The sequence below is a fragment of the Hemicordylus capensis genome, chromosome 5 (assembly GCF_027244095.1).
Source record: "Hemicordylus capensis ecotype Gifberg chromosome 5, rHemCap1.1.pri, whole genome shotgun sequence".
NCBI lineage: Eukaryota > Metazoa > Chordata > Lepidosauria > Squamata > Cordylidae > Hemicordylus > Hemicordylus capensis.
Genome location: NC_069661.1, coordinates 244,302,553 through 244,419,630, shown reverse-complemented (window position 1 = coordinate 244,419,630; position 117,078 = coordinate 244,302,553). Strand labels below are relative to the sequence as shown.

Here is a 117,078-nt window from a genome sequence, read left to right as displayed (position 1 = left end):
AGCAGAAGGTTGCCAGTTTGAATCCCTGCTGGTACTACTCCGCTGGTTGTAAACCGCCCAGACACGTAAATTTTGGGTGGTATAAAAATATGTTAAATAAATAAAATAAATAAATATATCGGGCAGCAGCGATATAGGAAGATGCTGAAAGGCATCATCTCATACTGTGCTGGAGGAGGCAATGGTTAACCCCTCCTGTATTCTACCAAAGAAAACCACAAGGCTCTGTGGGCACCAGGAGTCGAAATTGACTTGACGGCACACTTTACTTTTACTATCCATCCCCAGCACAGCAGCCCTCCAGTTGCTGTTGCTGGTGTCTATCTTATGTTTCTTTCTTAGATTGTGGGCCCTCTGGGGACAGGGAGCCATTTTATTTATGTATTTATATCTATGTCAACCACTTTGGGAACTTTTGTTGAAAAGCCGTATATAAATATGTGTTGTATTTATATAATGCGGCTTCCTATGTTCTTATGTAATTACCTAAAATTGTGTAAACAAATCATTTCCAGTGGCTATAATGTTGCGCAACTGTGTTTGCACAATTTTAGGCATTTGCAAAATAATGCCCTTGTACAGTTGTGGTGATTTTTTTTTTTTAAATGCCTGCAGCAGTGTGGGCAGTGTGAAAACCACCCATGGGACACTGCATGGTATTGATCTGTTTTTCTGACATTTTCCCTACCCAATTCAAAGCTCTATTTATAAATCAACTCTGATCATTCTGACTCATTAGGAACATGGGACACTGCCTTATACCGAGTCAGACCATTGGTTCATCTAGCTCAGTATTGTCTACCCAGACTGGCAGTGGCTTCTCTAAGGTTGCAGGCAGAAGTTTCTCCCTCTCCTTTCTTGGGGATGCCAGGGAGGGAACTTGGAACCTTCTGCATGCAAGCAGGCAAATGCTCTTCCCAGAGCAGCCCCATCCCCTAAGGGGAATATCATACAGTGCTCCCACATGTAGTCTCCAATTTAAATGCAAACCAGGGAGGACCCTGCTTAGCAAAGGGGACAATTCATGCTTGCTACCACAAAACCAGGCCTCCTATTTCTTGCCATTATCCTGACAATAGCAGCACTTCTTTAAGTACCTCAATATAATAGTGATTTCTTGGAAGGGCATTGCCTTTCCCCCTTCTATCAGGAGAGAATTCCATTTCCTGTCAAAGAGTCATCATGTGCTAAAAGCCCTCAAAATTGATGGCCTTAAAAAAAAAGTTCCACTCCATGGATACTTTTATTGCTTCCATGTTGTTGGAGAGAAAAGCCCCCTTCTTTTAGGGGAAACATTGATTCAAATAATGAAAAGAACATCCCACTCTCAGGGATGGTAATTTTACCACTTTTAAGTGAAAATTGATTCTACACACACGGTAATGGGTAGAAATGAGTTTCAAGTATTATTTGTGAGTTAGTTGCTTGCTACCTACATAGTAGGGATGTTCACGGAACTGGGCGGGGGTGGCTCAGAGGGGTGGGGGGTAGGACATTAAGGGTGGGGGAGGGTGCTGTTACCCCTCTCCCCACTTCCCCCCTACTGGTGCTGGAGTTTTGTAAAATGCCCCGGGGCTGCAGTGTACCTCCCTGCCGCCCCTTCTTCTTTGACCGGCAGTGGCTGGAAGTACCAGGTGATCACGATGTGCATTTGTGCATGTTTGGCCTGCATATGCATGCCCGGTACTTACCGCCACTTTCAGCCGAAGAAGATGAAGGGGCGACAGGGAGATACGCTGCCACCCCGAGGCATTTTACAAAACTCCAGCGCCAGTTGGGGGAAAGTTGGGGGATGGGAAAGTGCACTCTCCCCTGCGCTTAGAGTCCTATCCCCTACCCCCACTGAATGTTTGAACCAGCCAGTGTTTGAACCTGTTTGAACCTGTTCGAACCTGTTCAGAGGTCCAACTACCTGGTTGCTGCATAAAAAGACCAGTCCCAGATTGGATGCCCAGTTGATGTAGCAGTCTCTCCCAGCCCTATCTGGAGATGCCAGGGATTGAATCTGGGACCTTCTGCATGCAAGGCAGATGCTCCGCCATTGAGTTACAGCCCCATCCCTTTGGCCTTTGTGGCAGGAGATGCTCTTGGACCATTGTGGGGATGATGAGCATTATAGAACAGGTTTGAGCATCCTTGTGCTAGAGAATTTGTACCCTTAGTACTAATGTCTGACCTGAAGTCACTCCAGACCATGATACAACCACTGAAGCAACAGATGAGCAAGGTGAGTTCAGCAGGCTTATCTGCACAACATATATTTAGTGATGTCATGGAAATTCATGTTCCCTGGATCAGTAGACACAAACCATGGGGGCTTGTGATGCTCGTTTCAATATGTTCTCCTCTGGCCTGGATTCTAATCTAGGGTGGAGGACAATTCAACACTGTCACTCCCCTCCCATCCACGTACAGCCCCCACCGCCTCCTTCTCCCTTCCTGCCCACTTACCTGGCTGCTGTCTTTGGTGGCAGTGATAGCAGAAGGAGGCTTATCCCTCCTTCAGCACCTGTCTGGTCCACAAATTGATCTTGGAAGACCTTTCTCCACCATGGCTGTAACCATTAACTACGTAAGGTGGGAGGGAAAGAAAGGATGCTTGTAGGGGCCTGAAGACTAATCAAGGTGGACTTGAGAGAGAGAGAGAAATTGGAACCCATGAGGCTCCCAGTGACACTCTTGAGGGCACAATGGGGTTTGCTTTGGCAGATAATTGGGCATGGGATATACTGAGCTATTTTCCAAGGTTGGAGGGAAATAATTTGGGTTTCCAAGCTTCATTATTAGTATGCTTAGGACACCCAGATCTATTGCTTCATCTCAACATCTTCAGGAGAAAGCATAACCTCCCTAAATGCCTGCCTGGAGGCGTTGATGGACTGGATGAGGGATAACAAATTGAGACTGAATCCAGATAAGATGGAGGTAATTATTGTGCAGGGTCAGAACTCAGGAGATGATTTTGATCTGTTTGTTCTGGATGGAGGGTCACACTTCCGCAGAAGGAACAGATATGCAGTTTGGGGGTGCTTCTGGATCCAAACCTCTCCCCGATGTCCCAGGTTGAGGCAGTGGCCAGAGGTGCTTTCTATCAGCTTTGTCTAATATGCCACCTGCATCTGTTTCTTGAAATAAATGACCTCAGAACAGTGACACATATACTGGTAACCTCCAGACGACGACTGAAATGCGCTCTATGTGGGGCTGCCTTTGTCTGGAAACTACAGTTGGTAGAGAATGTGGCAAACAGGTTGGTCTTTGAATCATCTCGGAGAGACTTTATTACTAAAAGAGCTATACTGGCTCTCAATAAGTTTCTGGGCAAAATAGAAGGTGCTGGTTATAACCTACAAAGCCCTGAACAGCTTAAAGGTAAAGTGTGCCACTGAGTTGGTGTCAACTCCTGACAACCACAGAACCCTGTGGTTGTCTTTGGTAGAATATAGGAGGGGTTTACCATTGCCATCTCCCATGCAGTATGAGACGATGCCTTCCAGCATCTTCCTATATCACTGCTGCCCGATATAGGTGTTTCCCATAGTTTGGGAAACATACCAGTGGGGATTTGAACCACCACCCTCTGGCTTGCTAGTCAAGTCATTTCCCCACTGTGCCATTAGGTGGCTCAGCTTAAGCCCTGGGTATTTAAGAGAACGTTTTCTTTGCCATGAGCCCCACTGCACACTGAGATCATCCAGAGAGGTTTGTCTGCAGTTGCCACCGGCTCGAAGGCTTTGGAACGTGCTCCCTGCTGAAACAAGAGCCTCCCCATCTCTGACAACTTTTTAAAAGACAGTCAAGACACATTTGTTCACCTAGGCTTTTATTTAGATAACAGTTTTAACAGTTTTTAACACTGTTAAATTGTAAGTTATTTTAATGTTCTGATTATTTAAAATTTTGTTTTAATTTGTACTGTTTTATTGCAAATTGCCCTGAGACATAAGTTTTGGGTGGTATATAAATATGTTAATTGAATAAACAAAATAAATTTTAAAAATGATTGGCCTAACCAAGTCAAGTTTGCTCCATCACTACATATGACCATCGGGCTCATTCACACTTTACTCTGTGAACTCAGGACATTCCAAAGAACTTGTTACATAGCAAAATATATGCCAGGTGCAGTGGCAAAGGGAGGCTGGCGGTGGCCCGTGTTCGGTCAACGCTGCGACCCGCTGGTCTCGCCCCCGCATCTGATGTCAGACATGGGGGCATGGTCTCCCTCCCAAATGGGACCACGTGGCCCCATTTGCAAGGGAGATTGGCCCTGTTGTGTTGGCAGCAATTGGCCCCATTGCATTGGCACCTAGGGAACATACCAGCGGGGATTTGAACTGGCCATCTCTGGCTTGGTAGTCAAGCCATTTCCTTGCTGCGCCATTAGGTGGCTCTCTAACAACTTTACCTAGGGGGAAATACTACATGGTGTCAGAAGTGGGCCTGCCCCTGTATCAAGCTTGAAGTATTCTGCATGGAAGGCCTAGACTTGGAGAAACACAATTATAATGGAAGTTTATAAGCCCCCTGAGTTATGTTTGTCTGCCAATGTGGGGGGTAGCTGGAGAAGATGGGGGGGGGAATTCCATCTGTATCTGACTGTGACTAATTCAGAGGGTAAACCGGAAGAGTATAAGATTGCCGTTCTTTGGCATTGTATTGGTGATAAGGCATTGGAAATATATAGCAACATGCAGAATGTTTATGTAGCTTCTGCCAGGAAGACCTTGGAAGAAGCCTCGAGAGCTTTTAGAACTTATTGTGAGCCAATGAAAAGCCCAGTGTTTTGAACGTTATCAGTTCTGGCAGATCAAATACGTTTAAGCAGAGGGAATTGATAGTTTTGTTACCCGGTTAAGAAGTAAAGCACAAGATTGTGAGTTTGGGGCCTCAGAAGGCCTGATGATAAGAGATAAAATTGTTTTCAGTATTCTTGATTGTAAACTGAAGGAAAAATGGTCAGGGCATTCAGATCTTATGCTCTCTCAAGCAATAGATATTTGCAGAGCTCAAGCCCTTACTCATGCACAAGCATGATGGCCACTGAGATTCCGATGCCTCTTTATTGCAGAAGGCAAGGAAGCCTTCAGTAAAGCAAACAGCTTTAAGAGACAGAACATATATACTGCACATATGAGGGAGGGATTTACAGTGACTTCAGTATGGCAGCAGCAAGGGCCCATTCATACAGTCAGCAGCATTATTCAGCTTTTTTCTTGACAATTGACTTTTAATGCACTGTATATGCCATCTTTAAAAGTTGCACTTTGGGCGAGCATTGAAAATGCTTCCGTTGGATAATCCGACTTTCAAGAGTGTATAGAAAAACCCAAGCATCTTCTGTCCTACCTTGTATATTTCTGGAATGGCTGAGCATAGAGCTTTTATTTGTTTTTATTTCCCTGCCTATCTCGCACAAGGCCACCATCTTAGCAGACCACGCTACAGAGTTTTAAAATATAGAGGTCAATGGAAAATTAGTGCCTATCTCGCACAAGGCCACCATCTTAGCAGACCACGCTACAGAGTTTTAAAATATAGAGGTCAATGGAAAATTAGTGCCTATCTTGCACAAGGCCACCATCTTAGCAGACCACGCTACAGAGTTTTAAAATACAGAGGTCAATGGAAAATTAGGGGGGGAATCTTAGGCGCAAACAGCTGACCATAGAGCTCTGAAACGTGGCATTCCTTCCCTACCTGTTCACAGGTGAATGCACGAATAGGAAGGATGAGCCAGAGTGCCCCACCTTCTCTACAACGCTATTGGCCAGAAATGGGTGAGAGGGATAAGGGAGTGAGAAGGATTGGGGGGGGGAGCATGTCATTATGAACAGTCCTAGTTTGAAAAACCATAAGGAACCATAAATAAAATAAAAAGTAGCAATGTGAATAGCCCCAGCTTTACTTTGATTTATGCTTATTTGCACTTATCTATACTTAAATGTGCTTCATCTGCTCTCATCCTTGTGGAATCCAAGAGAAAGAACTGTGGTATGCAAGGATAAGGAAGTGGATAGGAATCAGGAATGTTAATAATTTAATGAAATAGATATTGTTTACAGAGAGAGAAGTGCAGACTGCTTTTCCGGGCTCTTGCTGCTGGCTGTTTGTTATCGCCACCTCTACTCCAGGACTAGAATACAAGTAACTAAAGCCCCATTCAAAAGCTGGCCTAGATCAAGGAATGGATTCACCAAAAATACCACAATCCTTACTCATCCTAATTCAAACCACTCCCCCCGCCCCGCAGTAAAGCTCACAGTCTGGGTGGGAAACCTCCAGGTTCTTCTGCTTCCCTTAAAATGTTTTCCAAGAACCCAGGCTTGGAAAGGCTATTGTTGGGTTAAAGAGCTGAAATACAGCACAGAAATGGCATGACTTGAAACAAAGGTTTATCAGAGAAAAGCAGCAGTCTGAATACTTGATTAGTCCTTCTAAAGGCACAAGAATGCAGTACAGGATAGATCCCAGCCAAAAGCAGCGGCACCCTGTTGAATTCCTAAATAGAGCTTTTGTTTCACTTGGGTTTGGATTGTAAAATGTGCACAGCAGGCTTAATGGGGTGGTTTTAGTAATCTGGAAGAAGGAGAGGGCCTGGAATTTCCTCTTACATAAGAGGTGCCAGCAGGGAGAAACCAGAGGCAATTAAGTAGTATAAGAGAGTATTTATTTATTCTGTTTCTAGCCTACTTTTCTCTAGTAAGAAACCAAGCCAGGTAATACTCCAAAACACTGGCAGCTTAACAAAGAGGTGGTAGAGGCAACTGCTCATGGTGACAAAATTCCCCCAGCAGCAAATGTTGTTCATTGAAAAAAACCTTTAAAAAATGTTTAAAACTGCTACCACGCAGGAGCGCGGCAGCGAGAGTTCCCTTGCACCCGCTGCCCGCCTCCCAAATTATGGGACAGTGGCAGGTCGGGGCAGGGCAAATTTGCAGGTGTGCAACATGGAGAGGGCAGCGATACCTCTCCTAACCCAAGCTCGCCCACCTCCCAAATGACTGCAATCTCCCGATTTCAGGCCTTTCTGTGCATGTGCTCACATTTTAAACATTTTAAAAATTGATTTAAATTCCCCCCTCCTTCCTCCCTTGCTACTGGAGGTGGCAAATCTTTGGCCGCTACGGGTGGCAAAGAGCTTAATCCGCCCCTCTCCAAAAATGACAAAAAAGTAGTAGAGGAGGATACTGAGGGCATATGTAAAGATACTGCAAACCTATATGGGTTTTATTTATACCTGTTGAGCTGTCATGATTTCCTAAACAATTTCTGGAATTGTAGATTGGTGAGGTGTCCTGAATTCTCTGTTGGAGATTGCTAGCCTTCTTCCAACAGTACTATGGTTTCTAGGGTGCCCTGGGGAAAAGGCAATGACTGTTAACTCCATTTATGTCTTGTAGTGTAGATTGACCCTGAGAGAAGAGAGGGATTATGGTTGGCAAACCCTGTGATGATGAAAACACATAATCTTGTGTTGCATTTGAACACACTTTTCCTGTCCTGAAAACACTCACAACTGCTTTTGTTCAGGAGCAATCTTGGGAGTGGGGATGTTTGTGGAGAAGAGCTTTCTCCCTCTGGTATAATATTGGAACCCAGAGTATCCCAGGGTCATTGAAGCTAAATGCTGAGAGATTCAGAGGAAAAGGAAGTTCTTCTTTACACAAAGTGTAGTTAAGGTATGGAATTCAATGTAGTTAAAAGTTGTGTAGTTAAAAGTCAACATGAAAATGTAGAGTCCAGCTCAAGAGAACTGATATATGCAGACTGAACATAACTTGTGAATCATCATTGTACACATGTATAGATCGATGGACCTGTGTCCACTGGAAACAGACTGTACATGTGTTAAACATAATCTGTGAATAGGGCATCTGTAAATGGGGTGATGATAAGAACATAAGAAGAGCCCTGCTGGATCAGGACCAAGGCCCATCTAGTCCAGCATCCTGTTTCGCACAGTGGCCCACCAGATGCCGCTGGAAGTCACAGGCAGGAATTGAGGGCATGCCCTCTCTCCTGCTGTTACTCCCCTGCAACTGGTACTGAGGCATCCTGCCTTTGAGGCTGGAGGTGGCCTATAGCCCTCCAACTAGTAGCCGTTGATAGATCTCTCCTCCATGAAGTTAGCCAAACCCTTCTTAAAGCCATCCAGGTTGTTGGCTGTCACCACATCTTGTGGCAGAGAATTCTACAAGTTGATTATGCGTTGTGTGAAAAAGTACTTCTGTTTGTTGGTCCTAGATTTCCTGGCAATCAATTTCATGGGATGACCCCCCTGGTTCTAGTGTTGTGTGAGAGGGAGAAGAATTTCTCTCTATCCACTTTCTCCACACCATGCATGATTTTATAGACCTCTATCATGTCTCTCCACAGTCATCTTTTTTCTAAACTAAAAAGCCCCAGGTGTTGTAGCCTTGGTGATGATGCCGCCTCCTCTGGACATGTGAGACAGATTTAGGTTTCGCAACTGATGTGGGAGTCAGGTACTCCTTTTTCGAAGAATAGGTACAAATGCAGCTCAGCTATTTTCAGTCTGCCTGCAAGAACAGATGATATTTTGTGGATCCGAAAGGGAAGTGGATTTCTGTTTGCAAAAGAAATCTCTCCCCCACTCTCCAATTCTATTCCAATGCAACCACCCAATAGCTTTAAATTCTAATTTGACAAGCCTGGTCGCTTTTAGCTTGTTTCCCTACAGCTAGGATTCCTCCATTGGCGAATTCGTGTGCTCTGATAGACAAATTTTGTTTAAAATAGGGATCAAACTCTATAAGGAGTAAAGAAGCCTGTGGAGTGAATGACTAGAGACTCTAGTGTTTTTTCAAGTCCACTGTCAAAATTTCATACAGAGTTCATTAGTTTGAGTATTTCACTCAGAGGACAGGAAATGTCAGTCTGGAGACTTAATGATTGACTGGAAATTATCTTTCAAGAAGGGATGTGATAGGCTTCTAGCCAATGCAGAAGTACAGACGTACTGGGCTCTAAGTTTAATTGGTAGGCCATGATGTAGCCTTGGTTCCAAGAGAAGAGATGCAGTTTGCAAACCATGTTATTAGACTGGAACATCATAGCTTCGTCCTCCAATCCAGGTTAGATTCAAAGAACCAAAGAAGGCAGACTCACATAGAGGAGAGGGAAAGTGAGAGGGAGAGTGGGGTACCATCACCAAAGTTTGATGAGGTGTCATTTAGGAAAGTGGGGTGGGGTGACCCTAGAAGAAGGAAGTGCCCAGTTGGAAAGCATTTTGATCATCATTTTGACATTTAATCAATTCACACATCACATTTTTATGTGGCACAATACAGATGTTTAAGCATACACCAAGAAAGGTCATGAATAAATGCAACAAACAAAAACTTTGTGAACTCATTAGTTTGTTTTCCTAGATGCAAGAGTCTTTGTCTCCAACTCATGAACACAGGCACATGCATCAGGAAGACCCAGTTGGATGCAACTCACTGACAAATCAGTTTGCTGTCATGTAATGTGTGAAAAGGCCCTTAAACTCAGCTCTGGGGAAATTTTTAGCAACATACTGTTTAGCTATATTATTATTATTATTATTATTATTGCTGCTGCTGTTGCTATTTATATACCACTTTTCAGCAAAAGAAGAAGAAGAAGAAGGCGGCTCTTAGAGCAGTTTATGGAGGAAGAAGAGGAGGAGGTTTCCTGTCCCCAAAGGGCTAACAATCTAAAACAGAAACAGAAGGTAGATAGACACCAGGAACAACCACTGGAGGAATGCTTTGTTGGGGTTGAATAGGAACAGTTGCTTGCACTGTTCCCTCTAACAGGGATTCCCAGATATTGTTGACTACAATTCCCAGCATCCCCAGCTGCAATGGCCTTTGGATTATGGGGGTTGTAGTCAACAACCTCTGGCATTCCCTGTTAGAGGGAACACTGGTTGCTTGCCCTCTACTAAACAGAAGAGAGCCATCCCTTTAAAAGAGGACTCTTTGTCCCATTAGCAGGGGTACTGCAAAGTATCTGGGTTGGGATTCAGGGCCAAACTACATGTTATATGTAGTGATGCATGATTGAATCTCCCACCATTTTTATTTGAGTTTTAATGTAACTGTAGGAGGCTCTGGATGTGAGCAGAGCTCTAAATGGCCCTAAATATAGGCTTCTGGATATTTTTCCTAGATGCAAGAGTCTTTGTCTCCATCTGAAGGGCGTACCACGAGTTCATTGCCATTTGACTTTGCTTCTTCATTCAAAGGAACATCTTCTTTCTTTCCATTTTCAGGGGTTGGGGTGCCTTTTCCTCCAAAATGTTTCTTTACAAGCAAGAAAAACACTAATCCCAGCAGAAAGGCTGGAGCCCTTAAGCCATAAATTAGACTAAGGAAATAATATCTATAAAAAAGACGCAAGTCCAGGGAAAAAAAAAAGATGAACACTTTAGTTATTTCAAAGTACTTCCATTCCTTTTTTCTATTTTTCTCCCCAATCTCAAAGCACCTAACAATATAAATCTTAACAACACACCAACAGTTTGAAACAACAAAGCAACAAAAGAAGGTAAGACCATCCAGGCGCCCAGGCCAGAAGATCAAAGCTATAGCAGCCACAATATGGCCGTGGCTCCTGTCTTGGGGCCACAGCCACTCCCTGCCAGCCAGCTAGCCACCCTCTACACACACTCAAGCAGGGGGCGGGAAGCCACAACTTCAGGAAGAGGAAGGAGGCAGCACCAGGTAGCAGAGAGCTCCCATCTCTACAAGAGAAGCCCTGCACAGCATCCTCTGTCCTGGTGGCCAATGACAAATGGGATGCCTTTTCCCACTGGGGATCATAGAACTTCTTAGATGCATCATTGTTCTGGCCTTGCGTCCTAACCAGCAGGCATGCCCAGATCAATTATTCATGCATAAACATGCCCTTTTCAGATGCTATAAAAAATAGGGCTGTACACAATCGGAGCACTGAAATCCCACCCCAGCTCATCACTCACCCCTCCGCCATGCTGCTCACGGTTACAGCAGCATTTGTCTGAAATGCCCTAACCATGCTGGCAGGTGCTTCCATGACTGGCAGCCTTGATCACTCCAGGCTAACGATCATGGTACCCTGCCATCGTGGGTATGGGTATTTCCCTATGCAGACAAACACCAATGTAACCATGAGCAGCACAGCCAAGGGGGTGGGTGACACACTGGGGCGGGACTTCCAACCCACTTTGGTGCTGTAGGCATGTAGAGAGGAGAGCTGGTCTTGTGGTAGCAAGCATGACTTGTCCCCTTAGCTAAGCAGGGTCCGCCCTGGTTGCATATGAAAGGGAGACTAGAAGTGTGAGCACTGGAAGATATTCCCTTTAGGGGATGGAGCCACTCTGGGAAGAGCAGAAGGTTCCAAGTTCCCTCCCCGGCTTCTACAAGATAGGGCTGAGAGAGATTCCTGACTGCAACCTTGGAGAAGTCGCTGCCAGTCTGTGAAGACAATGCTGACCTAGATGGACCTATGGTCTGACTCAGTATATGGCAGCTTCCTATGTTCCTATGTAAGTGGTTTTTCCCACTGCATGTCCAAATAGGGCTACTGTCTTTAAAAAGACCTGCTTCTTAAGGCAGGTCCTGGCATGCAAGGAGGAGGTACTCAACTTTCCTCTTGCACTGTGGTCCCAGTCCTGATCACAACTTCTCCAGCTACTTTTTGAGAAGAAAGCTTCCCTTTGTGCCAATAGGAGCTTCCCTGTCAGGGTTAACCTCAGCTTTGGAATGGTGGGGCCACTTTGATTGGGACCGTGGTAGAGGGAGGGAGAGCTAAATGCCCCCTCCTCCAGTGCTGTGGTCCTGAGCGTCTATTTTAATGTAGAGCTTCTATTTTAATGTTTTACAAAAAGCAAAGGCAGAAGATCAAATGATGTTTATTGTGTCATGTATGGTTTGACCCTCAAGCTCCTTGGTTAAAATATGTCCCCATCCATTAAATTTGGCCTGCAAACTAAAGTTCTCCAAATTCGCAGCTTTAATTGACAGATCTGCCTGAACAAGTCAGTATTGCCTAGGTTAAAAAGACAATGATCTACCCATCCATGGATATTGGCATCAGAGTTTAAAATGAATTTATGTAGAGACATCTTGGGTTGGAAGACATCCCATCAACGTCTGTTATGCCATATCTGTTTAGTGCACTCACTGCATGAAGTTAATTAGGAATCTACCTTGAAAGGAAGGTCCTGGATGCCCTGGGGTTTCCAATCAACTCACCTGTACGCTGTAGAATCATAGAGCCTGCATGCTCCCTGTTGCCCACAGCCAGTGCTTGCCCACTTCAAGCAGGTCAGGTCAATCACTGCACCAAAATAAACTGGGGCTGGAATCCCGCCTGTAAGATAGAAAACAGAAAATGAAGCTCAGTTCATAATCTAGAGGCTCGTTTTTTAGACAATCTTGTTGGGAGGGATGATGGTGGAGATAGGTTGGTGTGTGAGGGAAGAGCCCTTGATGCCCAGTTACCCAGCATATTGAACATAAGAAGATTCCTGATGTCTCGGGAAATGGTCCAGCTATCACCACCACCACCACCACCACCACCACCAATTACATTTACACACCACCTAAGGAAAAAAGATGTCTAGGTGGCTTACAGCATTCTGTTTGGGGGCAACTTAGTTGTGAATATCATAACTCCCATTATGGCAAGGAAAATCCTTAAATGACACCATATGGACAAGACCAATTGCATGGACAAGACCAACTGAATCAGTACAGTGCCAGGAGAGGGGGGGGGTCCCAATTCCACTATAATAAGACTGTCAACCAATCTTACGGGCCTGGAGTTGCAAGAAATCAGGATGAATCTCCTGGTGACTACTGAATACATTCCTGGATATTTTAATGGCTTGATATGATGGAAAACATTAGGAAAATGTGTGGGGAGGAATCTCCAGGAATAGCTTCAGGCAGAGTTGGCAACAGAGAGCAGGGGTTCTCAACCCATGGTACTCCAGATGTCGCTGAACTACAACTCCCATCATCTCCAGCCAGGCGTGGCTCGTCAGCTCTCTCCCGAAGCGGGGAATCGCCTCCGCCACTCACCTGGCCGCTGGCGGGGGCTCACCTCCGCAGGAGCCAGGTAAGTGGCGGAGGTGATTCCCCGCCACTGCGGCAGCTGGGCGGCATGGAGCACCGGCTCCATTTACCTTAAAGCAGCCACCCGCCGCGCCCCCCCCCCCGAGGAGAGCTGACAAGCCGTGCCTGCCTCCAGCCACAATATATCATAGCTGAGGATGGTGGGAGTTGTAGTTCAGCAACAGCTATCGTACCACAGGTCGGGAACCCCTGACTTAGAGTAAAGATGCATACGGTTGGCTTACAGAGAAGTGGCCTCCATGCAGCAGAGAATGTTTATGCTGAGCAGAGAGAGCGGGGAGGTGAAACGGGCTGATCTGGCCTGCTTGAGGATGGGGGGCAGTGGGATGCAATGCATAGCGTAGTGAGTGTTGGACTAGGACTGGGAAGACCCGAGCTCGAATCCCCATTCAACCATGAAATTCACTGTGTGACTCTGGGTCAGTCACTTCTCTCTCAGCCTAACCCACCTCACAGAGTTGTTGTGGGGATAAAAATAAGCATGTACACCACTCTCTCCTCGGAGGAAAAGTGGGATATAAATCTATCTATCTATCTATCTATCTATCTATCTATCTATCTATCTATCTATACACACTTTGCACACCTCTATGGGTCCCCTTCAGTAAAGTCAAAGCAGTGGGGGGGGTGGAGCAGGACCAGGGGTGGAGCTATAATTGAGTAGATGGCTTCAAAGAACCCAAGGGCCCCAAATCCTGAGCCCCTCCTCGAGTTCCATCCCTCCTTATTTTCTTCATGATCTCCCTCACTCAGAGGGGCCGCCAGAGAGGAGAGCTGGTCTTGCGGTAGCAAGCATGACTTGTCCCCTTAGCTAAGCAGGGTCCACCCTGGTAGCATATGAATGGGAGACTAGAAGTGTGAGCACTGCAAGATATTCCCCTCAGGGGATGGAGCCAGTCTGGGAAGAGCAGAAGGTTCCAAGTTCCCTCCCTGGCTTCTCCAAGATAGGGCTGAGAGAAATTCCTGCCTGCAACCTTGGAAAAGCCGCTGCCAGTCTGTGAAGACAATACTGAGCTAGATGGACCAATGGTCTGACTCAGTATATGGCAGCTTCCTATGTTCCTATGGGAGAAAGGCAAACAGGGCCCCCCTCTCTCCTAGCTATGCCCCTGAGCAGGACACACTTGATTCCACAACAATGGATTAGGAATGGCGCAGCAAGCTGTGAACCCAATAGGGATGTGTGCTGGCTGCTTGCACAACACCTACCAGCCCAGCACCACTCCTAGTGCAGGCAGGGGAGGCACCACGCGAAGAATGTCATGTGTCAAGGCAGCTGCATCCATCTCCCATGGGAGTTAGCACAGAGCCTCCCCTCATGGGCTAGGCGTGGTGCTGGGCTGTTAAGTGCCACGCATGCTGCAAACATACATTCCTCTTGGGTGCATAGTACCTAGGCCAGTCCCCCAATCCAGCACTTTATATTTCCCCATAGAAGCGAATACTAGGGGTGTGCAAGATAACAAAATGTCTATTTTGAGGCACTACACATTTTTGTTATTAAAGGTGTCATCCATTTTGGTACTTTTTCTTCCTTTTTTGGCGGTACATTCATTTCCCTTGGGTCCCCCCGCCCTTTCTTTTTATATATATTTTGTTCTTCCTTAGATTTATTTTTTTTATTGGTGCCCATGGCTGCCATCATATTTCCCCACACTGTTCTGGACCAATGCTACATCGGGAGACTTGGAGGGAAATAAAATGGCGGCCATGTCAAAAACATTGTGGCCACCATTTCCCCCACACATTGCCATGGGCTGACTCTGCATCTGGGGCATGGTGGAGGAAATCAAATGGCAACCACCAGGAAGCAGCCAAACAAGGTAAGCATCCCTCCGATCGTCAAATGCTGATGGGGAACAATGGATGGCTATGAATCAGATTCCAGAAATGAATGCCATCTTCCACATCCATTTATTACACATGACGTTCATTCTGAAATGCATGAGAAATGAACTGAATGGGAGCCATTTGATTTGAAATGAAATGAATGAACCCCACTGAAAATGAAAAATTGAAAATTGAATTTGACTTGAATTTTCAGATTTGAATTTGAAAAAAAATGAAAATAAATTTGAAATGAACTGAATGGGCCCCATTCAATTTGTTTTCCAAGCATTCCTGAAAAGGTGTGAATGGAACATCCCAGTCAATAACAGTTCTAGAAAATTCCCCATGGTATTCGGCTCACTGCACACGCAGACAAATTTTCTGTGACCTTCTGCAAGACGTTCCTCAAATGTGCAGGCATGAACTACATGTACATGGGTCAGTTATGACAGCAACCACGACAGATCCTGGGGAAAACTTCTGCTCTTATGTCCTGTTTGTGAACACCCCAAAGGCTCCTGATCAGTGGCATAGGGAGGGCATAGGTGGCCCACATTTGGGCTGCCCAACCCAACAGCAGCAGCCTCCCCGTGTGGCACCCCTTCTCTTCCCCCCATATGCATGTGTGCATGGCAGCAGCCTCCCTGATCAACTGACTGAGCAGACTGGGGTAGGCTGCCCTGCTGGTCACTGTGCATGTGTAGCAGCCATTTGAGTGGCCGGCATGGCAGCCGAGTGTTGAGCTGACCACTCAGCTGGTCATCACACATGTACACTGGCCAGCTGAGCAATGGGAGCTCGGCAGTCTACCCTGGGCTGCTCAGTCAGGTCATCAAGGAGGTTGCCGCTGCCGCTGCCCGGAGGCGCAGGGAGCACAGGAGCACTGCGCAGCAGCCCAAGAAACAGCTGGAGGAGGCCCTGACAGCAGCTGATCATGGGTTCTTGGAACCTGTGCACACATTTACAGCTCCGCCCCTGCTTCTGATGAGCCACAATAGGAAACATCCTGCTGAATTAGGTGGACTTCTGTTCCCATCCAGGAGGAAATATTTCTTATGCACATGGCCACCCATTAAACAGCAAGACCTAGTTGTTTCTCAGACGCGCTCTGAATCAGTATCTTGGCGTTTATAAGGAAAAAGCCATTTGAGGGAAATGCCCTCAAATGTTGAAATTAATCAGAAAGATGTTTCTTACCCAGCGCTCTCATAATGAGGATGTTAATGCCAATTGCGAGGGATTTCAGCTCTTGAGGTACACATCTAAAGGAAGAGACATCAGTTTTGCTGGTGATATGCTTCTATACCAGTCTATACATTTTTATAAACCAACTCTTAAACTAACATGTTTGGTTGTAGGCAGAGCAATCTCTATGTCCTTTCCATTGTTTGTGCTTCAGTTGAAGAGAATTTGCAGTTCCCAACACTTAGACAGCAATCTGCTATCATTAGGACACATACAACAACAAAAAGCCCAAAGTACTTCCATTGCTGTTGCAATATGTGTAGGAACTAAGGTTATGTTTGTGTGTGATGGGCATATTTGTACATAGTCCAGAAACTGCAGTTGGTCCAGAATGTGGCAGCCAGGTTGGTCTCTGGGTCATCTAGGAGAGACCATATTACTCCTGTGTTGAAGGAATTGCACTGGCTGCCAATACGTTTCCAGGCAAAATACAAGGTGCTGGTCATTACCTATAAAGCTCTAAACAGCTTAGGTCCTAGGTATTTAAGAGAACGTCTTCTTTGCCATGAGCCCCACTGCCTGTTAAGATCATCTGCAGAAGTTCGTCTGCAGTTGCTGCCAACTCGTCCGGCGGCCACTCAGGAACGGGCCTTCTCCATTGCTGCCCCTGGACCTTGGAATGTGCTCCCTGTTGAAATAAGAGCCTCCCCATCTCTGGCAACTTTTTAAAAAGGCGCTGAAGACACATTTATTCACCCAGGCTTTTAATTAGATTTTTAGTTTTAAATAATGTTAAGACTGGGTTGTAAATGTTTTTAATGTTAATGATTTTAATGTGTAGATGATTTTAATTGTTTGGTTGGTTTAATGTTTGGGTGATTTTAATTGTGAATTGCCCAGAGACGCAAGTTTTGGGTGGTATAGAAATGTGTTAAATAATAAATAAATAAGATCTATTGGCTAGTGCAGCTTATGTCACTGGTGATTAGCAACAAAAAGCACTGTGCACACATTGATGATGTTAGATTAATAATAGCTAATGAACTAAAGGTTTGGCAAAATTCTGAGTACCTGTAAGGATCTCTTCTTCCATAGATCCTACCTTGCATGTTTAAAATTAGTACTGAGCCAAAATGCCCCCCCCCCACGCCCCACCATTTCCCCACTCATCTGTGGATGCTGAAATGAAGTGAGGGGCATTTTGGTGATTTTTCAGGCAAGATTTCTGAGTGGAGTGAACTTACCACAAGATGCTGGTGGGGCCATTTTTATCCCCCATAATACCCTTCTGAGTGATGCTATGCTGCCACATAGCATTGTTCTGATGGGAACTGTATTCTCACATAGCATTGTTCTGGGGGAAATGGCAGCTATCAATTGCCGAGAGAACACCACCACTGCAAAACCCAGGCAGCAGTGGCAAGGAAAGGTGAAATGGGGTGAGTATTTTCATGTCCCCCTTTTGCGCCAACCTACTAAAATTTGGCTGAACTTTTGAAAGTTCAAAAGTTTAGCCCAACCCTAGATAAGATTGTCCAAGAAATCCACTTGTATGTGTGGCTCATTGTTTGAAGTGTGGCAGGTCATTATAAGATTGAAGAGCCATTCAGATATAAGAACCCTTCTGGTGCTTATGCCTTTGTTGTGGAATGCCCTGACAAAGGGGATTCCTTTGACCTCCACCATGTTGGTAATTAGGAGGTATTTAAAGACTTTAAATTTTTATTCTAGAAGGAAATGGGTTGAATTTTAGTTTACATTTCCCATCTGATAAAAATAGATTTTTAGTTAATAAACATTTGATAAATGTTTATGTTTGTAGCATAATATGTCAACCAACTACGCAGTGGTTGACAATTGCATACACTTCTATTTGACTTCTAATGAAACATACACACAATTGTGAAGGAGCACTCTTGCACAATGTGTGCAATTGGACAAATGGAAGTTGCACATGGATGACCATTATTTCCAATGGCTGTCCAGCTTGCAACTCTGCACAATTTTGCATATTTGTGCAAGAATGCCCTTGCACAACTGCACATATACCTTGTTACAAAGTAAATGCAAGCAGTATGTCAACCATTGTAAACTGCTCCAAGAGATACTGACTGGTCTGCAATTTATCAAAAAATAATAATAATAATAGAGATGGGCAAGGTAACCATGCACTGTGTCAGATCAGCTAGGAAATAAGCACAGATTTTCCTCCCAAACTGGGAAATGTTTCAGTTCATTTTCAAGCCAATCCTTCTCATTCAACCCTACCTAAATGAGATCTTTGTGCAGCCAGAAGAGGAGACTTTCATGGCTGCATGAAGCTGGACTTTCAGCCAGGGATCTTAGAGGCTTGTGCACTTCCATTATCCCTGACTGACTCAAGGGGAATTGCAGCCAATCCCAATTCCCCGATGAGTGTACTTCTATGATACTTCCACAATTTTTTTTAAAAAAATGGAACTGAGCAAGAGGAACCTTTTAAAGTGGTGATTTTCTTTGTTTAGCAGGGGGAGAGCAACTGTCCCTATCCATCCCCAGCACAGCAGCCCTCCAGTGGCTGTTGCTGGGGTCTATCTTATGTTGCTTTTTTTAAAGAATGGGAGCCCTGTGGGGGATAGGGAGCCATTTTATTTATTTATTTATTTATTACTTATCTATGTAAACTGCTTTGGGAACATTTGTTGAAAGGCGACATATGGATATTCATCGTATCTGTATATGTGAACACCTAAAAAATATCATGCATGAAGTGATCCTCAGTCGCAAACAGAGATTTTCCTCTTTAATGTGGGAAGTAGTCCTCAGATGCTTAGACAAATGGACAGCAGATAATCAAAAGACTTTACAAAAACACCCTGGGTCTGAGGAAAAGTGAGGGTTTCCTTGTAATGTGTGATCCTACTTACCTAATCATGACCATGTAAAGGGGTGTCCCTCCCAATGCATAGAAAAATGAACTCAGAATTTTTATTGCTACAAAATAAATAAATTTTCTTGTGCAGCCGTCACTTCTTGGACATTCTCCCAAAACTGCAGAGGAATTTCTTGTTGCAAAATCTGCCTTTTCAATGCAGTCACAGTTATGAAAAACCTAGAAGAAACACACAAGATAGCACAAAGCACTCCAGTTCAACTTGCTTGTAAATGGCGCTCTCTCTCTCTCTCTCTCTCTCTCTCTCTCTCTCTCTCTGACCGGTTGACAGATACTTCTGTAGTGGATTTTTCCTTTCTATTTTCTACTTTCCTCACCTATTAAACAGGTGAATGATTAACTGGTTGAGCCCATTCTAACCAGCTCTTCAGCAGCCTTCTCAGCAAGAGGGAGACTCTAGCTCTGAGTCATCACATCTGAGTACCCTGAGAGGCTGCCTGGTCATTTAAAATCTTTAACTTTCAAAAGCCCAGATAGAAGAAAAAAAGATTCCGGTAGTTTAGGCTTGCTGCCACCAAGAACTCTAAAACTTCCAGAGATCCAACCCTGGGACTAGAGTGCCTTAGTTCAGGGTCTCTCTGGAACTGGGTATCGAGTAAATACAAAAATCTGCTCCCCCTTGCTAACAGGCGAGTATAAAAACACCCCTCCCCTGGCATTTGCTTGCACATGGAGTTAATGTCAATTGGCCAAGCTCTTTTTGAGACACTGTCATGCCCTTGAGCTCCGACAGCGAGGAGGAAGGGGAGGCTGGCAGCTTTCCGGCCGAGTCAGGAGTGTCTGTGGGGCAGAGCCCGGCTGTCAGCATTCCTGAGACAGCTGTGATAGATCCAGCTGATGGTTTAGAACAGGCACAACAGCCTGAGTCAACAGAAAGTGTAAGAGACCAATCCGGAGACGAGTTAAGCAATGAACCACCAATGACTCCACTAAAGCGCAGGCTCACGAGGCGAAGGACCCAATTAGAAGCTGTTAGGAGGAGCAAGCATCTTTTGCTGAGGGCTGACAAGCCGTGAATTCCTGCCAGCTGGGAGCTCTCGGCTTGCTCTATAAATCAGCACCAGCCCCCTGCTCATTGCTGAGATTCAACGTTCGTCAAACTCCCTGGTCTTCCACGTTCAGCCAAGCCGTATCGGATTTCAGCAGCTCCGCTTGCCTTGTGAACTTTCCTAGCAGCTGGCCAGACACTGACAAACACATTTTGAATCCCACTTCTGCCCCCCCCCCTTCTCTTGCTGGGTTAATAACCAACCCTGTGAGGTTTGTAAAATAACAGAGAAAAATCTTTTTATTTTAAATTGCTGCAGACTGGTCCATCTGAAGCTTTTTCAGTTTTTAGATGCAGTTAAGAATACCTCATTGGTGACAACAATGTTTCAAAATGCCCAGCTTGTTCTTAGGCGGTACATTTAAAATCTTAGTTACTCCATTAGAAAGAAACAGATCTTTGGTAATACAAAGCACACACACACAAAGCAAAATGAACAAATCAAATAAATAATAATAATAATAACAATAACAATAATAATATCTATTTTTAAAGGGAACTGCTCCTCCTCGCCCTGCTGAGCTGGTTCAAACACTGGCACCTAAGCCAGTTCGGCACTTCCCAGAGGAGGCTCCAAACTGGTTTGTGCACATCCCTACTGTAGCAGCCCTCAAGCAAAAACTAGGAGTTGGAAAGAAAATCCTTCATAGTAGAGGTGTGGATTCACTGGCTTCTGGGCTATATCCCCAGAACTTCTCTTTAGAAATTTTAGAATGTAAGTCTGAAGCTCCATATTGTCTCTTTCCCTTCCTCTTCAGGGGGAAGGCAGAATGCACAAAAAGACATCACTCAACTCTGTCAGCCCCCAATTCAGACAGCAACGCAACGCTTCATCCTTGCAGCATAACAATTGCTTACTGTGTCTTTCTGGGATCCTGTTGTGTTTTTGCATCCAGCAAAACATGCTGACACATATGTGATTCCATTGGCTCCACAGACGGGATCCCACTGGTTTGTGGCACAGGTGCAGTTGGCATTGCAGGCTGAAGATAACGGAATTGTGCCCCGTGCAACTGGTTGTCTGATAAAGTAAATCAAGAGGGGTGCATTTTGTTTAGAACACAGCAGTATCCAGACAGTCTATTGATGTGCTCTAGAAGAGAAATGGGCAGCCAATAAGCAGGCTACCTGTGGGCTGGCAACAGCTCATGAAACAATGTCACTGGCTAACAGTGGGGAGGAGGATGTTTAGCACAGGCATCTCCAGTTACTGTTCAGTTGTGAACTACTAATCATAACTGACAGCTCTAATAAAATGTCATGGCATATCCCCTTCCTGTCAGGTCCAGCCTAGAACCATATGAGACCTCCTCCACCTCCAAAGGCCATCACTATCCCCATCACTAGCTAGGGCTAGTGTTGGGGATAAAGTAGAGCCAGTGGACACTAATGAAGCTTCAGGTTAAGGATACACAATGTATCCTGACTAGTTCACCTCCTCCTGAGCTCCATTCCCTCTAAAATCACACCTGGGACCTCAAGAGCAGAGATGGTGATGAGTCTGAGCAGAAGTCCAGACTAGGACAGACCAAAGGCCTTTCCTTCCTGGCAGGAAATTTAGGACAGATAAAAGGAAGTACTTTTCCACCCAGTATGGAATTAATCTATGGCAGCGATCTTCAGTATTTTTCAAGTAGGGGCCACTTGGGCAAAAAACCCTCAGTGCCATTTCTCACTGTGCTGACCTTCACCCAGTATTGTGCTTTTCTCACTTTGGGGGTGGGGGCTTTAAGAGAGATGGGGCCCTCTGTGGGGAAAGAGCTCTGTGGGGAAAGCACAGGGAAGGGCTACACTTCCCAAGCACTCCGTGAACACCATCCAAGAAAGTGCAAGAGCTCAAGAGGGCTCTGTTTCCATTAAAAGAGCCCCCAGCCCTGGACGAAGTGCAGTACTGCACAGTGGGAATGGGCGCCTCCACATGGTGCCAGGGGGACAATGCAGAGCATGTGGCCGAAGCTTCATACAGGCCCAATACATAATTAGCCAGGGAGCTGCAATGAGGGTTGATGGGGGGGGCCACCACCGTACCCTTGGGTCCTGCAATGAAAAATACTGATCTATGGGATTTTTGCTGCAGGATATGGTGAGGGTTTTTAGCTTGGGAGCAACAGCATGAGGAGGACATGCCTTCATCTCCTTTCCGAGGGCTTCTCAGAGGCATCTGGTGGGCCGCTATAGGAAACACAATGCTGGGCTAGATAGGCCTTGGGCCTGATCCAGCAAGGGCCCGATCCTATATTATGTTCTCATGTTCAGAAGACCAAGTGTTCAGAAGACCAAGTGGAAGCACAAAGCATCTCATCCTTGAACCCTGTTAGGGAAGAGGGGGGGAAAGAACCAAAGTGTGCTTTGGATGAGGGTCCTGCTGTTTTTCTAGGATAAGGTGGAACAGCAGGGGTGGCAAAGCTGCTCAGTTGGTGCCTAGCTGTTACTGATGCAGCCCCACACTTGGAATTCTTGATGTTGTGGAAATCCTTGGCTGGATGGCTCTTGGGCTACTCTGGAAGCCTTACCATAGATCAGCACCCTGGCCAGCTCCCTGCTCTTATGGGTAAGACAGGACTCCAAGCCACACAGAAGCTGTAGTGGGAACAGGCCATATAAACCAATCTTCCAGGTTAGACTGTAGGCAGCAATTACAGTGGAGTCAGGAACTGGGAAGCAGTAGGCAGGGGTTGTGCTACACAGGGTGAGGCAAGCCAGGAATCAATACCCAGGATGTCCTTGAGGAACAAGCTGGAACACACCAGAGCCCAAATGCCAATGTTGCCCATGCAGAGTCTCAGCCCAAATAAGAAAACTTTTATAGTTATTCCTACCTAGAAGAGGGCCTGAGTGAGGAGAGACAGTCCAATGTCTGGAAATATATGTAGATATAGCAATATGTTCCAAACCTCTATCATGGTGGTTCACCAGGGCAATCAGGCATGATGCTGAGGATTCCCAGTTCAAGTCCCCATGGCTACTGACAGTGGCTGACATACTGCCTGGCATACTCTGTGTGTTTTAACAAAACATGCACACAGTTGCACAAGGGTGCTCTTGTGCAGATGCAACCATTATGCAAATGCAGTTGCATGATGTACAGCCATCATTTTCAATGGCCATCCATTGCACCACTCTGTGCAATTCCATACATTTGTGCAAAAGAGCATATGTTTCATTACAACAGAAATGGAATGTTGCACAGTATGTCAGCCACTGACTTAAGTCTGTCTTTGAAAGCAGAGCATGTACACAGAGAGAGAGCTAACACCTTATTTTTATTATACAAACGTACGCATACATACCCATCATAGGATACTGTTAATCCAGCCACTGTTCGGTTCTCACAGCCCACAACAATGTAAAGAAGTGAAATGAGGAATGCCATAAAAGCTGATAAAAATGCCATTTTTGCTGCAGAAACGATGCTTAATTTGTACTTTTTCATGATGAACCCTCCTAGGAAGATACTAATACTCACAACTGGTAAGACAGCTACACCTGAAATAAACATCAGAGAAAGAAGGAAGGAAGGTCACACACTTCCACTGCAATGGTTTGAATGACCAGATTAGAGGTGTCCACAAAACTATTCCAGGCAGTTCTGTTCAAATTTACCCAGTCCATGAGCCGGTTCATTAGAAATGGCCAGCAGTTGAGTTCGTGCACTAGAACTGGGCCAAACCGGTTCAAATAGGTTCAGCCTAGTTCTGCATGTTTGCAAAAGGGAATCCAGTAAGGTGACCTCCCACCCACCCCTGCCCTCCCATTTCAACACCTTAGAGCTCCCACATTGCTTATAAAGGGGAATCCTTACTAGATTCTCCTTTATAAGCATGCAGAACTGGCCGAACCAGGCTGAACCAGTTCCATTCGAACTGGGACCAGTTGGGGTCAGCTGAGACTGGGACTGACCCGATTCTGAATATTGCGTCCATGCCCAGGCCTAATGTAAACCATATAAAATAATATATATATAGAATAAGAATCCATTCAGATAAAACAGGAATCCATTTCATACCAAAACAAAACAACTATATGCAGGGGCAGCTGAGCAGAGCAGGCAGAACTAGTTGCCGACCAAGACAACAATTTATATATACTGCTTTATATGCCACTCTATAACTAGTGGTAGCAGCACTCCATGAGAGATCAGAGGACCTTCCCCACCTCCACCCAGTGCTCTCTGGAAAAGAACTACATTGCCCTTCCACCTCAAAGGAAGGGCCAGCCAGGAAGGAGCAAAGTGAACTTCCTTAGGAAGGGGATCCCAAAACATTGATTCCCTACCCTAGAAGTTATGAAAGAGAGCATGTTCTGGGTGCTGCACTTTAAGAAGCATGCACACAAACTAGAAGGAGTTCAGAAGAGGCAGCAAATATTGATTGATTGATTGATTGTTACATTCATATACCACCTTTCATAAAATTACCCCAAGATGGCCAAGAGTCTGGAAAACAAACTCAGAGAGGAATGCTTTAAGGAGCCAAGTATGGTAGTTTGGAGATAAGATGGAAGGAGAACATGATAGCATTTGTCAAGAATCTGAAGGACTGTCATATTGAAGGGGGCCTAAACTTGCTCTCCACTGCTCCAGAAGGCAGAATTAGATCTCATAAGCTTAAGTTACAGGAGGGAAGATTTTGGGTGAACATTAGGAGAAACTTCTTAACAGGAAGAGCCATTCAACAACGGAGCCAATTACTGGTTCCATGACAAAGGACTTACCTGTTATAAAGTTAGACTTGGATGCTGTCTGGCCGTACTGCTGCTCCATGTATTTTGGATTATATGTCAAGTAACCAATAAAACTGCTAAACTGCAGCAGTGAATAACACAGTAATACAAAGTACATTTTGTTACCGAATATTCTCTTCAGAGACTTAAAGAAACCTAAAAGGGGGGAAATGTATGGTGGTTAGTATAGGCCAGGCTGTGATCCCAGCCAGGAACCAGCACCCTAGTTTATACATATCCTTGTCACGATATTTCTGTTCCTTGACAGGAACTCTGACTTCAATATTTTTGTTAGGACCCCCTCCCCCTTTTGGGTGGTAAAGGATGGATCTTCATGAAGATATTAAATGCCTCATGATTCTCCTTCTAGTGTGGCTATGATGTCCAAGTTCAAACCTGAGATGCAGGAATGCCTGCTATTGCTTACACCCAAATGTTGTGCCGCTCTCTGGACAGTGTGCAACAGTACTGTGCTTTCTGCACATGGAAAGAATATTTCTCTTTCACCCATGATACTAGAACTCAGATCCACCCAATGGATTCAACTGGCACTTGGTTTGGGACAGACCCATGGAAAAACTTCTTGACACCATCTTAGAGAACATGCCCCACATATATTCTCTAAAATTTCTCAGGGAAGAATATGAAGGAAAGAAATTTGGAGGAATTTCTACTGAATTTTTGAATATTATCTGAAATTCTCATAGGGGTCTTTTTCTTCAACATAGCAGCCGGCTTTCTCGAAATCAGGAGCATTCCTAGGTACTGAAAAGATCTGCCTCCGGGACCGATAGGGTATGACTCGGGCCCACAGTCCCTTTTTTCATAATTAAACTCATTCATGACCACTCTTCCCCCCACCCCACCCACAATAATAATTAGGTATGTTTAAAATGTCTCTTTTCAAAAAGAATTCAGTGCAATCCTATGTGTGTCTACTTGAAAGTAATTCCCATTGTAGTCAAGGGGACTTACTCCAAGATAAGTGAGTACAGAATTGTAGCATCAGTTAAGAAGACATTGAAATGAATAGGGATGTGCACGAATTGAATTTTTCAATTCCATTCAAGTTTGAATCAAATTCAAATCAAATTTTGAAAATTTGTTTGAAATTTAAATTGAATTCAAAAATTTGTTTCAAATTTGAATCAATTTGAGCTTGCTTTAGTGCTTTTAAAAAACAATCAGGGGTCCTGGATGGTGTCAAACAGCCCTCAAATTGAATTTTAATTGAATTTCAAAAATTTGATTAGAATTGGAATCAAATTGCCCTTTTAAGAGTTGGTTTGATTCAAATTCAAATCACTCATATTATCCAGATTCGAATCAATTTGCACACCCCTAGAAATGAACAAGAATAAAATCAAATTGGCAGAAATCATGGTCCTCTAGCAATGTCACAGATAACATGGGGATCTGAATTTCCTTTTTCTTTTGCAAGCCATACTCCATAAAATGGAACATTTGAGAGGCAGAGTGGTATAGTAGTTAGAGTGTTGGACAAAGATTGGGGACACCTGGCTTCAAGTCCTTCTCTGCTCCCCCATGAAGCTCACTCTCTCTCAGCCTCACAGGATTGTGGTGAGGATAAAACTGGGAAGGAAAAATGGCATACACTGCTTTGAGCTCCTTGGAGGAAGGGCAGGATATAAAAAAGTCACAAGAAATAAAATATCTCTGCAATCCTGTATATTCAGGACTGCCTTGAGATTTTGTGTGGCTACAGCTGAGAGTAGTTTGCAGAGTCTTCTATTAATTGGTGGGTCCCTTATATTTAGCAGGGGGAGAGCAACTGTCCCTAAGCATTCCAACATAGTGTCTCTCCAGTGGCTATTGCTGGTGTCTATCTTATGGTTATTTTTAGATTGTGAGCCCTTGGGGATAGGGAATCATTTGCTCAATAATTTGTTAAGTAAACTACTTTCAGCAGAGTGTTGTTGTTTTGTGAGAAGAAGTATGTACATATCAATAATGATTTTATTTAACAGCTGAACTGCAGCACTCAGCACATGCTCAGAGTAACTGAGATTAACTGTGAACATCTGAGAAATGAAGCCAAAAGAAAGCAAGTCACAGAGGGAGGTCTTACTGAATGTTTGGTGGGGGATGCTAATTAGGGATGTGCAAAATGATTCAGGTATAAAATGATTTGTACCTGAATCTGGCTGATTTGGGTGATTTGTAGACAAAACAAATCACCCCTGTCCTCAATTGCCCAGATTCCAGTACAAAACAAATCACCCCAAATTTGGACCTGGGGGCTACAGAGTTTTGGACCTCCATTTTGTAGCCAAAGTGGGTTGGGTGGTAGTGCCCAATGGGTGGGAGCTACCACCGAAATTTCAAAGAAATAGGGCAAAGGGGTGATTTTTAGGGAATTTTTTACTTTGGTGCATCTTTAAGCTTTCCCCCATAGGGAATAATGGGAATTTCAGCAGCCTTATAGCTCCACATGGGGGGCACTAGGGTGCCCCAGAGTGGGTTGTGGTGGGTGGTAGTGCCCAATGGATGCAAGGAAGCTACCACCCATATTTCAAAGAAATTGGGCAAAGGGGTGATTTTTAAATGATTTTTGCACGACTTTAAGCTTTTCCCCATAAGGAAGAATGGGGATTTCAGCAGCCTTAGTTATAACTCCCTTGGGGGGGCACTAGGGTGGCCCAGAATGGGTTGTGGTGGGTAGTAGTGCCCAATGGGTGCAAGGAAGCTACCACCAGAATTTCAAAAGAATTGGGCAAAGGGGTGATTTTTAAAAGATTGTTGAAGTTGGCATGTCTTTGGGCAGATTTGGGGCAGAAAAGGGGCTTTGGGGGCAGAAGAGTGGGTCAGATGGTAGTGACCCAATGGGTGCCTGCTACCACCCAGATTTCAAAGAAAGTGGTGAAAGGGGTGATTTTAAAAGAATTTCTGAAGTTTGTTAAGCTTTCCCCCATAGGAAACAATGGGAATTTCAGCAGCCCCATAACTCCACTTGGGGGGCACCAGGGTGGCCCAGAGAGAGTGGTGTTGTAGTGCACAAAGTCCATGGGGCACTGGGTTTTGTTGTTTCTGAGGTGTTCTTCTGAGAGTAGATGCTGTTTGTTTGACATGGTTAAAAGACTGGATAACATTAAGAAACCCTAGAATTCTTGATTTGGAAGGATTTGACAGAAGGTTTGGATGGCATGCGTATCTGTGGTATGAAAAAAGTAAAATACATAAAGACTTTTTGAACCACTGTGTGAGAAGGAGTTTAATGAGGGTGTGGTTAAAATACAAAAATTGGTTTGAACCTAAAACTCCGTTATGGATATCTCCGATTGAAGCCTTATCACGTAAAGAAGTAAATATGCAAATGTGTTGGGGTACCTATAGGGATTTGTTACATTTTCAGGAAAAGGATTGTAAGTTAAAAAGTTTAACTGAAATACAAGATTTGGTTAGAGATTGGTTTCAGTATCATCAGTTAAATGAGATATATAAGAAAGACTTTAAAGTTGGATTTGAGGAACAGACTTCAAATTTTGAGAAGGAATTATGTCAAAATGATGAAAAATTAGTTTCTAAAATGTATAAATTGTTGCTTCTGGAGGAGACAAGAGAGGAAGTGGTTAAAACGACTATGATAAAGTGGGCTCAAGATGTGGGGCATAATATAGAAATGGCAGCCTGGGAAAAGATATGGAAAACTGATTTAAAATTCACTGCATGTTATGCTATAAAAGAAAACTATTATAAAATGATGTATAGATGGTATCTGACACCAAAAAAATTGGCATTAATGTATAAAAATGTTTCAAACAAATGTTGGAAGTGTGGACATTCTGAAGGCACCTTTTTTCATATGTGGTGGACCTGTGGGAAGGCTAAAGCCTATTGGGATATGATATATGATGAATTAAAGAAAATATTTAAAATGGCATTTCCTAAGAAGCCAGAATCCTTCCTGCTGGGAATAACACAAGGTGCAATCTCTACAACTAATTTAACATTTTTAATGTATGCTTCTACGGCGGCCAGAATTATATATGCACAGAAATGGAAGAGTAATGAATTGCCTTCAAAAGAAGACTGGCTGATAAAAATTTTGGAATATGCGGAGATGGCAAAACTTACAGCACTACTAAGAGACCAAAATTTGGAATGTTTTAAAGAAGATTGGAAACCATTCTTGTTGTATCTAAAGAATTACTTTCCTACTATGGACTTTACAGCAGGATTTGAAATTTAGCAAAAAAAACTGCAGGTTGGGTAGATTAACTATGTTTGTAAGGGTTTAAATTTATGTTTTGAATCATTATTATAGCAAGGGTAAATTTTATAGTTGATGATTCACGAAGAGATGTGTGCGGAAGTCCACCTTTTTGTGTGTATTTGCAAGTAATGATAATATTACTACTGTTAAAATTAATAAAAATTGAATTTGGGGAAAAAAAAAAGTAGATTCTCTGGTAGGAATGAGAGTGGATTCAACGTTTGTCACTGGGCACTACCACCCACCCCACTCTTTTGCCCGCGGGACCCCTTTTTTGTCCCAGAGCATTTCAGATTTGGATTTGGAAAATTAGGGTACAAATAGAATCTGGGGTGATTTGGGGGGAGGGGGTCAGATTCGGACCCCAAACAAATTAGATTTGAGTACAAATCAAAATGAAAAAATTGATTCGTGCACATCCCTAATACTAGTAGAAGCTTATCCATAAAGTTTTGCCATGCAAGATGAAATTTGGATTTGCAAATGAAGTTTCTATCAGAAGAGTAAAGGAAAAGTGTTTGTACAGACTGCTTTATAAAATAAAAAAAGATTGTATTGGGTTTGTGAAATCTGTTCTTAAAAACTACTACTACTACTACTACTACTACTACTACTACTACTACCACTCTACTACTACTACTATTACTACAACTACTGGAAAAATAATAGTCTCCCCAAACCAGTAGTTTTAATTCATGCCTCTCCTTGCATTCCTTGCAAGGTTTGCAAGATGTGCAAAGAGCAAAAAGGGAGCTACAGGTCCTCCTGCCCCTCACCCAGCACTTTCAGAGCTTACAAGGGTTGGTCTTGAAGTGGGGCTGGCTCCCACCAGGGTCGTGGGACAAGGCAGCATTTGGCACTTTGCATCAGGCACCACTGTACCTTGGGCCACTTAGGCTGCAACACCAACCTGCCTGAGCATCTGCCGCCAACTGCCACTCCCTTTCCATGAAGTCTTATAAAGCCTGGACTTCCAAGTCTGCTGCTCAGTCTGACCCTGGAGCCTAAATCTTCCTAAGGCCTGATGAGACTAAATGAACCCTTGGTGAGATCCATCAAGGCAATTCTCATATCCCTACCTTTAAGTTTTCCTGCCCAGTCCACTCCTTGTTGACTTTCGGACTTCTGTATTTGCTGTTGATCACCATCCATGGTCACTGTGGCCGTTTTTGTCTTGCTATGAGGGTTCTCTCCGTCCTTGTTCAGACTTTTCGGCAGGAAGCAGAAGGGGATGGCGGCTGTCAGATTGAGGACGGCAGCAACTAAAAAGCCGAGCCACCATGCGCCTACCCAACGGGAATCAGCTGGAGTTATGGTGATTGTGCCTAGAATAAGAGACGGATCAAATCAAGTTCCCAGAGTTGGGCCATTGTGCGAAACAGGATGCTGGACTAGATAGGCCCTGGGCATGATCCAGCAGGGCTGTTCTTAGGTTCTTCTGTAAGTTCTATGATCTGTTTTGTTTGTTTTTACAGGAGGCCCTCAAATATTGTGGGGTAATTTCATGGAAAATTATGTGAGCAATGAAACTACAATATTTGAGTATTAGACCTAAAAAAAAAAAAAAAAATGGGGGTTAGGTAACTTCTCAACTGGAATGGAGTTGGATTTTTAAACTTTAAACCTTTTGTAACAGTCTGCACATCAGCTGGGAAGTGTGCAGGTTGCTCTGAGAAGTGTTTAAAGTTTAAATATCCAAGCTTGTGCACTGCATGAGAGTGAATATTTACACTTAAACCTCCCGGAGCTGCCTGCATGCCACATCTCAGCTGAAACACAGGCTGATCCAGGTATACCAACTTAGTTAGGGGGTAGTTAAGGGGGTTTTCCTATCTGGAAAGCCTGTGAATGACTGAAATTACCCTTGTGATATCTAAATTGCTATAAAGGTAAGTTGCTCACAAATGGTGAACATACGGGAAATGAACCTGCGATATTCAAGGGTCTCCTGTATAGCATCATCAATTTGCAAGGCACTTGACAGAATAACAGACAGAAGACAGGGCTGTTCAACCCAGAGAAAGAGGCAATAGAGGGAGGAAAGGAATGGAACTGATGGTGCTGTTGCTCAGTGGTAGAGCATCTGCTTGGCATGCAAAAGATCCCAGGTTCAATCCATGGCAGCATCTCTAGGTAGGACTGGAAGAGACTCCCACCAGTCCATGATGCCATCTCTGCAAATCATGTTACATACCAAAGGTCGTAATGATCCATTTCATCTGACATCTTACCCAAATCCACAAAACCAATGTCGACGTACAATCTGGCTAATAGAGACCCCAAGAGGAAACCACCGATGGGACCAATCATTGCTATGGTGTGCAAACCACCTACAATGAGAGTGAAAACAGTATTAATGCATTCCAGTTTGCAATCCAGGGATATTCTGTACTGCTGATTCACTTAGTCCGTGCGCACCTGGACCCATGGACTGCATGCACCCATTCCCTCCCCTACCATCAGAAGATCTTTTAGGGCCGATTTACACATTTCAGTTTGTGCAATGGCTCAGCAGAGCTGAACCAAAAAAGGGGGGGGGGGCTTTTCCACTGAAGCTTAAACAAGGGGTGGAAAATGTCCCATCCTTTCAGAGATCTTTCAGATGGCCCTGCAAAAGGGGGAAAATGGGAGAAGAGATGGTCTTGTGGTAGCAAGCATGAATTGACCCCTTTGCTAAGTAGGGTCTGCCATGCTTTGCATTTGAATGGGAGACTACATGTGAGAGTACTGGAAAATGTTCCCCTCCGGGGATGGGGCCGCTCTGGGAAGAGCATCGGCATACTTGCATGCAGAAGATTCCAAGTTCCTTCTCTGGCACCTCCAAGACAGGCCCGAGAGAGACTCCTGCCTGTAACCTTGAAGAAGCTGCTGCCGGTGTGTGTAGACAATACTGAAGCTATTCTGACAATTAATAGAACTGGGCTAAGGGAGACCAGCCCGGTTTCTAGTGAGCATCAGAACCACTGGGCTTGCAGGTGAGCAGGTTCTACGGCGGCTAGCCCACCTAATTTCCCCTCCCTTTAAACCAGGTTACCGGAGCAAGCACTCCATTAGCATGGTTTTCCTGATCGTGAGACGCCGCAGCGCAACTTTGCACCGTGGAGGCTCATGAGGAGACCCCTGACCAGGAGCTCCCACAAGCTTCCTGGCCTTGGGGGGTCTCCCCAGATTGCCCTGCACACTTGCATGGGGCATCCTGGGACTTCCAGGCACCAGGCAGCCCCTGACCCCCACAACCCCAACTGGCTAGTTGTGTTGATGGCCGATCAGCCCGCCCTCCCCGCACACCACCTTGAGCTGGTTCACTTTGATCATCTGAAGCACCTCACTGAGTTAGATGGAGCAATCGTCTGATTCGGTATATAGCAGCTTCCTGCGTTCCTGTATATTCACCCATTGTGCAGGGCCCCTTGAGCTGAAGGAAGGAGGAATGCATCCCTATTGCTGAGACAATGAGATCAACACTGTTGATTCAACAGTCCCTGTTTTGCCATGCTACAGCAATGGAATTGGCCTTGTTCTGGCAATGAGCTTGGCCCTCCCATCCCATTTTGAGTGAGGACAAAAAATTAGCTCCATTTGCTCTCAATAATGCTTATTATCACAATTACAAATAGGGTAGGAAGCCCTCCCTAGCGTAGTTTGGAAGCTGTGCACATTCCTGTTTTCTGATCGTCTGTGAGTGAAAAGCAAGGTAGGAGGTGGAGGAAGTTATTGTCTGCTAGGAAGTAGCTGGGGAGGAGGGAGGAATCTTTAAAGAGGTAGGAGGAAAGGCTCTCCGATGCAGTGCTGCTTAGCACATGATCTTTGCCAGGACCTCCAGCTGTGTTTTTAATTCACACATAAGCATGAAACAGGGGTGCATACAGCTCTCAAACCAGGGTAGGAAGCTTCTCAATTAAAAGTTGTGAGAACAGCCCTATTATTTATCATGCAGTGAATCTGACTGGCCATGCAGCACTGTGACTGACATCATTACATGCCCTATGTGATCCCTGACTGGATGGGATTATGTAGTGAAAGAGAAAGAAACTTTTAAAATGGTGGCCAGTATGGTTGGAGCTGCAAGCAAGCATGAAAAATATGTGTAAGGGCCAAAAGGTAGGGGGTGGAGTGGGTGAGACTTTTGCCCCTCTTGAAAGCCCACTTCCCAAAGTTAAAATTCAGTATTAGCCATAATTACATGTGCAGTAGACACTTGATATTGTGATGTTTGGAAGCGTGATGAACAAGTAGGAACCAACTTGTGCTTTACAAACATACATGCTTTCCATTTAGACATTACCTATATACATAGGTGTATCTTCTTCTTTAGAAAAATCATCCAGGTATGAGATACCCAGTGGAGTTATTGGTGTTTCACCTATTCCACGTAAAATGTTCCCAATATAGACAGCAATCCATGCATAAGAAGAATCCTCCTTTTCACAGCCTGCAAGAGACAGCAATTACAGCAATTTAAAATTTTAATAATTTTAAAAACTGGTTGTAATAATGTTATTCTATTGTTTTTTATTGTCATGTATTTCATTTGTGACTTTAACATATTTTAAATTTTGTACACCACCTAGAGATAGGGGGCGGTTGGAGAGGGTGAAGAGAGGAAGGGGCTAGATTCTGTCAGCTCCCTGAGCTCTCCTGATGAATAACAGCCGTCTCACCCTGCCTGAGCATTCCTGTCTCGGTTGAGGAGGGTTTGTGTTTTTTTTGCAGCCCCAGACCTTTGGAAGAACCAGCTTATGGCAGCCTGATTGCTGTCCTATTCCACCTGTGCCTTCTAACTGAGTGCTTGAATTGTTCCACCTGTCCCTAAGGACCAGAGAGCTCTCCTGAGAAGGGAGATTTCTGAAGTCCCTGGCAGCATATATTGGAGGGAGGCACGCTGGAGGCATAGCTGATGGTGGAGCCGGCGGACCACCTGTAGGTGGCCGCCAAAGCCGGCCACCAAAGGGGCCGGCCCTTGGTGCCAAGCCTTGGGTGTGGGACTGGAGTCTGGTGGGGGAAAGTTATATTAAGGTGGGGTTGGAGATCTGGGTTGAATATTGTTAGTCCTCCTTTTATTGGGTTGTGCCAGGCCTTTTGTTGTCATGTGTTTGAGTTCCCTTGGGCAGAGTGATGCAGGGGGTGCATCCAGCAGCTCTGGGGCAGCTATTACTATTGTGGTGGGGAACAGAAGAATTGGCATTGGTAGAGCAGCTGGCCGTTACAGGGGAAGGGAAACTAGCAATTTAGTAACTGTTTCCACTTCGGGCTGCCCTGTCAGCTCTCTGGCCTCGGGGAGCATTCATCAGAATGGGAAAATAGGGACATGTTGGCTGGTATGCAGTTGCCACCTTCTGCCCAAAATTCTACTGAGAATCTCCAACCAACTTGATGCCTAGATTGGAAGTTGGGTGGAGATTCTCAACAGAATCTCAGGCAGAAGTTGGCAACCGGATGCACCAGCAGTTTTGGATGATATGCTCACGGGAAGCAAGCATGGCTGCTGTGGAAACATCTGGTTCCCTCCTACTTTGTACTTACTGAAAATCAGGTCCTTACTATGTTTCTTTCCCATGCATGCATCTAAATTAATTTGTATAATTTTTCCTTATTTTCCCTGTAAAACACTTAATGCCTTCTAAAGTTGGAATTCTATACTAAGATTACTACTGCCACTGCCACACGGCAGCTTTTTGTTTGAAAGGTAAAAGCTGGGAGAGGAGAGGAGGACTGACGCATTGGGCTGGGTGGGTGATTTGGAGACCCCCCGCCAAGAGAGAGGCCATGGGGACTAGTGTCCCCAAGTCAGGGGGTAAGAGCACCTCTAGATGTTGGCCTACAATTCCCAGAACCCCTGGCTATTGGCCATGGCAGCTGGGGATTATGGGAGTTGTAGTTCAAAAACAGCTGGAGGGGCTAAGTTGAGCAGGCCTGGTCTAGACAATAATTGAGCTAAATGGACCAATGGTCTGACTCAGAATAAAGCAGCTTCCTATGATCTTACAACTTGAAAACATTTTTTCCCCTTTATTAACCTTGGGCAATTTTTTACCCATATTGGGCAGCAGCAATATACTTTAGGAATATGCTGAAAGGCATCATCTCATACTGCATGAAAGATGGCAATGGTAAGCCACTCCTGTATTCTACCAAAGAAAAGCACAGGGCTCTGTGGGTGCCAGGAGTCGACACCGACTCGACAGCACACCTTTACTTTACTTTAAATTCAAATTCAGCAAGTCCACCAGTGATTCTGGAAGAGGTCTCTGGATTAACCCACAAGGTTTTTGCACCCTCTTTGGGCAGAAGGACATGGGGCATCCCAAATGGCATCCCCGTGCCAAATCTGCCACTGCTGTCTTGCAACCTGAAGGATCATTGACCACATGTCATCATGACATCATCACAGCAGAGTGGGGAAGAACGAAGAAAGTTATGAGGTCACCACATGGCGAGATACTACACATTATGGGGGAGAAGGGAAGGATTAGGCACAGGGCACAATTTGTAGTGTCAGCTCCATGTTGATTGGAATGTGCCATTCTACCTTGAGTATTTACACACCTGCATTACACAATCACCCCCTTACCTAACCCTGGAATCCTTTTTGATTCCTTAAGTGCTTGATCTGCTGAGCAGGGAGAGATTCCAAATGTTGAATTGTCTGATGCCGGATAAATGGTTTCATATTTATAACTAAAAAGAAAGAAGGCTATATTTAATAAAGACAGATTAGGGAATATGGAAGATTACTTTCCACTCATGTGAAGAGAGTAGCATGATTATTATTTTCAATCCTCTATAACTGAGATGTAGAACATGTGGATGTAATAGGCTCAGAAAGGCTTGACCCTAAATTTCCCCAGGGTTCTGAACAATGATGGGGGCTTCTCAATAAAGGGGTTCACACCGCTGATTCTCAAACCTCTGATAGCAGACTTCTACCTTTTTTCCTTAATTAAAACTGGAGGCACACAATGTTCTTATGGCTGAAAAGACTGATGTTTAAAGTATAAAAGAGCAACATGTTTTCATCTTCAGAGGATCATCTATCCCTGTTTTCCTGCATGACTCATTAATCTGTGCAGTTTTCTAATTTGTGCTGTAGTGACATGCAGAGATGCACTGGCTGCTTCTTCTAGGGGTGGGTAATTCTAAGCATTCTTGCCAGGGGTGGGACATCAGTCACATGAGATACAGAGATGGTCCTTCTGAGCTCTCTGATTAGACTGAGGGGCACTGCTTTGTGGTGGCTCCTGTCGTTTCTGGAAGGATGGTTCCAGAAGATAGTGCTGGGAGACTCTTGTTCAACACATTGGTCATTGGCCTATGGTGTCTACAGGGTTCTATCTTGTCTTCCATGCTGAGTGTGGTGGCACCAATATACAGATGACCCCTAATTCAAATTCTCCACTCCATCACATTCTAGTGAGAGTGCTGATGTGCTAAACTGATGCTTGAAGTTGGTAATGGATTAGATGGGGGCAAAGAAATTGAAGTTTCATTCAGATCAGTCAGAGGTGTTCCCACGCAAATGGAAAAAGTCTGCAAACAATGTTATGCAAGAGTACACCCATCATTTCCAATGGGCTTACTCTTATGTGATGTCATTTTGAAACTTGTGTGCATACAGTGTTACTGGGCTGATGTACCCTTGTGTTATATGTCAACACTGATGTTCGGGGGGGGGGCAATTTCTCTAAAACTACAGTGCCCCTTTTAAAAATAAATAAATTACATTTTCCTGAAAAATCCTAGATTAATCATTGCATTCTCTTCCCCCTGCCATTATTTTACTTGCTTGCCCAGCTAGTGCAACTCTACTAACTAATAAATAATTATAAAATATAAATATAAATGCCTACTTACCGTCCCATGATGAAGTGAGGCATTGCTGCTAAAATGCTCCCAAGGGACATGATAAAGCAGCCGAGGGCAATTATTCTTGGCCTGTGAAGTTTTGCTCCAAAGTAACTTACAAATGAGATCACCAACAGATTACCTGGAAAACAAAGCAAACAGATACCAATGGAGGCTATTTGTGGTGATGTAATTTGGCATTTGTCCCCAAAGCCTGATCATGGTTTCAGGCTGGTTACTACAGTGAAATAGGGGTTGTGAATAGGGGTGTGCACAAATGGTTCAAAATAAACTGGCTCGCTGCAAACTGGGTTGATTTCTCTGGCTTGATTGAGAACAGGACCAGCCCTCAGTAAAAGTGGTTGGTCCGCAATCAAACTGAATCAAACCTGGTTTGATGCGAACAGGTTCGAAGGTTCAAGCGGCTATGGCGACCGCCATTTTGTCTGCTTGTTTACTTGTATTTCTCCCTTGCTGATTGGTTTTGTGTCACTGCCTTCCAATAGGTTTGTGATCTCGTTTCCTCTAGTTGGCTTGTTCCTCCAAATCAAGTGTTGCCAGGGCAACTCTGCCCCCATTGGCTGGTGTGTGTGGGGGGGGGATGATGATGGAAGGGAGCAAAAAAGTGGGAGTTTCGAAGTGTATTTAAACGCCAGGCAGGCAGTGCCTGGCTTCACTCTGCCTTAGATCTGGAGAAAGAGAGCTGGCTGCCTTGTTTTTGCTGGGCCTCCTGCCCTGTGGGACCTGCTGGGCCTTGCTGGACCTGCTGCTTAATGCTCAATCACTGATCTGAATCACTCTGCACTGCAGCAGACACTGCTTTACTGGGCCTTCTGCTGGTAGGGAGAGGGGGTCAGGCTTATCTATTTCTCTCCTTTTTCATTTTCTTTTCCAGTACCAACTGCTTTTTGTTTTCCTAAATTACCAGCACTCCTGTGAATGTAAATGGTTGCTGTCCACCCCCCACTTTTCTTTTCTGATTTTTTGGGGGTGGATGGGTAGCCCATCTGGTGGCCCCCTTTTACCCTCCCACTGGCTGTTGAGTGCTAGTTTGTGCTCGGCCTGATTGTCTGGAGCTCCTGGTCAGACAGACTCCAGCTGAAGATGCCAAAAGAAGAATTGATGAGCTTGGTGAGCCCCCCGCCCCGCCCTGACTGATGAGCTAGGTTATGGCTCTTTCTTTCAAACAGGGCCTCATTGGGAGGAAGGGATTTAGATAGATAGGTACTAGGACTGAGCAGCAGAGGTAGGAGGGGACTGGGTAGCTTAGGCAATAGTAATCTCCTCTCCCTCACTTCCTTTAGACTAATCCCATTGTTGCTCCCCCCCCCACCAATAAATCCTGCTTCTTTATTTGGGGGGATTTAATTTTTCTAGCTTCTTTGTGTGCACTACAGTGCTATAGATAGTGCCAGATAGGCACACACAGCATAATAAATAGACCACCCCTGGCCCCACATCCCCTAAAGGTGCTTCCCCCCACTAACAGAGCTAAGGCTTTAATTTAAAACACACAAGATGTCCTCCAGGAGGGAGCAGGGCAGAATTAGGAGCAGAGTGGCTGGCAGAGGGAGGAGTGATGCTACTGGTCATGGGGGTGAAGGAGGAGAGAGGGGCCTACACCCCAAGTCACTGCCGTCCCCCTAGAGGTTGTTGTGCACAGGTTCATCTATCCGGTGGTGCTGCCCCCTCCCACAGTGCACTAGAAGTAGCGGGGGCTCCTGTCAAGGAAAAAGCTCTTCCTGTGGCAGCGGAGGAGGAGGAGGTGTCTTCAGCTACTAGTGCAGCAGCCAGATCTCTCTCTCCATCCTCCTTCCCAGTCCCCATTGGTGGTGTAATTGCCTGGTCTGAGGAGGAGCCAAAGGACGTCATTCTGGTTGTTCATTGACCTTTTCAGTCCCGGACCAAAGGTGGTGGCAGTGGTGGCGGCCCCCAGCAGGAACCAGCAGTCCCAGAACCACCACCACCAAAATGTTTCAGGACTGAGAGCAGCATGGTGTGGGACCACTTTGAGCTCCTACACGTTGCCTGCACCCACTCCAGGTCAGCAGGGTCAATGACATTCAGCATCTTGTGAAGGTGACGACGCTGAGGCACCTGCAAAGGCATCATCCAGGGGTCCTTGCTCCTGCTGGCAGTGCTAGGCTGGCTGGTGTGCCTTCGATTAGCAGCGGCAAGGCACATGATCTTGCTCTCAAGCAGGGGATGTTGCCAGTTATGCAGTGGGTGCAATCCATGGGCAGCAGTCTGGTCAGCCAGAGATTCATCTCATTACCCAGACCATCATCCCATCACCTGGACCTCATCATGACCAGCCATTCCAGGTGGTGGAGAACGCTGGCTTCCTCCGGCTGCTCCAAATACTTGCACCCTCATGCCCTCATGCACTACCATCAGCAGGCAGGTGGTGCCCTCCCTGTACCCAGGGCCAATGCCGGACTATTTTGCACCCTAGGCAAACACATTGACACCCTACACTCTGCACCCCTCTGAGGTCTGCACTCTGCGCCCATCTGAGGTTTGCGCCCTAGGTGGCTGCTTAGTAGGCCTAATGGTAGTAGCGGCCTGCCTGTACCAGGTGTGCAGGAAGGTTGTGTTGAGGCTTTGAAGTCAGCAGGGCTGACAGCATCATGCACTTCACATCTAATCTGTCTACTAGCTTTACTGGGTGCACACTGCTTTCCTGAACCAAACAGGAGGCGGTTTGGTCCACAATCAAACCAAACCTGGTTCAGGAGGACCAGTTTGGGATCAAACAGGCAGCTGGTGGGGGAAGGGGGCAGTGAGAGAAGTGGTTTGATGTTCTTACCAGGCTAAAGTTCACCCCCACGGTGCAGCCCAAATGCGAAGCACTCCCTCTGCATCAAGCCACCCATGCGTAGGCTTGAACCATGCCACCAGGAATCCTCACTGGATTTGCATTTACAAGTATAGCCCCTCATATCGCTGAACTGGTTCTGTCAGATGGACTGGATCAGCAAGTCTGTTCAGCCGAACCGGTTTGAGGACAGGCAGTTCATTTCAAATTTGGTCCAAATTCAAACCAAACCACACACAGGTTGTACTTGCAGTGTTGTGGGGAAGAGGGGCAAATGGAACCTCGTGGTCAGTGGCTGACATACAAAGCAAGGATGCACCAGTGAAGCAAGGGAACAAAATTATAATGGCTGACATACAGAGCAAGGATGCTCCGGTGCAGGAAGAGAGCCACCTAGCGGATCTTCCCAACTAACTGCACTGGTGAAGCAGAGAAACAGCAGTTTTTAACACCCTCCACTTAGCCGGAAGCCCTCTGTGCCACCTGGAAATACGTCCTTGAGGTTGCTCACCCCTCAGGGACGTATTTTAGGGCAGCAACGAGGACTTCCTGGGGAAGGGGAGAGCATCCAAGATTGCCACTTTTAGGCTGCTCTCTTGATGCACCAGGGCATCCTTGCTCTGTATGTCAGCCCTTATAAATTTGTGTTCCCCATGGGCCGTTTCCCCCTGCATGGCCTCTCTGATATCAGTTACCTGTTTCAAAGCCTCCATCTATGAAGCCAACTGTAGAGGAGGAAATGCCAAACCTCCTTTCCATCTGCGTGATGGAACTCTTCATGATGGCCCCGGTAAATACTTTACTGAAGAAGATGAATGCTAGGGCAGCAAAGAAGGCCTGACAAAGGATGAAAAGAAAAAGGAGAAGCCAATGAGGACTAGTGTTCTGCTGGACAATGAGATCCATCTCAACACATTGACAGATGGGGGTCCTTCAAGGAGCAACTCTGAGAAGAAAGATGGTCATGCGATCAAATGTTCTGACTACCCCTGAATGGCAATGGGTCATTTTTAAGCTGCATGTATTTAAATACACATCCGGGTACTAGGGAACATTCATGTGCAGGGGTGGCCAACCAGAAGCTGTCCAGCTGTTGTTGGACTACAACTCCCATCATCTACAGCTGCAATAACTGTGGCTGGGGGTGATGGGAGTTGTAGTCCAACAACAGCTGGAAAGCAGAGATTGGCCACCCCATACTAATAGATATATATCCCTTTCACGGTCTTTACTTTTAGTCTACACATGGGTGAGGATTGGGTTTTGTAATACTGAACATTTTTGCAGCCTGGAGCTTTTTAGTTTAGGGGGAAAAAGACAACTGAGGGGTAACATGATAGAGGTCTAGAAAAGTATGCATGGTGTGGAGTGAGTGGAGAGAGAGAAAAAAATTCGCTTCTCGCATAACACTAGAATGAGGGGTCATCCCATTAAATTGGTCTCCAAGAAATTTAGGACCGACAAAAAGAAGCGCTTTTTCACACAACGCATAATTAACCTATGGAATTCTCTGCCACAAGATGTGGTGACAGTCACCAGCCTGGATGGCTTTAAGATGGGCTTATATCAATTCATGGAGGACCGCTCTATCAATGGCTACTAGTCTGAGGGCTATAGGCCACCTCCAGACGCAAGATGCCTCTAAATATCAGTTGCAGGAGAGCAACAGCAGGAGAGAGGGCATGCCTTCAGCAATAGCCTGTGGGCCACTGTGCAAAACAGGATGCTGGACTAGATAGTCTTTAGGCCTGATCCAGCAGGGTTGTTCTTATGTAGCAAGCTAATCACTGGATCAATGTGATTCTCATTAGCAATATTTCAATGCAATACCTACTGATGATTGCTTAAATATTATCCAGCAACTTTGTCAGCAGAGCCCCTTTTTACTTCATCTTGTCCCAAGACAAATAGGCTTGTGACATATGGGGTGAATGTTGCATTGCAGGTGAGCAAACAAACTAAATTGGGATTTGAACTTTGGGATGCTGTTCCCTGCAGTCTGAAGAGCCTGTAGCTCAAAGAGCAGTGGCCGGTATGATGATAACACTCCACCCAGGGCTGTGCTAACAGAGCTTCTGCATTTCCCCTTCATTGCTGCAAATGGGGGGAAATGTTTCTCTTAACACGTCAGGGCTGCCTTCTGATTCTGTATTCTGTATTGGCACACATGTTAGCCAAGTGCTTTGTATGTTCAGAGCCAATGAATTTTCTCTCTCTCTCTCCTTCTTTCAGCCAACACCGAAAGCACTTTTAAAGTTGCAAAATTTTGTGCTATGGCTTGTAGTATACAGAAGCAATGGGTTAAATGACCAATGATTAACCCTGCTAACTGAGGGTCAATCAGTGGTGATTCTCTTCTATTTAGCAGGGGGGGAGCAACTGGCCCTGTCCAACCCGAGCACAGCATCCCTCCAGTGGCTGTTTCTGGTGTCTGCCTTATGTTTCTTTTTCGATTCTGAGGCCTTTGGGGACAGGGAACCATCTTATTTATGTATTATTTATGTTTCTATGTAAACTGCTTTGTGAACTTTGGTTGAAGGGTGGGAAATAAATATTATTGGTGGTGGTAGTAGTAGTAGTAGTAGTAGTGTCCTGAATTAAGTGCATACAGAGTACACAAGCTGTTTATCTGGTGGTGCTGGGGTATTGCATTCAGTTCAAACTTTATTTTGATCATCAACCAGCAAAAGAAAAATACACCAAGACCTATTTACTTCATCATGACAACTGTTCAAAACAGAACAAGACAGTATCATCCTAATTATCCTCAGAAACAAAAACAAGAACAAAAAACACCCACCTATACTTCAAATATACTACTACATTTAAATTCAGGAAGAATTTTGAATAACCCCACAATGGACTCTGGCAATATTATAAGTGATTATTTCATTCTGGTTTGGAAGAAGAAGAAGAAGAAGAAGAAGAAGAAGAAGAAGAAGAAGAAGAAGAAGAAGAAGAAGAAGAAGAAACAACCCATAAATATCTTCAGAATGCCCCTGAAAACTTTGATATAAAAGGAGAAATACAATTTTCACATAATTCCTTACCAAATAAGCAGTATAATAAAACATGCTTTACCGTCTCAACTTCTCCTGAACTGTAGGGACACAAAAGAAACCTACTATCTAGCACCACAGAGGGAAGTGCATCGAAACGAGCAGGGACAACATCTTCCAGTGTTTTAACACTATGAGCAAATTAAGATAATCTGATGACCTACAAAATGAATCTTTTATAGATAGTGTGGCTAGAAATGGAACCCACATAATTTTGCTCTTCTACATCTAGAATGTGCTGTTCTAAGGACAACCTAGCTTTCTCATACCCCAAGGGAGTCAGAGATTCTACAGAAAACTTTTATATTTGAAGTTTTTGCTGTAAGGCTTTCTTCCATGTAGATTGGAAGTTATGAGCAAGGTTGAGCAGGGCCAAACCCAGTGGATGAAAACTCAGCTTCAGCCAGAATTTGAAAGTGGCTATCTACACCCTGGTTTCAACTTTTGGAAGCCCTGCTTCTAGCCAAATGTGTTGTCCGGCTACACGTCCCTGTCCCTTTACCAAGCCTGGCTAGGCTTATCGGTCCAGCCTCAGAGCAGGGAAGAGGAGGGGGTTGAGCGTCTCCCTGTGCCTCCTCCATCCCAGGCTGCCCAGGCCTTAATCCCAGGCCTTAAGGAAGAGAGCTGGTCTTGTGGTAGCAAGCATGACTTGTCCTCTTAGCTAAGCAGGGTCTGCCCTGGTTGCACATGAATGGGAGACTAGAAGTGTGAGCACTCTTAAGATATTCCCTTCAGGCAGGCCCGACCCTAGGGTGGGGCAACTGGGGTGGTAGCCCCGGGCCCCGCATTTGGAGGGGCCCCAATGTGCCAGCGAGTGGCAGGCAGCCCTGCAGACTGGCCACCATGTGTGTTTGCCTGGGGGAGGGGGGGAAGCAAGCCCTGTGCCCCCTGCGCCTGATGCAGGGGGTGCAGCTTTGCTCTGAAACGGGGCCGCATGCTCTGTTTCAGAGCAAATACCGGCTGTGCTGTGTTCACAGCATGGCTGGGAACTGCTTTCCCTGCCTTAAGGCAGAGGGAGCAGCTCCTGGCCAGCGCTGCGCTCACAGCCTGTTTTAAAGCGAGGCCATGCCCCCTGCTGCCTCTGACATCAGACTCTGCTGACATCAGACACAGGGGGCGGGCCCCTTCGCCCCAAGTCCCACACCCCTCAAAGGACGGTGCTGCCCTCAGGGGATGAAGCCGCTCTGGGAAGAGCAGAAGGTTTCAAGTTTCCTCCCTGGCTTCTCCAAGATGGGGCTGAGAGAGATTCCTGCCTGTTGCCAGAAGCCTTGCAGGGAAGAGGAGGCTTTAACATCTGCTTCCCAGAGACAGCGGCGGCCCAGTGGTGAGAGCCTGTGTGGCTACTGTCTGCTGTTGTCAGCTTGCCAGTCCGTATGCCCCCTAATGTATAGGGCTGTGGCTGCTATCCTGAGGGTGAGTCTGTGTGGGATTGGGGCCAGAAGGAGTGAGTCAGCAGTTCCTGAGGGTCAGCTGCTCAGAGTAGCCATCTTTCTGGTCTTATCAAAAGGGCTGCTGCCCTGTGCCGGTGGGCCCACCACTGGCGGGGTCACCCCTTTGGGGGAGCCACTTTGGGGGGCAACAAGGGTGAGGGGCTGGTGGTATTTTTGGCCCCTGTTGTTTTGGAGTCCTAGGTGTTCCAGATGTGTCTTGGTTTGTCTGGAGATGGGGAGGCAGGGTGTGTGTCCACTGACTGTGGAGTGGCTCTGCCGGTAGTGGTGGGGAATAGAGGAAGTAAAGTTGGCAGGTCAACACGTTGTTACAGAGGAAGGGAAGTTAGAGATCTATTAGCTGTTTCCCCTTCTGGCTGCCCTGCCAGCTCTTTGACCTTGGGGAGCCGTGCCAACCTCTCACAGACTCTCACCCCGCTCCTCTGTAATGCCAGGTCTGTCCAGAGTAAGTCGGAAACCATCCATGATCTGATTCTGGATGAAGGGGCAGACCTGGTATGTATTACAGAGACTTGGTTGGGGGAGGTTGGTGGCCCAGTCTGGTCGCAGCTTCTCCCTCCAGGGAACCCTGTTAGAGTGGCTGTGGTCTATAAGAATAACTTCTCAGTGACCAGGATCCCTGTGGAAGTGTCTGACCATATTGAATGTGTGTACCTACGTTTGGGGACCAGGGATAGACTGGGATCGCCCCGCTGCCCGATGGAGTCCCTAACTGAGCTGACGGACTTGGTCTCAGGTTTGGCGTTGGAGTTTCCCAGGCTTGTGGTGCTGGGGGACTTCAATGTCCACTTTGGGGCCAATTTATCTGGGGTGACTCAGGAGTTCATAGCAGCCATGATGACTATGGGCCTATCCCAAAGGTTTTTGTATCCAACAGGGTTCCAAGAAGCCTTGGAGGGATTTAGGGTTGGCTCTGCTGGTGATCCTGTTGATGCCCTGGTGGAGAACTGGAACAGCAAATTCACCAAGGCAGTAGACATAATCGCACCTAAGCGTCCTCTCTGCCCCGCTTCAAAATTGGCCCCTTTTTGGCCCCTTGGTATACGGAAGAACTACAGGGGCTGAAGCAGCAAGGTAGACGACTGGAGAGTAGGTGGAGGAAGACTCGACTCGAATCCGACGGATTGCAAAATAAAGCACATTTGAAGACCTATGCTCTGGCAATACGGGTGGCAAATAAGCTATTCTTTTTGACCCATATTGTGTCTGCAACTTCATGTCTGGCGGAGTTGTTCAGGGTTGTGAGAAGGCTAGTATGTGCCCCTCCTCCCTTGAATCAGAATTTGGAACCATCTATGTAAAAATGGGAACATCTCTTTTAAAAAATCATTAAAAATCACAGAAGTGCCTGATTGCTTTGGGGTACGGCTGGCAGTTGGCAGCCCTGGGTGCCTACCACCCACCCCGACTTTGTGCCCCTAGCAGGCCGCAATCCAACAGGCAGTGACACAACTAAAAAGACACCAAGCTCCAAACCAAAAAACAACCACAGAGACAGACCTTCTGCTGCTGTGCCTGCACAACTGCAAAACCAAGCAAACCAAACCAAGAGACTACAGCAGCCACAAACAAGACCTAACAAAACAGTGCAAAGCAGTAAAAACCAACCTGGCATGCAAACTGCAAAGAAAGAGGGCAAGGCAAAAACACACCATATTGAAGGGGAACTTAAAGCAGTGCACCTTGTTTTTCTGCTCTTCTCTTCATGCATGTGTTTTGCCTGTGGGGGAAAGTGCCACAGACCATATAGTCACTGTCAACGTACATGTGTGTTTGGTGTGTGCATGCATGCTAGACTGAAGAGGGAAAAGAGTGGGGAGGGGGGCGCTAAATAAATTTTAAGGAGAAGAAAGTCTGGCTCAGAGGCAAGTCCAGTGGAGGCCACACACAATGTGGTGTGGCAGCAGACCACTTACTCCTCATTGCCGGTGCATGCGTGTTTGGTGTGTGTGTGTGCATGTGTGCCAAAACTAAACTGGAGAGGGGGGCCTAAATAAACACCTTTCACAAATACGTATATATACAAGTATATACAAATCCATGTATACAGCTGCAGGATTGTACAAATACATTATCTACAAGTATATACACACAACAGCTGTAGTATTTACACATCAACTATCTATACAAACCAAAGCTTCCAAAACACTATCTACACAAAAGAAAGAAACCTCCAGTCTCCACACCCACACACCAAAGACCTCCATGCACGGCGCACGTACACCCATGCACACAGCACTTCTACACATTTACAGCACATATTCACATACCTGCACTTTCATATATCTGCATACTTACAAATTTACATATTTACAGATCAACATATTTACAAATATATACAGTGCCACACTGGCACAACCGCCTAGTGTTTGTGTGTGCACCCATGCCCCTCACCCTGAGTGCTTTGGACAGGTGGAAACAGAGGCTTGTTCAACATTGGGTTACACCAGTGGGGGTATGTGTCCAGTTGTCATGTCACAGCACTAGCGGGCACACTGCGATATGGCACAGCTGAAGGAGAAAGGGGGGAAGGTAGGGATGAGTGGAAGCTGTCACCAGGCAGTTGACAACACCATGGGTCAACCATGGGCCAATCACTCACCCAGCTCAACATCCAGCTTGGGGAGGATGACCTTGAGGAAGACCAACTGTTTGACCAAGCCAAACCACTGGGCTGAGTTAGTGGGAGGAACTGACTAGTGCGTTGGTGCCACTGCCTGGGATGCTGTGCCACTGGACTGGGAAGAAGAAGGGGTGGGAGATGTAGGGCTGCTCGCACTGCTGCTGCTGGGTGTGGGTTGCACACACCGGGGGAGGGGAGATGATCACTTTGGACAACCAGCCATTCCACATGGTGGAGAATGCCAGCTTCTGCTGGCTGCTCTGATGGCTTGCCCCCGACTACCAAAACCCCTCACACATCATGTCTAGCAGCCAAGTGGTACCCTCCCTGTACTGGACATGCAGGGAAGTTGTGTTGGGCTTCTGTGTGCAGCAGTGCCTGACATCAGCATGCACTTCACTGTGGATCTGTGGACCAGTCCTAGTGGGAGGCACACTGTATTCCTGTTCCACACAGTGCACTTGTGGGGACAGTTGCTCTCAAGGGGACAGCTGGTGCTGGTGGCATGGCCAGCCCCTCCCATGCAGGGGAGCACAGGTGGGCTGTGTTGCATATACAGATGCTTGACATCGAGCATATTGCAGCTGAGCTGTTGATGGCCACGAATTGCTAGGTGGAGGAATGGCTGGCCAGGCGACCAAACCTTTGCAGTGGGTTCACGGTCACCGACAACACTGCCAACATTATAAAGGCGGCAGAGCAGGGTCAGACTGGGCCCATCTGTTGTACGGTGCGCACTTTGAACCTGGTCATAAGGGATGCACTTGGCCCTTCTGGGGCTGCAGCCAGGCGAGACATCCCCGCTGAAGGTGCTGGGTGCCATCTTGCTGCCGCCATGGCTGCTCTGGTGGAGAAGTGCCACAAGATAGCATCTTACTCCCACCAGAAAGGAAAAGAGTAGGCGTATGCTCAGGCAGTGGCAGCTTGAGCTGAGTCTACCTGAACACCTGATCCCTCAGGATGTTCCAACCCAGTAGAACTCCACCTTTCCCTTGCTCCAGCGCCTGGAGAAGCAAGAGCTGACGATCCATGCCCTGGCAAGGAAGTGTGGCTTGGAAGTATGTGACCTGTCCAACCAGGACTGGGTGCTGCTTCCTGAGGTTGTCTTGGTACTCGAGCCATTCTAGGTTGCCACAAGCAGCTTGTGTGCCAAGACAGCAACAATGAGCCAGGCTTTGCTCGCCGCTCTTCTCCTTGAGAAGATAATAGGCAAACTCCAGATCATGCTGACCACTGAGGAAGGAATCGCCTTGGCAGGTTTGCTGATGACTGGAGTGGTGGATCGGCTCAAGGGACACTTCGGTAAATTGGCAGAGCATGTTTTGTCCTGCCTATGTGACCCAAGGATGAAGAGCAAAGCAGTCAACCCTGACCAGCTGTCCTGGTGGTGGGACCTCCTGGTTGCAGAGGTTAGGCAAACAGAGGAGAATATTCTCTGATACATTTAATAGAATGGGTAGAATAATTCTCTGAAATATTCTCTTCTATCCTAAATAATGCAGGAGAACATTCTTTTACAAGTTTAGAGAGAAGGCTTGTGTACAACCAGGAGGAGGGTTCTGGAGCACCTACCACTAGTGCAATCCACCCCTAGCAGCAGTACTACCATCTCCGCTGCTCCCCAGACCAGCAGTGTGGTGTTCCTGGCAGGACCAAGTGAGCCAGTGCCCTGCCTCCACATTCCACCTGGTGGTTCATGGAAGGGTTCCACAGGAGGTTCCATGAAACCCGTCCATGAATTCCTTGGGTTCCTCTTGTGCCCACCAAGCAGTGTCCAGAGTGAGAGGATGTTCTCCATGACTGGGGGTGTGGTGACATCCCCATCAGTCATGCTTGGATGCTGAGATGGTGGAGCAGCTGGTCTTTCTCAAGGCCAGCTGCCCCCTACTGGGCTATCCCAAGTTGGCCATGGAGGGTGAGAGACTCATCATCACTGCAACACCACTGGCAGCTCACCCCATCCTGGCCATCATAGCCAGCCCCAGATGTGTCACTGTCTGCCCATTAGTGCTGCTGGCACACATAGGCATGCATGCACACCACCGCACACCATGGCCGATGAGATATGGACTGGTGCCCTGACCCATGTACCAGGCTGTCAGCTTGGACCTAGCACCAATCTGAGACCTTGGTGTATTATCCAGGCAGGCAGGAAGGGATGAACATTTGTGCTGGAGATGGGGAAGAAGAGAAGAAAGAAGACTTCTTCTCATGGGAGGAGATAACCTCCATTCTCCATGTCTGGCACTTCTTTCTCTGGTCGGCTCTACAGTCTGCAAACCTCATTCTGCATGGCAAGGTGTACTCACTCAGTCAAAATGTGGCTGAAGAGGTTGCTCTCATTGAGCTTAGTTTCTGGCTGCTAAGGGTGCTGCTGTGGCAGCTGTTGTAAGAAGTCATGTTTCTGTGTAAGAGAGCAACTTGTGAAGTTACTGCAGCCCAGGGCAGGCACACCGTGGCTACCTGGCAGTGGATTCTGGGTCATTGATTCTTTTTTGGACATCTTTAGACTATGTGTCTGGCAAAATGTGTTGTTCTGTGTTGGGAGGGGCTGTGTGTGCTTCTTTTCTGCTGTATTGTTTTTCAAGGCAGGGTTGCAAAATGTTTTCACTCTGTTTGTTTCACCCATAGGGAACAAGGGGGGAATATGAATCATCCCATTCAACACAGACACACATGTACACAGCCAGTGCCACCACTGCTGATTATGAGATAGGGATTGGTGTCCCTGATCTGTGTGTAAGGCTGCCAGCCAAGGCCCAGCACCAATCTGAGGCCATGGTGTTATCCAGACACAGGCAGACAGCACTGCCTACCTGCCATCCTTGAGTTGTGGTTTGGTCTGCTTGTGAGATCATGTTGATGTGGCGAGAAATGGACAGTGACAGCTCAGTCAGTGTCTCCCTCCCCACTTCCCACCATATCTTCTTGGTTATTGCTGTGAGATGAGCTCCATATCTAGCCTTGAGAGTAATTTCTGCTACATTACTGCTCTGGTCTGCTCTGCAATCTGCATTGCAAGGTGTATTCAGTCAAAATGTGGCTGAAGAGACATTGCTGTAGTTGAGCTTATGGCTATGCTTGCTGGCTGCTAAGGGTGCTGCTTCATTGTGGCAGCTGTTGCAAGTGAGGACAGAGTCATAATTATGTGTGAGAGAGCAACTTGTGCAAATGATGCGACTGCAGCGCAGGCACTGTGGCTAGCAGTGGGTTAACGTTCAGTGACCCCCTTTTTTGCCATCTTTGTTTGTTTTTGGCTAAATGTGTGTGTGCTTCTGTTCTGTGTTGGAAGGGACTGTGTATGCTTCTGTTCTGCAGTGTTTTTTGTTTGTTTTGTTTTGTTTGGGTTTTTTTTTTAAAGGAACTAGCAGGCAGGGCTGCAAACTGTGTGCTTTGCCCATAGGGAACAATGGGGAACTTGAATCACCCCATTGTTCCCCATGGGTAGGCCCTAGGGACTCCAAAATGGGTTGAGTGTTGGGGCATAACCCAACCTACCTAATAACCAGCCCACAAAGCAATCAGGGAATTTTTAATAGATTTTAAAATTTTATTTGGTTCAGTAGGTCATTGATTCAAAATTCAAAACTTCTATTCCTGCACATCACTAATTATTACCACTTGCACTGCCTGCCGGAGGAGTTGATTTGCTCCTGGTAGCACTGTCCTCTGGCTGTATCTTGTAAACAATTACAAAAAGCATCTTAAGTCCTCTCGCATTCTGAGGAAGCTAAACCCTTTAGCACTATGCCTAGATTGCTTGGAGAATCTGTGATGTTGTTATGAAGAATAAAAGCAAAAAACAACAACAACAAAACCATGAGAAAAATTCTTAAAGCAACATCATGCATATTGTTTGTGTACAGTGGCTGCCATGCTCAGGGGCTATTGTGGAAAGGGGTGCAGATCAGTGTTGCCCCTAAGGCACAAGGGGGCATGAGCATGCACACACAATATTTTTAATGTCCACTCAGTTCATTTTAGCTCCCACTCATGTTGAATCAGGAAGGCCTCACTCTGAATGCACATGCACACAAACTGCCTTGATATTGCCACCCAAAACAAAACTTATTCCACGCACCGATGAAAAAAAATTAGAGGGAACACTTTAATTCCCACTGGTGGGAAACTAAAGGCAAAGGGTTATTCCTCTTTCGCACACACACCCTTTTCAAGGCTAGGGAACCCCTTTACAAGTATACCCCACAAGCTGGTCCATGAGCTGGCTTGACTGGCTCGGCTCAAATCTGGACCGGATGCAAGCCAAACCAGCAAAACTGGTTCTGTGCACATCCCTAGTGTCTTGAAAGTCCCTGCAAGTATCTTGCTGACTTCCACATTCCAGTGGCTTTTCACATGAAGTTTCCATCAGTCAATTATATGAGAGCAAGAAGTGTAGTTCTGGTTACTTGAGTAACCAGAGGCTGAATCCCATCAGTGATGGGGACCCAACTTCATATGAAGCACTACCAAGCTCAAGCACTACCAAGACCCCTCAAATACAGAACTCCTGTAGTAGAGCAGGCATGTTAAGATAAGATAATAATGAGGAAATCACTGAACCTTCAGCCCTGTGCAGCATGATGTTTTTGTCTTGGCTGGTAGTTCCTTGCTGGTTTCATCCTCCAAAGGCTGAGCAATGGGTTCCATTTTCAGTACTGATCCATTCGTGTTGTCTGGGTCCATGTCCTCCAGTGTCATGATTCCTTAGCTTGGGTGAATTCCCTGTTTTCCACAAAGCAGATTTTCAGCTTATACTACTGACAGGACTTCCTTCCTTTCCTTTTACAGGCTTTTGATTCCACTGTCGAGTTTAGTTTTTAGATTTTAAGACTCTCAAATGCATCCAGACAGAAATTATGATTGTGAGAACCCCTGCTTCAGGGGCGTAGCAAGACCCCCGGGGGCCCAGGGACAAAATCTTTGTAGGGGGGCCCTACTATCACATGTGTGAAGCACATGTCCACCTGCCCCAAGCCATGCCCCCTGCATCTGACATCAGATGCTTCTTATCTTTGCCCCTGTGACAGCGGCAGGTGCTGTGGCTGGCCCGGTTTGGGCCTCTCCAGCTGTCCAGCATGCCTCTCTCTCTCTCGCCAGCCATACTGTGCTCCTGTGCATTTTGACTATGGACGTCACATGCCCATGAAGTCATGAACATGCAACTTCCATAGTCGAACTACGCAGGTGCACAGTTTGGCAGACCAGCGAGAAAGAGCGAAGCACGCCGGCTGGCCAGAGGCCCAGCCCAGCCACAACGCCCGCCGCCACACAAGGGTTGAAGATAAGAAGCAGCGGGGCAAGGGCAGGGGCCTGGTGTGGCAGGCCAGTCTTCTTGGGGGTCCCCTGGGGCCCTCTGAATCCTCTGGGCCCAGGGACATTTGTTCATGCTTGTCCAATGGACGCTACACCCATGCCCTGCTGTCCTGATCAAAAGTGTTGTGATAACTGGCAAAATATCCCAACTTGTGACCAACCAACCTGCATCGCTGCATGGAAGCTGCCAGAAAGAGGGTCAGCCAGTAAACCAGCTCCAGCACTGTACTTCCTGTGTAAGCCTCCTTACTTTGACCAACATGATGAACACTGTTATGGAGATGGTGCGCACTTCATCAGGGCTGCTGCAGACACATCAGGCAGCCCCAATCTGATTAACTGCAGCAGTGCTGTTTGCACAATGGCTCCTTCTCTACAGGGTCAGCGTTGCCTTATGTGTCTGCAGCAGCCCTGGCATGATGTGTACCATCTCTGTAATGGTGCACATCATCTCACCCCTTACCTTTAACTTGGGATGGGCAAACTTGGATCTCCAGCTGTTGTTGAACTACAACTCCATCATCCCCAGGCACAAATTATCATGGCTGGGGATGATGGGAGTTGTAGTTCAACAACAGCTAGAGGGCCAAGTTTGCCCACCTCTGCTTTAACTCCTTACCTTGCCTATGTTGAGTCTGAGCTCTGTGTTTTGAGAGTGCCATCTAGGTTGCAGTACCAGCCTGACTAAGCACTCAGTCAGCTGTCCCTAAGAGCTAATCATTGTCCACTAGGCCCTATAAAGCCCCAACTAAGAACATCTTTCTCAGTACAAGCATCTTGTCTATCCTTTATATATTTATACTTAAAATATTTCTACTCCACCTTTCATGAAAATGCTCAAAGCACCTTCCATTAAAAACAATTAAAACTCCAAGAGAAACAGAACTAATGGTGACATTCACAAGCAAAACACAAGATAAAACAATTTAAGTTAAAATACCAGGGAGGTTAAAAACTTAGCAGGTCGGCAGATCAAAAGAGAACAGTTTCCCACAGCAACAGAAGGCCACAAAACAGGAGGAAAGGAGTTTGGTTTTTTTGTGAGAAATCTCAAGCCTGTCCTTCTAATTGACCTCCAGTGCTGAATTATTACTCTCCTCCTTTTGTGTTCTCAGATAGATCTATCAGGGCCGGTCCACAATTGAGATGTAGTCAGTTGTCACCTCAACAGTGGGCTGGAGAAAATTCTAGTAGACCATGGATTCAAGGAAGCTGCAGTTTACTCCCATCTCTGCCAACCACCTCAGGTTGTGAAGAGTAACTTATAGTATGTTCCACTGGCCCATACCTCCTCCCTCTTGAATTTTCCTAACCTAGGATGGAAAAACCCAATCTTATTTTTCTAGGAGGGGAAGCAGTGGCTCCCATACTGCGGAGCCAATCTAAGAAAAGGGTGCATTTGCGGCTTCTGAGTCAGTCTGCAGCCCACTTGTGCTACTTCTGATGACAGAGATGCTCTGTGTCTATAAAGGAGTATGCCATCACACTTCTGGTGCTACTCCCAACTAACACACTCCTTAGCAGACAAAGACAAGGGGCATTTTCAGACAGCAGGCTTTACTCACAGTTTACTGTGAGGCTTTACTGCAAGTTTGAAGTTGCCCCCCCAAAAACTGACACAAAAAGTGGATTTTTTTTACCCCAGATATAAACTGGGCTACACTCTAACACACAATGAAAAACCCAAATTGTGTATGAAGTGCTCCCTGATAGCTCTCAGGGACTTGGGTAAATCTGGCCGATATGTGTGCACACATCTCCATTCCGGAGGAGATGAGAACTAAAAGCCGGGTGTGAAAAACCTCCAGACTTTCCGTCAAAAAGAAATATGGGTAGTCTGCAGAGTGACTCAGAAATAGCAAGCATGGCCCTCTCATGGGCCAATGGTTTCCTCCTCATTCTGAATGCTTGGTTGACCCTACAAATGGACTCCTGGCCTATGATTTGGCAACCACAATTTCATGGGTTATGGTAGTAATCTGTGGTTTCCTCTAATCTTATCTCAATTCCCTGAATCTAAAGCCCAAACTACATGTAACACTAAATGTGTAGTTTGGATCTGCAGGTTTTTTTTTTTTTTTTTTTTACTAAAATAGCAGACACGAGGGAGGGAGGGAGGGAGGGAAATCAGGACTGGGACCATGACTAGGTGGAGGAGACGTTAGCCCTCCCCACCAGTTGTGATCCAGATCCAAATGATCATTCTCCCAGGACTGTTCTTTCCCCCATTTGTATGTCAGCCAGTGCTATTTTTCCCATCTGAATAAAGAGAGCTCCTTGCCCAGGAAAAAAAAGTGGCCATGGGGGGTCCAATCCAGAGTTAAAGCTCCCTCCCTCCTGCCATGGTCCTGATCTTGATTGGGACGCCCACACCTGCTACTCAAGTTGGAACAAAACAAGCATGCCAGACAAAAGTATGCATTTCACATACGGTTGTTTGGCCTCTATGCTGCTGAAAATGAGCTTGCCTCCTCATGTCAATGATAGCCCCTGCTTATTAGGACCATCAAAGGCTTGAGATGGGAAGATGCTGAGATACAGATGTCATACAAACATAGGGAGCTGCTTTATAACAAGTCAGATCATAGTGCCATCTAATTCAGTATTGTCTACACCAGGGGTTCCCAACCTGTGCTGAACTAAAACTCCCATCATATTCAGCTACAATTTACTGTGGCTGGGGATGATGGGAGTTGTAGTTCAGCAACATCTGGAATACCACAAGTTTGGAATCCCTGGTCTACACTGACTGGTGGTAGATCTGCAAGGTTTCAGGGAGGAGCTATAGGGCATTCCCAGCCCTACCTGCAGATTCCAGGGATTCAACCTGGGACTCTATATATAAATAGCAGGTGTTCTTTCATCTCTGCTTTGCATGCAGAAGGTCCCAACCTCAAGAACTGGCATTTTCAGGTTCAGAAGGCGTTTCCAAGTTCAGGAGGATGCCAGCATGGCCAACAAGTAGAGTTAGGGAAGCTATAAAAGGGAAGAAGACTTCCTTCAGAAAAATGGAAGTCCTGCCCAAGTGAAGAGAACAGAAAGGAACATAAACTGGCAAAATAAATGCAAGGAGACAAATAAGGGATGCAAAAGGAGTTTGAGGAGCATATAGCTAGAAGTGTCAAGGGGAATATCAAAAATTTCTTTAAATATATCACAAGCAGAAAACCAGCCAGGGAGGAGGTTAGACCTTTAGATGATGAGGGCGTGAAAGGTATTATTAAGAAGGATAAGGAGATTGCAGAGAGGCTGAATGAGTTCTATGTTCTATATGGTCAGTATCCTCCTTCATGGTGGAGGATACTGACCATATACCCACTCCAGAACTGAGCTTCTCAGGCTTGGAGGCTGAATGACTGGGCCAATTTGAGGTGATGAGAGAGGATGTTCTAAACTGTCTTGAAAAACTAAAAATTAACAAATCACCAGGGCCAGATGGCAACCACCCAAGAGTTCTGAAGGAACTCAGTGTATAGAGCCTTACCGATTGTCCTAACGTCCCTGAATGTGTCTAATCTCCTTTTCAAGCAACTAAACTAGTGCCCAGCATTCTATCCCATATCAGTGAACTCCATAAATTATGGAAGGATGGAGCCTGCCACCACAATCCCAGTCCCCCCCTGCAAAGGATCCCCTAGAGCAAAACGGGGACTATGCTTTTTCAGGGACAGGTCCCTGAAAACAGGAGATCTCCTGGTCAATAGGGAGAATTGGAGAAAAATGCTTTAACTATTTTTCCTTTCTTGGCTGTTTAGCTCTATTTACTGTCTCGAGAAACACTAGCTGTCCTCCTCCCACAAAGCTAAGGAAAAGCCAATCATAGGATAAAAAGATAAAATATTATCACAAAATAAAGAGAATAGCTGATATTGTAGGCAGGGGTTTCCCAAGGTCCTCTGGCACCTGAAGCAAGGTGAGAATGCTGCCTTGCCCCATGACCTTGGTGGGGGCCAGCCCCCTTTCCAAACCTATCCCTGCAAGCTTTGAAAGTCACAGGGAGGAGGGAAAGTTGCTGTACCCTCCTCCTCTTTTCTCATACTCCTTGCAAACTTTGCAAGCATGAGGGACACTCCTTGCAAAACTAAGGGTCAGATCAGTCTGATGGCAGCAGTAGGGGGCATCTCGCTGCCCTCCTGGTGTCCCAGTAGATCTGCCATCTGAGGTGACTGCCTCACCTTGCCTCATGAAATGGATGCCCCAGACTGTAGAATACTGGCCTCTCAGCTTAAAATAGTCATAAAATATAGCCCTCAAATCATCTTGCCATTCAAGAGCCTCTCTGAATTCAAGGAAACTATTCTGAAGTAGGTGGTTTGAGTAGTGCTGGGCTGGACTCTTACACAGACCTTTGAACATCTCCAAGTGACTCAAAGAACTGGACTGGTATTGAACACTTATACAGTGTCTGAGGACTGGTTCAGACATACATCAAGCGAGGGCTTGTGGAAAAGACAATGCTCTTCCCAAAGATAACTAGTATTGCTTTTCTCACCCCAAGAATTGTACCTGCCTGTCAAAATCCATTAGATCATGGCTGCACAACATCAGCCCTCCAGCCTGTTTTTGGACTACAGCTCCCATCATCCCCAGCCACCGTGGCCAATGGCTAGGTATGATGGGCATTGTAGACCAATATCTGCAGGGGAGGGGTGTGAAATTGTGCAAGCCTGCATTAGTTCAATGTCACAGATCAAGCAACCAAGGAGAATTTTCAAATTGTCAGGTTGCAACTTTACCCAGAAATTCGCCAACGAGGCTCTTCGTGGCATAAAGATGCCAGTTTATCAGCAGGCTAAGCAGCTGTTAAAGATACAGCTACAATAGGAGGTTAAAAAGTTGGCAACCCCGATACTTCTTGGTGGAGGCACATCCCACTCAGAGTTCTGAGGAGAGAGCTCCCAGCTGATACATATACTTGTATGGATCAATCAACCCATTTTCTCTCTGTGTTCTCTGGAGCCAACAGATTCCATTCGGTCCCAAAGCATGGCCTAAGGGCGCAAGATACAGCCCCTTTGCTGAAGCTAAGCAGGTCTTGGTGTGGCCAGTGCCTCGCCGGGAGACCCACATATGCCACCCTTGGGGATGGGGCTGCAGCTCAGTGACAGAGCCCCTGCTTTGGTCCCGGGTACAATTCCAATTTGGTCCCAGGTGCAATTCCAGTTTGGTTCCGGGTGCAATTGCTGGCATTTCCAGGTAGGGCTGAGAAAGAGCCCCAAAGACCAGGTTGGGCTGGGAGAGATTTCTGCCTGCAACTTTGGAGAACCACCTGCCTGCTCTGGTTCTGGTATCACACTAGGCTGGGGATACTGAAAGTTGTAGTTCAACACTAGCTGGAATGCCAGGTTTGCCTACCCGTGGTGTAGACAATACAGAGCCAGATGGACCAATGGTCTGACTCAGTAGAAGGCAGCTTCTGATGATCATTAGGGAAAACCAGCATGTAAGTATTTGATATTTTTTAGCAACAAATGCCCTCTAATATGTCCAGGGTTAACCAACATGCTCTATATATGAACAACTGAAAGCAAAATGTAACTTACCTGGGTCATGAGTAACTGAGCTGTAGCTATGGTATCATTTCATATGCTGTTGGGCACTTCAGTTTCCTCTAAAACAAGGAGGTTCGGAGATCACCAAGGGAAATCATTAACTTCCTCAATTTCCAAACAAACCAAACCAAACCCAGTGTACCTCTTCTTGTGCACGACCATCCCGCCCCCTCCACAGAAATCCATGCGCTTCTCTATGGAATTAACAATTATCTAGGCAGAAAATGTTCAGAATGTAATCTAGGCCTTTTTGCAACCTTGCGTTGAAAACACCCCATGGTTTGTTTGGAGACAGAAATGTTCATTGTTTCCCTAGGCTTTGTTCTTCCCTTTATCCAAGATAATAAAAAAGATGTATCCAGCTAATCAGTGAAACAAGAAATAAACAGGAAAACTGAATGTCTCTTTTGGATCTGGCATCTTGGATCTAATCAAGAGTAGCTCCCTTTGTTGAACTGCAAGGATGTTTGGGAGCTATACTGTATGGCTAGTTTTAGATGGGAACATATGATGCTTCAATAGGGGGCTGGCTTATTTATTTAGCACATATGATAAATAACGTTTCATATGATACCATTTTTATCTAAGTTTCCCCCCAAGCTCCATTATTATTTATTTATTTATTTATTTATTTATTTATTTATTTATTTATTTATTTATTTTACACAGTCAGACAGGTGTTATTGACTGGTTCGTTTTATCCAGACATCGAGTCCTTCCCAAGGACCTGGGATGCCAGAATTTTATTGTCAATGTTGTTGCTGTTGTTATAGGTATCGTCGCAGAATATAGGCTGTTCCCGGTAAAGCTGCTTTTTGTAATTGGCTAATGGTGATTTCTGTGGCCCCTATGGTGTTGAGGTGCTCTTCAAGGTCTTTTGGGACTGCACCCAGGGCGCCAATTACCACTGGGATTATTTTGGTCTTTTTCTGCCACAGCCTTTCAATTTCCATTTGTAGATCTTTGTATTTGGTGATTTTTTCTATTTCTTTTTCTTCTATTCTGCTATCCCCTGGTATTGCTATGTCGATTATTTTGACTTGTTTTTCTTTCTTCTCGACTACAGTGATATCTGGTGTATTGTGTGGTAGATGTTTGTCTGTTTGTAGTCGGAAGTCCCATAATATTTTTACATCTTCATTTTCTTCAACTTTTTCAATTTTATGGTATTATTATTATTATTATTACATTTATATCCCGCTCTTCCTGCAAGGAGCCCAGAGTGGTGTAGTACAAACTTGAGTTTCTCTTTCACAACAACCCTGTGAAGTAGGTTAGGCTGAGAGAGAAGTGACTGGCCCAGAGTCACCCAGCTAGTATTATGGCTGAATGGGGATTTGAACTCGAGTCTCCCCGGTCCTAGTCCAGCACTCTAACCATTACACCACACTGGTTCTCCCCAGCGTGTTAGAATTAGTTAGAAATTAGTTAGATGTTAGAAATTGTGGGAGGGGGTCATCTTACATTCAGAATCTTTTCCCTTTTGGGTCAATACAGCTTTTGAGAGAATACAGGGATAACTTGCATTTAACCTCTCTTTATAAAGGGGGCTGTCTTACATTCAGAGTTGTTTTCTATTTGAGTAAACATGGTACTTATCTGCTGGCCCTAAAACATGCAATCAGGATGTATGCACAGCCTGAGCACACGTTCGTATCCTTCCTGTTGGCACATCAGGTGCATTTCTCCTAATTATGTGGGCAAAGAGGCACCTTTTTAACGTGGCGATTCTCTTTATTTTGCAGGGGGAGAGTAACTGGCCACATCCACCCCCAGCACAGGACCTCCAGTGACTGTTGCTGGTGTCTATCTTATGTTTCTTTTTAGATTGCAAGTCCTCTGGGGACAGGGATCCATCTTATCTTATTTATTTATTATTTCTCTATGTAAACCGCTTGGAAACGTTTGTTGAAAAGCAGTATATAAATAGTTGTTGTTGATTGTTGCTGCTGCTGCTGAATAATCAGCCCCTCTGCTAGTTTACACTTGTATTTCTTGCATGTCTTAACCCCTGATAGCTGAGTGAAGAGGCATCTTTTAAAATGGTGACTCTCTTATATGTACTAACATGGGAAGAGCAACTGTCCTAAGAACTAATAAAGGAAATTTAACGGTGAATTTTATTCCCAGGAGCAAGGATTTGCTATGGGCAATCATAAGCATAAGGTTAACCAGAGAGAGTCAGAAGAACAGAAGAACAGCCCTGCTGGATCAGGCCCAAGGCCCATCTAGTCCAGCATCCTGTTTCACACAGTGGCCCACCAGATGCCTCTGGAAGCCTACAGGCAGGAGTTGAGGGCATGCCCTCTCTCTTGCCCTTGCTCCCCTGCAACTGGTACTCAGAGGCATCCTGCCTTGGAGGCTGGAAGTGGCCTTTAGCCCAACTAGTAGCCAATGATAGACCTCTCCTCCATGAAATGATCCAAACCCCTCTTCAAGCCATCCAGGTTGTTGGCTGTCACCACATCTCGTGGCAGAGAATTATACAAGTTGGCTATAAACTAAGTGGGCGCTAGGACCAGCCCGAGTCCCTGCACCATCTGTCCCCTTCCTTCGTCCCACGCCTCCCAACGTTTTGGGTTGGTTACAGTATTTGGAAGTGGAAATTCATCTGAGGGGGGAGTAGTCCCAAGACGAAGTGGTATAGGAAACCAGCCAAGAAAGATTTGATTATTAATAATACATCAGCACATCCACAGATTATTAAAACTCACACTATGGAGAGTATAGTTAAAAGAGCAGTAACGGTCTAATCAGAGGAATACAAAGAACAATCAAAAGAAAGAGCTATAACATTGGGACAAAGTAATGGCTACAGGTTTCCTTTAAGAAGAATGGCAGGAATTAAATTTGTACCTGGCTTACCTGTTTGGGAAATTCCTTTTGTATCTGGCAATTTTGTTAGACAATGTCAGAAAACATTACATAAGTAGGACATTGGGGCCAATGTGAGGTGGTTCAGTCAGCTAAGACTTTGAAACCACAACTGGTGAGAACAAAGTTATACGATCGGAGATATGACAAGGCAGATTGCCCAGTATGTGAACAGGAGGAGGGGAGTTGCAGATTAAAAGGAGTAGTGTACAGAATAACTTGTAAAGACTGTGAGGAGTTTTTTATCGGAGAAACAGGAAGACACCACTGATAAGAAAATCAAACACATGGGATCTTGATCTTTAACCTAACCCCCTAATACTTTACCGATAAAAATGGAAATAGACCACAGGCGTGGCTTCATAAGCAAAAGGAAGAAAGGAGGGATGGTACAATAATAGATTGCTGAAAAAAGTCCCAACACATTTCGAGGTAGGAACCTCTTCCTCAGAGGACTATAAGATTCAAATATGCTGGCATTAAACTAGAAACATTTTATATACCTGGACAGAAAAACCAGAGGTAAAAAAAATGTGTTAAATTGGCATGCAGATTACTGCATCTCCAACAGTTACTATTTGAAGACATTTTTAATTGCTTAAGATGTAGAGGGGGTCCAATAGGCCAAGAAAATGGTCTTCTGTTGGATTAGGCGCAATTTAAGATCCATTGAGCTGCATTTGACATGACCTAAAATATCTTGCCATTGCACTGGTGACACTTTTTCTGTAAGTTCCAGGTTCCATTTGTCCCTACGTAAATCTAATCCAGGGTCCATGTCTCCATGCACACAGGCATATAGGTATTTATTTAGTTTTGGGAGAGAGGACATCTTGATGGCATGCACTAATATAGCTGTGGTTGCTGAGGCTGTCAGGGCGTCCGGACCGAATTGAGCAGATATGCTATGTTTCAGTTGCATATATACTGCCAGGCACTTGCTGGTGGTAAATGGAACACCTCTTGCAAGAGTGCAAAGGATTTGTAGTTTTCATCTTCATTTATCAGCTGTGATAACCGGCTGATTCCTTTTTCTACCCAAGGTTTCCATAAAATTGGCTGTTTATTTTCAAAGCAGACAATCAATCACCTTTAGGGAGTGGTTGGAATTGGCTGGCCAGAAGGTGGCAGCAAAACCATGAGAGCCAGCCCATCGTCACAAGCCAGTTTTGTAGGCTGGCCACATTAGCTACAGCCAGGGAGCAAGGGACCGGAGCACTGAGTGACTTGGCTATTTCCAAGCAAATTTTTATCCTTCTAGTACTAATCTCTAAACAAAAGAAAAGCAATCAGGCTGCAAATTTGACTTGTGCATGGAAAACTGAAGTGAAATAAGAAAAGCAAGACAGAAATAAGTTGGAAGTTGAACAATGGAGAGGCTTCTAATGACATGGAAACATTCCAAACATTATGGCGTGTCCTTAAAAAACATTGTATCTATAGCTGATGTCCAAACTAGGTCAGTTTGCATAAGAAGATAAGTTCACAAGTTGTTCAGGCCGGGTCTAAACACAGGTTTGACACTGAGATTTATAGCCCACCTCCTCCCAAGACCTTGGGATGGATAACAAAAGCAAAAAAGAAAGCCAACCAAGAAAGGTTTCATCTAGCTCAATGAGATTACCTCCCCATACACCATGCTCTTTCCTTTTAACTGGAAAAAAATCGTGAGCTGAATCCTATCCCATTAACAGCAAAATCTTGCAGACACTTTTTTGGGAGTTTGTCCTATTGGATATAACGGGACTGTGAAGGAATGAGGCACAAACCTCTTGTAAATAATATGTATTAGAATGGTGGCTGGACTCTGTGTTGCTGGCAGGGTAAAAAGTTCATGCCTGGTTTGTTTGTTTTCTTACTTTTACATTTAGAATGTCAGTTGTCAGTTTGGTTTGGGAGGGGAAAGATACTGCACAACAAGCCAGTTGCTGAGAAGAAGGTAACTGCAGAGGACTCTGTGTAGGGACTAGGGATCTGAGAACAGGTTCGGAAATGAACTTATTCAACATCGAATTGGTACCATTCGATGGCTCAATAGCAGACTGAAACACACACACCCTCAGTCTGATGGATCCCCCCGCAAGACTATTTTTTTTTTAATTAAAAAAGAAACAGAAATAGAAGTAACTGCTGGCGCTCCAGGGGCTTCTCCTCTGAGGCCACGGAGGAGGGTTGTCTCTAGAAATCCCCCCTCCCCTCACCAGCCTCCATTATATTCCAAATCACCTGGGCAGTCTTCACCCTGTTCCAGGTCTCACCCTCGTGGCTGCAGCCATTTTGGAGGCAGCCACACATTCCCAATGGGCCTCTGCGTGGCCAGGACCCGAACAAAACTGAACATGCCAGTGCATTTTGAGTCCAGTCTGGACTCGAACCAAATTGGACAACCAGGGTTAACCAACATGCTCCATATAACCCTGGACAGCCAGGGTTAACCAATATGCTCCATATGCCCAATACGAACAACTGAAGGCAAAATGTAACTTACCTGGGTTATGAATCTAACTGAACTGTAGCTATGGTATCATTTCATATGTTGTTGGGCACTTCAGTTTCCTCTAAAACAAGGAGCATCTGAATGTTTCCATGTCATTAGAAGCCTCTCCACCTGGAGCACAGCCTCCCCCAGATGACTTCACCAAGCAGGCAGCAACCTCTGAGAGCAGGCGGTCCCTCAGGTATCCAGGGCCCAAATTGTTAAGGGCTTTAAAGGTCAAAACCAGCACCTTGAATTGGTCCCAGAAGCAAATTGGCAGCCAGTGCAGCTCTTTCAAAATAGGTGTGATGTGATCCCAGTGGGCGGCTCCAGATAAAATCCTAGCTGCCACATGTTGCACCAGCGGCAGTTTCCGAATATTCTTCAAGGGCAGCCCCACGTAGAGCGCATTACAGTAATCCAGCCGTGATGGGACTAAGGCATTGGTAACTGTGGCCAGATCTGCCTTCTCGAGAAACTGACAGATGTGCTAGACTCCAAATCCCAGCAGTCCTAGCACAAATCAACATAGCCCCCAACATCTTAAAGGTGAAAACAGGGATGTGCTTGTCACATGTGGGTAACAAGATCACTGCCCAAGCTCCTTCTCCCTTTCACCACTGCTAAAGACTCTGCGCTGTCCTATGCTTCAGTACCCTGCTGGCCACTGACCTAAAAGCCATGATGGGGTTTGCTTTTTTGATTAAAGGTATATTAGAAACAATGGGCTGGGTTCTCACAACCAATAGTAGGAGAAACATCCAGCCAGGCTCCAAGCCCTATACATGCTCCCGAGAAATGGTACTGTATCAGCAAAAATCAAAGTAAGAGGAGGGGAAAGTGATAATCTACTAGCTGTGATCTCAGCAGGACAGCATTGGCTATGCTTTTCCACCACCCTCGATACATTGCTGGGTACACAATGTGAGCTGTCCACCGCTGTCCTACCCAGATTAGGGTGGTGTATGAAACCAGCTGGCCCAGTTCTGTTCGAGTCCAAAGTGGATTCGAACTGGACCAGGCCAGTTCAATTTTGCCTCCCTCTAACCTCCCCCAGTACAGTTCGGCTCGGTGTGTGTGTGTGTGTCACAAATATTTGTTTAAATAGAAATTATTTTTTTTTGTACTTATCACCTGGGGGGGGGGCATTTCCGAGGCCACGGGGGAGGGGTGTTCCTGGAGGTTCCCCCTCCCCCCATTGGCCTCTGTTATGGCTTAAATAAACCGGTTCAAGTAGTCTTTGGCCTTTTCTGGGCCTTTCCCCAGTCCTGGTGGCCATTTTGGAGGCCACCACAGATGCACAATGGGCCCCTGCATGGCTGGGTCATGACCCCAAAGGGGGTAAGTACAAAAGCAAATTAAAAAAATAAAAAATCTTCGCAAACACTCCCCCCCCCAAGGCCAGGAGGTTCGATCCAATGTCGAACCAAATCGGTTTGAAGTTGAAGCAGTTTGGATTAGAAATTGTTCCCACATTCCTAACCCAGGTCATGGCTAGCACTTGATCACTTCCCACCCTCCTCCCTTGATTTCAGCCAATATACCACTGTTGGTCAGGAGCGGGCATGGAGATTGGAGCCTGTATGGATGCCCCTCCTACCCACCTTTCAGCCATGAGAACAAGCCTACAGAATTGTCAGACAATATGTTATCACAGTTCAAAATATATGTTGGCAGCTGCAGTGTGTCAAACTGCCTTAGTGGGCATGCACTAAAGGCAAGACACATATGCTTGCACATACTCAAACAAGACATTACACATGACTAAAACCCATGTTGGGATTCCCTGTATCTCCGCCCCCCAGCAATGAAAAATGGCCATGGGGCTGCACACCAGACTGGGCCCATGATGCGGGGAGAGGAGAGCTTTAATCCTTTCCTGGGGTACAGTTTTCCTGCTGAAAATTGCCCCTTGCAGCTGTTTGCTGAAACAGCTCCTCTTTGCAAGAAAGAGCAGGGGGAGATTTCCAGCTCCCCCCCAAAATTGTGTGTGTGTCTGGGGGAGGGACATTGCATTTCTTCACATCACAGTCCCAGCTCAGATATGAACCTCACTGCTGCTTTTTAGGGTTGTGTGTTTTGTTTTTTTATGTTTTGCTTTATTTTTGGCCCGAATCCAAAACACCCCCATTTTGTTATTTGTTTGAAATCAGCCAATCTGAAACATCCTAATTTTGTTCTATGTTCGAAATTGCAAAATCCGAATCTGAAACATTTTGGATTTTAAAAAATGGCCTGGGGCAAAACCCAGTAGGTGAGGTTGGTAGTGCCCAATGGGTGGAAGCTACCACCTGAATTTCAGAGGAATTCGGCAAAGGGCTGATTTTTGGTGAATTTTTGAAGTTTAAGATTTTTCACATAGGGAATAATGGAGGTTTCAGCAAAAGTATAGCTTCACATCAGGGGGAAATGGGTGGCCCAGAGCAGAGTAGAGTGGGTAGTAGTGCCCAGTGGGGACAAGGAAGATGCCAGAATTATTTCAAAGGAATTGGGCAGAGGGCTGATTTTTAAAGATTTAATGGAGTTTATGCATCTTTAAGGTTCTTCCCCATAGGGAACGATGGAGGTTTCAGCAACCCCATATCTGCACTTGAGGGGCACCGGGGTGGCCCAGAGCGAGAGGTGGTGTAGAGCACATAGGGTGCCAACCACCCCCATGGGTTGCTAAGAAATCAACCCTTTGCCCTATTCCTTTGGAATCTGGGTTGTGGCAGGCATCCCTTGGGGCACTGCCACCCAACCCACTGTTTTGCCCCCCAGGCCCCTTTTCTGCCCCGAATCTGCCTCAAAGACATGTCAACTTCAGAAATTCTTTAAAAATCAGCCCTTTTCCAGATTCCTTTGGAATCTGGGTGGCAGCAGGCACCCATTGGGGCACTACCACCTGACCCACTCTTCTGCCCTGAACCCACCACAAATAACATCAACATCACACATCAACAGCAGAGCTTTGCAAAGAACCAGGCAGATTTCCAAAGGTCATGCACATCCACCCCTGCTCCCAGAAATGCAATTGATCTACACACAACAGTGTGAAACTACAATGAAATGCACACTGCCCCATTGGCCAATGAAGGTAAATCTTACCCTTAAATTTGCTTAAAAGGAATAAGGAGGCAATTGCCAGCAGATCAGCCCATGCTTTCGCTGCCCAATCTGCAGGCTGGAAGGGCCGGAAATTCAAACAGATGTCAAAACTCAAAATGGAGACTGAAGGAGAAAGACTTTTCGCAACTGCAAGATGGAGTTCCAAAACAGCTGAAACAACAAAACGTTTTGTATCCAAAACATGGACATTTTGTTTTGGCTACAAATTTTTCTGTTTTGAGCATTGGTGTTTTGTTTTGGCTACAAAACAGCCGAAATGGCCTGTTTGGGGCACAAAATGTTTTGTATCCGAAATGAAACGCACACCTCGACTGCTTTTGGATTTCAACCAAGGAAATGGAGAATCCCTATATAGTGTTTCACCATGTATTTAAAGTAACTTCTATCTGGCCCTCAAAAATGCCGTTCCTAGAGCTCCTGGAGGAGGAAGCTGAACCACAAAGAATGACAGTGACTCGCACAAATTTTAACAAGTCAAAGGTCAAGAAAGCAGAAGCTCACTTTCCCTGAGTCAGGGCCAGAAACAGACAAAAGCATATTAATCAGTTCCAATGGAGTAAGCAGTAAATTTGCATCTCTGCCCTCTACGGCTATTTAGTGTGCTTGGGATGTGAGGATAAGCAGAGATTATTTTCTGCTAGGGCAAAGACCGAGTGCTGCCATACCCTCAGTGCCTCTTTGGTGCCCCTCTGGCCATGGGAGAAGAAGGAGAAGATGCCCGAAGGGAGGAGGGAGAAGATTTGAGCAGAGGCTTTACCTTCAGCATCCTTTTCTGGGGGCTGCAACAACCAGCCGTGTGTGCATGCCCAGAGGCCCTCAAAGAAGAATGCTGCACTTGTTTTTCTCTCAACCCATAAACCTGAAGTCGTTTCCCTGCGTTTGGATTATCCGAGCATTTTCAAGCAGAAGCTGGGAAGGCAGCCAGACCCCTTTGGCCCAGAAACAGGAGTAAGTCAACGCCTGGCATTTCTGAACCGGGACATGAGCCAAAGTCTGGTGCCCTGGCTGAGGCTGGGCAAAGATGAAGCTTGTATGAAGTTGGGGCAGGAGGTCCAGGCTTCTGTTGTGCCAGAGGCAGAGTGTGGATAGGATTACCTGCATTTTCTTCCCTTTTGGTTCCGAAGGAGTCATTTCTCATCTTGGATAGGAACATAGGAAGCTAGTGACGCTTTTGAGGAGAGGAGAGCTGTTCTGAGTAGAGCAAAGCTGGTATTGTGGTAGCAAGCATGAATTGTCCTCTTTGCTAAGCAGGGATTACCCTGGCTTGCATTTGGATGGGAGATTACATGTGAGCTCTGTAAGATATTCCCCTCAGGGGATGGGGCTGCTCTGGGAAGAGCATCAGAATGTTCCAGGTTCCCTCCTTGGTACCTCCAGATAGAACTGGGAGAGACTCCTGCCCATAATTTTGGAGAAGCCACTGGCAGTCTGTGTAGACAATACTGAACTAGAGAGGCCAGTGGTCTGACTGTATAAGGCAGCTTCCTGTGTTCCTCAGCTTCCTTATACTGAGTCAGACCACTGGGCCATTTTCTAGAGGACTGGAAAATAGCTAATGTAACTCCACTTCTACAATGGAAGGAAGTGAGAAGCGGGGTCCCCCAGGGATTGGTACTGGGACCAGTGCTCTTTCACTTGCTCACAAACAATCTAGAAGTTAGGGTAAGCAGCGAAGTGGCCAGATTTGCAGATGACACTAAACTATGTAAGGTAGTGAAATCCACAACAGATTGTGAGGAGCTCTTTGTGATCATGAGGAGCTCTTAACTTTCATTGCCAGGGTTCTCAAACTTGGGTTCCCAGCTGCTTGAGGACCACAGCTTCCATCATTCCCTGTCACAATAGCCAGAGGCGTGATGGCAGTTGTTCTCCAGCACTGAAGTCTTCTCTAAGGCCTAACTCCGCAAGCACCATGCAGGGTGGAAAAGATGATTTACCAGCTTCTAGGGTTGCCACATTCAAGCTTCCCAAATCCTAATTTGCCTAATTTGCATATTGCGCAAATTATTCAGCAACTAATGTGCTTTTTATTTCTACATTTAGCGGACAGATTTGTATACTTTCCCCTCCTTCTCTGCCCTCCCATGTGATTAGATCCAGAGTAAAATCCAGGCCGCGCATTTGAAATCTGTGTAAATCCAGGTGGAATTTAGCAGCCGGGTGCAGGAGCCAAAATCCGGGGGCTACCCTAAATTCCGGGGGACATGGCAACCCTACCAGCTTCCCATATTACCATCAACTTATTCTAAAAGCCCATATTGTCAAAACAGATAGCAACCAAGTTGCCCTGTCCACCCACGGACTGCTTGTGGGATTGGGCCATAGAGAAGAGATGTCCATGCAATAAAGTTAACATTTGACTAATGCAGGCACGGGCCATGAACACACCACTGGGCGGGGGGAAGTGACTTCTTTAAGTGTAAACGGAGACGGTGCTCCATGCCGCCCAGCAGCCCCCGCGGCAGGGAATCGCCTCCGCCACTTACCTGGCTCCCACGGAGGCGAGACCCCACCAACGGCCAGGTGAGTGGCAGACGCGGTTATCCGCCGCGGGGGCTGCTGGGTGGCATGGAGCACTGGCTCCGTTTACACTTAAAGAAGCCGCCTGCCCACCCACCGACCCCCCAGAGGCGCATTCACGGCCCGCGCCTGGACTAATGCATAACCAGAATAGCACGGGACTGGATTATAATGAGGTGGTTCTCATGATAGTGTTGGAATTGGGTCCAAGCCAAGCTCAATTCTGATCTGTCACATCACACTGACAGACCAGAATATTTTTCCTCACGAGGAGAAAAGTGGTATTTAGGCATGGAAGTTTCCCCACTCAAAGGGAAGATGAACTGCAAGTGTGAATGCATGACTCTGTCTATAGTAAGAGGAAATTAATGAGGAATGAAAAATAAAGCAATAGACAGTGCTCTTCGGATATATTTTAATTGGTTTCTATAGGGACTTTTCAAAATCACTTGTTCTTATTACAATATCATTTCTATACACCACGTAGAAAGAAAAGAGAGATGGAAGGGGATGGTCCGTATGTTGTAACTGGGCACAATGAGTTAGCTGTGCACTGCCCTCATAAGTATAACCCAGTCTCCAGATTCCACTCCCCTTTCCCTTTGGCAAGAGAAACCTGCTGCAAGCCTGTGTTAAGAGCCCTGCCAGGGAGCTGTATATTACCCCATTTAATAAAGCTCTAGAATTACCCACCACTTGCCTGGAGCCTGAATCAGTGGTCAAGGTTCAGATACACAACACACAGTCAAGTATGTATATATATTCTGCAGTATGCGTCTTAAGAGTAGACCCTGGAAATAGGGGCAAAATTGTGTGTCTTGAAAATCTCATGTTACTAAAAACAACAATAAAACAAGTAGGATTCTAGTCCTCAAGGCCACAAAAAGTTATGTGGGCTAGGCCCAATAACATTTCAAAAGCCAGAGAGCCAACTAGTCAGGGGTCAGGGTGTTAATGCCCTGCATAGCTGCTGCCCAATGACCAAGGCTGCAGCCCCACACATACTTACCCCATTGAACTCCAAGGGACTGGCTTCTAAGTAAACATGCAGAGGTCTAGACAAATATATACAAGATACCCAGATTTTTGCCCATTTGCCCATAATTAGGTCAGCTGCAAAATTCAGCTTTTTTTTTTTTAGAGCAGAATCTAGGTTAGCTTGGTACAGAATGCCATTTAGAGTACTGTATGTACACACAGCACATTATACAACAGCTTGTTAGCAAGCAGCAGAATATTCCCCAATCCGAAGGAGGCTCATTTCAGTGGCAAAACAGCCATCATTCACAAATTCTTCCAACAGACATAGATACACTCTTTTATCTCGCTCACAGTCCAATGCTATGCACATTTACTTGAAAGCAATCCCCATTGTGTTCAGTGGGACAATTGTGTGGACGACTCTGCCTCAAAATGGGAATCAACCACAACTTTCATTCCAGGTGAAAAATTCTCTCAAAAGCTGCTGGGGTATTCTTTCTTGCATTTCAAAAACTCCATGCCTTTACAGGCCAAGTCAGATATAGATATATATATTAGACAAGGAGAAGGGAGTTTGTTTTGCTGTGTATATTTTTATAAAGGCATATGCAAAATATACAGACATCTACACGTTCTAAAAAGGCATTTTATAAATATCAAACTCGCATTCGTCCCCTCCTACCCAAACACATTGACATATAACAGAGTTTAGGTCAAAATTTGCCCCCACAGAACAAAACCAGCAATGCACCAAGTCTTTTTAAAGCCGGGTTTCTTTCTCTGGCCAGTAGGTTGTCTGAATCAAGTGGTCACTATTGACAAAGTTGCTCTTCCTGTTTTTAGCAGGAGTAGATTCCATCTCTTCGCTGGTTGCAATGGTTTCGTTGTGTGGAATGCACCTCCTCTTTAAAACAACCAGGACAGCAATGCTTAGGAAAGTAGACATGCTGCCCAAGACGACAGTTAGACCCAGATAGATATACCTGTTAAGGTGAGAACGGTTGTGAATCTATCATTTGTATAGCAAGATTTTGCTTCATAATGCCAAAACTCATAATTATCTGGTTCAGAATACCAGTTTGCTAGCAATGCTTATGAGATTTACCTCTGCTGGATTTTGCTTACGGGATTTACCTCTGCTGGATTTTGATGTGCTGATATACATCAAAATCATATGGCTATATTTATTATATTTCAGATATAGATACACTTGCCAGATGACAACTCAAAGTTGGAATCCATTATTTTTCTGGCAATATATTTCCAAAATATTTGCAAGCATGTGGATTTCTAACGGCTGTTCTGTCTTTTTCCAATCAAAGGTGCATCAAAGTACATTTAAAAAATAAAAAAATCTTCACCCCAAGGCTCAAATAATTAAAAAAGAATATTTGTAAAAACAGGAATTGTGTTATTTCTCCAGTTGTCTACATGTGCACAAATGATAGGAGATTTTGCAAAAACCTTTCATCAGCATTCTGAAACCCAGCATTTGTACCAGAATGCAAACAGAGCACAACCCAAAAGATAACAGACCATTGGAACAATAACCTGAGCAACACAGAAACATAGGAAGCTGCCTTCTACCGAGCCAAACCATTGGTCTATCTAGCTCAGTACTATATACCCAGATTGGCAGTGGCTTCTCCAAGGCTGCAGGCAGGAGTCTCTCTCCTGTCTTGGAGATGTCAAGGAGGGAACTTGGAACCTTCTGCATGCAAGCATGCAGATGCTCTTCCTGGAATGACCCCATACTTTAAGGGGAATAACTTACAGTGCTCACATGTAATCTCCCATTCCAATGCAAACTAGGGTGGCCTCTGCTTAGCAAAGGGGACAATTCATGCTTGCTACCACAAGACCAGCTCACCTCCCATAAAAGGGGGGAAGTAGCAATTTCCTCCTCATATGGGAACCAAGGAAATGAGTAATTCCCTGATGAATGATACTTGTAGCCTGTGCAAATGTCATTCTACAAAATACTATATTCATAGAAGCATCTAAGGAACCGATCATTTCAAATACAGGCGGGGAAATATCACAAAACAAGTTACCTAAAGGCATTAGAATCATACAGTCTACAAGATCCTTGACCTCCACACCTTTTGTTTCCCCATTTGAGACAAGTTGTGTCTATTGATACTCCAAAGTACACTGGAGCTGGGATTCCTGCTGTATTAAAGAAAAACAAAGCACTCATATACTACCTGTATTTTATTTTTTTTAAGTGCCGTATATAGTATACATGACATATGGACATAATACAGTACTTCCCATTGAATCAGTGTACGGCAGGAATGGATCATGCCCTTGGAATCTAAGTTAGATTGTGTTAGATCCCACCCCCAAATCTATTATTTTCCATTCTGCAGAAAGATATTCACTAGGTTCTCAAATTAGGTTCTCAGACAGAGCCTTGCCAATGTTCAGAACATGAGATACTGACATATGTCCTGGGAAAGAATGGAGCTCCTGGATATCATTATGGGAGCACCAATAGGCCTCTCACAGGAAGTCATGGCTGATGATTTAGAGGCCACGTTCAGAAAAAAGGGGGGAAGAGAATTGTGGGGTTGCACAATTTATTTAGAGAATCTTTAGAGAATCTTCTTCCAGAAGTGCAACTTTGCAAGCAAGGATGGGGAGGATCATGCTGTCCATTTTCAGCTATATTCGTACTTCTCAGAATCAGGAGGGTCCAGCATCCTGTTTTGCACAGTGGCCCACCAGATGCCACTGGAAGCCACAGGCAGGAGTTGAGGGCATGCCCTCTCTCTTGCTGTTACTCCCCTGCAACTGGTACTCAGAGGCATCTTGCCTTGGAGGCTGGAAGTGGCCTTTAGCCCTCCAACTAGTAGCCGTTGATAGACCTCTCCTCCATGAAGTTATCCAAACCCCTCTTCAAGCCATCCAGGTTGTTGGCTGTCACCACATCTTGTGGCAGAGAATTCCACAAGTTGATTATGTGTTGTGTGAAAAAGTACTTCCATTTGTTGGTCCTAGATTTCCTGGCAATCAATTTCATGGGATGACCCCTGGTTCTAGTGTTGTGTGAGAGGGAGAAGAATTTCTCTCTATCCACTTTCTCCACACCATACATGATTTTACATACCTCTATCATGTCTCCCCACAGTGGTCTTTTTTCTAAACTAAATAGCCCAAGTGTTGTAGCCTTGCCTTATAAGGAAGGTGCTCTAGGCCCCTGATCATCTTGGTTGCCCTCTTCTGCACCTTTTCCAGTTCTACAATGTCCAGAGCCATAGACATACTTACCAAGAACTCGTATGGCTAAAGTATAGATACCCAGTGCAAATGATTTGAGTTGTGGGTTTATACATCTGAAATGCATAAGACAAGCACACCTTAGTTTATAAAGGCAAAAAGCATAAAATACATTATAATGAAATTTACTGAAAGATGTTGTCCCAGTGCTTTTATCTCTATCTCTGGCCCATTTCTACACTGTTGGGACACATATATTAAAAATAGCTTTATAGACCACTTTTCAACAAAAGAGGTTTCCAAAGCAGTTTACACTGGAAAGAGAAGAGTGTTCTCTATCTAAAATGACTCTCAATCTTTAAAAAAACCAGCGCATGTGCACACATGCACACACACACACTCTTTCCCACACTCATTCACAGGAGATACCTGCAACCACCACTGGAGAAACCAGGGGCGTAACTATAACAGGGCAAGGGTAGACAATTGTCTGGGGGCCCACTGCCTTGCCCCCCCCAGAGGCAAGTCACATGACTGACTCCCCAAGCAGTGTACGCGCCGGGGCTTCCTTCAGTTGTATCCATCCTCCGAAACTGATGTGAGAGTTAAGACCTGGTGCTACCAGAACAGCATGTCTTTCTCTTGTACCATTACATGACTTGCATCGTCCACAATTTACAAAACCTTTCTACAAATAATTTAGGCTGATGTTCTATTGTGGCACATAGGTGTGTGTGTGCTTTTTGTTACCACTATTCAGTCTCATTTAAGATTTTTTTACTTCATGAGCTGAGCTTCAGTGAGGGGGGGCATTTTAAAACCTTGTCTCTGGGCCCACTCCAACCTTGCTACGCCCCTGGGAGAAACGTTATTTTGGGCTATTCAGTTGCTCTCCTCTTGTCTAGATATATGAAAGCCATCACTTTTTAAGGGTGTTTCTTGCCCTGATAGTAGACTAGATTACATGTATATCCAACCTCTCTTCCAGGATGGAACCCAAGGTGGTGTATGTAAAGTTGCCAGGTGGCTTCCCATTCAGGCACTGACCAGATTCAAGCCTGCTTTTCAGCAAGACTGCTGCACCATGCACCTTAAGATGGTGTGTGTATGTATAAATGGGCCATCACAGATAAAATCCCAGCTATAGAACTAATAATCTATCTTTACATCACCTTAACGTGACTTCACAGACTCTTCTGTGGAATCACATTCACAGATTCAGCTGTCAGTCAGTAGACACACACACACACACACCAAGAATTAGTGGCTGAATAATGCTTCTGGTCTACTCTGCGGCTGCTCCAGGACTCTGGAGTGTGCTCCCAGAGAACACACTCATATAAGAGCTTCTCCATTTCTGGCTGCCTTCAGAAAATCATTTAGCACATCTCTCCTGCAAATATTTTAAAAATGTTTTTTTTGTTAAAACTATTTTTAATGTCTATGGTTTTAAAATTGTTTTTATTGAGTTTGATCTATTTTAAGTTGTGTATGCCACCTTGAGATTTAGGTGTTGGACGATTTATAAATGTGATAAACCAGCATAGTGTAGTGGTTAGAGTGTTGAACTAGTACCGGGAAGACCTGAGTTGGAATCCCCATTCAACCATGAAACTCACTGGGTGACTCTGGGCCAGTCATGTATCTCTCAGCCTAACCTACCTCACAGGGTTGTTATGAGGATAAAAATAAACATATACTGAGCTCCTTCAGAGGAAGAGTGGGATATACATGTAATAAATAAATAAGAGCTCCTTCAGAGGAAGAGTGGGATATACATGTAATAAATAAATAAATAAATAAATAAATAAATAAAATTCTGAACCTATGTCTAGCTAGGGTGAAATCCAGGGTTCCACAGGCTTTTTTTAGAATAAGAGAATCAATCAGAAATTGAATTGGGAGATGACAACTGGGAGAAGCTGTTGTGTATTAATTCTAATTAAAAGCCTACGAGAACAGGTGAGTCTTGAGGATCTTCCTGAAAACAAACAGAGAAGGAGATGCTCTTATTTCAACAGGGAGCGTATTCCAAAACCCTAGGGCAGCCACAGAGAAAGACTGGTCCCGGGTTGCCAGCAGACGAGCAGATCTCTCCAGAAGATTGTAACATGTGGCAGGGTTCCTGACAAAGAAGGTGCTCTCTTAAAAACCCTGGGCCTGAGCCATTTGGGAGTTTATAGGTAATAACCAACACTTTGTATTTCGCCCAGAAACATATCGGCAGCCAGTGCAGTTCTTTTAAAATCAGTGTTATGTGGTCCCTACGTGTTGTCCCGGAGACCAATCTGGCTGCTGCATTCTGTACCCATTGTAGTTTCCAGACTAGGTACAAAGGCAGCCCCACGTAGAGTGCATTACAGTAGTCAAGCCTGACTACAGAGAGCTCGCTGCCTGGGACCGCAAGGCACACCCCTCTCCTCTCCAGCAGCAGAGATGGACTCTCCCCCGACCTGGCATTGGCCCTTTCCCTGCATCTGATGTCAGATGCAAGGGGGAGGGGCCAGTGCCACGGGGCTGTGACAGCCCTGTGACAACCCTGTGACAGCCCTGTGACAACCCTGTGACAGCCCTGGCAGAGTTTCATTTCCCCTGTCAGTGGTGCTCCTTTCCCTGGAAGCCACCAGCCAGGACTTCGTCCCCTGGCCACCACCAAGCATCCCTACACCACTGGTGAAGCCAGTATACCTAACTATTCGTTATAGTAAAATGTCTTAAAGTCTCGAAAATATGGGATATGCAGTTTGTATCTTTAGTGTGCTGTGCTCATGCATTCTATAGAGAATATTAAACTGAATATTTCACAGTGCATATGCAATGGCTTGTATTCCCTGAGCTTTGTTTCATACATCGTTTAACTATACAAACTTTGCTTGTATATGGTGGTTTATAATAATAGTTCCTTCATCCATTTTAAAGGATATACAGTGGATAGCTGTATTGGTGTAATACTACCACCTGTAGGATTCGAGTTGAATTACATTTGAAGGTGTTCAGTGTTCGTATTTAATTTTTCCTCTGATCTAATTCCCAAAAATATTTTCAGAACAGGCTGCCCACAGGTGGCATTTTAGTCTTTTTAATCCCATCAATTAAGATTGGAAAGGTCCTGCATTTGCGGAGACCCTTCAAAAATGCGGAGAGTAATAAAAAATATATATAACGTTGGCCATTTTCCAGATTTGCAAAACAATGTGGACCAGCACATGACCACATTTGATCAGATTAGGGTGGTCTGGCAAACCAGTGACATACACAAATATCTGACAATGCAACACAGACAGAACTTTGATATTGCTCCATTTCACATTCTCCTTCATTTCATCAAGGCCTGGTTCACAAATGCAAGTACAGTAGTTGTTTACCAAATACTTTATGCCTCCACCCACACAAATGGCATCAACACAGCATTATGCAGAAAATCAATATTGCAGCCTTGGTTAAGTTCTACTACACATTATGGGGGAAAGACTTTTTTTTTATTTTACATTTTATATCCCGCTCTTCCTCCAAGGAGCCCAGAGTGGTGTACAACATACTTAAGTTTCTCCTCACAACAACCCTGTGAAGTAGGTTAGGCTGAGAGAGAAGGGACTGGCCCAGATTCACCCAGCAAGTCTCATGGCTGAATGGGGATTTGAACTCAGTTCTCACCGGTCCTAGTCCAGCACTATAACCACTACATCACACTGGCACTTGACATGTGACTGCCATTTTATACCATAGCTGTATATTTGATTATGAGCCCTTTGGGGACAGGGAGCCATTTAAAAAATTTATTTTTATCAGTGTGAACCGCTTTGGAAATTTTAGTTGAAAAGCAGTTTATAAATATTCGTTGTATTGTATTGTATTGTATTTAGTGTCACATCTACCTTGGTCCTTCTGTCTCTAGCTCTTGAAAATATTGAGTAGCATTCAATGGAAATGCAGCTATTCACCTTAGAAGCAAAATGTATCCAGGGGTGCCTCCAATTGACAATGTATATGATGTGATGACTGATATTACCAGAAAATAGAGAAACATTTTTGGACATTCACTTCCTTTTTGACATGGTCCCACTACAGCTGATGAATAGCTTGATGGCCATTCCGCAATTTCCACACAGCTGCAGTTATAAAATATCTGGAATGAGACAAGGAAAGTGTGGGTTCTAGAAATGCCAAAACAGGAACACGCAAGATTAGTTTTGGTTCTGGTTGAAACAGAAATGAATCCAACCATACTCTGATTATTGTATATTAAAAAGCTTTGGTGATTTCTGATATAGACCACATCATTTCAGTTCATCAGATATCACCAAAGCTTTTTTAAAAAAGCATTCGTATAAAAGGTAATTATTTTGGAAATTACAACATCTAGTCACTTTTCACAGTATCTGGAAAGCTGAACTGGTTATAGTGAGCCATCACCCTGGATTGCATCCTTGCAAACTTTCCAAAAGAAAGGAATTGAGCAAAGACACAATGCCTTGCATTGACAAGGTAGGCCCATTCACACATCATGTTCAGTATTCATGCAAGGGCACAGTACAAGAAGTGTACACAGGTACAGTCATTCACATGTTATGTTGAACGCAGGTACAGAAGTATACTTCATACCTGTATTATGTATTTGAAGGGACTGTATCCAGGTTTACTTTTAAAATGAACACAGGTACAGGAGGACCTTGTTAATCGTGGATCCAACACTTGCGATTTTACATACAGTATCTGTGGTTGGGTAATTAGCACCCAACCTCAGTATACACAATGTATACTGGCTAAAACTGGGTTAAATCCATGTGTCTGCAGACTGGAGGCAGCTGGAAATGACCATGGAGGTCATTTCTGACTGCCATTTTGTTCATTGGAGGCATTTTGTGGCTTTTTGGTTAAGTCTAAAAATCATGATTTTTTGCAAGGAAAAAAAACCTTATTTGGGCACTCGGGGTGGGGGGGGCATTGCTGGAATGCTGGAAGCCTGCAGATCACAGTAAGGCACTTTATTTTGCACCCCCCTTGTTTTGTCCCATTTTTACCACAGTTTCCCAACCTCCAGGAACCTAACTCCCATGATTACATTGCCTGTAATGACCCAGTATTCACAGATTCCTTATCCGTGGCAATGTTGGGGAATGGAACCCCCACAAATACTGAGGTTTTCCTGTACATTCATTCACAAATACAAGTGTACAAACATCTGTACACTCATAAAGCATAATCTCTGCATCAGGCTCAGACTTGCCAATGTACTTCAAGTTGTAGCAAAATCAACTTGGGTAGGCTTGACTCTATAAATATGAACTAAACACATCTGTGTGAATTGGCTCAGCCCTCCAAAACCAAACATAAAAGAAGGCACTTACAGTGTTTTTCCCACTTCCATTGGCCATTCTGCACCCAGCAAGACAAGCTGAGATGTAGGTGATTCCATTTTCACCACAGATGGGATCCCATTCATTTTTGGAGCACACGCATCCCGAGTTGCACTCAGAAAACAGAGTTTGTTCATTGTGAGAGACTTGTTTATGGCTGGGGAGAAAATTCTTACAGTATTCATTTGGTTCTCATTCACTCCAGGGTAAAGACACCACAAATTCTTCACATTGTAGGGAAAGTCACTACTGTGTCAGTCAGTAGGACCCAAAGCTTTCTTTTTAGTGGCCTAGGACAAAGGAACTTCAATAATCTAGACATTCAGGATGAACTTTTGAAACTTTCCTGGTTGAAACGGTGCTTAATGATTTTCTGTATTTTACACAGAGTTATCTGGTGGTTTTAGAATTTTTTTCCCAGGCAAGGAATACATTCTGGTAACCTCTGCTTTAAATATTCTTTGTTGGAGAAGTTGATGCCCAATTTATATAGGTCTGAACTGTGGGATCCAGGCAATATCTTTAGGGGAGAATTTGAATCAACTCCTTATTTAAAAGAGAAACCTAGTTTGATGAGACCAGAGCTCAGGGAGAAGATCTGGAGTAGGACTCTGCGAACTGGGCTTGAAGTCATGCTGACTCAGCTCGACAGGTTCTGGCCTTGGCCAGCCGGCATTTGAACCGAACTGGGCCCAGTTTGAACCAAGCTGACTCAGAGCTCTACTGGTAAAGGGGAATCCAATGAAGATTTCCCTTTACCAGTAAAGGGTGAGGGGGCTTCCCTAAGGGTAGAAGAGCAGGCGGGAGGGGAGTAAATCACTATTTATGAGTGCTGATGGAAGCTCCCCCACACACACACAACCACCAGCCACCCCCCAAGTACCCAGGGCTGGCAGCCTCCCAGTTTGGGCCCTGGTGGCGCAGTGGTAAAACTGCTGCCCTGTAACCAGAAGGTTACAAGTTCAATCCTGACCAGGGGCTCAAGGTTGACTCAGCCTTCCATCCTTCCGAGGTCGGTAAAATGAGTACCCAGAATGTTGGGGGCAATATGCTAAATCATTGTAAACCGCTTAGAGAGCTCTGGCTATAAAGCGGTATATAAATGTAAGTGCTATTGCTATTCTTCAGCATAAAGCATAGAGGCCATTTTAATGACCTCTGTGCATGTGCAGAGGTCACCAAAATCACCTCCATGCATGTACAGAGGCCCAAACTGGGCTGAAGAAGGCCCAAACTGGGCTGCCGGTGGCTCTGGGATTCGTGCCGATTCGGATTCGAGCTAAACTGAAAAACCCAATTTTGTGCATATCCCTAATCTGGAGACAATTGTTTAAAGTAAAAAATATCCCTAATCTGGAGACAATTGTTTAAAGTCAAAAACAAATATAAGTTTATCTTAAGAAGTTACAAACTTAGATAGAAAAACTGCAGCCTGTACTAGCTACCTCATGGGTGGAAAGAAGGAGAAGTAACAGAGAGAAGAATGAAGAAGGGAGTGTCTTAAGACTGCCAACATAAGAAACATAGAGGAGAGATACAGAAACAAGAGAGAGCAAGGAGGCAGTCCTACACTCTGGCCGCATTCACACATAACACAAAACCAGAGTTAAAGGGCCCAGAGATTGCCAAACCTGTACATCCGAATGCAGGACACCCCTTCCAAACTCCAGTTTTGCATGAAGAGTGAACTGAGGTTCCACTCTTCAAACTACAATTTGAATCCTCGGGTTGTACTGAGTTTCTCCACCCCAACCCGAGGTTGAACACAGCCTGTGTTACATCTGAATGTAGAACTGCAGGCTGCATTCACTGAAATCAGATTTGAAGAAGGAAGCTCCTCCCTCTCTCTGGCTGTGATTGACTGTCTGTAATGTCCTTCATGAGAGAAGGAAGCCCAAACAGCCAGTTCTCCCTCCTCTCAGCAGTTTCTCTGATTGCAAGCTCTCTGTCCGAATTTGGACAGGAGAGTGGGGTGGGTTGGTGGGGTAGGATTGAGGGTCCATTGGACCTGAGGTCCCATTTTATGTGTGAATATGGCCTCTACTTCTATTCTAAATGTCCCTAGTGGTCAGCAGGAGTTACTGGTGTAGAGCTGATGCCTATGATGTCACATCTGCAACAATACTTACCCTAGAGATGGTTTTAAAACAGTTTATTGTTTTATGTTTTTTGCCTTGTGGGACATATGCTGCCACAGTGCTGCATGCACAATATGAGATTACTCTTCTCTGAATGTCTGAGCACTTTGATTACATACTAAACTAGATTGCAGACATCTGGAAATCATTTCCCTAAATCACTGTTCTCAGTAGTATCTGGGCAAAGCCACTCAACACTTGTATTTTACATTATGACCATATGAATTTTGCATTGGAGTTGCTGCAGATGTTTAGCCTTGTGGTTTCCCAAAGACTTAAGAGATAAAGTTTATGGTAAGGGCTTTTGACTAGATACAAATTCAGTCAATTTCTCCAAATTATTTTTTTAAGGTTGATCATACTTGACAAACATACGTTAAAAAATTTGACTTTTCAGGGAGGAATCTCTTATAGTTTCAGACAGACAATGGTGCCCACCTTTTGGAATAGCAAACAACCTGAAATGCCAGCAAACCAGAAGCTGAGAGTATGTGGCCAAGGGTTGGTTAAGAAAACTGTTCATTATCTGTTGTATTCTCCATAGTAAATTACTCTATCAGACAGATTTTCAGCACGTTTCTGTAGTATACCCAGGCAAGATACCAACATTTGAAGAGATCTGTTATTTGCTGCCTGATTAGAGAAAATTGGAGGAGAGCTGGTCTTGTGGTAGGCAAATATGAATTGCCCCCTTTGCTGTCTTTGTATTTGAATGGGAAACTATCTGTCTGTCCATCCATCCATCCATCCATCCATCCATCCATCCATCCTATCTATGCTACCTACCTACCTACACACTGTAATAGATTCCCCTTAGGGGATGGGACTGCTCTGGGAAGAGCATCTGCATGCTTTCATGCAGAACATCCCAAGTTTCCTCCCTGACATCTCCAAAACAGGGCTGAAAGAAACTTCTGCCTGCTTGTAACCTTGGAGAAGCCGCTGCCGGTCTGTGGATACCATAGATGAACCCATGGTCTAACCTTCAGGGATGTATTTTAATAGGTGGCACAGAGTACTTCCAGGGGAAAGGGAAGTCACTGAAATCCTTCCCCCACCCCGTATGAGCATCAGTGCTGTTTTAGTTGGTAACTCAGGATTAGCACCAGTGCTTCTCACCTAGCACCCATGATTTATTATTTATTCATTCATTATTCATGAATGAATAATATTCATTATTGACCCATAATAATATTATTCATTATTTATAATAATGAATAATATTATATTCATTATAATAATATTCATTATATTCAATGATATAATTGAATAATATTCAATATTATTGAATATTGAATAATATCAATAATATTATTGAATAATATTCAATAATATTCAATAATATTCATTATAATATTATTCATTATTGACCCATTTCAAACTGGCTTTCGGGGTGGAGACTGCCTTGGTCAGCCTGATGGATGATCTCCAATTGGGAATGGACAGAGGAAGTGTGACTCTGTTGATCCTTTTGGACCTCTCGACGGCTTTCGATACTATCGACCATAGTATCCTTCTGGAGCATCTGAGGGGGTCGGGGGTGGGAGGCACTGCTTTGCAGTGGTTCCACTCCTACCTCTCAGGCAGGTTCCAGATGGTGTCCCTTGGAGAGTGCTGTTCTTCAAAATCTGAACTTTTGTATGGTGTGCCTCAAGGCTCCATATTGTCTCCGATGTTGTTTAACATCTACATGAAACCGCTGGGAGAGATCATTAGGAGATTTGGTGCAGGGTGCTATCAGTATGCTGATGACACCCAAATCTATTTCTCCATGTCAGCATCTTCGGGAGAGGGCATAACCTCCCTAGATGCTTGCCTGGAGTCGGTGATGGACTGGATGAGGGATAACAAACTGAGACTGAATCCAGATAAGATGCAGGTACTCATTGTGTGGGATCGAAACTCGAGAGACGATTTTGATCTGCCTGATCTGGATGGGGTCACACTTCCCCAGAAGGAACAGGTACGCAGCCTAGGAGTGCTTCTGGATCCAAGCCTCTCCCTGGTCTCCCAGGTTGAGACGGTGGCCAGAAGTGCCTTCTATCAACTTCGGCTGATACACCAGCTGCGTCTGTTTCTTGAGGCGAATGACCTCAAAACAGTGGTACATCTGCTGGTAACCTCCAGACTGGATTACTGCAATGCGCTCTATGTGGGGCTGCCCTTTTATGTGGTCCGGAAAATACAGTTGGTCCAGAATATGGCAGCCAGGTTGGTCTCTGGGTCATCTCGGAGAGACCATATAACTCCTATATTGAAGGAGATACACTGGCTGCCGATATGTTTCCGGGCAAAATACAAGGTGCTGGCCATTGCCTATAAAGCCCTAAACAGCTTGGGCCCTGGGTATTTAAGGGAATGTCTTTTTCATCATGAACCCCACCACCCATGAGATCATCTGGAGAGGTCCGTCTGCATTTGACACCGGCTCGTCTTGTGGCCACTCAGGGACGGGCCTTCTCCACTGCTGCCCCGAGGCTTAGGAATGCGCTGCCTAGTGAAATAAGAGCCTCCCCATCACTGACAGCTCATACTCGGACACTTGAGCCACTCCGCCACATTTGCTCTATCCAAAACCACAATTCAGTTGAACATACCCTTGATAGGAAACTGTCAGACCTGCCACATCAGCATTCTTGCACCCCATGGCAAAGAGCGAAAGGAGCAGCAGGTAACCAAAGAAAGATGATCCCAAGGACAGTCTGGCTGCCCCCAAGATGTTGAGTCTGAATTTCTTCATGATAAGTCCTCCTGAGAATATTCCAAGAGCCACGGCAGGAATGTTGATGAGACCTACAATCCCAAAGAGGAAAGTCTGGATATATCTGCCTCAATTTTAATAGAGATGTATGAACTCTGTCCACCACTATCTGTCCACCTCCACCACTATCCCTAGCTCACTTCAAAGTCCATTTGGGGTTTGCAACATTGCTATCAAACACTTCAAGAAAAGAAAGTAAAGGTAAAGTGTGCTGTCGAGTCGATGTAGACTCCTGGTGACCACAGAGCCATGTAGTTGTCTTTGGTAGAATACAGGAGGGGTTTACCATTGCCATCTCCTGCACAGTATGAGATTATGCCTTTCAGCATCTTCCTGTATTGCTGCTGCCTGATAAAGGTGTTTCCCATAGTCTGGGAAATATACCGGAGGGGATTTGAACCAGCAACCTCTGGCTTGCTAGTCAAGTCTTTTCCCCACCGCGTCCAGAAAAGAACTCAGGAGAACCTCTCCCACAGGAATTTTGAACTTCAAACCCCCAGAACAGGGTGGTGGCAGGGTGTGTGTGTGTTCGGCTCATTGTTGAACCGAACTGGGGGTGGGGTTCGGTTTGACATTGAGCCGTCAAACCGAACTGATTCGATGTCAAACAGGTTTGGTTCCGAACCTGTTCGCACATCCCTACTACCTGATGATTCCTGCTCTACTCCTCCTCCTCCTGCTAACTTGGCAAAGAGGCACTTTTTAACGTGGTGATTCTCTTTATTTAGCAGGGGGAGAGTAACTGGCCCTACCCACCCCCAGTACAGTACCTCCAGTGACTGTTGCTGGTGTCTATCTGATGTTTCTTTTTAGATTGTGAGCCCTTCGAGAAGCGGGAGCCATCTTATTTATTTATTGTTTCTCTGTGTAAACCATCCTGAACCATTTTTGGAAGGGCGGCATAGAAATCGAATAAATAAATAATTGAATGAATGAATGAATAAATAGAAGTGGCAAGCAGTGCAGCTGTGGGAGGGCAAAGGGGCCATCTGTGTTCAGGCATAGAACATGGGTTTGCTCTGCCCTCACTACACCCTTGCATTTCAGGTAAGGGGAGATTGAGCAAAGCATGCAGACAGCACAATCTATGGATTCTGGCAGCACCCTCTCCCTCGTGAAACCATCAATTAGGCTGTTGAAGGGAAAATCACTTTTGTTAATTTGTAGACGGATATATGCGGCAAGCTGCTTTGAGATATGTGAAATGTGGGAGATATAATTTTATTAAATAAAGTGAATACATTTGCTCAGGGAAACCCACTTAGAGCTGATCCCACTGTCTTCTCGGTTCCAGGTGAAGACCTTTATTTAGCCAAACTATTCCGTATAATCAGCTTCATCGGGTGCTGTAATTGGTTTATCTAGACTCTGCTGTAGTTTTTACATTATTTGCAATTGTGTTTGATTTTATAGTGGAAACTGCCCTTGAGTCTTTGGGTGGGATATAGATGATTTGAAATATGTACAACTGGTCTCATCTGCAGACCGATTTTGGCCCCTGCACTGCCAGTGGCCTACGACTCCTGTACTTTGTGTGTTCCTCGAAGATACAAGTTGGAATTTCCTGGCACTGTAATCTGTGAGCACTGTTTGGGAGGCGAAAAAGCACTCAGAATGATTCCTATTCACAACACAGTGCCCTCCATTGTATTCCAAGCTCTTCTTAGTGCTAAGCTTCGAGTTATGTGTGAAACAATTTAAGATTGTGCAAAGCAGAGGAAGTCCCTTTTAGGTTTATTGCTATTATAGCATAATAATGCAAGTCACCAAACAGGCTTGCAGGATATCTTGCCTTTGGGTAGCAAACTATCAGGGAGGGGTGAGGCAGCCCGAGGAAAACCACAAAAAGTGTACCATTCCAGATTTCCAATTACTCCTCTGACCAATATCTGGATTAATTTGGAGGGAGCAGTATCTGAAGGATTTCAAGGAGTGAAAAATGGCTTAGATATGACTGGCAACATTTTTTGGGGTATTCTCACATCTAAAAGTGAGTGGTGGTGGCAGCAAAATTTGAGACATTTGGCAGTGCAGACTAGGGATATTAATTACTGGCTTCTGGCTTCCATTCCAAACTCCAGCTTCCATTGCTGCCAAAATCACCCAGTTTGGGCAGTCTTTGGCCCGTTTGGGGCCTGCTCTCCTGGGTCATGACCTGGTCATGCAGAGGCCCATTCGGCATGCACAGTGGACTCAAAAATAGCCACCACAATGGAGGGCAGGCCCAAAATGGGCTGAAAACTGCCCGAGCTGGGCGATTTTGGCAGTAATGGAGGCCGGTAGGGGGAGGGGGAACCTCTGGAGACACACACACTCTCTGAGGGTGTCTTCCCTCAGAGAAGACACTCTGAAGCGAGAGTAAGTTGACTTTAAAAAAAACGGTTCGAGTTCCCCCGGCCAAAATGTTTCAGCTGAGGGCAGCGGGCACTTTAAATGGAGGGAGGCAGGTCTTAGCATCAGGTGTGCTGTGCTGGGGGATTCCTGCATGGGAGCAGGAAGTTCCCTATTCCCAGCATCCTGCAGGTGTCGTTGTCATGTAAATGGCATCCGTACATGCACAGATGCCATCTTGAGTGCTCAGCAACACTGCACTCAGCAACACTGCATGCACGGATGCCATTTACATGGCAACATTTCTTATGTTTCTTTTTAGAATGTGAGCCCTTTGGGGACAGGGTTCCATCTTATTTGTTTGTTATTTCTCTGTGTAAACCGCCCTGAGCCATTTTTGGAAGGGCGGTATAGAAATTGAATGATGATGATGATGATGATGATGATGATGATTATGCACTTAAAATGGTCAATAATGAGAAACTATTAAACACCAATGAAACAAAGCAGGCCTACAAGAAAGAACAAGTCAAGAACCGAGCAGAAAAATGGAGAAATAAGCCCCTGCATAATCAATATTTGCACAATATAAGTGGAAAATCAGACATCACCAAGACCTGGCAATGGCTTAAGAATGGCAACTTGAAGAAAGAAACAGAGGGTTTAATACTGGCTGCACAAGAACAGGCACTAAGTACAAATGCAATAAGAGCAAAAGTCAAAAAAATCCACAACAAACAGCAAGTGCCGCCTTTGTAAAGAAGCAGATGAAACAGTGGACCACTTAATCAGCTGTTGTAAAAAGATCGCACAGACTGACTACAAACAAAAGCATGACAAGGTAGCAGGGATGATACACTGGAACATCTGCAAAAAATACAAGCTACCTGTAGCCAAAAATTGGTGGGACCATAAAATTGAAAAAGTTGTCGAAAATGAAGATGCAAAAATATTATGGGACTTCTGACTACAAACAGACAAACATCTGCCACACAATACACCAGATATAACTGTAGTTGAGAAGAAAGTAAAACAAGTGAAAATAATCGACATGGCAATACCAGGGGATAGCAGAATAGAAGAAAAAGAAATACAAAGAAAATACAAATTGAAACTGAAAGGCTGTGGCAGAAGAAGAACAAAATAATCCCAGTGGTAATTGGCGCTTTAGGTGCAATTCCAAAATAACTTGAAGAGCACCTCAACACCATAGGGGCAGGGCCACAGAAATCACCATCGGCCAATTACAAAAAGCAACTTCACTGGGAACAGCCTATATTCTGCGACGATATCTATAATAATAACGGCAACAACATTGACCATAAAATTCATCCATCCCAGGTCCTTGGGAAGGACTCGATGTCTGGATAAAACAAACCAGTCAACACCTGTCTGACTGTGTAAACAATAATAATAATAATAAATTTACATGACAATGCCCATGGAATGCTGAGAAAAAGGAACTTCCTGTTCCCATTCAGGAAGATGTTTGGAAGCAGCAGTGCTGCAGTGGGGCAGGGGAGGAGTGACAGAGGGGCAGGTAAGACCTGCCTCCCTCTGTTTAGATCGACTGCTCGCCACCCCTGTGGATGTGCACAAAATGCTTCATGCACATCCCTAGTGGTGAGCAAGCAGGTGCGTGGGCTGCAGCATCTCTGGCCAGTGGGCCTGTGGTGGTGGTGAAGCAAGCAAGGTGGCCGTGGACACAGGGTGGCGTGTGTTTTTTGGACACATCTACCTAATGATGCAGTTGCTCTGTCCCTGCTGAATCACAGACACGTATGCAACTTTCAGCCTTGACTAGCGGATGGCACACCTGTGGCAACTAGGGATGGGCAGAGCCTCATTAAGAAGTGTATTTACTCTTATAGATATGTCTTGCTTTTCTGACAGTTCTTCACATCTTCTGCTGAAGCTGGAACTTCCATGATCATCTCAAAAATATCCCTTTAGAGCAAAGTCAGCAGCAATTTGTGGCAGCGAAGCAGGCAAGAAGATAAGAAGAAGGTTTTCTGCCCCACATTACTGTGCTTTGCCCTAGACGGGGCCACCAGCTATTATAATTGCCAACTACCACTTCTTTGTGAAACGTATAGCCTCCCAGATCTCATGCTAGCAATTCCGGCGATGTTCCCAAGATCTGCCAGAGTTGCTTTCACTATGTCGTTCACTATACTGTAGCAATTTCCTGCACGGAGCAAAGGGTTGGACTAGAAAACGTACAAAGTTAAGAACATAAGATGAGCTCTGCTGGATCAGACCCGAGGTCCATCTAGTCCAATATCCTGTTTCACACAGTGGCCCACCAGATGCCTTTGAGAAGCCCACAGGCAAGAGGTGAGGGCATGCCTTCTCTCTTGCTGTTGCTCCACTGCAACTGGCATCTTGTTTTTGAAACTGGAGGTGGCCTATAGCCACTAGACTAGTAGCAATTGACAGATCTGTCCTCCATGAATTAGTCTAAGCCCCTTTGAAAGCCATCCAAGCTAGTGGCCATCACCACATCCCATGGCAGAAAATTCCATAGATTAATAATGCTCCATGTAAAAAAGTGCTTCCTTTTGTCACTCCTAAATTTCCTGGCTTTCAGTGTCATGGGATGACCTCTGGTTCTACTGGAGGGAGAAATTTTTTTCTCTGTCCACTCTCTCTCTACTTCATTCATAATTTTATACACTGCCCTTCAAACTCCAACACTACCTAGAGGCTTGGCACTGGAAGAGGAACAAATTGTGTTGTTTTTTTTATGCCTGCCATTTAAATAATTGAAAATAACCAATTTGGACCCTGCAGGATAGTATGTGCTAAAAAGACAAATATGCTCAGAATGCTCAGAGAAGAGGAAAAATGCTAATGTAAGAGGGAAAAAACAGATACTACGTATATAAAGATACTTCTATACCTATATTCCATTCACCAAAGCCAGCATAAGATGGCATCTAAGGTAAAATGTGCCGTCAAGTCGATTTTGACTCCTGGCGCCCACAGAGCCCTGTGGTTTTATTTGGTAGAATACAGGAGGGGTTTACCATTGCCTCCTCCCACACAGTATGAGATGATGCTTTTCAGCATCTTCCTATATCGCTGCTGCCCAATATAGGTGTTTCCCATAGTCTGGGAAACATACCATACAATATAGGTGTTTCCCATAGTCTGGGAAACATACCAGTGGGGATTTGAACCAGCAACCTTCTGCATGTTAGTCAAGCATTTCCCCGCTGTGTACTGAAAGTGGCCATAAGGAGGCATCTACGCCATCCTAATTATTTAACACACACCTAGAACATACCTATGATAAAGTTTGTCTTTGAAGAAGATTGCCCAAACTGCTGCTCGATGTATTTTGGCTTGTAGGTCACCATGCCAATGAGAGAATTGAGCTGGATGATGCTGGAGCAGAGATACAAGAAGTAAACTGGATTCCCAAAGAGGCTCTTCAATGAAGGCAGAAAATCTGCAAAAGAAAAATGGTGGCTCATTGTTGACTAAGGGACTAAAAATCACCACCAGTGGAAGGTGGTTATGCAAAATTGTTTTCCTAGTCAAAGTCTTCACAAAGTTCTAAGTATCATCAGGCCAGCCTTGAAACCAAAATACCCTACATGGATGAGGACCACTCTAGCACAGGATTCCATGGCTGAAAAGCCACATGGGTTGTCTTGTCCCCATATGTAATTAAGGGACCCCACTTAATCCCTTCTCCCCAGAAGCAATTACGTGAGGAGTCCTGTAAATCACATGAGCAAACTAGAATGTTGTGGGATGCATATATAACCCGGGATCTTACGCTTCTGATCTTTTTTCTACTAGAACAAGGCTGCACATACCTTAGGGCAAATTTTGCCATGATGCAAAGCTATTATGCAATTGCTGTACCATACATCCAGTTTGCAAGTTAACCCCCATTGCTCAAACCATTGCTCACCCCTACCAGCAGTTGGTGCAACAAACATGACTTGCGCTATGCAAGTTTGATGCTCAAGGGTGACATTTAGAGAGAGCAGGAGAGAGGCATCCCCCCCATCATATTTCAAACCCCGTCAGACACAAGGGACATAGCTTTGCTTACAAATGGGGTCATGCAGCCCCATTTGCTGGCAAACTCCCTGGCCAGAGCTGCAATTGCAACACAGCCGGAGCGGCTCTCCCTAAAAGGCAGGAAGAGTCACTCCTGGCTGCACTGCAAACGCAGCACTGGCCGGCGGGGGGGGTTGCCTGCAAACGGGACCATTTTGTCCCATTAGCAAGCAAAACTACGCCTCCTGCGTCTGCTGTCAGATGCAGGGGGTGGGGCTAGGGGGCCGTGGCAGTGGGCTGGACGCAGGCTGCTGCTAACCTCCCTCCGCCCCTGGTATGCCAGGATGCCAGTATCATGGGTCGAGGCATAAATGCTGACCTGAGAGATAGGCCACACCCTCTGAATCAGACTAGAGTAATCATCAACACTGATGCACCTTTAGCCATCTCAAGAATCTTGACTTGCTCTTGGTAGATGATCTGATGCTCTTTGTTATCTTCTGCAATGAACTTGGACTGCTCCGAGGAAGTGCTGGAATCCTTTCGGTTCTCAGGTCTTGGGAGATGCTTTGGCAAAAACCAGAAAGGAATAGCAGCAAAGATGCTGACTGTCCCTGCTATCAAATAGCCAAGCCACCAAGCTCCTACCCACTGGGAGTCCTTGTGAGTTATGATTATGCTTTCTGGGGAACAGAAGGACAACAGAGACTTTAGTTATCAACTGGAATGAGCCAAAGATTCTCAGTGTTTCAAAAGTCCAGGTAAAGGTGGGATGAAAACATTCCCATGCTTGGAAATTACCATCCAAGGTGCCACCCAAGAGGCAGTTCAGTGGGGAAGATCAGGCAAGCAGACCATGCAGATCATCCTGCACTTGAGGAACAAGTTGTGCTGCTGACTGAGAAGCTAGGTCAGAATAATCATCTTTATCAGCCCAGATGGGCTTTAATTGGTTATTCATATCACAGGGTCCCCACTGGGCTTATATTACAGGAGGGGAGATTTTGGTTGAACATTAGGATAAGCTTCTTAATAATAGGAGCAGTTTGGCTATGGAACCAGGGGGTGGCGAGTTGTCCCTTGCTAGGGTGGCAAGTTCCTCCTTGCTGGAATTCTTCAAGAAGAGGATTGAGGATACAGTAGCTCCGGATTTCCTGGATTGAGCAGGAGCTTAGATAAGATAGCCCACAAGGTCTGTTCCAACTGCTTCTCTGACATGTTGCAGGACATTATTAAGCTGTCTGGGATGAATGGCTGTATTATATCAAGTTCAACGTATAGGCCCAGCATAGTGAAAGTGACTTCAAAAGGGAAAACTTCTCAAGGGGAGCTAGTTGGGAAAAGAGTCAAGAATATCAAACTTGAAGATTATCTAAAACCATCATAATAAAAGTCCAATCAGTATGTGTGTTGCAGATTAGAAAAAAAGTACCATGAATTCCAAGAGGATGCCAGAATAGTTAAGAGGGTCAAGAAAGCTAAGAAGGGCTTCCTTCAAAAAACAGAATAGTCTTCCTCAAATGAGGAGAACAGAAAGGAGCACAAACTCATGCAAAATGAATTAAATTAACAATAAGGCAAGAGACAGGAGGCGGGGCAACTCTTGCCCTATTCACATGTTCACTCACACAAGTATACAGTGTAAACAGGTACAGTTCTGTACACAGATATAGTTATTCACACATTATAGTGGACACAGCTGCACCAGTACACTTTCTATCTGTATCATGCATTTGAGGGGCCTGTAGTCACTCACACAAAAACACATACAAGTGTACAGACTCTGTACACTTGTACAATATAACGTCTGAATAGGCCTAATTTCTTAGTCTAAATCCTGCAGGTGGGGTTGTGTATCTGGCCCATCCATTTCTCCTGTTTGTTTTTTTAAATTATAGTTACATATTATAGATACACATATTATATATATAAGATATGTGTATCTTAAATGTATGTATGTATATCTTTTGTACTTTGCATTTTGAGATGCAAAACCATGTTGGAAGCTAGTCCAGACTTACCCATGTCTACAAAGCCAATATCTACGTATAGCTCAGCACACAAAGACCCCAGAAGAAAGCCAAATATGGGCCCTATAATTGCAACCGTATGCACACACCCTGTGAAAGAAAGCAGAACAGTATATCAGGCTGAAGAGTTATCTTACGATATAGAAAAATTATGTGAGGGGTTTTAATGAAGTCTTTTACACATCTGCTCCCAAAACGCCTCCCTTTTGAGCCAAGGAAGTCTGCCTGAGAACATTTGGATAAGCCCTAGCAATAGGTCAACTGGTATTGCAATAGGTCAACTGGTAAAGAGAAGTCAACATCTTCATTTGCTGGGCACCTGTTCTATTCTTTTGCATCCAAAACCACATTTAAAAGTAAGTGTGGTTATACAAGACTGTGGCAGGGCCTTTCCAGTTTTGCTTGCCTCTGTCCATTTTGCCTTGAGGTAGTCTGCATGGTGATATGTGCAACAACCATTTTTGTATATGGTCATGGAGTCACAATGGCCGCATTCGCACGTAACACAAAACCAGAGGTGAAGGGTTTCATTTTCTGTACATCTGAATGCGGGCAGCCGCAGTTTTGCAGGACAATGGGCCGGCAGCTTCCCTCCCCAGACTCTGATTTGTACCTTTGGTTTGGAGTGAGGATCTGCTCCTGGACTTCCAGTTCTACGGTGCCAGTGTTACTTCCGAACGCAGCACCACAATCAGGGTCTTTCACAATTGGAGTTGAGGGATTAAGCTCCTCCCTTGGTCCGGCTGCTAATGGCTGCTGGGACTGCCCAGGAAGCCAAATCCCCATCCTCTCTGCAATCAGCAGGACTGCAGAGAGGGAGCTCTCCTGAACATCTGAATTCAGGTGGGAGAGCAAGGGGAGTGGAACCGCGTGTCCATTCGACCCGCGGTTCCACATTATGTGCGAATGTGGCCTCTGTTTAGAATGCTGGGACTTGAACCAATAACCTTGCCCTTTATGGACCATGCTGGGTTCCACTGCTCCAATTCAGTAGTAGGCTTGGACCAGCAGGGGGCTGTAACACAGCAACAATGCTGCATTGCACAGCTCCACTCCAGAGGCAGCCAACTGACTCTTGCTGTTGTTGAGCAGCCAGCCTGAGCAACCCATGATTTGCTGCCTTCTTGCACAATCACTGACTGTGCCCCCTTCCTCCTTTGAACTGCCTTCACTAGTGTCAGTATCTATCTTCTGCCCTGCCTTTAGCTAATGACTTTGGCTCACCCTTCATGTTTGTTGCCTCCTCCAAATTCGAGCTGCAAAGTTTAATCAACAACCAGCCAACAGTATTTTAAGCAATTCGAGTGAATTGACTGGTAAAGCACCAGTTGACTGGTAAGGCACTTTAAAAGTTGTTTGGGTGGTCACTAAAAATGGGGCTCTCTGTTCACAATAGCATACATAACCCATGCACTGCATGAAACCAGGAATAAAAATGGCTGCCATGAGCCGGAAGAGACCATGAGCTTAATTCACTGAAAAAACCAAGATAACTGGAGTTCATCCAGACAGCAGGTGAAGAACCAACCTAGAATTGCAGAGATAATTGCCTGTTGTAAACCGCCCTGAGCCATTTTGGAAGGGTGGTATAATAAATAATTAATACATAAATATAAGTTTAAACAGTATTTTTTTCAATACCAATGTAAAAAGCTGCACTCTCTTCTGTGGCATAGTCATCGATGTACGCAATTCCCAAAGGCTGAATTGGTGTTTCCCCAATTCCACGCAGTAGATTGCCCAACAAAACATAAATCCACATGGAAGTTCCAGCTTCCTTGTCACACCCTGTGCACACAAACCCAAGAGATAGAGGATTGTCTTCAGAAACATGAGACTTACTTATGTAGCCTTATACCACAAACATCTGCTTTCCCATGGAACAGAAAAGGCATAAGAATGAGCTGCTAAAATAACCTCCTGCTTTAATATTCTTATTGCACAGATTATACTGTTGTAATGGCAGATGCTTATGGCCATGGCCATTGAGATCTCTTTTACTGCTGCTGTTTCATTACAATTTTAACTTCTGTAAGCTATCATGAATTCATTGGCTAATGAGCATGGTGTACTCTAAATCAAGGATTCTCAACGTTGGGTCCTCAGATGTTATTGGACTTCAACTCCTATAATCCCCAACCAAAGGCCACTGAGGCTGGGGATTATGGGAGTTGAAGTCCCATAACATCTGGAGACCCAGCATTGAAAATCCCTGCTCTAAATCATTTAAATAAATGAGATTATCAGCTTTATTTTAAAAGTATAGATTATTCTCACCTGCATGCATTTTTGCCTGAGATCTTTCAAGGACTGAGACTGGTATTTGGTTTTGATCCTGCAGACATGGGGAGATCCTGACAGTTGAATTGGAGGAGGAGGAGGAAGAAAATATCTCATACTGGTAGCTGTGTGGAAACCAACAGTGTCTTTACAAGAAACCTGCATAGTACAATTTGGAATAATATATACTCTTTCAACTCATTCCAGAGTCTTTCAATTTATATTGATTTAGGGCCTGATTTCTAATATGCTGTAACAGGAAATAGACGTTTAGGGAAGGGCAGAAGTCACCCACAGATATTTCTCTAGTCCTGTTGGCCAGCACTGGAACATAGGAAGCTGCCCTTTACCAGTCAAACCATTGGTCCATCGAGCTCAGTATTGTCTACACAGACTGGCAGCGGCATCTCCAGGGTTGCAGGCAGGAATCTCTCTCAGCCCTGTCTTGCACAAAGCAGTCCGGAGGTCCGGTGTTTGGACCAGTTCGAAGGTGGGTTAGGGTTAGGGTTAGAGTTAGGGTTAGAGTTAGGGTTAGGGGTTACCTTTAAGCCCGATATGGGAGAGTCCAGGGAGGGAACTTTGAATGTTCTGCATGCAAGCATGAAGGTGCTTTTCCCAGAGCGGCTCCATCCATTAAGGGGAATATCTCACAGTGCTCATGCATATAGTCTCCCATTCATATCCTAACCCCTGATAACTTGGCAAAGAGGCACCTTTTAATGTGGTGATTCTCTATTTTTAGCAATGGGAGAGTAACTGGCCCTCTCCACCCCCAGCACAGTACCTCCAGTGACTGTTGCTGGGTGTCTATCTTGTATTTATGTTTAGATTGTGAACCCTTTGGGGACAAGGTTCCATCTTATTTGTTTGTTATTTCTCTGTGTAAACTGCCCTGAGCCATTTTTGGAAGGGCAGTATAGAAATCAAATAAATCAAATAAATAAATAAATAATATGCAACCACGGTGGACCTTGCTTAGCTAAGAGAACCAGTTCTCTTCCACTGGCTTATGTGCTTTGCAGCAAGTCACCCATGAAAGAGGGATGGAGGCTGCTCTGTGGCTCTGAAACTGTGCATCACAGCAGCTGCGCTGTTACTGCCATTATTGCCCATGGCAGCTGTTCTGATGCATAGCTCCAGATGGCCTCTGATACACAGCTCGTAGTGAGGATGGGTGCTTGGCTGGCTTGCAAGACACACATGCACGTCCCTCTTCCATGGCAGTCCACTGCTTAAGCCATTGGAATGGCCAACAGTATGAGATAAATATCTCTGAAAAGCAAGGATGATATTGACCTGTATTAAAAATCAATGCAGATGGCTAAAGCCATGATGGTGACCCAGCCATGACCCAAGGCTCAATATGTCTAATACATCAAAATGAGGCAGGCTGTGAAGCTATTCTGACGATCGCTAGAAACCGGGCTAAGGGAGACCAGCCCAGTTTCGAGTGAGGATCAGAACCACTGGGCTCATGGGCAAGTCCAGTGGTTCTATGGCAGCGAGCCCACCTAATTCCCCCTCCCCTTAAACCAGGTTAATGGAGAGAACGCTCCGCTAACATCATTTTCCTTTGCGCCATGGCAGCTCATGAGGAGACCCCAGACCGGGAGGCTTCTACAAGCTTCTCAGGCAAGGGAGTCACCCCTAGAATGCCCCCCATGCTCATGTGGGGCATCCCGGGACTTGCGGTGGCCAGGCGGCCCCCAACCCCCGCAACCCCAACCAGCTTCGTGACGGAGCCAGTAGTCGTGTGGGTGGTTGATCCGGCTGCCCAGGGCGAGCACTCTGCTCGTGTCCAGGGAGAGAAGGCTAAGCCCACTCTCCCCACATACCACCTTGAGGCTCTTCACTTTGATCATGTGAATCACCTCTGCATGTCAGCTATAGCAGACTTAATTACTTTACTTACATTTTTATCATGGCCTTCCTCCAAGGAGCTCAGAGTGGGTTCTCCCTCACCCCCCATTTTATCCTAACTACCCAGTTAGGTGGACTAGTCTTGTGGTAGAAAGCATGAATTGTCCCCTTTGCTAAGCATGGTCCACCCTGGTTTGCATTTGAATGCGAGACTACAGGTGTGAGCACAGCAACCTAAGGGAATCCCTTAGGGGATGGGGCTGCTGTCTGGGAAGAGCGCCTGCATGCAGAAGGTTCCAAGTTCCCTCCCTGGCATCTCCAAGATAGGGCTGAGAGAGATTCCTGCCTGCAACCTTGGAGAAACCGTTGCCAGTCTGTGTAGACAATACTGAGCTAGATGGACCAATGGTCTGACTCAGTATAAGGCAACTTCCTATGCTCCTAAATGTCGCTAGCCCAAGTTCATCCAGTGAGCTTGAGGGCAAATTGGATTTGAAGCTGGATCTTGACATTCCTAGTCCAACCCTCTAACCACTGCACCTCAAGGACGTATTCACTAGTGAGTCTCCATCACCATAGCTATCAATAAGAGTCCCATGCACATGCATGACTGTGGGCAATGTCTTTCTCCCATGGGAAAAGGATGATCATGCCCCACTCTTCCCATACTATAACTGCAATGATTGGTTGCATAGCATCACTCCACATACTTGGAGGTTGTATCCTTGGGGTAAAATCTGTCCAGTTCTCTGCCCTAAGGAATGGGAGGGAGGGGAGTTCACTGGCATCAAGTATGTGGGGAAAGACAAGGACGGAAATGAGTTTCAGCCAAGGACTTAGTTTTGTTCAGTTCTGTAAATTTTTATTTTCAAAGTATATTTCTTTGCTGTTGGACTACAAGTCTCATCATCAGCTGAGAGTGATAGTATTCCAAAAACAGCTGGGAGCTTCAGGGTGGCCACCCCTGGTCTAATCCAACCTATAGTCAACAGCTAATTCCATCCAGTACTTTTGCTCACAATAGTTGATGGAAGTGGCAGAAACTTGCTCTTTATAGTCACACTGTTAGTTGGTCTACTGTTAAAGTTAAGATGATACAGGCTATCAGTTTCCAGGACATGTGCCTTCCACAAAACATCTGCTTTCAAATACGAGCAAAAAATGGCGGAATTGTCTCATTGGACCAAACCAAGTGTCGTCTACCCAACATTCTGTTTCCAATCGCAACTATCTGGATGCCTCTTGGCATTAAGAAGGAGGTCATGAAACCGATGGACATTCCCTATTGGTTGTACCCAGAATGCGGGTATGCAGTGCAGTCTTGGTGCATGGAAGCCCGAAATTAGTAGGCCTGTGCCTAATAAAGGGTCAAATCCAGTCTGACCTAACGGAGATATTGTTGCGAGGCAAATTGTCATGTGGGATTGGATGTAGGGGAGAATTTGCATCAACTGTTTATTTAGCATAGAAACCCAGTTTGATGAGAACAGAGTTCACAAAAGAGATCTGGAGACAATCGCTTAAGGGCTAAAGCAAGTAAAGATTTATTCTAAGATGTTATAAACTTAGATAGAAAGCCGGCACCCTGCACTAACTACCTCATGGTGGAAAGGATAAAGAAGAAGAGAGTATCCTAAGAGTAAGTCTAACAATCTGGACAGCCTTAGAGCAGAGATTGATGGTACAGAGAGAACAAGGGGGCTGTCCTATACTCTCTGCCACTAATTGTAAGTGCTGAGAGTCACTGCTCATGCAGTCATATCTCCAACACTGGAAATACAAAATAACTTAACATTTCTTTCAGCTGAGAAGCGGCTTGCTGATCATTTAACTTGGACCCAACAGGAATGTCGGAATTCCAACAGACATGACAGCAAGGAGCTCAGTCAGAAATTCTGGGCTCCCTGCTGTTGTGTCTAAACTCAGGCACATATCAGGTCCAAGATGCCTGTCAGACCAACATGACTGAACAGCCCTACTATTTCACTCTGGTTGCCTTTAGGTATAAAGCGGAACTGTGCACCCAATGGACTCGCAGTTCTGTGCACCCCCCACCCCACCCCCACTCTCCCGTTTGCATTCGGACATTGGGGAGAGGGGCCTCTCTGAAATCAGTGAGACTGCAGAGAGACGGGGGGCTGGCTGGGTGGGCTTCCTTCTTGACAGAACGACAGCCTGAACAGCCAATTGGACCTGAGTGAGGGAGGAGCTTCATCTTCCAACTCCAGTTCTGTGGAGCCACAACGTGGTGCCAGTGTTCGGATATAATGTTGGTGCCACAGAACTGGAGGTAAGGGTGGTAAAACTCCACTCTGAACAAAGGTTCAGAGTGGAATTTGGAAAGGGAAACCACGGGTCTTCTCTCGCCCTTAACTCCAGTTTCACCAATTCGGACGTGTAGCTTGGGAAATCCAAGGTGAAGGGACCTCCAGTTTCCTAGTACATCCAAATTTGGTGATTGTGTTTTCTAGCCACTAAAATACTTCTCCTCCATTAATTTGTCTAATCTTTACTTAGGCAGTCTGTATATATCTAAGTATCTAAACGTTTGAATGCAAATAGAATCTCCAAAATCCACTCAGGCCCCTCCCACTTTTGAAACAGGAGATATTGTGGGGCTATGTGAACCCCTGGGAAATTCACTATCCTAGGCCACTACGTAAACATGCTGGTGGTGAAGAGTCCAACAACATTATAGTAGGCAATTTCTAGAAGGTGAGCATATAATGGTGATATAGCAAATGGGTATCTTATGCATTTGTTTCTAAAAGGTTAAACTTTAAAACATTATGTACTTACTGCCCCATAAAGAAGTGTGGCATTGCTATCAGAAATGTTCCAACTGACATGATTAGGCAACCAGCTCCAATGATCTTTGGCCTGTGAAGTTTGGCTCCAAAATAACTTACAAGAGTTATTATCAAAAGGTTCCCTTTAAAGAAAGAGAGAGAATAACCTTGGCTGAGAAAAATGTCCATAGAGACACCACATTTTAGCTTATTTGCCAGTATAGGTACAGCTTTTGTATATGCCACATACCAATTTCAAAGCTCCCGTCTATTAGGCCAACCAGAGAAGAAGGGAGATCAAATCTTCTTTCTATTTGGGTAATGGTACTTTTCAGGTAGCTTCCCGACAGAGCTTTTGCAAAGTAAACAAATGATAATGCACTAAGAAAAATCTGTAAGAGAAAAATGAGCACAACAGAAAATGGTAGAGCATATTTGATGTGTACATGGTGCAGACGTTGAGCCAGACGCCTTAGTCTATCATTTCCTTGAGACAGGTGCCCTAGCGTACCATTTCAATGCTCTTTGCTACATTGCGGTGCAATCCTAAGCATCTTTACTCAGAAGTAAGCCCCATTTCACTCAATGGAGCTTATTCCTTAGCATATTAGAACTGCAGTCAAAATTAATTCGAAAGCACCATAACTCTTCTCTTAAATTAGAGATTTTTTCTTCCTAGAATATCCAGGATCAGCACAGCTGTGTGTATGCAAGTCCTGAAATTGTTAATAGCTACAAATTTTGCATACTGAGGTTCTCAGCATTGTTCCATTTTTATAACAGCAGATTTCTAGTCCTCACAGAAGCTGAAGAGGTTTGAGCAGGATTTCCAGTCCTCAGGAGGCCACGGCTGTGCACGGAACTGCTCCAGGCAGTTCGGTTCGGGTCTGAACCCTTTTTGGAGGGCCGGGCCAGTTTGAGCTTGAACTGGTCGAACAGGGCCAGTTTGACTCAAACCATGAGTAGAGTCAAACCGGTTTACACACCCCTAATTAAACTCTCCCCCCTAAATATCAAAACTGGCTTTAGTCAATTTTGTTTATTAAATCATGTTCTCTTACACTTCCTTTCATATAGGAAACGCACCTCTAAGGTGTTTTGGTAATATGCAAGTGTGTTCAAATTTGTTGATTAATCTGTTCAGAGAAATTATTAATTCAGAGGAATGATTAATTTATGTAGTCAATAGACTGACTGCCATTGATATTTATAAGGCTACATGATCTTTGGCATAAGCAGGGACAGAAAACATACATGAACATAAATATTTTGACTCACGGTTATGAAGCATAGCCATGATATCTGAGAAAACCCCTGAGAAACTTCATGAGTTTTGACAAGACTCTTTTGGCTTATTTTAGTATTTTCTAGGCTTGGTCAACACATGAGGAAACAGAATGGGCTGTATCATACCAGACTGGGTAGCCAGTGGGGTGGGCGGGGGGGGGGAGAGATTCACATTTTAAAGTGTTCCCCTGAATGTATGTGGGGGTAGGGGAGCAAACCAATACAAAAAGGAGTCGCAGACTGCACTAGACATTTCCTTTCCAATATACTAATTATTGGGTTTGGTTTTTGGGGTTTGGTTTTTTGCTTGCAGGGAAATTTTGTTTGTTGGAGTTTTAACACAGAGAGAAACATTGAAAAATGGCTTCTCCTGTCAGTAGCACCCTTTCAGAATCCTACTTCTTCATTCTTCAAGACATGCAGACTAGAGCCAGTGGTGCTCTTAACGCTGGACTTTCAGGTGCAAGTCCAGAGCCTCCCTCCCAGCTCTCCACCCCATCCCCAGTACGGGGGAGCCCCAGCTTGTCACTGGAGGAGCACGGAGAGCACTTGAAAAAGTCCTCATCCTGAGCCACAGAGCCAACTTCTTCCTTCTCCTCTCTCTTTTCTTGCCAGAGAACCTGTTTAAGCTAAAAAGGCAGCAGCTAGCAGTTCGCCAGGTGAGCTGCAGGTCAGAGGCTGTGTCAGGTTCTCGTCCTGCAGCCGGTCTGAACAACTACTGCTAGGCTCCCTTTTGGTGCCTCAAAGGGCTGGGCTCCTAAAAGGCTGCTGCAGAACTTCATTATTTCTGTGGCTTGAACCTGCAAAATACAGGTTAGGGCACATGTTCAGGGCAGAGCAGTCGTCAATGTATGCGATGGAAGAATCAAGCTTCAATTAAGCCAGAACCTTGAGTTTAGTTGGCTTTGAGTTTAGCTGCCTGGACAACTCCGTCTTCACTCTCATCTTATTTAGCTTTTATTTATTTATTTGGTTGGTTGGTTTTGGTTGGTTCTTTAATGAAAACTGCTTTGAGAACTTTTGTTGAATTTTTGTTTGGGGGGGGGCTTGTAACAAGGGAATGGCCCCATAACAAGGGAGGGCCCTCCATAAGACCATTAGTTCCAGAGTATGAAATTACCAAGCTGCACCCCTGACTAGAGCTTGCTCAGTTGTTCAGCAAAGCATGTACACTGTACTTCAGTACAGTGTCTACAAGCTCATACCTGCAAGCCCCCTTCTCACACTGCCCCAAAGTAAAGCATTTGTCCGAAGACTGGTCAAACACTGATTGGGAATACCAGCATTTCTTATTATGGGGTGAAGCTTTCCTCACATATAGCATTTGCTTGAGGAGACCACATTAGTTTATCCGACTTGCAACATTTCCCAATCCTCCCCCCACCACCACCACACACACACACCGGTAAAGTTTCAGTGGCATTGCAACCTTCTAACCAGATGGAGTTGGAGTGAAAGGACATGAGCAATCTGTCAAGACCTTAATATTCTCTCACCAGGTCTGACCAATTCTTTTCTGCCTCCACCACACAGTGACACCATTCACACATAACGTGAAACCGGAGGTTGCTGAACCTGTGGTTAATTTTTCAAACTGTGAATCGCATAGCAGACGTTCATCCAACTGCAATCCAGTAATCTGTATATTGAGGGCAAGGGACAGGTCAAGAGCCTTGGTGACTCTTCCTAGTCCACCAAGGCCTCATCCCAGCAAGTTCCATAGCACCCATGCCACCAGACTGTGAGCAAGGTGACAGGACATATCCAGGCGGCGGCCATTGGCCACAATCTTCAAAGGGGCATGTGGAGCGCGATCATCCCCTTTCTAAATGGTCCGCCCATCCTCGGCAGGGAAAGGGCTTATTTAAATCTCTTTAAATACCATGCCTTGTAAGCCCTTCTTCTGACAGCAATTGCACCGCTGCCCTTGTAAGAGCCCCACAACAAAACAGTCTCACACAAGCACAATTTCTGGCAGGGCGGGGGATGCTGAGGGGATTTCTGTTACTCAGGAAAGGAAAGGGAAGATGATGACTTCTGAAGAGGGGATATGTCTATGAGGGAGGGCAAAGGATCCTAGGCAAAGGTCTAGCCTGCTGTGACCAAGGATGCTCTTGTGATGGCTTGCACTGGCAAAGCAGTCCATGGAGACCAAACCACACTCCTGCCCCCATGGTGGCTTGCTGTCAGGAGACTAGGACTCTCCTGAAAGGGCCAGTCTGCTGGGGAAGACCTGAGGCTTGCCAACCTTTAGTCTTCCATCAGACTGTAAACACATGAGTTGAGCAATCAAAAAAAAGGTGCCCCCACTTGTGTGGCCCCCTTGTTCTCTCTGGTTAATGATAGAACTTTTGCACAGAGACCCCCTCCTCTCCAGGGAAGCCTTTCATGCATCCAAAGGAGATTTTGACATTCCATGTGTTCAGGCATAGCTAGATGGGCAGACTGGGGAAATATCAGTACCAGGGACAGACCTTTACTCTCATTCAAATTTCACAGGTTTTGACCAGCATTGCACCATATGCAGATCTTCTGCCACGGGGTATCACAGGAGAGGGGAGCCCCAATTTCCAGCAACTCTAGGAGAGTGGGGTTGCCATTCCAGGCAAAAATAAAGATGATACATTCAAATAGGCAGAGGGGCTAGTGGAAGGCACACTTTGACTGCTTCTTCACAGCAGTCACCAAGACAGGGAGATCTACTGCTGGTGTAACCATCCCCACGGATTGCTTGTATAGAGCAACCAGGCTGGGTGGCATCTGCCATCTGGCCTGCAGACACGTCTCCATGGTCTGAAATCCTTGTGAGAGAGCGGACCATTGGAGAAGGGATCTCATCACAAATTATTCATGACTAGCTGGTTCTGTGCAGAGTATCTGTGCCCCTAGCTCACCACTGCCTTCACCCCGCTCCACCTCTGCTGCCATGTTTTTGCTTGCCCACCCCACTGCATTCTCCCCCTGTCTGCAGCCACCTTCTTCTTCTTTTTCACTGCCCCCATCATCTTATTTTGCATCACCCACCTGTCACCACCATTTGCTGTCTACCCGCCAGCCAGCCAACTGCCAGTTGTGGCTACCCGCCTGCCGGTCACAGCGATCACCCGCCTGCCGGACCACTCCGGCTGCCCGGCTGCCAGTCACAGCTACTCTGGCTGCCCACGTTCTGGTTGTGGCCGCTTGCCTATCTGCCCGCCGCCATCTTCTTTGGCCAGCCGCCACCACCGCCTCCATATTTTTTCTCTAGTCCATCCCATGGCTATCCAGCAGCTCTCTGAACTCTTGTGAAAACTGCCACGCATGGAATTAGCCATTGGTCAGTCTTCGATAAATAAATATAAAAATTCTTCCTGACACCCCTGTCCCCAGAGACAGTTCTTCTCATGAGTTGTAAAAGGATATCCCCATGGCCTTACACTCCATGAGTGAACGGTCTGCTCAGGAACAGAATCCATTGTCATCACAGAAGAGGAATCTCCCCTGTCACTGTTGGTAATGCTGATCCTGCTTCCCAATCCTTCTCATGAGTAAGCCTAGGGACTGCACACATTCCCCCAAGGGGAAGGGGATGGGTCCCATTCCCCAACATCATTGTGGGGAAAATAGAGCAGAGTCATTCAAGAATTCCTGGTTGGGGCTGCTATCCCCAAGGGGACGGGGCAACTGTTTGGAGAGACAGCCATCAAGAAGTGCCACAGGCAGGGAGTGGGCACGATCCTGGGTGGGTCTGGGCTGCCCTCTCTATGGTTACAGTTCCAGAAACTGCATGAAACAGTGATTATGGCAGCGTCCGCATTCGGACATAACGCTGCCGCCAAAAAACCTCAGGTTTCAGTGGCAAAACTAACTACAAACTGAAGGTTCAAATTCAAATCTAGGTTTGGTGAGGCAAACTGCAGATTCACAAATCCAACCTTTAATTGCAGTTTCACTTTTTTTGCAAATGTGGCTATTCTCTGCTTCCCTGTGTTCATGCTCAGTCACAAAACCGCCCAAAGCAAAACTGGTAACATATGACGAGTAAAAACAATGCAGTGGCCAAAATTATCCCTGTTGTCAGGAATTAATTGCTGTCATTTTTCCAGCCAGGGTTCGAAAGACAATTTAGATAACTGAGTATAATTTGGGGGCAGTGACTTCGAGTTATAGGTGTGGAGACTGCAACAAGCCAACAGCAGATTCTAGGCGCTTCTAGAACAGGGGTGAGCATACTTGGCGCTCCAGCTGTTGCTGAACTACAGCTCCCATAAGCCCCAGCCACAATTTATTGTGGCTGGGTATGATGGGAGTTGTAGTTCAGCAACAACTGGAGCACCAGGTTTGCCCACCCTGTTCTAGAAGTTCCAGGAGGGAACCCAGCTCAAAAGCTGCCTATTTACTTAAGTATAGAGCTACCATGGAGGGGGGAGGATCCAGCCATGCCTCTTGTTTTTCTGGCAATTGACCCCAAAGCACAAAATTCACTCAGCCTCTGCTAGTTGGCTGGCAACCCTCTTTGCCAGTCAGAGAAAACTCCCAACCTCGGAGAAAATTGTTGGCGTTCTAATATGATTGTCCGTCTATTTTTGGAGGCCATAAGCTGCTTCCTGAGTGGCTCAGTGGCAACTGAAGGTTTATTCAGTGCGGGAATCGGATTACCATTGAAACAGGCAGAGGAGGAATGATCTTATTTGTCTCATAATGCAAACTTAATGAACACAACTGGCTTTTCATTTGCCAAATGAGGGACGCAGTTAAGTGCCAGTCTGCCCAGAGACTTGGAGAAGATTCTGTTCCCCCTTGTGAGCAAGGTATATGCTTGGAATTTAGAGGGCTCTGGCTGCTGGGGAAAGTTAGTCCCCATCCATGTGCAAGGTCAGAGCTGCTGAATTCAAAAGGAATTATTAGTGCTTTAAAGAGTGAAGCCTTGTTTTATTCTTTGGTGTTGGGATGCAGACCTGCAGAACTCGTAACCCCCCCAAGTCAAGCAATTCACAATTCCCCTCACTCTAGGCTGTATTTACAGACCCAGGAAGGCAGGACTTTGAACACATCAATACTTGAAATAAGCCAGGTGCCTCTGAGAAGCCCACAGGTAAAAGGGGAGGGCATGCCCTCACTCCTGCTGTTGCTCCCCTCCAACTGGTATTTAGTGGCAGAGGTGGATTTAGCCATGGACCTCTGTGGCCTCCTGCCTCCTGGGGAGCCCCGGAATGATCAGGGGGCCTCCCAGAGCTCCGCTGCCCAGCCTTCTGCCCCGCGCTGATATTTGCCGTCTTCACCACCAGGGGATGGGGGGTGAGTGGAGCAGCCCTCCCCCCACTGCAGTGGCGGGCTGTTCGGTGGGCGTGCCTGTGCAGTGTGCATAGGGGATGTGGTAGAAAATTCTATAAGTTAATTATACGCTGTGTGAAGAAGTACTTTCTCTTGTCGGTCCTAAATCCCCCCACCTTCAGGTTCATGGGCTGGCCCCTGGTTATAGTGTTGTGAGAGAGGGAGCAAAATGTCTCCCTGTCCACTCTCTCTACTTGAGCCTGCTCTATACAGCCAGCAAAATGGTGGAGGGAGAGCCTGTACCCGGGGTGGCCCTTTCATGAGGCAAGGCATTTGCCTCAGGGAGATTATTGGGATGCCAGTTAGGCAGCAAGGAGGTGCACTGGAACAGGTCTTCGGGCCCAGTCTGGCACTTGCAAGCTTTTCAAGGAGTGCCATTTTAATGTGAAAATGGACACCTTTCATCTTCAATGGGAGGAGTGCTTGTCTCCTGGTAGCAAGCATGAATTGTCCCTTTTGCTAAGCAGGGACCACCCTGGTTTGCATTTGAATGGGTGACTGCATGTGAGCACTGTAAGGTATTTCCCTTAGGGGTTGAGGCCACTCTGGGAAGAGCATCTGCCTGCTTCTTCTTGATAGTTCCAATTTCCCTCCCTGGTGTCTCCAGTTAGGGCTGAGAGAGACACCTGCTTGCAACCATGGAGAAACCACTGCCAGTCTGGGTAGGCCATACTCAGCTAGATGGACAAATGGTCTGACTCGGTAGAAGGCAGCTTGCTATGTTCCTAAACTGTCTAGGGATCAGTGATAAGTTCTCAGCATTTTCAGAGGGGCCACATTTCACAATTCCCCGCTCTTACGATACCTTTATTCCTCCGCAGAATGTTCCTTTCTCTTTTGAAGCTGAGAATTCTGATTTTGAAGATGATCTGTCAATGGAGAGGACAATGTTTTTCAAGAAGATCTGAGTGTTTTCTTTGGATGAATGCTCCATCTTAATATTCCCTTTCAATCAAACGATCTAGAAGATATCAAAATGGTTAAACATGTGAGTGGATTTTAGACTCTCTCCTTTCAGGGAAACTTTCCCACATTTATTGATATAAGGCTTTTCAAGAGAAAGTTATCAGAGTTGTTTACAGAAGGGAAAAAGAATAAGAGATAAAAGATGGTTCCCTGCTCCTAAAAGGTGTACACGATTCCGTGCTCCCAAAAGGTATGCTCTTTCACTCACTTGCACTCACACACATGGTAGATGCCAGCAAGAAGAATGCTGTGCTGGGGCAGAATAGTAGTTGCTCCCCTCCTACTAAACACGAGAGAACTTCCGCTCTAAAAGGTCCCCCTTTGCCCAATGAGCAGGAAGTATTGACATAAGAGCCTTGCTGGATCAGGCCCAAGTTCTATCTAGTCCAGCATCCAGTCTTCCACAGTACCTAGTCAGATAGATATCTTTGGGGTCACCAAGAGGAATAAGCAGATCGAACTTCTGAACCCCCCAAATCACTGAAGCCCCCCCATCACTAAAAAACCCTCACCAACCACAGATACTCGGGTCATGGTTGGCAAGACCTGTCACAATTTCCTATTCACATATACTCAAAACCACGGTTGGTAAAACCGTGATTGGCAAGGGATGACCTTAGTAGCACTTGATAGACCATGAATTTGTCTAATCTCCCTTTAATAAGAACATTGAAGTGTCTGCTTAGGAATGACTGCACATTGGCTGCAGAATCCATGTGTACTGCATATTCTGCTGCATATCCTAGGGTGATTCTGCTGCATATCCTAGGGTGAACATTTGGTAATTGTACAACACTAGCTGGGCCTGTTAAGACTCAATGATGCCCCTTTGAATTGACCGTGTGACTGAAAGCATTCTCCTGCAGCTGCACATTAGAGGGGAAGTTCATAAGAACATAAGAACAGCCCTGCTGGATCAGGCCCAAGGCTCATCTAGTCCAGCATCCTGTTTCACACAGTGGCCCACCAGATGCCTCTGGGAGGCCCACAGTCAAGAGCTGAGGGCATGCCCTCTCTCCTACGGTTGCTCCATAAGTAGTCATGGAGGACAAGCTGTCTTTCAGGGAAAGTTGTCTATTGGCTATTAGCCACAATGGTTATATGGTACCTTCAGTTCAGAGGCATTATATTGCAGGATACCAGTACCACCTCCAGGTTTCTGGGAGCCCTGGGAAACTGTCCTCCCATGAGCCCCAGGAGGGGTCCTATGGGAGGACAGTTTCCCATGGCTCCCTGAAATCAGAAGGTGGTGTTGGACCCCAGCAACTGGTATTCTGCAGCATAATACCTGGATAGGCCTTGACAGAGTCCTTCTGTCACCACCACACAAAGACTATGCAGAGGCATTGGGACAAGCAGTAGACCCTTCTGGGGGACTTAAACAGCCATTCAACAATGTCAGCCCCCAACTTTAGCCATACTGGGGACCAACTGTGGTGGGCAGGAGTGTAGCTATAATTGAGCAGATGGGATCAAAGAAGCTCCCGAGGGGCCCCCCGAGTGCCACCGCTCCCTATTTTCTTCATTATCTCCCTCACCCTGAGGGGCCACCAGGGAGAGGGGCAAACCTGGGCCTCATCTCCCCCTGGTGGTGGGAAAGACTAATGTCTTCATGTTCTGCTTTTGGCTTCCTGGAAACATCTAACTTGTCACTGCAGGAAACAGGATGCTGGAGTAGATAGATATAGTCTTGTAGCAGATATACAGTCTAAAACAGGGCTGCTCAACTTCAGCCCTCCTGCAGATGTTGGCCTACAATTCCCATAATCCCAGGCTATTGGCCACTGTGGCTGGGGATTATGGGAGTTGTAGTTCAAAAACAGCTGGGGGGCCTAAGTTGAGCAGGCCTGGTCTAAAACCTCTAGAGTTCTCCAGAATCCAGCTGGGAAAACATTAGCAGATGGTACCTGTCCTGATCCTGCCAAGATGAGAAAAAGATGAAGTGTTCATACCAAATGGATACCTGAGGGAAATGAAAGTCAGTTAGGGGGTGGACTTCCTTCACCATTGGATGTTAGCAAAACATTAGCCATTATTTCTGGGTTCAGGAAAAATAAACCATTATCAGGAGATTTTAGTTCATTCTAAGCTGCATCCATTCACAACAGAACATTTAGGAGTTGTGCCCTGTTGCAAAATCCTAGGAAAGGGCAACTGTGCAAGTGAAACCTCGAATGAGTCAGAGGTTGGAAGGAGTACGGAGTAGCAGATACAGTCTTGTCCAGCAGGGTCAAGGTAGGAGAGGGCCAACACGGAATACAATCTTACCCACATCAATGCAACCAAGGATTGGCCCCTTGTGCCACCATATAGTTTGGAAATATACCCCAAAGAAGATGCAAGTTGTTTTTTTAAAAAAAATTTGAATAGTTTAGTATTTCATAAATTGGCAGAAATGTCCAGTGCTCTGGTGGCCAGCATTTCAGCACGATAATTCATCCTGGCAGCTGGCTTCTCGGCCATCTAGCCACCATTCCACACACACACCCCACCACCACCATGCTTGAGGAGTTATGCTCCGTCCGTGATGTAGTGTCATTCTGAGGGGATTTCTGGGCGGAAATGGTTGTGGAATTGGAGCTGTGCCCAACCTCCCAGTTAGATTGTGAAGTCTTGCAGAGGTTGGGAAAGTTGATAAGGTCAAGCACAATTTGCAATATTAGCATCATAACCTGGAGAGAAGGAACTCATGTGGAGGCCGATCCTTGCTCTTCTCCAAGCTTGGGAGCTAGGAAGGAGAGGAAGGGTAACCTAACTGTCTTCCTTCTATATCTGAGGCCCTGGCAACCATGGGAACTGAATCTCTCCTGGATTCCCTGAGTATCCATAGCAGCTAGGGGGATCACAGTGGCTCCTCCCCTCTCCACCCTCAGGAGAGACAAGAGTAGTATTTCAGTTAGAGACCCAGTGCACAGCCTTCTCTGCCGTTGGTTACCTTGGGTTCACAAGAGCCTTTGATTATTACATTTATTTATTTCTCTCAGCAGGACCATCTGCTAATGACTGCCTTATGACCATTGTCAACCACCGTTTAGAATGGTCAGATGCATATCAGTGCTACTTCAATTCTTTTTCCAATTCACGGAAGAAAAACTAGCCTGCAAGCTTATTCACTGCAGTCTACCTTAAATATTTGATGGCTGAATTAAATAGTTGTGTGTGTTTTTTTTAAAGAAGCTGCAGTGTCACTTTTGAATCATTAGGGATGTGCTGCTTCCATGCCGTTTGTCTTTCTGCATCATGAGATGAAATTTAATTGGCCAAACATATCAGATGCTGAAACCAAGGCCTAATTCATACATTATTATTGTACAATATTATTATACAATAATCACATTATTATTTACTCTGCAACATGGGATCACAAGAAGGCCTTAGGAACATAGGAAGCTGCCATATAAAATAAAATAAATCAAAAATTGGACACACACACACTTACACACACACTGAGTCAGACCATAGGTCCATCTAGCTCAGTATTGTTTACACAGACTGGCAGCGGCTTCTCCAAAGTTGCAAGCAGGAGTATCTCTCAGCCCTATCTTGGAGATGCCAGGGAGGGAACTTGAAACCTTCTGCTCTTCCCAGAGCAGCTCCATCTCCTAAGGGGGATATCTTACAGTGCTCACACAACAAGTCTCCCATTCATATGCAACCATGGTGGACCCTGCTTAGCTAAGGGGGCAAGTCATACTTGCTACCACAAGATCAGCTCTCCTCTCTCCTTTTTTTCTGGGAGGGAGGGAGGGGAAGGGATTTATACATTAAAGTTTTGACTCAAGGCCCATTTCAGTGTTTCTTTCAAAAGTTAAGGTGCATTCATATGTTATGTTCAACACTTGCACAATGGGTGCACAGTGTACACAGGCACATATCTATATATACAGGAGCAGTCATTCATATGTTATGTTAAACGCAGGTACAGAAGTACACTTCCTATCTGTATCATGCCTATGAAGGGCCTGTATCCAGGTTCACTTTTAAAATGCATACAAGTAAAGTAATTCAAACCCATGTATGAGTGTACAGACATTTGTGCACTTGTACAGTATAATATCCGAATCAGGCTCTTTATTACGTCCCTGCATGTTCCATTCATACATTCAGCCATCTCCTGTAGTGTCATCAGTCCTCATGAAGTCAGGTATGCAAATACAATAGCAGTAAACCGTTGAACTACCAAACCCATACTGCAATGCATATCCATACAGGTGAGACCAAGTGGTTATGCTGCATAAGTCTACATTTCCCATAAGGCAGTGCAGTCAAGTTTTACTATATAAACACACACACACACACACACACACACGACTCCATTGCCTGAGGCTTTTAACACCTGTCCAGAAACAGAATCCCTCCTGCAGGTTAGTTATGACTAAAGTACTAAAGTACTAAAACTAAAGTACACTCCATTGTGTTCAAAAGGAATTACATTTTACTGGACTGTGCCCCTTCCCCATTCCATTGAATGGAAATACTCTTTCCATCTAATAAGCAACCAGTTTCCAAAAGTGGACGCCATAAAACATGCATAGAGTGTAAAAGTTATTGGTTTATAAAATATACTTATACAGTGCTATCAATGTACATGGCACTTTACAGGACAAAGTTAGTAATAGTAGTAGGTAGTAGTAGTAGTAGTAGTAGAAGAGGAGGGGGAGGAGGAGGAGCAGGAGCATATGGAGGAGCAGGAGCAGGAAGAGAAGGAGACGACAAGTGTCTGCCCCAAGGAGCTTACTCTAAATGTGTGTTTTCACCAAAGGAGTGAAAAACATAGATATAACAAAAAACAAACATACTTTTAGTCTGGTTTTACATTTGTGTTTTCTGGAAACTGGCGGGGAGGGTGAAAGTCTGACACTATACCCAAGACTTTATCTGTTCCTGCTCATCCCCAGGCACCAATATGACATCTACTCCCTGTAACAAGTCACTTATTTCTTTGTAAATATGGATGCTATAGAAAGCACAAAGACAGCAAGAACTTTTTAAAATCAGAAAGCCTTCCTGTCTTTTCAGGCATCAGCGGAAAGACCTTTGCCCCGATAGGTTAACAGATAAGAAAGCCAAACATGGAAAAGAAAGCAAGTAGATTATATGAAGCCAACCTTACCTGGCAGTAGCAACCTTCCAATTCTGAATAGTGGTCAGTTTTTTCTTCTTCCTATAGATGAACTTGAAGATATATGGATGCTGTTCTTTTCTCCCAACCTCCACGTGGAAGAATCATGAAGTAAACCTTCCTCTGATATGGTTGTCAGTGAGGTAGATCTTATCTAGAAGTAGAAAGTGGAGACAAGAAAGCAGAAGGGGAGGGGAGAATAGTCCCTCTTTGTTTTGCCCGTATCTTCCCCCCACCTGTTTACCCCGCCACCATCAACTCTGGTCGCTTCCCTCCCCCAATGCAGATTCCCAGACACACAAAAGACATGAGCGAAACAGGCACAGAACTCCTTCACAGCAGCAACAGTTAAAAGTTCTGGAAATCTTTCTTTACAACATGCTGCAAGTTTGACAGACTGCATGTGATAAAGCTTTCTCTCCCCACCGCTTTTTTTTCCTTTCTAAAGCCCTGATCTTCTTAATTGCTGGTTCCCAGGAAATAAAAGACTTCAAGGGGGGAACCTGCCAACAGAAAGGGAAGGCGGGTCGGGTGTAATGAAGAAACTTTCCTTTGCCTGCTTGGGAATTCTTCTGCAAAGCCAGCTTTTTTCACCCGTTATTTATTGGGCAACCTCCCAATGCACTCCCTAATAGACAAGGTTGTAACTTTCAATTTTAATCAAGAGAAAAAGAAATCAAGAAGATACAATTCAGGAACTACCATAATAGGTATTTTCTCCAGCACTATCATTTGCTTGTTCACTTAATACCTGGGCATCAGGCAGAAGGGTGTTTCCCCAGGAATCACCCTACTCCTCTAAACTGCTCATTTATAGAGATCCTTGAAGCTTGGATAGCAATTGTAGGACAGTCCTCTCAGGTGTGAAGGGACCCTACTTGGAGGAGTCAGACCTGACTTCAGCCACTCATGCTTTAGAGACATCCAGACTGGACGACTGCAATGTGGTCTATGGGGGCTGAAGACTATTCGGAAACTTCAGTTGGTCCAGAATGCTGCTGTTAGGATGCTCATCATGGGTGTAGTTGCTTCATGAGTGTTACACCCATCCTGCAGCAGCCTCACTAGTTACAGGTCTGCTTCTGGGCTAGATTCAAGGTGCTGGTCTTGACCTTTAAAGCTCTACATGGCTTTGGGCCGGAGTACCTGTCTGACCACATTCACCTATATGAACCTGCCATGGCCCCCTTCATTATCTCAGGCATCTATGGCCCTGCTCATGGCCCAGACACTAACAGCGATCCAGCTCGAAGGGTCTAGAGACCGGGCCTTTTAAGACGTGGCCTCTCAACTTTTAAGTTGTGGCGCCTCCCAAGAAAGGCTTCGCCATGGTCCCTCCCTCAGTATTTAAGAAACAACTGGATACATACCTTTTAGAGAGGTTTTAAAATATTTTTTCTGCTACTTATATCTGGTAAGTTGCTTAGTGTTTAGTGTTTACTGGTAACTAATTTCTATTTTTTAAAAAATGTCATTTTAAGTGTGGTTTTAGCCTGGTCTTTCTGAACTGAACTGAAATACTTTATTATGATCATTGATCAGTTATAGACACACTAACAAGTGATACTACATTCAGATAAGAAGTAAATCATACAGAATACGCCAACATAGAGGCCTTATGTAACCACATCTAAAAAGAAGGACTAGAGGTTAGCTGTTGACGGATCATAATAGCAGCTGCACAAAACTTGGCAACCTTGTAGGTGGTAGAAGGTTTCTTATCTGCCAGGAGGGGTATGGCGTAAAATTCAGCAGTCCAGCTGGGAAAGCGTGATAGCAAGGGAGAAATAAGACTGCACCAGCTATCATTATAAAAAGGATGAAAGAGCACATGGTGGACAGAGTCGACCTCACCTGAGCCACAGGGGCATAACCGACTGGCCAGAAGGTTTTTCAAAAACCCTTTGAAAGGTGCCCTCTTATGGTCTCTGGGGTGCAGCTTAAATCGTTCTGATGTTCAGTGTCCAAGACCCTCCTTGGCCTGACCATAATCTAATAATGACAACTGTTCAGCAGAGCAGCCGAGAGATGACAATTTACCCATCAGTGGTCGTGTCCAGGTGGATTGAAACCTATCGGCCAACATAAGGGGGATCACCTGGTCTTTCAATTTTATAATTGTATTAATTTTTAAAATACTGCATTGTATCTATTTTTTGAATGTTGCAAGCAGCCCTGAGCAGTAGTGCACTGGAGGGGCGGGGTAGAACTATTTTAAACAAACAGGCAGGCAGGCAAATAGATTGGCTCATCGGGCTGGGGTGTGTGGATTGCAGCATGGTTGGTGATGATGTAAATTCCCACCTCTCTCTACCACCTGATGACATAGCCATGCCTCTACGTTACCTGCGCACTTCCTACAATTACATAAGAACATAAGAACAGCCCTGCTGGATCAGGCCCAAGGCCCATCTAGTCCAGAATTCTGTTTCGCACAGTGGCCCACCAGATGCCGCTGGAAGCCACAGGCAGGAGTTGAGGGCATGCCCTCTCTCCTGCTGTTACTCCCCTGCAACTGGTACTCAGAGGCATCCTGCCTTGGAGGCTGGAGGTGGCCCACAGCCCTCCGACTAGTAGCCATTGATAGACCTCTCCTCCATGAAGTTATCCAAACCCCTCTTAAAGCCATCCAGGTTGCTGGCTGTCACCACATCTCGTGGCAGAGAATTCCGCAAGTGGATTATGCATTGTGTGAAAAAGTACCTCAGTTTGTTTGGTCCTAGATTTCCCGGCAATCAATTTCATTTTTACTTTTTCTGCAGTCACTCATTTAAGACAAGCTAAATATCTGCCTTTCCTGAATTGCCTGGTTAGTCTCTTATGCTCATGTTTTGTTTTGTTTTAAGTTGTAAGCGGTATATCAATCAATCAATCAAATAAATAAATAATCGTGCGCTGTGTCTGCCTTACTCAGAGCTGGTGTACAGACTAGGGTGGGGGAGTTTTTCTTCTTCCCCAGAGAAGGAGTAGCATCAGCAGCAATGATGATGGAGAAAGGATATTTTATGGGGAAAGAGATAGATGGATGAACTTCCTCCGCACCTGATAATGACAGGAGAAACAGGAGCTTTTATCAGGAAAGAGGTGATGAGTTCCCAGCAGCCATATCTACTGCTATTATGAATATTTATATACCACTCTTGAACCAAAGTTCTCAGGAGTCTAACAGGAACTGTAGATAAGGGGAATTTCCCCTTTCCAAAAAGAATCTAACATATGCGCTGTGTGCACCAGCATTGGTGGGTACACCACTTTTTGTTCAAAAAAAGAGAGAGACATCCCCCCACCCAATCCCAGGGGCAATAGTGCCCGGGGGCAGGTGAAATTCCCTGAGCAGCAATGGAAGAAGCTGTAGTAGGCTGTTGCCTCCTTATGGCATCTTCCAGCTCTACTCCTGAGTAAGTAGGTTTGGAAATTACAAATCATGTAGAAAGATGGGGGAAGAGAAATGTTTTTCTCCCTCTCTCAAAATATTAGAACCTTGAGTCACTCCATAAGATTGATTTGCAGGAGAGTCAGGACAGACAAGCATGTATTCACACAATTGTAAGATATGCCCCTGAGGGGATGGAGCTGCTCTGGGAAGAGCAGACGGTTCCAAGTTCCTTCCCTGGCAGCATCTCCAAGATAGGGCTGAGAAAATCTCCTGCCTGCAACCTTGAAGAAGCTGTTGCCAGCCTGTGAAGACAATACTGAGCTAGATAGACCAATGGTCTGACTCAGTATATGGCAGCTTCCTATGTTCCTAAATTTATTTACAGGGTTTTTTTGCCTGTAAGTGGCAATGGCTGCTGGTTCTAAATAACTTTTAAAAGGGATTGGGAAAACAATACATAAGTCAATTGACTAGTCATGATAAGAACCACCTAATGGCTCAGCAGGGAAGTAACTTGCTTGGGGAGCAAGAGGTTGCTGGTTTGAATCCTCGCTGGTATGTTTCCCAGATTATGGGAAACACCTATATCGGGCAGCAGTGATATAGGAAGATGCTGAAAGGCATCATCTCGTACTGTGTGGGAGATGGTAATGGCAAAATCCTCCTGTATTCTACCAAAGACAGCCACGGGGCTCTGTGGTCGCCAGGAGTCGGCACCGACTCCTCTGGGGATGGATAGATGCCTCTTCTGTTGCACAAGCAGGGGTCTGCATACCTTCTGCATGCATGCCTGCAAAACAGGCATGAGAGGAGAGCTGGTCTTGTGGTAGCAAGCACGACTTGTCCCCCTAGCTAAGCAGGGTCTGCCCTGGTTGCATCTGAATGGGAGACTTGATGTGTGAGCACTGCAAGATATTCCTCTCAAGGGATGAAGAGCAGAATATTCCATGTTCCCTCCCTGGCTTCTCCAAGATAGGGCTGAGAGAGATTCCTGCCTGCAACCTTGGAGAAGCTGCTGCCAGTCTGTGTCGACAATACTGAGCTAGGTAGACCAATGGTCTGACTCAGTATATGGCAGTTTCCTATGTTCCAATGTTCCAGGTGCTCTGTCACTATGCTCCAGTGGAAAATGTCAAACTACAGAAGGAAAATGTCAGCAGACCAGCTCTATACCTCAGTTTCTGTGCACTATGAATATTGAAGGCATGTGAGGGTACTGCATGTACCTTGCGTGCCACCAAATAAAATTCCAGCCGCATTAGCTCAGCAAAATAGGGAAATAATTAAGGAATGGATAATAATTTGTATTAAATCTAGTCGGGATCTGCTCAAGAGGTTTTGCACTTGGCTGTTCACCAGCTAGAGTATTGCTGTGGTTTTAGCTGCTCCAGCTTCATAAGAAGAATATGAGAGAGAAGAAAACATCACTACTAGTCCTTCCATATTAAAACCTCATCAGTTTAGCAGAACATGCAGGTATACTGAGGTTAAAAAAATTCACTCGGAGAGAGCCTGAATGTGTCCCGTCACAGTGCTATAATGAGAAAAATGTCACGTCGAGAATAGAGTCCTGGGTTCAAATCCCTACTCAGCCATGTAATACGCAGGGCAGCCTTAGGAAAGTGATTATCTCATAGTCTAAACTACCTTGCAAGACTGTTGGTGAATATTAAATAGGATGGGCCCATTGAAACTTCCATGACCTCCGTGGAATTCAGGTGGGAAACAAATATGATATTATTGCTGGAGATGGTGGGAGTTGCAGTACAATAATATCTGGAGACCTAAGATTGGGAATCCGTTAGTCCAGGGGTCCCCAGTCTTGGGAGCTGGAAATCATGAAGTCCCAGCTTTCAGTGGCCATGAGTCCATTACTTGGTATTAGGCAAGCCAATGTCTCTCTTGTGGGAATTCTCTGTGGAATTCTCAGGATGTGGGATGTGGTGACAGCCAACAAGCTGGATGGCTTTAAGAGGGGCTTGGATAACTTCATGGAGGAGAGGTCTATCAACGGCCTCTAGTCGAAGGGCCACCTCCAGCCTCAAAGGTAGGATGCCTCTGAGTACCAGTTGCAGGGGAGTAACAGCAGGAGAGAGGGCATGCCCTCAACTCCTGCCTGTAGGCTTCCACTCTGCGTGAGTGAAAAACACTCAGCCCGTTGCTGTTCTGCTTGTATTTTAGATGGTAGATTCCAAGTGAGCCAGGTTCTTTAGAACATATTAAGGTCATTCACACGACCAATGCAACCCAGTAGGGCGGGAAAGCAAGATCAATTTTACCTTTCCCACAGACAATCTGGTACTTTTTTTTTAAAAAAAATACTTTTTATTCAATTTTTCACAACATAAGATACATACACGCACACACAAAAAGAAAAAAAGAAAAGAAAAAAAGAAGAAAAACACAAACAAACAAAAACAACAACAACAAAACCCCAAACAAAAAACATGAGGACTTCCATCTCATCATTAGAACAAGTATCAGTTACAATACCCAAGTGGCCTGTAATTTAATCATTCTCCCCCCGATAGATCGTACGAAAATCAGCT

General features: G+C 45.3%; 2 protein-coding genes and 1 non-coding gene across 5 annotated transcripts; 1 reads left to right on the top strand and 2 right to left on the bottom strand.

Annotated features, from left to right (window-relative positions):
* Positions 1–9,251: 9,251 nt before the first annotated feature.
* LOC128327384 (solute carrier organic anion transporter family member 1B3-like) lies at positions 9,252–57,948 on the bottom strand. 2 transcript variants are annotated; one of them, XM_053256186.1, is made up of 16 exons: positions 57,864–57,948; positions 57,713–57,780; positions 51,417–51,578; positions 40,419–40,560; positions 36,915–37,047; positions 35,635–35,741; positions 33,349–33,495; positions 31,295–31,393; positions 30,143–30,388; positions 24,821–24,985; positions 23,398–23,593; positions 20,966–21,128; positions 19,034–19,218; positions 16,140–16,204; positions 12,228–12,345; positions 9,252–10,374 (listed from the first exon to the last, which is right to left on the bottom strand). In XM_053256186.1, the coding sequence occupies exons 3-16, from the start codon at positions 51,552–51,554 to the stop codon at positions 10,158–10,160; spliced, it is 2,121 nt and encodes a 706-aa protein (XP_053112161.1). In that variant the 5' UTR covers positions 51,555–51,578; positions 57,713–57,780; positions 57,864–57,948; the 3' UTR covers positions 9,252–10,157. The 2 variants fall into 2 exon arrangements, with proteins under 2 accessions (XP_053112161.1, XP_053112162.1); XM_053256187.1 differs by lacking the exons at positions 40,419–40,560; positions 57,713–57,780; positions 57,864–57,948 and having other exon boundaries at positions 51,417–51,572.
* On the top strand, positions 31,121–31,192 carry TRNAA-GGC (transfer RNA alanine (anticodon GGC)). Its single transcript has one exon. It is a non-coding gene; the product is annotated as a tRNA-Ala (tRNA).
* An 11,162-nt stretch (positions 57,949–69,110) lies between the features above and the next one.
* On the bottom strand, positions 69,111–111,618 carry SLCO1C1 (solute carrier organic anion transporter family member 1C1). 2 transcript variants are annotated; one of them, XM_053256185.1, is made up of 16 exons: positions 111,145–111,618; positions 107,939–107,994; positions 105,871–106,026; positions 98,716–98,857; positions 98,476–98,608; positions 93,814–93,941; positions 93,178–93,324; positions 91,528–91,626; positions 89,944–90,189; positions 88,779–88,943; positions 82,995–83,190; positions 78,251–78,416; positions 76,844–77,028; positions 72,954–73,018; positions 71,735–71,852; positions 69,111–70,663 (listed from the first exon to the last, which is right to left on the bottom strand). In XM_053256185.1, the coding sequence occupies exons 3-16, from the start codon at positions 105,997–105,999 to the stop codon at positions 70,441–70,443; spliced, it is 2,142 nt and encodes a 713-aa protein (XP_053112160.1). In that variant the 5' UTR covers positions 106,000–106,026; positions 107,939–107,994; positions 111,145–111,618; the 3' UTR covers positions 69,111–70,440. The 2 variants fall into 2 exon arrangements, with proteins under 2 accessions (XP_053112160.1, XP_053112159.1); XM_053256184.1 differs by lacking the exon at positions 107,939–107,994.
* Between the last annotated feature and the right edge of the window lie 5,460 nt (positions 111,619–117,078).

What these genes read in the sequence shown, in the direction of transcription:
- SLCO1C1 (XM_053256185.1), bottom strand. Translation starts at nt 105,999, where the DNA reads ATGGAGCATTCATCCAAAGAAAACACTCAGATCTTCTTGAAAAACATT. An exon ending in CATTCTGCGGAGGAATAAAG is followed by an intron (nt 98,858 to 105,870) that starts GTATCGTAAGAG and finishes TTTCTCTTACAG; the next exon opens with ATTTTTCTTAGTGCATTATC. An exon ending in CTGACAGTTTCCTATCAAGG is followed by an intron (nt 78,417 to 82,994) that starts GTATGTTCAACT and finishes TTTTCTCCCCAG; the next exon opens with CCATAAACAAGTCTCTCACA.
- LOC128327384 (XM_053256186.1), bottom strand. Translation starts at nt 51,554, where the DNA reads ATGACACTGGAGGACATGGACCCAGACAACACGAATGGATCAGTACTG. An exon ending in AAAAAGGATTCCAGGGTTAG is followed by an intron (nt 33,496 to 35,634) that starts GTAAGGGGGTGA and finishes TGTCTCTTGCAG; the next exon opens with GCTGTGAAAAGGAGGATTCT. An exon ending in CCTCATTATGAGAGCGCTGG is followed by an intron (nt 12,346 to 16,139) that starts GTAAGAAACATC and finishes TCTATCTTACAG; the next exon opens with GCGGGATTCCAGCCCCAGTT.